The sequence below is a fragment of the Staurois parvus genome, unplaced genomic scaffold, assembly GCF_062004578.1.
Source record: "Staurois parvus isolate SC_StPar_1 unplaced genomic scaffold, SC_StPar_1.0 ptg000602l, whole genome shotgun sequence".
NCBI classification, from domain to species: Eukaryota; Metazoa; Chordata; class Amphibia; order Anura; family Ranidae; genus Staurois; species Staurois parvus.
The window spans coordinates 980,700-1,095,988 of record NW_028318398.1 but is presented as its reverse complement, the minus strand read 5'-3'; the positions used below and the strand labels follow the sequence as shown (position 1 = coordinate 1,095,988).

Below are 115,289 nucleotides of genomic sequence, written 5' to 3'. Positions count from 1 at the left end.
CTTGGAACTCCTATTCAGATCCATGTAAAGTACACCCACAGCATGTGGATATGTACAGACGCTTATTATTTCTGTGAGAAATGTGAGTGAGATTTGTAACTTTTATACCATTTGAGCAATTAAAACTTTAATACGCTATGGGAGCATCTTTTATTGCCGGCAAACAGTGACCCAGAGCACAGCTGCATTGTTTTCAATGCAGCTCTGCTCCCTGTCAGTTCCCAACACACTGTCACGGAGAGCAGAGATTAGCTTTCCATGACAGCATGCAACAGTGAAGTACCCCCCCTCGTCCACTAGTAAAACACTCTGCTCACACAGTTAACCCTTTGATTGCCTAAAAAAGTTAACCCCTTCCTTCCCAGTGCCATTAGTACAGTGTCAGTGTTTTTTTTTTCACTGATCACTGTATTGGTGTCACTGGGGATGTCAGTGACCCCAAGTCAATTCCCCCCCAGTATCAGAATGTCTGCCACAGATCTGCCATAAGTCGCTGATCGTCACCATAAGTCGCTGATCATCGCCATAAGTCGCCGATCACCACCATTATTAGTAAAAAAATAAATAAAAATCCACTATCTATACCGCCATTTGTAAACGCTATAACTTTCACGTAAACCAATTAATTTACACGTATTGGGATTTTTTTTAGCAAAGACGTGTCGCAGAATGCATTTTGGCTGAAATTTATGACAAAATTTGATTTTTACATTTTTTTACTGGACATGTTTTATAGCAAAAAGTCCAAGTCCAATTTTTTTCTCAAAATTGTAAGCCTTTTTTTTATAGTGCAAAAAATAAAAAATGCACAGGCGATCAAATACTACCAAAAGAAAGCTCAATTTGTGGGGAAAAAAAAGGACATAAATTTAATTTGGGTGCAGTGTTGCATGACCGTGCAATTGTCAGATAAAATAACACAGCGATGAAACACAAACTGCTTCTGTAACCGCTTCCTGACCGCCCTATAGCAGAAATACTGCTACAGGGTGGCATGGGTGCACAAATCCCCATATATATATACGTGATTGGCGCTCCCGTGGTTTTCACGCCCCTCCCAGACAGTGTCAGAGTGCCCGTCAGTACACCAATCATCACATTTAAACCCTTGACTGCCAGGAAGACATTCATGCACAATAAACCTCCATTGCTAGTATAGTGTCTGAAAGAATCAATATCTTTGATCAGAGCAGCACTATACCAGCGTTCACATTAGTATAGTGTCCCCAAAAACACAGCGTCAGCGGGATCAGCCCCGACACCTGCCAGCACCTGAGTTTAGCCCCTACGCTTACCCCCCCTTCTCCCCCAGCAAGTGCAGTGTCAGTAGGTCACTGTCACTTGATACATTGCACACAAAACCGCAGTGTTGGCAGAATCAGGCCTGATCTCTGTTAGCACTTGTCGGTAAATTTTGATGACTCTCATATGCAGCAGAGTGCCAGTACTAGTGCCACGCTACCTTTTGGTGAACTGGCGAGTACTAGTGGCCTAGTACATCCTGGTCTTTCACAAATCTCTTAGATTGTAAGCTCCTAGGATCAGGCCCTCCTAACCCTCTTGTAATGACCTGTATTGTTCTGTATTGTCTCCCATTATATTGTAGTGCTGAGCAAACTGTTGGCGCTATATAAATCCTGTATATTAATAATAATGATACCAGCACTGCATTATGACTTGGCGACGGGGTGAGTCCCACAAGTGCAGTATAAGCTGGTGCGGTGGCGAGCACAAGTATTGTCCCGCAACCACCAAGAATTTGCACACAGGCCCGTAGAGCCCCTAGTATCCTTCCAGATGTGCTTGCAAATCCCGATTGACAGCCCACAAATTCTGCAGCACCCGTACTTCCCCCGTTCACTGCCCAACCCGGAATTCAGGTGGAAACAGCAAAGTTAACTCCTCCCCTTGATTTTTTGTAGCTGTTTTTCACGGAATATCTGTATGCGTTGATTGTGGATCAAAGTAATTTATATGCACAACAATTTATCGCCACCAACCCAAATTCAAACCTTGCCAGACCAGTCGCAGGGAAACTCATTATGGTTTTCGAATTGACATTTTTTTTGGGCCTAACCCTCAACATGGGCATTACTAAATAAAAAATGAATTCGGTTGTATTGGTCCACAGACCTGATTCATCATATGCCCGTGTTCTCTGCTGCCATGGCCAGGCATAGATATGAGAGTATAATGTGTTTTATGCATTTTAACAACAATACACTCTGTTGTCCTTGAGGTGACCCTGAATTTGACCGACTCCGCAAAATTTAGCCCCTTATGTATCACCCTAATCAAAAATTTGCAGATGTCTATACTCCCCAGCAAAACATCTGCGTTGATGAGTCCCTGATTAATTTTACTGGCCACCTTGCATTCAAACAATTTCTCCCCAGCAAGCGTGCCAGATATGGGGTCAAGATGTAGAAGACCTGTGAGAGGGCAACAGGCTATACTTGGATGCCCGACTACATGGGGAGCAGTGGCAAGATAGTTTGGGACTTGGTGTCATCCTTTTTCCATATGGGGTACCACTTATACGTGGACAATTTTTATTCAAGCGTGCCACTATTTAGACATTTGTTCAATCTTGGAACTGGCGCTTGTGGAAAAGTGTGACCTAATGTGTGCCCACCATTAGAAGTGGGTGGATGCAGGGCGGTATATTCTAATGGTGGGCATACCACACACTTTTTTTGGCAGAGATTTCTTCTCTTTTTTTTATTCAGTCCACAGGCTGCATACAAAAAAAAAATAAAACATAGCATATACACCCAACAAGGATCAGCGATGTACTGGTACATCACTGGACTTTGACTGGTTATACCAGGGTGATGCCTAAAGCTGCAGGAATCATCCTGGTGTGATTTTTTTCAGCCGGAGATCGGCTTTCATGTAAAAGCAATCCTAGTGGCTAATTGGCAGCAGGATTGCTTTTACAAGTAGCGGGAGATGATGTCCCCCTCCCCCGCTGACTTCCACTGCCTTCTCGGGGCAGTCCCGTGCCATCAGGGGAACCTGAGAATGCAGCCGACTGACCATAAAGCTGATTGGAGACCAGAGTGGTGCCAATCATCTCTATACTCTAAGAATTCGGAAGCTACGAGCATTTCATCACTTCAGTTTTGCAGGATATAAACAGCGCCATTTGTAAATTGGGAAAGCATCTGATCACACTGAACTTGGTTTGATTAGATAATGTAAGGGCAGAGGAGATATCTAGAGTCTGATAGACCTCAGATTTCTCAAAAAAGAATATATGACAATGCCCATTGAAGTTATAGGGGATATTTGCATTCCCTGTGATAGCATTATGATAAAAAAAAAATGAATGGTACAGTGTAAGAATAATAAAAAAATAAAAATAACAAAAAAATAAAAAACTCGCCCCTCCCATGCACGCACACCTTTGTGCACAAGCGTTGCCCCTGTGACGGTATGTAAACAGTGGTTGCACCCTAAATGTGAGGTATTGTCGTGAACGTCAGTAATTCTAGCACTAGACCTCCTCTGTAAATCTAAAATGGTAGCTTTTAAAGGCTTTTAAAATTTTGCCTATGGATATTAAAAATGTATGCAGTTTGTCGCCATTGCACGGGGGATGCACAGTTTTAAAGCATGTCATGTTTGGTATCTATTGGCCAATATATTGTGTTTTTGTGCATTAAAACTAAAAAGTGTATTTTTTTTTTAAATTGTTTTTGAAAAATTGCTGCGTGAGTTCTATGTGCCATATAAAATTGTTGTACCCACCATTTTATTCACTAGGCTGTCTGCTTTAAAAAAATATATAATGTTTTTGGGTTTAAATTAATTTCCTAGCAAAAAATACTGATTTTTTTCATGTGAACAAAAAGTGTCAGAAAAGGCTTGGTCTTCAGGTGGTTAGAAGAGTGAGAGATGTGTGGCATAAACTTCTAATGCTGGGCATAAAACTCCCCCACCCCCCAAAACGACCCCTTTTTGGAAAGTAGACACCCAAAACTATGTGCTGAGAGGAATGTTGAATCAATAGAAGAATTTTTTTTTTTACCAAGTTTTTGGAAAATGACAAAAAAAAAATTGTTTTTTACACAAAATTGTCACTTAAATGATTTACTGCTCACACATGCCATGGGTATATGTGGAATTACTCCCCAAAATACATTCTGCTACTTCTCCCGAGTATGGGGGTACCACATGTGAGAGACGTTTTGGCAGTCTAGCCAAGTACAGGACCCCAAAATCCAATAAGCACCTTCAGGCTTTTAAAGGGCTTTATTTCCTCATTACACTTCCTTACTACCTATCACAGTTTTGGAGGCCCTGAAATACCAGGATAGCACCTAACCCCCCCAAATTAAATTACCCCTTTTTGGAAAGTAGACACCCCAAGGAATTTGATAAGAAGCATGGCAAGTATTTTGCAGATCTCATTTGTTGCCACAATGTTTTGGAAAATGAAGAAAAGAAACAAAAACATTTTTTCTATTTTTTTTTATATTTCAAAACCTTGTGAGAAAAAATGAGATCTGCAAAATATTCACCATGAATCTTTTTAAATTCCTTGGGGTGTCTATTTTCCAGAAAGGTGTCATTTTGGGGGTTTGGTGCTATCTTGGCATGTCAGGGTCTTCGAAACTGTGATAGGTAGTGAGGAAATGAAATGAGGAAGTTACAAACTTTCAGGCTTTCAAAGTGGTCTCACACATGTGCTATCCCCATACTCGGTAGAAGTAGCAGAATGTACTTTGGGGTGTAATTCCACATATACCCATGGCTTGTGCGAGAAATAAATCATTTAAATGACAACTTTGTGTAAAAAAAAAATGTTTTTGTCATTTTCCAGAAACTTGTAAAAAAAAAAAAATCTTCCATGGACTCAATATGCCTCTCAGCAGATAGCTTAGGGTGTCTACTTTCCAAAAAGGGGCCATTTGAGGGTGTTTGTACTATCCTGGTATTTTAGCAGCTCAAGAAATGTGATGAGCAGTCAGAAAGTAAAAGCTGTGTAAATTCCATTATCTATACCATAGTTTGTAGACGCTATAACTTTCACACAAAGCAATCAATATACACTTACTGGGATTTTTTTTAACCAAAAACATGTAGCAGAATACATTTTGGCCTAAATTTATGATGAAATTTTAGTTTTTTTGGATATTTTTTATGACCAAAATGAGAAAATATTGGTTTTTTTTTTAATTTTCTTTAAAAAAATTTTTGTTTATAGCGCCAAAAATAAAAAGTGCACAGGTGATCAACTACCACCAAAAGAAAGCTCTATTTGTGTGAAAAAAGGACATGAATGTCATTTATGTACCGTATTGCATGACCGCGCAATTGTCTGTTAAACTAGCTCAGCGCTGTATAGCAAAAAAAATGGCGTAAATTGCAGTATCTATACCATAGTTTGTAGACGCTATAACTTCACACAAAGCAATCAATATACACTTATTGGGATTTTTTTTACCAAAATCATGTAGCGGAATACATTTTGGCCTAAATTTATAACTAACTTTGAGTTTACTATATATTTTTTATAGCTGAAACTAAAAAATATTGTTTTTCTTTAAAATTTTCAGTCTTTTTTTGTTTATAGCGTGAAAAATAAAAAGCGCACAGGTGATCAAATACCACAGAAAGAAAGTTCTATTTGTGTGAAAAAAGTACGTAAATTTTGTTTGGGTGCAGCATTGCATGACCGCGCAATTATCAGTTGAATTAGTGCAGCTCCGAGTAGCAAAAAGAGGCGTGGTCATTAAGGGGGGTAAATCCTCAGGAGGGCAAGTGGTTAATATTTTCCACTGTTTTTTAAAATGTTTATTTTTCTTTTTTTTGGGGAGGTGCAATAAGTGGGTCTTGCCTAGGGATAAAAATAGTCCAGCACCGGCCCTGGGAATGGAGAATGGTGTAGAGCAGCTGAATCATCCACGGCAAGCTGGGGGCTGCTGGAAGGTGTCTGATTATGCTGGGTGGGGGATGGCCAGGGAAGGGGAGAGTGGGGGGCAGCCGATTTTTGTGTTGCCTAGGGCAGCACAGCAATGCAATACACCAATGACTGTATACAAAAATGGACAGATCAGGTTTAAAGAGACTGGCTTTAAATAACTGGAGTATAACTGTAACCAGGGGCGGACTGACCATTTGGAAACTCGGGCACTGCCCGAGGGCCCGGGGTCAGTAGGGGGCCCCATGAGATGCCCCTGGTACCTTTTTCATAGGCTTTTTTGAGTTTGGGCAAGGACACAGGGGCCCCATGATCCCCTATTGCCCAGGGGCCCCATGAGTTGTCAGTCCTCCCCTGACTGTAACACAAGACATAGGTTTGTATATTTATAAATAAAACTCACTGCGAGAAAAAAACAAGTTGACTTTTATATATTTGTAATAAAACAGATTTAGAAGGATACATTCAGCAACCAAAATAGTAGATGCAGAATATAGATTCGCATTCAGAACACTGAGAAATCTGTGGCACTGAAGTGTATATAAAGAGAGGGGAGAGGAGAGATGGTTACATTGTCACTAATGTACAATGCACATGTCATTTATCAACGTTCAGTATCATTTCACAGAACTCTCTGTATATTCTATGATATTTCAAATAACAGAGTGTTTGCTATTTTTTATGTACGGAAAGATGAAAAGTTCTTTTTTATTGAACTTCTATAAAGTCTGGCTCTTTTGGATCGTCCTATGGATGACGTTATTCATAAACGACGCTCAGAGTTCACCAGCAAGGAAGGATTTCCAGTTGGGGTACTCAGACGATGAACTTATTTTCTATCAGGAGGGTGACCTTCTCATTGGAGGGGTGTTCACATTATCTGCAGGTACTAAAAATACAACAGACAATGATGACGGATCAATTCTTTATTGTATAGAGTAAGTAGCATTTTACAGTCCTGGTTTACAGTTTTGCTATCTGTGCATTTTTTTAAATACCATTTCTAAAATGTTGGGAAGCTGTCAGAAGCAGTTATTAGAAATTAAAAGGGATCCTGTGAGTGTGGAGTAACCATTGCTGATTTGTTTGTAAAGGAAAACCTGCACTGAGAAAGTACAGCTGACCTCCCATTCTGCACAGAGTAGGTCATTGGCTGATATGATCATCCCCCAGCTTCAGTTCTTCATGGTGCTTAGACCCAGGGATGCTGACATGGGGGTAGATCTGGTCCTCCTGTAGGGGCCCTGGGCATAATCATTCCAATGGGGGGGGGGGGGGGGTAAGGCAGCAGACAAGTGTCTCTCTCCTCCTGTCATTCTGCCTTTCTGCTACATTTGCAGCTAATCTACACTCACTTCCACAGCCTCATTCCTTCTCAGCACGGGCCAGTCAGGGGCATATTTACCACAAGGCAAACAAGGCATTTGCCTAGTACGACATTTGTTAGGGGGGCAGCACTGCCCCCCAGAAGAAGGAATATATGTGGCATGGGGACCAGGTGGGATCTGAGAGGAGCTGCTTGATGGTGTATGCAGAGCCCGACTGTCATTCCCAGGACTCTCTTGGGTGGGGGTAGGGATGGGGTAGGGGTGTTGTTGGTCACTGTCAGGCTCTCTTGGGGGGGGGTCTGGTGTTGATCAGTGTCAAGCTCTCTTCATGAAGGGGGTCTGGTGCTGTTCAATGTCAGGCCCTCTCCGCCAGGGAGGGGGGCGTCTGATTTCTGTGTAGCTTAGGGCAGCACAAAACCAATACCCCACTGGGGCCAGTGCCCCTGCGCTCTCCACTCTGCTCCCTCAGTCTAACTTAGCTTGGTTCACATCACCTTATATCTACCTTTGATTGTAACTTGGGATACCACCGGTCTTTCCTGTATGGGGCCCAGGCCAGCAGGGGGGCCAAGGCAGCACAAATTACTGGAACCGATCCCCCTGTATGGCTCTCCCTGCAGCAGTTGAAAGGTGGCTTCTTCTCCTCTCCCTCCCAGCTGCTGCAGAGATAGTCATACAGAATCGTTCCAGTAATTGCTCCCCTACTGCACCTATCACCCTTCCTGTGCACCATACGTTTCCCTCTGCTGCCCGGGCTCCCCCGTATGGTCCCAGCCCCCGCAGTGCTGCCGGCTTCCCTTCTCTCCTTCCCACCAACCTCTGCAAGCACACAATAGGATCCTTCAGAATGAAGAGTGAGGGATGGGTCCGGTAAACATGTCACATTTACCAGCACCTTTCTTTCCTGAATGAACACAGTAAGTGATCGATACAGATCACTCACCGTGTTCATTCATAACTGAAGCATTGTAAACTGTGTTGTTTTTTTTTTGAAAGGGAGGCCTTGTCAGGTCGGCTGTATGGGTTTCTAACAGCAGTCAAACAAAGAAATTGTGAAAAGAGATTCACAGGAAAGCGGCTACATTATGGACAGAATGCGATACTCAGAAAAATTTCCAAAAAATGATGCTTTATTAAACATTAATGATAGACAATTGGGCAATCGCCCTGGTTCACCATCACCTCAGTATGAGACAATACACACAGACCTAAAATCATTTAAAAACCACACCAAGACCGGTCTGGATATATATGTGCTGCAGAGACAATGACATACTGAGGTGATGGTGAACCAGGGCGATTGCCCTATTGTCTATCATTAATGTTTATTAAAGCATCATTTTTTGGAAATTTTTCCAAGTATCGCATTCTGTCCATAATGTAGCCACTTTCCTGTGAATCTCTTTTCACAATTTCCTTGTTTGATTGCATTTTTTGGCTACTGGATGGAAGCCATATATTGGGTGATACAGTAATATATATATGAACCTCTAAACCCCATTTTTTATTATTTGGTTTCTAACAGCAGCCCTGCTCCTCCGTATTCTTGACCTACTCAGTCTCTATATCATACTTTTCTCCCATGCCCTGCAATCACGCTCCAATCTTTCTCCTTTCTGTGACTGTGCCCCGGTCAGTCTTCCTGCATTCCTTCACTCCTGTGCTCCGAGCCTCATCTCTCCTGTCTCACATTTTATCCTGCTGATCCAACTCTCCAGACCATCTATTCTTCTCTGCTGTCTCCCACATCCTTAACCAGGGGGCTAAAGATGGCTTTATCCAGTCCCACTCAACCAATACCTACCCCCACCCCTTAAACCTAAGTAACCACACAGACAACAAAATGGAGTTAATGGCCCAAAATGGCCTCTTATTACAACCATTGATAAATAACATTTAAATAACAAAAACACAGTATAACATACATTTTGATGTGTTGGGGAATATATGTGAGTGCAATTTTATTTCATATTTACTTCCAATAAACAATATTGCACTATGGAAGGATCTTTTTGTGTCTCACTTATATGCCATTGAGTGGAGGTGGAGCGCAATAGGTACGCTGGGGAGGAGTCTCCATTTATCCTGTGGTCCCTGGATGAGGAGCATATTTATGAGGATCTGGTACAGAGGAGATTATTAGCCTTTTGGCCCTGTGTGGGTCATTGTGTGGCGGTGAGCAGGCATTGCTGCCATTTGAGGATTTATGCACCAGAGTGAAGATCACTTTTTTATACAGTTTCACTTGCATGGACTTTATATTTTGATCATTCACGGATGTGTTTTTTGCATTGTTGATTCACATTATATGCAATTTATTGAATGGTTATTACAGTTGTGTCCAAAATTATTCAACCCCCACTGAAATTGAGTGTTTTGGCCAGTTTGACATTGCTTTTGATCATTCAGTCATCTTGCTTACATTTACATTAAAGAGGCACTTGTAGGTCAGACAAATATAACATAACAGTTATAATGAAATAACCACAAATGTCTTTTCTGTGCTCACAGCATTATCAGTTTTATTCAACCCCCAAGTGACATTCAATCTTAGTACTTAGTACAGCATCCTTTTACAGTTATAACAGCTTTTAAACGTGAAGCATAGCTTGACACAAGTGTCTTGCAGCGATCTACGGGTATCTTCGCCCATTCTTCATGGGCAAAGGCCTCCAGTTCAGTCACATTCTTAGGCTTGCGCACTGCAACTGCTTTCTTTAAGTCCCACCAGAGGTTCTCAATCGGATTTAAGTCTGGTGACTGCGATGGCCACTCCAAAATGTTCCAGCCTTTCCTCTGCAACCATGCTCTAGTGGACTTGGAGGTATGCTTGGGATCATTGTCCTGTTGAAAGGTCCAACGTCTCCCAAGCCTCAGGTGTGTGACGGACTGCATCACGTTTCCATCCAATATCTCCTGGTACTGAAGAGAATTCATGGTACCTTGCACACGCTGAAGCTTCCCTGTACCTGCAGAAGCAAAACAGCCCCAAAGCATGATTGACCCTCCACCATGCTTCACAGTAGGCAAGGTGTTCTTTTCATCATAGGCCTTGTTCTTCCTCCTCCAAACATAGCGTTGATCCATGGGCCCAAACAGTTCTAATTTTGTTTCATCAGTCCACAGAACACTATCCCACAACTTTTGTGGTTTGTCCACATGGCTTTTGGCATACTGCAGTCGACTCTTCTTATTCTTTGGAGACAGCAAGGGGGTACGCCTGGGAGTTCTGGCACGGAGGCCTTCATTACGCAGTGTGCGTCTTATTGTCTGGGCTGAAACTTCTGTACCCACATCTGACAAATCTTTTCTCAGTTCCTCAGCAGTCACACGGGGACTTCTCTCCACTCTACGCTTCAGGTAGCGCACAGCAGTCGAAGTCAGCATCTTCTTTCTGCCACGACCAGGTAGCGTTTCAACAGTGCCCTTTGCCTTGAATTTGCGAATGATGCTTCCTAAGGTGTCTCTTGGTATGTTTAACATCTTTGCAATCTTCTTATAGCCATTGCCCTTCCTGTGAAGAGAAATCACCTCTTCTCTTGTCTTCCTGGACCATTCTCTTGCCTTCACCATGTTTGTAACCACACCAGTAAATGTCTAGAAGGAGCTGAGTATCACAGTCATTTTAAAGCTGCCTAATTGGTGCTTATTATGCTTGATTGCTGCTCGGTGACATCCACAGGTGTTTTCAATACCTGATGGAAAGCACCTGTATGAACCTCTGTTCTTCAGAGTGGTAGTCTTTAAGGGGTTGAATAATTGTGGCAATGAAGAAACCACATAAGAACCATTTACTACTGTATTACATAAACAATTGATGTCATTTTAGTTGCATTTGGGTAGTTACAACGTCCTTGTAGGATTTGATTCTGAATACAATTCCAAATGTACACTATAGTCCCTAAACCCCTTTACAGCATTGGGGGTTGAATAATTTTGGACACAACTGTAGGTGTGAACATATTGTTTCTGCACATGATATTTTTATATCACTGCTAATATATTCACTATATTTTTGCTTAATAGTTTCACAATAAGGATATGTTCCTATTTATGGGTTATTTACCACTGAGCACTATATGGTGACACATGTGGCACAATAATTATGAATTTATTTATGATTAGGATATAGGTTGTTATAGCGCTGCACTAATTTATGTATGATTATTTCTACACTCAGGGGCGGACTGACCATTTGGAAACTCAGGGGCTGCCCGAGGGCCCGGGGTCAGTAGGGGGCCCCATGATTTAACCTCCCTAGCGGTCTGATTATTTCAGATTTTTGGTGCTGAAAGCGGTACCATTATTTTGCATGGCAATATGTAGTTTTTTTATTGTAGGCTGTAATATTTAAAAATACCTCACTGAAATCTGTCCGGACAAGAGTCTATTAAACATCCCGGGTATGATAAAATTTGAAACACAAAATCAGAAATTATAATTTAATAAATAATCATAAAAAATAATAATATAATAATAATAATACATTTAATTCAATAATATAATCAAACCAAAAACACTGAAATGTGAAATAGAGCGCCAAGTTCGCACATCGCTGAGCAAAGTCGCAGAATCGTTTTCAGTGTCTGATGAGGAATTTCCCCCACAAATCATTATCACTCAATTCTGCAAGTGGTTCTGATTTACTATCGCTGTTCTCTAGCCGGTCTAAAACCGCTTTTGACCTAAAGGGACGCTTTTTGGACACCATGGACTTTTCTAAGTTTCCAGGCAGAAAGAACAGTCAAAATGCAGGCAGGGCGCCAGACAAAGCACTCGGGACAAAATGTATGTGAAATGGGTTGAAACAGCAATGTTTTACTATGTAAAATCGTTTTGAAAAAAATGACTTTTTTTGAAATTTTCAAATTTCCCGCCGCCGGCGGCGGCGCCCGTACTTCCCAAGGTCACAGGGACCGGAACACAGGAGCCGGATGCCGGCATCAGCCGGAGGAGATGGCCGGGGACTCTGCAGGGGACACATCGCGGGAGCCAAGGACAAGGTAAGTGCTGCAGGGACTCCCTATGCAACGCTGCATGGTGAGCCCGAGTGTAGCTCGGGGTTACCGCTTTTGGTACAGAAACTTTACCCCGAGCTACACTCGGGAATACCGCCAGGGAGGTTAAGTTGAGTGGCAGCAGCTATAATCATAGAGATCACGTCCATATAAAGTGCAGGAGAATATCCTCATTTATAACTATGATTGGTTTTAGCCATCACATGATTGGCCGGGTACCGAGCACCATGATTCGGTATGTCCATCGGACACAGTGGTCACAGGATCACACCACTGCATGCCTCGGGGGGACACCAGTGCACATTTACTAAGCGACATACTAGTAGATCAATTAGCCTTTAGCTGCAGCAAAAAAAGAGCAAACATTTTGAAAAAAAAGCACACTTTTTTAGTTTCTATTATAACATTTTGCAAATAAGTAGTTTTTCTTCATAAATATAGGCCAAAATGTATACTGCTACATATCCTTGGTAAAAAAAATAACCAACATTATTGTATATTATTAATCTGTGTGAAAGTTATAAATAGAGATGAGCGAAGAAATGAAAAATTCGATTCGACTGATTCGGCGAATTCGTGGACAATATTCGATTCGAGTCGAATAAATTCGCTGTGAATTTAACTTAAAAAAGGGTGTTTCTAGGCTTCAGAGAGACTTAATATTAGTGCAGAACACTGTACCTTTAATTTAAATGCCCTTGGAGTCTGCTGGGGAAGAGAAATAATACTGACAGTCAGTATGACATGCAGATGAGTGCCGTCGATCTTAGAATCACCGCACACTTCACTCATTTGGCCAGTCACGGGGCCAAAACCAGTGTTTGGAGCCACAGTGTGGCGGTGGAGCCAGCAGCAATGGGAGGCCATACAGCAACCTATGACAAAATGGAAACCAGCAGGAGTGTGAGGAGACCTGAAAGTGGCACATGGCAGAGTGGGAGCAATGGGAGGCGGTACAGGGACCCAGGTCACACTGTGGGCCCAGCAGCAGCGTGACCAGGCGGTACGGGGGCCCATGGCCGATTTGGGGCCTGGTGGCATCTATGGAAGGCCTGTAATCTGCCAGCAACCTATGACAAAATGGAAAACCGCAGGAGTGTGAGGAGACCTCAAAGTGGCACATGGCAGAGTGGGAGCAATGGGAGGCGGTACAGGGACCCAGGTCACACTGTGGGACCAGCAGCAGCGTGACCAGGCGGTACGGGGGCCCATGGCCGATATGGGGACTGGCGGCACCTATGGAAGGCCGCTAATCTGCCAGCAACCTATGACAAAATGGAAAACCGCAGGAGTGTGAGGAGACCTCAAAGTGGCGCATGGCAGAGTGGAAGCAATGGGAGGCCGTACAGGGACCCAGGTCACACTGTGGGCTCAGCAGCAGCGTGACCAGGCGGTACGGGGGCCCATGGCCGATTTGGGGCCTGGTGGCACCTATGGAAGGCCTGTAATCTGCCAGCAACCTATGACAAAATGGAAAACCGCAGGAGTGTGAGGAGACCTCAAAGTGTCACATGGCAGAGTGGGAGCAATGGGAGGCAGTACAGGGACCCAGGTCACACTGTGGGACCAGCATCAGCGTGAACAGGCGGTACGGGGGCCCATGGCCGATTTGACCTCGTTCATCCCATAGTCCTGCCGACTCAGGAATAGTGTGGCCTCCTCAAAGGGCCTGAGCAAGCGCAGGTGTCACGCATGAGCTGACAATGGCTGACATCTAAGTTACACAGGGAGTACCTTTATCCGCTTTTAACATCAGGAAATCTGTGATGGCCTTTAGCTGTTCGTAAAGGCGGTCTAACATATGTAGGGTTGAATTACACCTTGTTGCAACGTCACAGCATGAGGAGTCGGTACGGGGGCCCATGGCAGATTACGTGCCTGGCAGCAGCAATGGGAGGCCCGTAATCTGCCAGCACCCTATGTCAAAAAATTGAACACACCAGCAGTGTGAGGAGACCTCAAAGTGGCACATGGCAGAGTGGAAGCAATGGGAGGCCGTACAGGGACCCAGGTCACACTGTGGGCCCAGCAGCAGCGTGACCAGGCGGTACGGGGGCCCATGGCCGATTTGGGGCCTGGCGGCACCTATGGGAGGCCCGTAATCTGCCAGCACCCTATGACAAAATGGAACCCTGGGCTGGGGCAGGCAGAACCGCCGTATCTTTATCACGTTTTTCCCAGGCCACCGAATGGCGACGCTGGATGTGCTGACGCAACGCTGTAGTCCCAACATGGGCCCCCTGGCCACGCTTGACTTTCTGGCCACATAGTCGACATTAGGCTACGTTTACTTCCTCGGGCGGCTTGACGAAAACTTGCCACACCGCCGAGTAGGAAACTTTGCACCCGCTACTCCTCACTGGCTGACTGCTACTTCCTCCGTGCACACCGGCACCACTACTGGCTGTGGTGGTAGGCTGCAGTGGAGCTGGTGCTCTACTCCGTGGCCGTTTGCCTCCACTGACACAGCTGCGACCCTGCTGCCTCCTGGCAGCAGCAATGGGAGGCCGTACAGGGACCCAGGTCACACTGTGGGCCCAGCAGCAGCGTGACCAGGCGGTACGGGGGCCCATGGCCGATTTGGGGCCTGGCGGGCACCTATGGAAGGCCTGTAATCTGCCAGCAACCTATGACAAAATGGACAACCGCAGGAGTGTGAGGAGACCTCAAAGTGGCACATGGCAGAGTGGAAGCAATGGGAGGCCGTACAGGGACCCAGGTCACACTGTGGGCTCAGCAGCAGCGTGACCAGGCGGTACGGGGGCCCATGGCCGATATGGGGCCTGGAGGCACCTATGGAAGGCCGCTAATCTGCCAGCAACCTATGACTAAATGGAAAACCGCAGGAGTGTGAGGAGACCTCAAAGTGTCACATGGCAGAGTGGAAGCAATGGGAGACCGTACAGGGACCCCAGGTCACACTGTGGGCTCAGCAGCAGCGTGACCAGGCGGTACGGGGGCCCATGGCCGATATGGGGCCTGGCGGCACCAATGGAAGGCCTGTAATCTGCCAGCAACCTATGACAAAATGGACAACCGCAGGAGTGTGAGGAGACCTCAAAGTGGCACATGGCAGAGTGGAAGCAATGGGAGGCCGTACAGGGACCCAGGTCACACTGTGGGCTCAGCAGCAGCGTGACCAGGCGGTACGGGGGCCCATGGCCGATATGGGGCCTGGCGGCACCAATGGAAGGCCTGTAATCTGCCAGCAACCTATGACAAAATGGACAACCGCAGGAGTGTGAGGAGATTTCAAAGTGGCACATGGCAGAGTGGAAGCAATGGGAGGCCGTACAGGGACCCAGGTCACACTGTGGGCCCAGCAGCAGCGTGACCAGGCGGTACGGGGGCCCATGGCCGATTTGGGGCCTGGCGGCACCTATGGAAGGCCTGTAATCTGCCAGCAACCTATGACAAAATGGACAACCGCAGGAGTGTGAGGAGATTTCAAAGTGGCACATGGCAGAGTGGAAGCAATGGGAGGCCGTACAGGGACCCAGGTCACACTGTGGGCCCAGCAGCAGCGTGACCAGGCGGTACGGGGGCCCATGGCCGATTTGGGGCCTGGCGGCACCTATGGGAGGCCTGTAATCTGCCAGCACCCTATGACAAAATGGAACCCTGGGCTGGGGCAGGCAGAACCGCCGTATCTTTATCATGTTTTTCCCAGGCCACCGAATGGCGACGCTGGATATGCTGACGCAACGCTGTAGTCCCAACATGGGCCCCCTGGCCACGCTTGACTTTCTGGCCACATAGTCGACATTAGGCTACGTTTACTTCCTCGGGCGGCTTGACGAAAACTTGCCACACCGCCGAGTAGGAAACTTTGCACCCGCTACTCCTCACTGGCTGACTGCTACTTCCTCCGTGCACACCGGCACCACTACTGGCTGTGGTGGTAGGCTGCAGTGGAGCTGGTGCTCTACTCCGTGGCCGTTTGCCTCCACTGACACAGCTGCGACCCTGCTGCCTCCTGGCAGCAGCAATGGGAGGCCGTACAGGGACCCAGGTCACACTGTGGGCCCAGCAGCAGCGTGACCAGGCGGTACGGGGGCCCATGGCCGATTTGGGGCCTGGCGGCACCTATGGAAGGCCTGTAATCTGCCAGCAACCTATGACAAAATGGACAACCGCAGGAGTGTGAGGAGACCTCAAAGTGGCACATGGCAGAGTGGAAGCAATGGGAGGCCGTACAGGGACCCAGGTCACACTGTGGGCTCAGCAGCAGCGTGACCAGGCGGTACGGGGGCCCATGGCCGATATGGGGCCTGGCGGGACCTATGGAAGGCCACTAATCTGCCAGCAACCTATGACAAAATGGAAAACCGCAGGAGTGTGAGGAGACCTCAAGTGGCACATGGCAGAGTGGAAGCAATGGGAGACCGTACAGGGACCCAGGTCACACTGTGGGCTCAGCAGCAGCGTGACCAGGCGGTACGGTGGCCCATGGCCGATATGGGGCCTGGCGGCACCAATGGAAGGCCTGTAATCTGCCAGCAACCTATGACAAAATGGACAACCGCAGGAGTGTGAGGAGACCTCAAAGTGGCACATGGCAGAGTGGAAGCAATGGGAGGCCGTACAGGGACCCAGGTCACACTGTGGGCTCAGCAGCAGCGTGACCAGGCGGTACGGGGGCCCATGGCCGATTTGGGGCCTGGTGGCACCTATGGAAGGCCTGTAATCTGCCAGCAACCTATGACAAAATGGAAAACCGCAGGAGTGTGAGGAGACCTCAAAGTGGCACATGGCAGAGTGGGAGCAATGGGAGGCGGTACAGGGACCCAGGTCACACTGTGGGACCAGCATCAGCGTGAACAGGCGGTACGGGGGCCCATGGCCGATTTGACCTCGTTCATCCCATAGTCCTGCCGACTCACGAATAGCGTGGCCTCCTCAAAGGGCCTGAGCAAGCGCAGGTGTCACGCATGAGCTGACAATGGCTGACATCTAAGTTACACAGGGAGTACCTTTATCCGCTTTTAACATCAGGAAATCTGTGATGGCCTTTAGCTGTTTGTAAAGGCGGTCTAACATATGTAGGGTTGAATTACACCTTGTTGCAACATCACAGCATGAGGAGTCGGTACGGGGGCCCATGGCAGATTACGTGCCTGGCAGCAGCAATGGGAGGCCCGTAATCTGCCAGCACCCTATGTCAAAAAATTGAACACACCAGCAGTGTGAGGAGACCTCAAAGTGGCACATGGCAGAGTGGAAGCAATGGGAGGCCGTACAGGGACCCAGGTCACACTGTGGGCCCAGCAGCAGCGTGACCAGGCGGTACGGGGGCCCATGGCCGATATGGGGCCTGGCGGCACCTATGGAAGGCCGCTAATCTGCCAGCAACCTATGACAAAATGGAAAACCGCAGGAGTGTGAGGAGACCTCAAAGTGGCACATGGCAGAGTGGAAGCAATGGGAGGCCGTACAGGGACCCAGGTCACACTGTGGGCCCAGCAGCAGCGTGACCAGGCGGTACGGGGGCCCATGGCCGATATGGGGCCTGGCGGCACCTATGGAAGGCCGCTAATCTGCCAGCAACCTATGACAAAATGGAAAACCGCAGGAGTGTGAGGAGACCTCAAAGTGGCACATGGCAGAGTGGAAGCAATGGGAGGCCGTACAGGGACCCAGGTCACACTGTAGGACCAGCAGCAGCGTGACCAGGCGGTACGGGGGCCCATGGCCGATATGGGGCCTGGCGGCACCTATGGAAGGCCTGTAATCTGCCAGCAACCTATGACAAAATGGAAAACCGCAGGAGTGTGAGGAGACCTCAAAGTGGCACATGGCAGATTGGAAGCAATGGGAGGCCGTACAGGGACCCAGGTCACACTGTGGGACCAGCAGCAGCGTGACCAGGCGGTACGGGGGCCCATGGCCGATATGGGGCCTGGTGGCACCTATGGAAGGCCGCTAATCTGCCAGCAACCTATGACAAAATGGAAAACCGCAGGAGTGTGAGGAGACCTCAAAGTGGCACATGGCAGAGTGGAAGCAATGGGAGGCCGTACAGGGACCCAGGTCACACTGTGGGACCAGCAGCAGCGTGACCAGGCGGTACGGGGGCCCATGGCCGATATGGGGCCTGGCGGCACCTATGGAAGGCCGCTAATCTGCCAGCAACCTATGACAAAATGGAAAACCGCAGGAGTGTGATGAGACCTCAAAGTGGCACATGGCAGAGTGGAAGCAATGGGAGGCCGTACAGGGACCCAGGTCACACTGTGGGACCAGCAGCAGCGTGACCAGGCGGTACGGGGGCCCATGGCCGATTTGGGGCCTGGCGGCACCTATGGGAGGCCCGTAATCTGCCAGCACCCTATGACAAAATGGAACCCTGGGCTGGGGCAGGCAGAACCGCCGTATCTTTATCACGTTTTTCCCAGGCCACCGAATGGCGACGCTGGATATGCTGACGCAACGCTGTAGTCCAAACATGGGCCCCCTGGCCACGCTTGACTTTCTGGCCACATAGTCGACATTAGGCTACGTTTACTTCCTCGGGCGGCTTGACGAAAACTTGCCACACCGCCGAGTAGGAAACTTTGCACCCGCTACTCCTCACTGGCTGACTGCTACTTCCTCCGTGCACACCGGCACCACTACTGGCTGTGGTGGTAGGCTGCAGTGGAGCTGGTGCTCTACTCCGTGGCCGTTTGCCTCCACTGACACTGCTGCGACCCTGCTGCCTCCTGGCAGCAGCAATGGGAGGCCGTACAGGGACCCATGAGACACTCTGGACCTGGCAGCAGCATGAAGAGGCGGTACAGGGGCCCATGGCAGATTACGGGCCTGGCAGCAGCAATGGGAGGCACGTAATCTGCCAGCACCCTATGTCAAAAAATTCAACACACCAGCAGTGTGAAGAGACCTGAAAGTGGCACATGGCAGAGTGTGGCGATGGAGACAGCAGCAATGGGAGGCCGTACAGGGACCCATGAGAGACTCTGGACTTGGCAGCAGCATGAGGAGGCGGTATATAGGGGCCCATGGCAGATTAGGGGCCTGGCAGCAGCTATGGGAGGCCCGTAATCTGCCAGCACCCTATGTCAAAAAATTCAACACAACAGCAGTGTGAAGAGACCTGAATGTGGCACATGGCAGAGTGTGGCGATTGAAACGGCAGCAATGGGAGGCCGTACAGGGACCCATGAGAGACTCTGGACTTGGCAGCAGCATGAGGAGGCGGTATATAGGGGCCCATGGCAAATTAGGGGCCTGGCAGCAGCTATGGGAGGCTCGTAATCTGCCAGCACCCTATGTCAAAAAATTCAACACAACAGCAGTGTGTGAGGAGACCTGAAAGTGGCACATGGCAGAGTGTGGAGATATAGACAGCAGCAATGGGAGGCCGTACAGGGACCCATGAGAGACTCTGGACTTGGCAGCAGCATGAGGAGGCGGTATATAGGGGCCCATGGCAGATTAGGGGCCTGGCAGCAGCTATGGGAGGCCCGTAATCTGCCAGCACCCTATGTCAAAAAATTCAACACACCAGCAGTGTGAAGAGACCTGAAAGTGGCACATGGCAGAGTGTGGCGATGGAGACAGCAGCAATGGGAGGCCGTACAGGGACCCATGAGAGACTCTGGACTTGGCAGCAGCATGAGGAGGCGGTATATAGGGGCCCATGGCAGATTAGGGGCCTGGCAGCAGCTATGGGAGGCCCGTAATCTGCCAGCACCCTATGTCAAAAAATTCAACACAACAGCAGTGTGTGAGGAGACCTGAAAGTGGCACATGGCAGAGTGTGGAGATGGAGACAGCAGCAATGGGAGGCCGTACAGGGACCCATGAGGGACTCTGGACTTGGCAGCAGCATGAGGAGGCGGTATATAGGGGCCCATGGCAGATTAGGGGCCTGGCAGCAGCTATGGGAGGCCCGTAATCTGCCAGCACCCTATGTCAAAAAATTCAACACACCAGCAGTGTGAAGAGACCTGAAAGTGGCACATGGCAGAGTGTGGCGATGGAGACAGCAGCAATGGGAGGCCGTACAGGGACCCATAAGAGACTCTGGACTTGGCAGCAGCATGAGGAGGCGGTATATAGGGGCCCATGGCAGATTAGGGGCCTGGCAGCAGCTATGGGAGGCCCGTAATCTGCCAGCACCCTATGTCAAAAAATTCAACACACCAGCAGTGTGAAGAGACCTGAAAGTGGCACATGGCAGAGTGTGGCGATGGAGACAGCAGCAATGGGAGGCCGTACAGGGACCCATGAGAGACTCTGGACTTGGCAGCAGCATGAGGAGGCGGTATATAGGGGCCCATGGCAGATTAGGGGCCTGGCAGCAGCAATGGGAGGCCCGTAATCTGCCAGCACCCTATGACAAAAAATGGAATACACCAGCAGTGTGTGAGGAGACCTGAAAGTGGCACATGGCAGGGGCATGATTCATGGCGGATTTAGTCAGTTGTGTCAGGAACTGGTGGTTTGAAATCCAGACTAATCCACGCCTGATTCATTTTCACAAACGTGAGTCTCTCCACACTTTGGGTGGACAGTCGTGTCCTCCGCGGAGTTACAATACCTCCTGCCGCACTAAACACGCGCTCCGATGCCACGCTACTGGCCGGGCATGACAGCCTTTCAAGGGCAAATTCAGCTAGTTGGGGCCAAAGGTCAAGTTTCGTTGCCCAGTAGTCAAGGGGATTGTCTACCTCGGTTGGCAGGGTGCTGTCCAAGTAGGCCCAAGCCTGTTGTTTGAGCTCCTGCTCCAGGTCCACCTGATGCTGCTGCTGCGGCTGGTTAGTAGTTTCCTCACTGCGCTGGTGAAGAAAGCTACTCATCATCGACTGCAGACTGAGGCAGCCGCTGCTGGTGGAGCTGCCACTGCTCCTACCACCCCACCCCTCCCCTGCTGCCATGGCAGTGGAACGCGAGCGCACAGGGCCCACAGTGTCTGAGGATGGACGTTGGCGCACAAAGGCAGAGACCAACTGACTACATAGGTGGTTTTTATAGTACGTAATTTTGGCCTCCCTCTCAGCAGGTGTGAAAAAGGCCACCATTTTGGAACGATAGCGAGGGTCCAACAAGGTGGACAGCCAAAAGTCATCCCTCTGTCTGATGGTTATTATTCGGCTGTCGCTACGCAAGCAACCGAGCATGCTATGGGCCATTTGTGCCAAGCAATGCGAGGGACTCCCTGCCTCCATCTCCACAGCATACTGCCACGGTGCGTCTGGGTCCTCTGTCTCCTCCTCCTCCTCCTCTACCAGATGCTCCTGCTCCTCCACTCCTGTCCGCTGAGTGGAAAAACCACCCATTTCACTCAATAATTCCTGAGCACAAATGTCCTCCTCTACCTCCTCCTCTTCTTCCTGTCCTGCCCCCACAGGGGTCATGTGGCGTTGAGATCTGTGCGCCACGTCTACCGCACCCTGACCAGCCATTGTTAACAGCATTTGTTCCAGGACGTGCAACAGAGGAATGATGTCGTTCATCCCATAGTCCTGCCGACTCACGAATAGCGTGGCCTCCTCAAAGGGCCTGAGCAAGCGGCAGGTGTCACGCATGAGCTGCCAATGGCTGACATCTAAGTTACACAGGGGAGTACCTTTATCCGCTTGTAACATCAGGAAATCGGTGATGGCCTTTCGCTGCTCGTAAAGGCGGTCTAACATGTGTAGGGTTGAATTCCACCTTGTTGCAACGTCGCAGATCAGGCGATGCTGTGGAATTCCGTTCTGCCGCTGCAGCTCAATGAGGGTGTTCTTTGCGGTGTAGGAATGGCTGAAATGCATGCACAGTTTACGTGACATTTTAAGGATGTCTTGCAGTGGGATGGTGGATTTTAGGAACCGCTTGACAACCAGATTGAACACGTGAGCCATGCATGGCGCATGGCACAACCTTCCTTGACGCAGAGCAGACACCATGTTCTTTCCGTTGTCGGTCAACATGGTTCCGATTTTCAGTTTGCGCGGAGACAGCCATCTGTCGATTTCTCTGTTCATTACACTCAGAAGTTCCTCCCCTGTGTGACTACGTTCGCCAAGGCATACCAGGTGCAGCACAGCATGACACCGTTGCGCCCTGCACATGTGATATGCCGGTCGGGTAATGGGACTTGGCACGGGGGTGGCGGCTGAGGACACGGCGGAAAAAGAGGTGGTAGAGGCGGACATGTTTGCTGGACCAAGGACGTGCAAACGTGGAGGCAAAAGCGTCGTGACCTGTCCAAGTTGCTGGTGCGGCTGTGCCGGCACCACGTTCACCCAGTGGGCCGTAAATGACATATACTGTCCCTGACCGTAGTTACAGCTCCACACGTCGGCGCTGCCGTGCACTTTGGCAGAGACCGACATGCTCAAAGACTGGCCCACCATCTCTTCTACATGTGAATGCAGGGCTGGCACTGCCTTTATGGCGAAGAAATGACGGCTTGGCACTCTCCACCGCGGCGCGGCACAAGCCATCATTTCTCGGAAAGGTGCTGAGTCCACCACTTGGAAAGGGAGGGACTACAGCACCAGCAACTTGGACAGGAGGACGTTCAGCTTTTGCACCGTCGGGTGCGTGCTCGCAAACTGTTGTCTCTTGGAAACGGATTCCAAGAAAGACTGTTGACGGAATCAGAGAAGAGGAGTAGCAGGAGAAGGAGCATCTGAACGAGCGGAAGATGCCAACGAGCGACAACTCCCCTCAGCAGAGGTGTTGGAGCCTTGACTGGCTGATAGAGGGTGATTGACGACGTCGGGTGACGGAGCAAGTAACGGAGCGGGTGATGGAGCGGGGGCTGGGGCAGGCAGAACCGCCGTATCTTTATCACGGTTTTCCCAGGCCACCGAATGGTGACGCTGCATATGCTGACGCAACGCTGTAGTCCCAACATGGGCCCCCTGGCCACGCTTGCATTTCTGGCCACATAGTCGACATACGGCTACGTTTACTTCCTCGGGCGGCTTGACGAAAAATTGCCACACCACCGAGTAGGAAACTTTGCCCCCGCTACTCCTCACTGGCTGACTGCTACTTCCTCCGTGCGCACCGGCACCTCTACTGGCCGTGGTGGTAGGCTGCAGTGGAGCTGGTGCTCTACTCCGTGGACGTTTGGCTCCACTGACACTGATGCGACCCTGCTGCCTCCTGGGCAACCCACCGACTGTTTCGCTCGCTGCCAAGCTGGCACCCTCTTCTCCTGATGATGCGGAAGAAATTGCCTGATGACGACGAGGCAGCCAAGTGCGATCAACCTCCTCATCATCAAGTACGGTCTCCGCCTCACTACTAGCCCCCTCGGCTGCGTCTGGGTCAGGAGACAGACCTGTCTCTAGACCGGCTACCGAGCCACTCTCCTCGCCAGTACTTCTTCGCCTGGCTGCTGAAGAGGCGGATGTCTCCCCCCGTTCCTGACCGCCCTCTGTTAGCTCTTCCTCACTGTACAGTGGGGCTGAGCCCACAGCATGTGATACTTCGCTTGGTGAGGGAACAGCAAAGGACAGGGGCAGGTAGAGGACATGTGATTTCAGTGGGCTTGCTCCCGGGCCATGCCAACTAACGGTTGTGTCTGACGTACCCACCGACCGTTGGCTGTAGGTGTCAGAGGTGACCTGGGAAGAGGAAGACGACCGAGCCAACCAATCAATGACGGCAGGGTTGTCGGTGGAGACACGACCGCTGGATGACACCGGGAGCACTGGCCTCTGGCTGCGAATAGTGCTGCCTCGACCCCTTCCTCTGCTGCCACGTCTGCTCGCTCCTAAAACATTGCCTCCTCTGCCACTCCTCTGCATGTTGTCTGACATACTCTTTAATTCAATGATTATGTGTCCCTGAGTAACAATTCTGTGTCCCTGAGTAACAATTCTGTGTCTGTCCGAGTAACAATTCTGTGGCCCTAAGTAACAGTTCTGTGGCCCTCAGTAACAATTCTGTGTCCCTGAGTAACAATTCTGTGGCCCTAAGTAACGGTTCTGTGGCCCTCAGTAACAATTCTGTGTCCCTGATTAACGTTTATGTGGCCCTAAGTAACGGTTCTGTGGCCCTCAGTAACAATTCTGTGTCCCTGATTAACGTTTCTGTGGCCCTAAGTAACGGTTCTGTGGCCCTCAGTAACAATTCTGTGTCCCTGATTAACGTTTATGTGGCCCTAAGTAACGGTTCTGTGGCCCTCAGTAACAATTCTGTGTCCCTCAAGAAACAATTCTGTGTCTGTCCCTGAGTAACAATTCTGTGGCCCTAAGTAACGGTTCTGTGGCCCTCAGTAACAATTCTGTGTCCCTGATTAACGTTTCTGTGGCCCCAAGTAACGGTTCTGTGGCCCTCAGTAACAATTCTGTGTCCCTGATTAACGTTTATGTGGCCCTAAGTAACGGTTCTGTGGCCCTCAGTAACAATTCTGTGTCCCTGAGTAACAATTCTGTGTCTGTGCGATTAACAATTCTGTGGCCCTAAGTAACAGTTCTGTGGCCCTCAGTAACAGTTCTGTGTCCCTGAGTAACAATTCTGTGTCTGTGCGAGTAACAATTCTGTGGCCCTAACTAACAGTTCTGTGGCCCTCAGTAACAATTCTGTGTCTGTGCGAGTAACAATTCTGTGTCTGTGCGAGTAACAATTCTGTGGCCCTAAGTAACAGTTCTGTGGCCCTCAGTAACAGTTCTGTGTCCCTGAGTAACAATTCTGTGTCTGTGCGAGTAACAATTATGTGGCCCTAAGTAACAGTTCTGTGGCCCTCAGTAACAATTCTGTGTCCCTGATTAACGTTTCTGTGGCCCCAAGTAACGGTTCTGTGGCCCTCAGTAACAATTCTGTGTCCCTGATTAACGTTTCTGTGGCCCCAAGTAACGGTTCTGTGGCCCTCAGTAACAATTCTGTGTCCCTGATTAACGTTTATGTGGCCCTAAGTAGCGGTTCTGTGGCCCTCAGTAACAATTCTGTGTCCCTGAGTAACAATTCTGTGTCTGTGCGAGTAACAATTCTGTGGCCCTAAATAACAGTTCTGTGGCTCTCAGTAACAGTTCTGTGTCCCTGAGTAACAATTCTGTGTCTGTGCGAGTAACAATTATGTGGCCCTAAGTAACAGTTCTGTGGCCCTCAGTAACAATTCTGTGTCCCTGAGTAACAATTCTGTGGCCCTAAGTAACGGTTCTGTGGCCCTCAGTAACAATTCTGTGTCCCTGTGTAACAATTCTGTGTCTGTGCGAGTAACAATTCTGTGGCCCTAAGTAACAGTTCTGTGGCCCTCAGTAACAATTCTGTGTCCCTGAGTAACAATTCTGTGTCTGTGCGAGTAACAATTCTGTGGCCCTAAGTAACAGTTCTGTGGCCCTCAGTAACAATTCTGTGTCTGTGCGAGTAACAATTCTGTGTCTGTGCGAGTAACAATTCTGTGGCCCTAAGTAACAGTTCTGTGGCCCTCAGTAACAGTTCTGTGTCCCTGAGTAACAATTCTGTGTCTGTGCGAGTAACAATTCTGTGGCCCTAAGTAACAGTTCTGTGGCCCTCAGTAACAGTTCTGTGTCCCTGAGTAACAATTCTGTGTCTGTGCGAGTAACAATTCTGTGGCCCTAAGTAACAGTTCTGTGGCCCTCAGTAACAGTTCTGTGTCCCTGAGTAACAATTCTGTGTCTGTGCGAGTAACAATTCTGTGGCCCTAAGTAACAGTTCTGTGGCCCTCAGTAACAGTTCTGTGTCCCCGAGTAACAATTCTGTGTCTGTGCGAGTAACAATTCTGTGGCCCTAAGTAACAGTTCTGTGGCCCTCAGTAACAATTCTGTGTCCCTGAGTAACAATTCTGTGGCCCTAAGTAACGGTTCTGTGTCCCTGTGTAACAATTCTGTGTCTGTGCGAGTAACAATTCTGTGGCCCTAAGTAACAGTTCTGTGGCCCTCAGTAACAATTCTGTGTCTGTGCGAGTAACAATTCTGTGGCCCTAAGTAACAGTTCTGTGGCCCTCAGTAACAATTCTGTGTCCCTGAGTAACAATTCTGTGGCCCTAAGTAACGGTTCTGTGGCCCTCAGTAACAATTCTGTGTCCCTGTGTAACAATTCTGTGTCTGTGCGAGTAACAATTCTGTGGCCCTAAGTAACAGTTCTGTGGCCCTCAGTAACAATTCTGTGTCTGTGCGAGTAACAATTCTGTGTCTGTGCGAGTAACAATTCTGTGGCCCTAAGTAACAGTTCTGTGGCCCTCAGTAACAATTCTGTGTCCCTGAGTAACAATTCTGTGTCTGTGCGAGTAACAATTCTGTGGCCCTAAGTAACAGTTCTGTGGCCCTCAGTAACAATTCTGTGTCTGTGCGAGTAACAATTCTGTGTCTGTGCGAGTAACAATTCTGTGGCCATAAGTAACAGTTCTGTGGCCCTCAGTAACAATTCTGTGTCTGTGCGAGTAACAATTCTGTGTCTGTGCGAGTAACAATTCTGTGGCCCTAAGTAACAGTTCTGTGGCCCTCAGTAACAATTCTGTGTCTGTCCCTGAGTAACAATTCTGTGGCCCTAACTAAAGTTTCTGTGGCCCTAAGTAACAATTCTCTGGCACTCAGTAACAATTCTGTCTGTCCCTGAGTAACAATTCTGTGGCCCTAATAACGTTTCTGTGGCCCTAAGTAACAATTCTCTGGCACTCAGTAACAATTCTGTCTGTCCCTGAGTAACAATTCTGTGGCCCTAATAACGTTTCTGTGGCCCTAAGTAACAATTCTCTGGCACTCAGTAACAATTCTGTCTGTCCCTGAGTATGAATTCTGTGGCCCTAACTAGCGTTTCTTTGTCCCTAAGTAACGATTCTGTGGCCCTCATTAACAATTCTGTGTCCCTGAGTAATGGTTCTCTGTCCCTAAGTAACGTTTCTCTGTCCCAAAGTATCGTTTCTGTGGCCCTAACTCTGTCCCTGTCCCTAATACAGAGCGGTCTGCCTATGTTCAATGACTGCAGGCAAATGAAGAATTCCAAAATGGCCGCTATTTATAGCTCGACCATTACACAGTGCTGGCTGGCTGGCTGCTGATTGGCTGATGCGATCACATGTCGTTGAGGAATGCATTATGGGTCAGCGCGCCTTGTCTGCGCGCCTTCCCTGACATCCCCGCTCCGTCGCCGCACATGTCAGCCGCCATTTTCGGAAAAATTTCGATATTCGACTCGAATTCCACTTCGCCTACTTCGATTCGCTCATCTCTAGTTATAAAGTCTACAAGCTATGCTATGTATCATTGAAACTAGACCAATCCAGATGAACTGAGGGTCTATCTCGTTTCTTGAGGTCCTAAAATGTCAGGACAGTACAAATACCCCCAAAATGACCTCTTTTTGGAAAGTAGACAGTCTAAGGTATTTAGTAAGAGGCATGGTGAGTTTTTTGAAGTTTTAATTTTTTTTCAAAATTCTTGGGAAAATGAAGAAATTAATTTTTTTTAACACAATTGTCATATTAAACAAGTTATTTCTCTCACACAGCATATACATTCTTGCAATTACACCCCAAAATACATTCTGCTACTCCTCCTGAGTATTGCAATACCACATTTGTGAGACTTTTTCATAGCCTGGCCATATACAGAGGGTCAACATCCGAGTAACGGCTTCAACGGTCTAGGGCAGTGATGGCGAACCTATGGCACGCGTGCCAGAGCTGGCACGCAGAGCCATCTCAGTGGGCACGCCAGGAAGAAGAGGAAGAACGTGCTCTCCTGCGCACGCCCGGGGGGCGCGCCGGGCTATCTCTGTGATCGCTGTGTCCTACGGACACAGCTGATCCCGTGACGTGGTAAAAGGCCAATCACAGCGGCCTTTTACCACGTGATCAGCCGTGTCCAATGACATGCTGATCACCGGGAAATGCAAATGCCGGTTCTCGGCTGCACTTTCCTCACGCTGTCAGATCGTGAGGAAAGTACTGCCGAAAACCGGCAGTTGTCAGAGCAGGAAACGGCACCGATCATTAGGGTCACTGATCATCAGTGCCCTGATGATCGGTGCCCAGCAGTGCCACACACAAGTTCCGCCCACCTGTGCCCAGCAATGCACCCGCCTGTGCCCAGCAGTGCGCCCAACTGTGCCCAGCAATGCACCCACCTGTGCCCAGTAGTGCCACCCACCTGTGCCAACCCACCAGTGCCCATCAGTGCAGCCCAGCAGTGCTGCCAGTCAGTGCCACCAGTCAGTGCTCAGCGGTTGTGCCAGTCAGTGCCCAGCAGTGATGTCAGTCAGTGCCACCTATCAGTGCTGTCTATAAGTACCCATTATCAGTGTCCCCTATCAGTGCCACCAATCAGTGCCGCATATCAGTGCCACCTATCTGTGACACCTCATTAGTGCTGCCCATCAGTGCCACCCATCAATGATGCCCAGCAGTGCCGCCGGTCAGTGCCGTCTGTCAGTGCCTGCAGTTGGCACTATCAGTGCCGCTTGTCAGTGCCCATCATTTCCTGCATATCAGTGCATCATCAGTGCCTCCTCATCAATGCTCACCGGTGCCGCCTCATCAGTGCTACCTATCTGTGCCGCCTCATCAATGCCCATCAGTGCTGCCTATCAGTGCAGCCTCACCAACGCACATCAAAGAAGAAATATTACCTGTTTGCAAACTTTTAGAATAGAAGCAAAGAAAACCTTTTATGTTTTTAAATTTTTTGCTCTTTTTTCATTTATAGTGCAAAAAATAAAACACCCAGTGGTGAATAAATACCACCAAAAAAAGCTCTATTTGTGTGAAAAAATGATAAAAATTGCATATGGTTACAGTGTTGCATGACCGCACAATTGTCATTGTTAAGTGCAACAGCACTGAAAGCTGAAAATTGTCCTGGGCAGGCAGGGGGTAGAAGTGCCCGGTAGGCAAGTGATTAATTCCAGTGTTGGCACTTTGAAATAAAAAAGTTGGTTTTGTGTTGCAGTTTGGGCACTCGGGCTCAAAAAGGTTCGCCATCACTGGTCTAGGGGCATAAATTACACATTTATTTTCCTGACAACCTATCACATTTCTGAAGGCCGTGGAGCAGCAGGACAATGTAATTACCAACAAAACCATCACATTTTGAAAAGCAAACACCCCAACGTGTATTCTGTGAGGCATTATAAGTTTTTTGAACATGTCAAGTTTTTAAAAAATGTAGAAAGAAAATGAAAAAGTTATTTTGTAACACAAAGTTGTCAATTTATAAGATATTTATAACACATAGGATGTATATACCAAGAATAACACCCCAAAATACATTCTGCTACTCATTTTTAGTATGGCAATACCACCTGTGTGAGACTTTTACATGGCCTAACCCAGGAATGGGCAAACTACGGCCCCCGGGCCGTATACGGCCCGGCGGACCTTTTAATCCGGCCCGCGGAGCGTGATACAAAAAAAAAACAGCCAGGGCAGGCAAACATTTGCATCATTCAGCGCGCTCAAATGCAATGATTGGCCAGTCTCGCTGCCACTCACATCCTGATGGCCAGTGATTGGCTGTCAGGATGTGTGTAGGCGGGGCAGCGTGACGAACGTGAGGGGAGCTAGGCTCCTCTCACAGTCCGCCCTGAAGACCGGAACGGCGCGGGAACACGGCGAGAGGAACGCGCGGAGCAAAGGTAAGTAAATTGACACAGGGGGGACTTGGCTTACTACTTGGGGGGGAATAGTACTATGGGGGATGAAATGTTACAAATTTTAATTTAATTTATATTAATTCACACATACACATCATTCATCTACTCTTGGTCCGGCCCCCGGGTCCAATATATGAATCCATTGCGGCCCTCAAGTCAAAAAGTTTGCCCACCCCTGGCCTAACCACATAAAGAGGCTCAACATCCAATAGCACATTCAGGGGTTCTAGGGACATAAATTACACATCTAGTTTCCTGACTACCTATCACATTTTTGAAGATCCTGGAGAACCAGGATAGTGGAAACACCCACAAAATGACCCCATTTTGGAAAGCAAACACCCCAAAGTATATTCTATGAGGTGTGTCTTTTGAACATGTCACTTTTTTCCACGTTTTTAAAAAATGTGGAAATAAAATGAAAAAATTGTTTTTTTTTACAAAAAGTTGTAAATGTATAAGATGTTTCTAAAAGACAGCAAGGACATAGCAAGAATTACACTCCAAAATACATTCTGCTACTCCTCCTAAGTATGGCAATGCCACATAGCCTTTTTACAGCCTAGCTAAACAAAGAGTAAACAAAAGATTACCTGTGGTTATGGTAGAGCAGTTGTCCACAGAGGAGACCACTGGTCCAGGAATCAGGTAGAGATGTGGTCAGCAACAGTCAAAGGAATCATCCAGGCAGCAGGCAGGGACATAGCCCATAGAAAGTCCTGGGTCATTACAGGCAGCGATATGGTTATCACAGTCAATGTATTGGTCCATGCAGCAGGCAGGAACATGAGGCTTAGGGCCTTGGTCAAGTAAGATCTGGCTACAGGGGTAGAGGCTTCTTCCCACCCAATCTCTTTGAACCTCTGGACTCAAAACCCTGATACGGGAATTACAAGACCTGGTGAAAACCAAAAACTGTTTTTCATTGACTCTTTACCATGATCGGAATGCGCTGTGTTCGAGGGACACAGCTCATCACCGAACGCTGTTACTGACCTTTGGCTTCGACTCTACTTCCACGTGATCCCAAACTAAACAATTTGTGATCAATCTTTGGCTCTTTTACTGACTAAACTGCTGTTTTTTCCCTACCTGCCATATATGCTACTGGATCCCGACTTGCACACCTTCTGATTGGGCGATCCTGAGGACTATAACCTGGTACTAAAACGCATCCAAACCTATCTCCACTGTCAGCAGCTCTGGTGAATGTCAGTTAGTGCTTAGACCAGGGGCGGACTGACAACTCATGGGGCCCCCGGGCAATAGGGGATCATGGGACCCCTGTATCCTTGCCCAAACTCAAAAAAGCCTATGAAAAAGGTACCAGGGGCATCTCATGGGGCCCTCTACTGACCCCGGGCCCTCGGGCAGTGCCCAAGTTTCCAAATGGTCAGTCCGCCCCTGGCTTAGACCCCGCACCTCAAGTAAGCCTGTGTCATCTGCCAAGATGAACTGCTAGAATACTTATCTTGCTTGTAAGTGGGGGTCTCTTTACTGCTATAGCTATTGGTCTCTGAGCCTGACCCCTGACTGACAGAATAATCTGGACAAAACAGAGGCTGCTGTAGCAAATGTTGTGGCTCTTTTCAGGCAGCAAGAGTTTGGTGTTTTCTACCTAAAAAAATTTCAAATGGGAAAGTGTGGTAAAAGGGCAACAGGAGGAAATCTATGCTCTGCAGAGACTACTGGTGGACTTATGTTGGCTAGATGTTGCTAACGCACATATGCCTCTACCACTCAACTCCAATTGAGACCACAGCCATTACAGAGACTTCCTTAAACAATGTCACACTTATTGCCAAACACAACCTAATTTGCTTCTGAGAAACAGAAGGTATTGTTTGCTTTTTTTGCCTCCTGACTAGGGAAACCCTGTCTTGGGCATCCCCTTATGTAGAACAAGACAGCACCACTCTGAATAATTTTGTGTCCGCTATGAATCAGGTTTTTAATGATCCTAACCGCTGGGCAGCTGCCGAAAGCAAAGTTGCATAGTTTGCAGCAGGATACAGTACACAGCTAAATTCCGATGTTGGATCTCAGATACCATTGGAGCCCAGCAGCACAAAAGAGTCAGTTCCACCAAAGGCTCTCTGAACAGGTAAAGTTGAGCTTGCCAGAGTAGTGATCTCGAGGCTTTCCTAATATTATGAAAGCCCGAATCGATCATAGGCTTACAGAAAGAAGGAAGGAGAGACTGGGAAGTAATGGTGACACAAGTTTCTCTGCTAGTCAATTTGCTCAAAGGGATCAAATAGTTCCTCTGGATTACAACACTCCCGATCATGTGCAGGTTGATGCTATTAGGAGATCCATCTCTCCTCAGGCGAAAGAGAGAAGACTTCAGAGGACGTACAGCATGTCTCTATTCTGGGGACCCTACACAGTTAATTGTCCCAACAAAGTCAAAAGAACAATTGCTGTGACTGATGTTATAGCACCTGGATAAATAAACTCCATCACCCAAAGTAAATTCTCTACTTTCCCATCTTGTTAGCCCAAAGCAACAATGTTTAAACAGGAAATAAATCTTCCCCTATTGTGATGGTTGATGGTTCATCTTTATCATCAGGACCTATTACCCATGAAATGGTTCCTTTGGTACTCCACTTTGGGACTGACTATCGTGAGGCTAACAGCTTTCAGCTGATTACATCACCAAAATGTCCTGTTATCCTGGGTATTCCTTGGGTTTCTACCTATAATCCTTCTATCAGCTGGGGAGCATGAACCATAAATTTTATGTCTCCTAATTGCTGGGAACATTGTAGAGAACCATGTTCTCCACCAATCAGAAAATCATAAGTTGATGTAACTACCTTGTCATATGACAACCTAGCTCCACAATACCACAATACCTGAGATGTCTGTGATAAAAAGAATGCTGATTAATTGCCTACTCATAGCCCATATGATTGTCCCATTGAACAGCTTCCAGGGGAAGAAATACCTTTTGGTCATCTTTTCAATCGGTCATAACCTGAATTAAAGGTGCTCAGGAAGTGACTTGATGAGAACTTAGCCACATGCCGCCCAGCCACTGTAGAAATACGGCAGCAGGGCGGCACGGCTAGGCAAAACCACATTTTAAAACATGTGTTTGCAAAACAGGCCCTACCTGTCCCGCTGATCACGGCCGCGGATGTCAGTCGCCGGGTCACAGCCGGTCGTTGCCGGCTATGTCCTGCCGATTAGCGGCAATCACTGACAGAGAGCACGGCTGCAGTAGCTCTGCTGTCTGTCAGTTCCCTGTCAGCTCCTGACATGCTGAGCTGGAGAGAAGAGTTTATATCTCCTGATCAGTGTGTCCCCGCAGTACACACCCCCGCCCCCTAGTAAAACACTCCCCTCACACAGTTAACCCTTTCAGTAAATAAAAAAGTTAACCCCGTCCTCCCCAGTGCCATTAGTACAGTGTCAGTGTTTTTTTTTTTGCACTAATCACTGTATTGGTGTCACTGGGGATGTCAGTGACCCCAAGTCAGTTCCCCCCCAGTGTCAGAATGTCCGCTGCAGTCCCGCAGTCCCGCCATAAGTTGCTGATCGCCGCCATTATTAGTAAAAAAAAAAGTTTAAAATCCCAGTATCTTTCCCGCCATTTGTAAATGCTATAACTTTCATGTAAACCAATTAATTTACACATATTGGGTTTTTTTTAGCAAAGACATGTCGCAGAATGCATTTTGGTCAAAATTTATGACGAAATTTGACATGTTTTATAGCAAAAAGTCCAAAATATTGTTTTTTTTTCTCAAAATTGTCAGCCTTTTTTTTATAGCGCAAAAAAATAAAATAAGCACAGGTGTTCAAATACCACCAAAAGAAAGCTCTATTTGTGTGAAAAAAAGGACATAAATTTCATTTATGTACCACATTGCATGACCGCGCAATTGTCTGTTAAACTAGTGCAGCGCTGTATAGCAAAAAAATGGAGTAAATTGCAGTATCTATCCCATAGTTTGTAGATCCTATAACTTTCACACAAAGCAATCAATATACACTTATTGGGATTTTTTTTACCAAAAACATGGAGCAGAATACATTTTGGCCTAAATTTATAACTAACTTTGAGTTTACTATATATTTTTTATAGCTGAAAGTAAAAAAATATTGTTTTTCTTCAAAATTTGGGGAATTTTTTTGTTTATAGCGTGAAAAATAAAAAGTGCAAAAGTGATCAAATACCACCGAAAGAAAGCTCTATTTGTGTGAAAAAAAGGATGTAAATTTCGTTTGGGTGCAGCATTGCATGACCGCGCAATTATCAGTTGAATTAGTGCAGCGCCGAGTAGCAAAAAGAGGCGTGGTCATTAAGGGGGGTAAATCCTCAGGAGGGCAAGTGGTTAGAGAAGGGCTTTATCGGATACTCAACATGTCCTGCAGAGGGAGTTTTGTTGAGAAAATGGACCCCACCTTGTGTCCATGCATCAATTACAGGGCCTTGAATAAAATTGCTTTTAAACATGGTTATCCATTCCCTTTAATCTCTGAAATGTTGGAAAAACTCTAATCCCCCAAAGTCTTCACAAAACTAGACTTATGGGAGGGGTGGTGCTCATATAACCTTTTCCGCATTTGTCAAGGAGAAGAGTGGAAAACTGCCTTTGGAACCAAATATGGGCATTTCAAGTCCTTGGTTATGCGTTTTTGCCTTTGCAATGCTTCTGCAACTTTTCATCATTGATGGTTTTTTAGATCTGTTGGACCAGTTTGTGATTGCATATCTGGATGATAATCTCACATTCTTGGATAACCTGAAGGATCATAGCAAGCATGTTTGCATGGTCTTTGAAAGATTAAGGAAGAACTGGAAGAAACAAACTGGAGAAATGGGAGTTTTAACAAACCCAGATCCAGTTCTTAGGATATGTTATTTCTCCAGAACGAGTGAACATGGATCCCAAGAAGATCAAAGCAGTGGCAGATTGGTCTGCTCCAAGTAATTTTAAGGAAATATGATTTATTGGGTTTGCCAACTTCTACAGAACATTAATAAGAAACTTCTATAAAGTAATAGTATCAATTACACAGCTGACAAAAAAGGGATACTCTTTGTGTGGTGACCTGAGGCACAGATAGCCTTTAGTAAGCTAAAGACTATTTTTACTTCGGCACCAATATTGGTCCATCCCAGTCCTGAACTTCCTTTTATTGTGGAAGTGAATGCCTCAGACTCTGCTGTGGGAGCCATCCTTTCTCAGCGAAAAGGAAAATAAAGCTGCAGCTTCATCCTTGTGCTTATTTTCCTTGTTTAATGTCTTCAGGTGAAAGGAATTATAACATTGGGAATAAGGAGTTGCTGACAATTAAGAAGCCTTTTCCAAATGGAGGCATCTGCTAGAAGGGGATAATCATCCTGTAACTGTTCTCACTGATCATAAAAACTTTGGATTCATTCATTCTGCCAATAGATTGTCTGCTATTCCAGGTTCAATTTTATCATCTTGTATGGACCCGAGTCAAGGAATGATAAGGTTGGTAACTTTCTAGATTTCTGCTCAAATCAACCTGGTCACCTTTCACTTAAAACTTCCTGGCAGTATGAAGATTTACCCAGAGTTTCATGTATCCTTGCTCAAACACCTTTTCTGGAAGAATTCCTTCACTTCCTCTACCTGTTGAGATACAGGGTGAAGAACAGGGGCTGACTGACAACTCATGGGGCCCCCGGGCAATAGAGGATCATGGGGCCCCTGTGTCCTTGCCCAAACTCAAAAAAGCCTATGAAAAAGGTACCAGGGGCATCTCATGGGGCCCCCTACTGACCCGAGTTTGCAAATGGTCAGTCCGCCCCTGGTCACTCCTGCTACCATCTGTATTCTCGCTACCACCCTTTAGCTTGTTCCTCAAACTTGCTTGATCCCAACCCGCAACAGTTTGTTACCAGCCTTTGGCTTGTTTACTGACTACGCTTATGTTTTATCCCTACCTGCCATATTTGCTACTGGACCCCGGCTTGCTCATCTCCTGATGGGGAGATCCTGAGGACCAGGACCTGGTACTAACATGTAGTAAAACCCATCAGGAGCTCTGGTGAATGCTAGTTAGTACTTAGATCCTGCACCTCAGGTTGGCCGGCGTCATCTTGCTGGTCGTTGTGAGTCTCTCTTTTGCTATAGCTATTTGTCCCTGACTCTGACCTCTATCCGTGACAGGTTATCACCCATGTAATATACACATACAGTCTGTTGCTCCTGCTGGTTCTTTCTGGTGTTCCCTTGGCTGATTTCCTGGCTCTAAAAACCTTACATCCCAACTACTGGAAAGGGCTTGCTCAACAATGACCACCTGGAAGGCTACCATCTGCTGGAGACTTATGGATATGCTTTTTTTTAATACATTTTACATGTGGATGCATATTTATGGTTTTTAATTTCATTGAATTTTTTAAATAAATGGTATATTTAGGTAGCTGCGCTCCTCTCTTACAATCTCTCCAGTGACTACTCTTTCCAATCTGATAAAAACTTTAAATAATTTCACCGAGATTTTAGGACTCCAAGTAAATAAAATCAAAATCAGAGGCACCTAATGTGTGTTACTTATAAAAAAAAAAGTGATCTCCTTGTAAGTTGGTCTATGTATATACAGTTAGGTCCATATATATTTGGACACAGGCACAATTTTAGTTATTTTCAGGTATTTACTAAAACATATTCAAGCTATAGTTATATAATGGGCTGAAAGTGCACACTCTCTCAGGTTCAATTTGAGGGTATGTACATGCAAATTGGAGGAAAGGTTTAGGAATTACAGCTCTTAAGAGTAGCCATCCCCCCTTTTTGAATGGTAATGTCCATGGGTTCCAGACTTCAGGCAGTCATTGCCAGTAAAGGATTCTCAACAAAATATCACACATAATCATTTTGTTTATGATTATATTCAATTGTCCAATTACTTTTGGTCCCCTGAAATAGGGGGATGGCTACTCTTAAGCGCTGTAATTTCTAAACCCTTCCTACAATTTGGATGTACATACCCTCAAATTAAACCTGAGAGTGTGCACTTTCAGCCCATATCCATTATATAAATATAGATTGAATATGTTTTGGTAAATACCTGAAAAAAACTAAAATTGTGCCTGTGTCCAAATATATATGAACCTAACTGTATATCACATTATAGTCTGCATTCCTTTATTGCCTCATTTTATGTCAAATACCTTGTTGATCCTGCAAGTCCCCCTTTTTCCTTTATCTAAACCAGGGGTTGGCAACCTATCGATCACGGTCCAATGGGCAGGTGACAGGTAGACCGCAAACAGGTCCCTGTGCTGCCATCCCCCACCTTTTAGGTGCCAGTTCCTATCTCCCCCTTCCCCCAGTCTTCTCCACTGCTGTTTATCCTGTTCATCCATGCCCTTCCTTCAGAGCTATGCGCCATGGCCCGGGACTCCTGCGCACATGTGCGGGAGTGACGTCATCGTGGCCCGGCCTGTCAGGCTGCCAGAGCTCGCGGACCTGGAAGGAAGACGGATGAAGATGGAACAGCTCACCGCTGGAGGGCTTCATTTTGAGGTAAGTTTTACATACTGTGAGATGCATACTAGCACATCATGACATTACTTTGCAGGGAATTTTTTTTTTCTTTCCTGTGGTTTACTACCGCTTTAAGACATATAAGATGCAACATGATGGTTCCATACAATAGTTTACATAAATACCTAAGGTTATAGAGATTTTAATGCCAAGAAAATTCACGAATCAAAATAATACTTTTTCTTATGTTTAGTGCTTCCTGCTATGTGGATAACCAATAACAATATGACAGTATAGGCATCTCCTATGCATCATGTACATTGTATGTAACACCTTTTGTAATGTTGCCTAAAAAATAGTTTACAGAATAGGAAAATACATTTTACCATTACCTAACAAATATTTTTCCATTACAGAAGGGATCCAAAATTATTTTTGAATGTTCTTGCTTTAAATTTTGCCATAAACAAAATTAACAAGAATCCAGAAATATTACCCAATATTACACTGGGATTTCATGTAACAGATTCATGTTTATATACTAGTATGACAGTGAGGAATATTCTAAGCATTTTATCTGGGCCACAGAAGACAGTTCCTAATTACTCATGTTCTGGAGAAGACAGATTGGTGGGTTTTATAGGAGATCATTTTTCAGTGACAACTATTCCAATGGCGCAAATACTGGGGATCTATGGATATACACAAGTAGGTGCTAAATCTTTTTTACCTCTCTTCAAGATAATACTAAACCCACAAATCATAACATTCCAATGAAGTAAAACTACAATGAACAAAATAGGGATTGCATCCAACTCCGCTGAATTTAATGTGATTTAATAATTCCTTATTGTATTGAATTCCTCATAGTCTACCTATTTTAATACTTTTTGACACATGTTACTGGTGTGATGGCATGGTAACAGGGACTGAAAATTCCTGTGACCAGGTAGGTTTCATGAGCAGACGAGTGGAATTAATTGACATTATTTAAATCAATGGCTTATGCATGTAGTGCACTCCCTAAGGAGCCGCTGGTGAACTTGATTCCTCCCCCGCTCACAACATTTTTCCCCCTCTTTCACTGGCTTGAATGAACAGTGTAGGAGTGTCTTTTTATGGTTTTATTGCAACAGTGAACTTGGATGGGGTAAGGGGAGCATGGAATACCCCAAATCTGGTAAACTGAATACTTCGAGGACTCTTCTCTATCTTGCTGATCTGCACCAAATGTCCCACAGAATCTCTAATGCTGACAGGTGGTTAATATCAAAAGCCCAAAAGGCATACACTGTCACTGACTCTCCAGCACATGATTATATGTTGCCTCCTTCTGATATCCACTAGGCACTTTTCAGTGGGGGAGACAGACTCGCACTACCATAAGACAGCTGGACACTTTTCCCCCCAACTTCCTCCTGGCACTCTCCAGTGTGCTTCTCCAGACCTGAACCAACTCCAAGACTAGACTTAGCAAATAGGCCCCCCAAGCTAAGGCTGGGACCTCTATGTCTTCTAGATGGCACCTCCAATAATCCTGCCCCAGTGGCAGAGCAGAGCCCCTGCACAGAGGTTTCCTCAGCCAGGACTGGACCTCAGGCTATTTATGGGCTCTCCATCCACCTACTAGGCACACCTCCCCAGGGATTGGCTAGATTCTTATAAATAATAAAGACTGCTTACTCTGTTCTTCCTCCCACTATAAGTCTACACTCCTCTAGAATATAGGGGGAAGTAATAAGAGCAGCAGCTTGTAAGACACTGAGCAGGTCTGAACGATCAACTCCTGCTCCACTGATTACAGAGGAGTTAGACTACTGTAGCACTACCCCCTCAGGGGGCCGCTGAATTTTGGGTCACCCTATAGTTCTGCATAGCCAGGCAACATGCACTTCCTTTCTTCAGACTTGCACACAGGAGACAGTAACTAGTCCTTAGTCTTGTTTTTTGAAGTTTTATTAGGGGATATTGAACTTGGATGGGGTTGAGGGATGCATTAGATGCCTAAGAAACTGCAAACTGCAGGTCCTTAAACTATGTACAAGTCTATGGACAACATATTATTTTCTTGGAGGGCTCTCCAGCCCTCCTAGTGTACCTCCTCAGAACCCTGATGAATCCTCCTCTTCAACTGACTGTACTGAGGATATTCCCTGGGCAAGGGGATCCAGAAACTGCTGCTGTGGAATAGAAAGTCCCAGATGAGGAGCTAGTTGGGTTTCCCATCTGACTGCCATCTCCCCTATACGGCCCAGGGGGTGTAAGGTTACTCACACTGTCCTTCCTGATAGCTTAATGGGTTGGTGGCTGCCTTCAGGCCTTCCATTGCACTGGTTCCTTCCCTGATGCTCAGGCTGTCCCTCCTTAAAGAGTGACACAGTGGAAGTTTCCCTCTCCAGCACCAGCCTGTAGGTAGGCCTTTTCATACAGCAGGAGGCATTAACATACTGTATCTCACAACTTCTAAACTACCACAAATTCTAAAAAAAAGGGATTTATTTCACCTTAATATAGTGGGTGGAGCCATGGAAATAATTTCTTTATGTCCATTTGGCCAACTGTACATCTAAACCTGCTAGAAACATTTACTTTAAACTGCATTCTGCTGTTCCAGGCTTGTTGGCCATCATCAGTGCAGTGAATGGGATCAAAGGCTTCTGTCAAGCAGGGTTTGGGGACCAGCAAAAAAGTATAATTCTACAGATGATGGTGGGGTAGATCAAAAACAACCAAAAAAGCCTCTACTGAACTAGCGCAAAAAAGAGAGTACCGGAAAGTCTTTTGAGAACACAAGGTATCTGCATGTCTTCATCCATTACACATCCCAAAAAATTATTCCTCCTTTTATTATAGTGCAAGGAGTCTTTCAAATCATTCCTTTATCGCTGTTTGGCCAACTGTGCTTCTAAGGTACCAGTTCACACCAAAATGTGGTGTGGGAAACCGTTCAATTTGCATTTCCCGCACTGAGTTCAAAATGCACTGCAGTTGCAGTCTCCAGCGCGTATCAATGTTAATTTAATGAATCTCAAATGCAGGTCACAAACACATTGCAATAGAAATATAAAATGAATAATAATGTCACAGTCAGGTGTCAGACTCGGAGGCCAGTAGCTATAGCCAGGGCTGCTGTTAGAAACCACGAGGCCCCATACAGAAAACCTGGCAGGGCACCACCACTAAAAAAAAAAAAAAAAAAAAAAAAAAAAAAGCTTCAGTTATGAATGAACACAGTGAGTAATTGTTACAGATCCCTCATTGTGTTCATTCAGGAAAGGAAAGGCATGGTAAATGTGACATAATTAGCAGACCCTTTCCCCAGTCTCCATCCTGAAGGATCCTATTGTGTGCTTGCAGATGCCGGTGGAATGGAGAGGAAGGGAGCCGGAAGCACTGAGGGGTGGGGGCACACAGAGGGGCCTGGGCAGCAGGGGGATACGTATGGTGCACAGGGAGGGTGATGGGTGTGGTGGGGGCAATTACTGGAACTGACCCGCTGTATGGCTCTCTCTGTTGCAGCTAAAAAGCCAGCTGGAGGAAGAGGAGAAGAAGCCACCCTCTCTGCCCACATCTGATTTAATCCTGCTGCCTGGGCTCCCCTGCTGGGCTGGACCCCATACAGGAGAACTGGTGGTACCCTCTTATCCACAGCCCTGGCTATAGCAGCAGAAAAGCTCCCACCAACCAGCAGGATGGTATACAAACAGGTCACCCTGGCAAATGACACAGGTTCACCTGAGGTGCGAGGTCAAATCACTAACCAGTATTCACCAGAGCTCCTGATGGTGGAGATGGGTTTTGCTGCATGTTAGCACCAGGTTGTGGTCCTCGGGATCGCCTCACCAGGAGGTGAACAAGCCAGGGTCCAGTAGCAGATATAGCAAATGGGGATCAAACAGCAGCATAGCCAGTAAACAAGCCAAAGGTTGGTCACAGATGGTTACAGTTTGGGATCATGTGGCAGTGGAGTCAAGGAACAAGTCAAAGGTCAGTAAAGTATGGACAGCAGCAGGAGAGACAAGAGCGAGATATTGGCTGGAGAAGGCACAATAATCTGGCAAACAGAAAGTGATGTTCAGCATCTAAGGTAGCTCAGTGGGAAGAGTTACTGCCAGACTCTGCAGTTCCAGGTTCAAGTCCAGGGCCTGACAAATAATGTGTAGGAGTGAAAATCAAGTTTGCCACATTTCAGGGAGAAAGAGGACAGAAAAAGAAGAAAAATTACCTACAATGCTTAGGGACTTTAAAGGCACTGTACTTAAGTCACAACACAGTTAGAAATAACAATATGTTTATTAAATTCCATTAAAATAATTGGTAGAAAAGTACATAACCACCATAAACAAATGTATACTTGTAATTACACATCAACTTTCTTAAAACCATACCAATACATGGCTAATTTTATGTCCCGCTGATAAATGCAGGCGATTTTTGCAGTTCAGAGCTGCTTCATCAGGGACCCCGTGGGTTTGTCTAAAAAGTTGAAAATATATTTTAACTGTACAAATAATATTATAATTAACAAATTATCTGAACAAAGTATATGATAATGGTTTACAGCTTACCAGAACATCAGTTAAAAACTTAATAACTGCTGTTTCTTGAGAGGATGTCATATATAGGGTCTCAAAACCCCTCCCCTAGAAGGTACAGGAAAGGCAAGCCAGACATCGAGCCAAGTAGAGGGGAAGGAAAGTAAAGGCTGTGACAATTTCGCACACACCTGTCACTCCTACATATTATTATTCGGTTTCTATTGGGTTGATTTTTTCATGGCTATATAATATTCCTTATTTAATAAAATTTTATTTTCCTTTTTCATTTAATTGATTTTCTTTTTTGGCCAGCATCGGCTTGCCTTTTGCAGCATTGATAGTTGTCCACCTTTTTCCTTCTTTTACACAGTTTGGATTCCCTGCTAAGGATGTTCCTGGTACTGAGAATCTTTTGGCATGTGATCCTTTGATGGTGTTGGTTCTCCTTGCTTCTTCAACTGGGCTCCTTATGTCTCTACAGCTCTGGAGCGTGTTTGAAGTGACATTTCAGGGGCCATATCATGCTGTTGGTCATCCTAGGGCCTATTCTAGTCCTCTGAGACTCACTGCATTACTTTTATTTCTATAATGACTATCCTTGTTGATCCTGCAATCTTCTTTATTTGGAACATTATTCTTTTTGTGTTGGTAAATGCTTAAGACTATGCCCTCAGCCTTTGGCTGGGAGACCGCACCCACACTTATCTCTAGACTCCGGGATTGAGTTCATAAGTATTTTTCTACTTATTCTGGTGTTGCTCTTTTTGCACTAGATGCCTTTTGCACATTGTGCCCACTTATTGGTAATACTGCCATGATTTGTTTTAGGTATGAGGTGGGGTGAGGGGTGGGGGATTAGTTTTTAGTTTTGTTGTTGTATCTGTTATTTTGCAGCATATTGAGTGTACTCTGGTGTCCTCATGAGTATCTTCTCTGTTGCTTTGTGTATGTTATTTTGATGTCCTATGGTTGGGTATCTGAGTGCTCCTGTTGGCTAATATTGCCCTATACTCTTAGATGTGTACCTGTACTATAGTCTCTTGGAACACAACAGTGCTTAACTTCCACATTAGGAGTTATCTGGTATTTCAATTTTTAAAAGAGTATCACTCTCACATATGTATCTTCCAGTAGATGCATTTGATGGGGGGTTCTTCTAAAAAAAACATGGATAGGACATCACTATCATTTCAAATACACCAACTATTCCAGAGAGTTGAGTCTCCAATACATAATTCCATTTTCTTTCAGTTATTGGCTTTGGAGTTGGACTCGGATGCTAACTATGTTAAAATTCATGCGGTTATAGACTCTTTGGAGGTGGTATTGGTTGGATTGTAACTTCCTCCTATATCATCTGTTAGGTCGTATATATACCATAGTGGCTCATTTAGTTGCCTACTCCACTATTAGTATTTTGATCCTGGGTGACTTCATTGTGGCTCCTGACCCTTGGATGGACAAAATGTCCCTGTGGGCATCTTCAAACTGAAATTAGCAGCTTGGTCAGAAGCCTCTCACTTTACCGATGTCTGAAGATGGAGAGATCCTTCCAGGAGAACGTACACTTGCAACTTGGCATCCTATAATACTTTCTCTTGCATTGATTTGGTGTATGCAGGCGAAGTCTGTCCTCTCTAGGGGCACCTTCAAACTGGAATTAGCAGCTTGGTCAGAAGCCTCTCAATTTACCGATGTCTGAACTTGGGTGTGATTTTAGTGCGGACTAAAAAAAGGGTCCTGCACCTTTTTGGTGTGAATGTGGTGTGATTTGAGCCATACTAAATGTATGGCTCAAATGTATGGCTCAAACAGAATTTGCATGTGATTTGCACAGTAATGCGGTGCGGTTCCTGTGCGAATCACATGCGGCACGCTGCACCACACAAGTGTGAACCCAGGCTTCAGGTCTGTTCTTAGCTAGTGGTTTATGCTATTGTTGATGATGTACCTGATGCCTCTAATACTTTCTCTGTATCCACTATATTAAAGTTTGATTGACCACTGAATGACTGGGCAGCCAACTTTAGGAAGATTCCTGGTGGTTCCAAACTTCTTCAATGTACGGATTGTGACTGTGCTCATTGGGACCTTCAATACTGCAGAAAATTTTCTATACCCTTCCCCAGATCTGTGCCTTGATACAATCCTGTCTCAGAGGTCTATGGATAATTCCTTGGACTTCATGGCATGGTTTGTGTTCTGACATGTACTGCTAACTGTGGGACCTTTTATAGACAGGTTTATGCCTTTCCTAATCATGTCCAATCAACTGAATTTCCCACAGGTGGACTCCAATCACGTTTTCATCCTTGAAACATCTCAAGGATGATCAGTGGGAACAGGATGAACAAGAGCTCAATTTTGAGTGTCATGGCAAAGACTGAATACTTATGTACATGCAGTTTTTTTTTCATTTTTTATTTTTAATAAATTGCAAAGATTTCAAAACAAACTTTTTTCATGTTGTCATTATGGGGTATTGTTTGTAGAATATTGAGGAAAAAAATTAATTTAATCCATTATGGAATAAGGCTGTAACAACAAAATGTGGCAAAAGCTAAGAGCTGTGAATACTTTCTGGATACACTGTGTATATATATATATATATATACAGTGGGGCAAAAAAGTATTTAGTCAGCCACCAATTGTGCAAGTTCTCCCACTTAAAAAGATGAGAGAGGCCTGTAATTGGCATCATAGGTAGACATCAACTATGAGAGACAAAATGAGAAAAAAAAATCCAGACAATCACATTGGCTGATTTGGAAAGAATTTATTTGCCAATTATGGTGGAAAATAAGTATTTGGTCACCTACAAACAAGCAGGATTTCTGGCTCTCACAGACCTGTACCTTCTTCTTTAAGAGGCGCCTCTGTCCTGCACTCATTACCTGTACCAATAGCACCTGTTTGAACTTGTTATCAGTATAAAAGACACCTGTCCACAACCTCAAACAGTCACACTCCAAACTCCACTATGGTGAAGACCAAAGAGCTGTCGAAGGACACCAGAAACAAAATTGTAGACCTGCACCAGGCTGGGAAGACTGAATCTGCAATAGGCAAGCAGCTTGGTGTGAACAAATCAACTGTGGGAGCAATAATTAGAAAATGGAAGACATACAAGACCACTGATAATCTCCCTCGATCTGGGGCTCCACGCAAAATCTCACCCCGTGGGGTCAAAATGATCACAAGAACGGTGAGCAAAAATCCCAGGCCACACGGGGGGACCTAGTGAATGACCTGCAGAGAGCTGGGACCAACATAACAAAGGCTACCATCAGTAACACACTACGCCACCAGGGACTCAGATCCTGCAGTGCCAGACGTGTCCCCCTGCTTAAGCCAGTACATGTCCGGGCCCATCTGAAGTTTGCTAGAGAGCATTTGGATGATCCAGAAGAGGATTGGGAGAATGTCATATGGTCAGATGAAACCAAAATAGAACTGTTTGGTAGAAACACAACTCGTCGTGTTTGGAGGAGAGAGAATGCTGAGTTGCATCCAAAGAACACCATACCTACTGTGAAGCATGGGGGTGGCAACATCATGCTTTGGGGCTGTTTCTCCGCAAAGGGACCAGGACGACTGATCCGTGTACAGGACAGAATAAATGGGGCCATGTATCATGAGATTTTGAGTGCAAACCTCCTTCCATCAGCAAGGGCATTGAAGATGAAACATGGCTGGGTCTTCCAACATAACAATGATCCCAAACATACCACCCGGGCAACGAAGGAGTGGCTTCGTAAGAAGCATTTCATGGTCCTGGAGTGGCCTAGCCAGTCTCCAGATCTCAACCCCATAGAAAACCTTTGGAGGGAGTTGAAAGTCCGTGTTGCCCAGCGACAGCCCCAAAACATCACTGCTCTAGAGGAGATCTGCATGGAGGAATGGGCCAACATACCAGCAACAGTGTGTGCCAACCTTGTGAAGACTTACAGGAAACGTTTGACCTCTGTCATTGCCAACAAAGGATATATAACAAAGTATCGAGACAAGCTTTTGATATTGACCAAATACTTATTTTCCACCATAATTTGCAAATAAATTCTTTCCAAATCAGCAGATGTGATTGTCTAGATTTTTTTTCTCATTTTGTCTCTCATAGTTGAGGTCTACCTATGATGCCAATTACAGGCCTCTCTCATCTTTTTAAGTGGGAGAACTTGCACGATTGGTGGCTGACTAAATACTTTTTTGCCCCACTGTATATATTGTACGTGACCACCCTGCAGCAGGAAAACAGCTATAGGGTGGTCCTTAAGTGGTTAAAATACAATATCCATACCTCAATTTTAGGGGGAAACTACAGGGTTTTTTTCTTCAAGAGGTACGCACAGAAAATTAATTCCAGACCTAAAAGGACTAGTATGAATTTTGAGGTGGACCTCATGCTGTTTTTTTACACTATCCCCTTCCCCTGTTTACAAAGGCTGGCATCTGAATGTAATGGTGTGAATGAGTCACTGGTTGTTATAGCTCTGCCAGGAGCCTGAGCAGGACACTGTCACATTTAGCAGTGGTAGTATTACTGCTGTATCAACATTTATACTGTATATCTTGACCCAAAAGTCCAGATGTTCTTCCATCATGACTTGCTTTGCTAGGTCATACAATGCTTTGCTGCCACATCCATATAAATCTGAAAGATCTATCTCTTGAAGCCAATATTATAGATTGCACAAATATAGATTTTTATCTCTATAAACATCAGCATCCAACTATAATATACCTAGCTTTGATATGGCTTTTTGGAACTTTTGGGCCTTTGGAAATATTTCTAATATATTGGCTATAAACACTGAAAATAATGACTTTTTAATTTTTCAGGTCAGTTATGGAGCTACAGACCATTCTCTAACCAATAGATTCCTTTATCCTCATGTCTTCAGGACACTTCAAAATGACCATGTTCAATATATGGTTATAGTTAATTTGTTGAAACAGTTCGGCTGGACGTGGGTTGGAATATTGGCATCAAAAGATGATGAGGGAGACACAGTTGGGGACATGTTAACAAAGTTCCTGAATAGTAATGGCATTTGTGTTGAGTTTAAAATATCTATAGGACCTTATAAGCAGCGTGATAAAATCAGTGTGGACTATACAATGCAAAATATCATTACTTTGGTTATGAAATCCATTGCTACAGTTGTTGTAGTTTGTGGATCTTATCTAAGCGAGCCTGCACTTTTTATGTATCAGGATGCTTTCTATAATAAAACATTCATTTTTCCTCCTCCGTGGTCTCCCAGCCCTTCAATATATACTCCAATGATTGTATTTAATGGTAGCCTGGCTGTGGAACTATATCCAATAATCTTTCCTGGTAAAGAAAATTTTTTTGATGAAGTCGATAAGATGAAAAACTTAAACAATGTAACAGATTCTCTAAATCTTTTATCACTTGCAAGGTGCATGTCTGCAAACAAAGAAAATAGAAATAAATCCATATTATGTTCAGCAACCTTTGGTAACATTGTCCTTAAATTCCGGTATCCAAATTTATTTAATTTTGTGTATCAAGGAACCCCTCCTCACATTTATTATACAGTAGAAGCCATGGCAAAAGCACTGCATGATATGAATCAGTTCTATAAAGGAAAACCTTATGAAAAGCAACATCGTTTTTACAGACATAAGGTAGAGTACATAACTTTTCTTTGGATTTAGGGGATGTACAAAATAATTTCATCCTGGAATTGATGATCACTTAAAATGTAATATACACTCTCTGGCCACCTTATTACGTACACCTTGCTAGTAGCGGGTTGAAACCCCTTTTGCCTTCAGAACCGCCTTCATTCTTCGTGGCATAGAATCAACAAGGTGTTGGAAATATTCCTCAGAGATTTTGGTCCATATTGACATGATAGCATCAAGCAGTTGCTGCACATTTTTTCAGCTGCACATCCATGATGCAAATTTCCCATTCCACCACATTCCAATGGCGCTCTATTGGATTGAGATCTGGAGATTGTGGAGGCCATTGGAGTGCAGTGAACTCATTGTCATGTTCAAGAAACCAGTTTGAGATGATTTGAGCTTTGTGACATTATCCTGCTGGAAGGAGCCATTAGAAGATGGGAACACTGTAGTCATAAAGGGATGGACGTGGTCAGCAGCACTACTCAGATAGGCCGTGGCGTTTAAACATTGCTCAATTGGTACTAAGGGGCCCAAAGTGTGCCAAGAAAATCTTCCCCACACCATGACACACCAACACCAGTCTGAACCGTTGATACAAGGCAGGATGGATCCATGATTTCATGTTGTTTATGCCAAATTCTGACCTTACCATCTGAATGTCCCAGCTGAAATCCAGACTCATCAGACCAGACAACGTTCTTCCAATCTTCTATTGTCCAATTTTGGTGATCCTGTGCAAATTGTACCCTTCGTTTCCTGTTCTTAGCTGACAGGAGTGGCACCCATGTGGTCTTCTGCTGCTGTAGCCCATCTGCTTCAAGGTGGGATGTGTTGTGCATTCGGAGATGGTATTCTTAATGCCTTGGTTGTAACGAGGGGTTATTTGAGTTACTGTTGCCTTTCTATCATCTGGAACCAGTCTGCCCATTCTCCTCTGACATCAGCAAGGCATTTTCCTCCACACAACTGCTGCTCACTGGGTATTTTCTCTTTTTCTGGCCATTCTCTGTAAACCCTAGAGATGGTTGTGTGTGAAAATCCATTACATTATCAGTTTTTGAAATATTCAGACCAGCCCATTTGGCACCAACAACCACGCCACGTTCAAAGTCACTTACATCCCCTTTCTTCCCCAATCTGATGCTCGGTTTGAACTTCAGCAAGTCATCTTCACCACATCTAGATGCCTAAATGCATTGAGTTGTTGCCATGTGATTGGCTGATTAGCAATTTGTGTTGCCAAGTTATTGCACAGGTGTACCTAATAAAGTGGCTGGTGAGTGTATATTGTAGCAGTGTTTGGCCGACACTGGAATGGTTTGTGGGTGAATCTGCCATAACAGAAGGGAGATGCCAAATATTCTTTCCTAGAGGAGAGAGGCCTCAGTGTGAACTGTAACTCAGAAGAAAAACAAGAAGCCTGTCATTGGTAGTGCTAGTTCCCTGGTCATCAGGCTGATCCTCTATGGTATTTGGACTTGATCCAATGACTCTTAGATATAGAGTTCAAACCCTTTGGACTCTAAATTCAATGATCAAATATTGATAGGACCTCCCACTAAGTGCTTGGCAGTGCTAACCCTACATTTGTTTTAGTGGTGACACAAGGACATTTAAACCTTTTGATAAAGTACCAGTTAATAATTGCACACACAATTTCAAAGAAGAATAACATTTCACTTAACCCCTTGCCTACAGGGCACTTCTACCCCCTTCCTGCCTACAGGGCACTTATACCCCCTTCCTGCCTACAGGGCACTTCTACCCCCTTCCTGCCCAGGCCAATTTCCAGCTTTCAGCGCTGTCACACTTTGAATGACAATTGCGCGGTCATGCAACACTGTACCCATATGAAATTTGTATCATTTTTTTGTGACAAATAGAGCTTTATTTTGATAGTATTTAACCTCCCTAGCGGTATGATTATTTCAGATTTTTGGTGCTGAAAGCGGTACCATTTTTTTGCATGGAAATATGTATTTTTTTTTATTGTAGGCCTGTAATTTAGGAATAACTCACTGAAATCTGTCCGAACAAGAGTCTAGTAAACATTCCGGATATGATAAAACTTGAAACACGAAATCATAAATTATAATTTAATAAATAATCATAAAAAATAATAATCTAATAATAAATGTAATTCAATAATATAATCAAACCAAAAACACTGAAATTTGAAATAGAACGTCAAGTTCGCACATCGCTGAGCTCAGTCGCAGAATCGTTTTCAGTGTCTGATGAGGAATTTCCCCCACGAATCATTATCACTCAATTCTGCAAGTGGTTCTGATTTACTATCGCTGTTCTCTAGCCGGTCTAAAACCAATTTTGACCTAAAGGGACGCTTTTTGGACGCCATGGACTTTTCTAAGTTTCCAGGCAGAAAGAACAGTAAAAATGCAGGCAGGGCGCCGGACAAAGCACTCGGGACAAAATGTATGTGAAATGTTTTGAAACAGAAATGTTCCGGCTTCGGCGCCCGTACGTCCCGACGTCACAGGGACCGGAACACGGAAGCCAGATGCCGGCATCGGCCGGAGGAGATGGCCGGGGACACTGCAGGGGACGCATCGCGGGAGCGAAGGACAAGGTAAGTGCTGCAGGGACTCCCTGAGCAAAGCCTGAGTGTAGCTTGGGGGGGTTACCGCTTTTGGTACTGAAACTCTACCCCGAGCTACACTCACCTCGGGGTTTTTTATTTTTTATTAAACAAACCAAAAACCTCTGAAAATGTTGAAAAAAAAAACGTTTTTTATTAGTTTTTGTTATAAAAGTTTGTAAGTAAGTGATTTTTCTGCTTCACTGATGTGTGCTAATAAGGCTGCAATGATGGACACTGATAGATAGCACTGATGGGCACTGATGAGGAGGCACTGGTAAGTGGCACTGATGGGCATTGACAGGCATCACTGATGGGCACTGAAAGGCAGCACTGATATATGGCACTGATATATGGCACTGATATATATTGCACTGATAGGCGGCACTGACTGGCACTGTTAGGCGGCACCGACTGGCACTGTTAGGCGGCACTGACTGGCACTGATAGGCAGCACTGATGGGCACTGATAGGTGGCACTGATGCACACTGATAGGCGGCACTGACTGGCACTGATAAGCGGCACTGATTGTCAGAACTGATAGGTGGCACTGATTGGTATTGATAGGTGGCACTGACTGGCACTGATAGGCTACACTGAAAGGCAGATCATATGGGCACTGATATGTGGCATTGATGTGCACTGGTAGGCACTGATATGTGGCATTGATGTGCACTGGTAGGCACTGACATGTGGCATTGATGTGGCACTGATAGGCACTGGTACGTGGCACTGATGAGCACTGACAGCTGGCACTGATGGACACTGACAGGTGGCACTGCTGGGGCTACACTGATCATCAGGGCACACTGATCATCAGTGCCCTGATGATCAGTGTACATGTCCCCTCTGAGGAATGCCGATTACCGGCTCTCCTCTCCTGTCAGTGTGACAGCTCGAGAGGAGTGAAATGCCGATAACCGGCATTTCCCTGTTTACATGTGATCAGCTGTGACTGGACACAGCTGATCACATGACCGAGCCGACATCTTCGGCTCTTTCCGTGGATCGGTGATCCGCTGTGTCCGAGGGATACATTGCACCACCGATCGCCACGTTGCGCGCTCCCAGAGCCACGCATGCGTGGTGAGAATGGGAGGACGTCATATGACGTCCTCCCAGAATGAGAGAACCGCCTTGTGCCCGTCATATTACTGTATGGCGGGTGGGAGGTTGTTAAAGGAGATGTATAGCCAAAGCTACATCTCCTGTGGATCGCAGGAGTGCAGTTAGGTACCATCCAGGCTATGAAAAGATCCTGACTGTAGGCTCAAAATCTGTCCTGAAGCCTGGGCTGGCAGCTGGATGAGCTGCTCAGCAAGCTGCTGAGCCAGCTGCTCCCACCCCTCCACAGCCCAATGCTCCAGTGAGCTGTGAAGAGGCAGAGCAGAGAGCCGGAGTGGACCAGAGAACTGAGCGATCAGCAGTGTACGATTGCTCAGTTTTGAGTGCAGAACCAGAGGAGACAAGTGAATATCATTTTTTTTTCAGAATCCCATACTTCTCTTTTACCTTCATTTCAGATGGGTAGGGATGAGGTTGGGTTCACTCCAAAATGGAAGGAAGCCAATAGTGTCTGTCTAATGAATATTGACTGCCGCTTTATGTACTTGTAGATGTGTCGCAGGGAATTCCCCAGCTGATTGGCACGACAACTTCCTTCTGACCTTGGCTGAGCCCATGTTCATCTCTAATGATGGGTATACAGTAGGAATAGAAGCATCAGGTGCAATTCCTCCTCAGTAGGGGCCAACCTACAGTCATCTCACAAATATCACTGAGCTGATTGGTCAGACCATGTACTGCCAATTTTGTATCTCTGTTAGGCAGTTGTGTGTTATTACTGTAGCTGGTTGTAGCGCAGACCAATATAATAGCCTGACTCAACAATTATATATGAGTCTAGTATGATATCCTCTGCAGTACTTAGATTTGCAAGCCCAAAACAAAAATACAGATCAGAACTTTCCATAACTTCGCAGAGGACACAGACTGTGTCCAGTGAATGCGCAAATACAGGCAAGTGGTCGCAAATCGCTGTCAGCCTCCCATTGTTTTCAATGGGGCTTCTGTTCACAGCTATTCACAGGGAATGCTGGATGTCCCAAATATAATAACTAGTGGCCCATGTGTGCATACACACTATATTGCCAAAAGTATTGGGAAACCCCTCTGAATCATGTGATTCAGGTGTTCCAATCCCCTCCATGGACACAGGTGTATACAATCAAGCCCCTAGGCATGCAGACTGCTTCTACAAACATTGGTGAAAGAATGGATCGCTCTCAGGAGCTCAGTGACTCCAAGCGTGGTCCCGTGATAGGTGGTCACCTGTGCAATAAGTCCATCCGTGACATTTCCTGGCTACTAAATATTCCACGCTCAACTGTTAGTGGGATTATAACAAAGTGGAAGCAACTGGGAACAACAGCAACTCAGCCGCCAAGTGGTAGGCCACGTCACATGACAGAGCGGGGTCAGCACATGCATGCATGAGTCCTCTCCTCATTCTGACAGTGAGTGAGAAGAGCAGTAAGTGGCATTTCTCAGGGGGACATCAGAGCACTGATCATTAGTGCCCCAATGATCAGTGTAGCCCCATCAGTGCGCCCATCAGTGCCTATCTGTGCTGGGTTTCAGTACCTAGCAGTACTGGCTATCAGTGCCCATGAGTGCTGGCTATCATTGCCTCCTCAGTGCTGGCTGTCAATGCCCATCAGTGCTGGCTACCAGTGCCCATAGGTGCTGGTTGTCAGGGCCCATCAGTGCTGGCTATCAGTGCCCCAATGATCAGTGTAGCCTCATCAGTGTGGCCAATAGTGTCCATCAGTGCCTATCTGTGCTGGCTTTCAGTACCTTGATGTGCCGGCTATCAGTGCCCAACAGTGCTGGCTGTCAATGCCCATCAGTGCTGCCTACCAGTGCCCATAGGTGCTGTCAGGGCCCATCAGTGCTGACTATCAGTGCCTCCTCAGTGCTGGCTGTCAATGCCCATCAGTGCTGCCTACCAGTGCCCATAGGTGCTGTCAGGGCCCATCAGTGCTGGCTATCAGTGCCTCCTCAGTGCTGGCTGTCAGTGCCCATCAGTGCTGGCTGTTAGTGTCCACCAGTTCTGGCTATCAGTGCCTATCAGTGCTGACTATCAGTGCCTGCTCAGTGCTGGCTGTCAGGACCCATCAGTGCTGGCTATCAATGCCTCCTCAGTGCTGGCTGTCAGTGCCCATCAGTGCTGGCGATCAGTGGCCATTAGTGCTGGCTTTCTGGGCCCGTCAGTGCTGGCTATCAGTGCCTCCTCAGTGCTGGATATCAGTGCCTCCTCAGTGCTGGCTATCCATGCCTCCTCAGTGCTGGCTGTCAGGGCTCATCAGTTCTGGCTATCAGTGCCTCCTCAGTGCTGGCTATCCATGCCTCCTCAGTGCTGGCTATCCGTGCCTCCTCAGTGCTGGCTATCCGTGCCTCCTCAGTGCTGGCTGTCAGGGCTCATCAGTTCTGGCTATCAGTGCCTCCTCAGGGCTGGCTATCAGTGCCGTCTGTCAGTGCCCAACAGTGCTGGCTATCAGTGCCCAACAGTGCTGGCTATCAGTGCCTCCTCAGTGCTGCTGTCAGTGCCCATCAGTGCTGGCTATCAGTGCCCATTATTGCTGGCTGTCAGTTCCCAACATTGCTGGCTGTCAGTGCCTCCTCAGTGCTGGCTGCCAGTGTCCATCAGTGCTTGCTGTTAGTGCCCACCAGTTCTGGCTATCAGTGCCCATCAGTGCTGACTATCAGTGCCTCCTCAGTGCTGGCTGTCAATGCCCATCAGTGCTGCCTATCAGTGCCCATAGGTGCTGTCAGGGCCCATCAGTGCTGGCTGTCAGTGCCTCCTCAGTGCTGGCTGTCAGTGTCCATCAGTGCTGGCTGTTAGTGTCCACCAGTTCCGGCTATCAGTGCCTATCAGTGCTGACTATCAGTGCCTGCTCAGTGCTGGCTGTCAGGACCCATCAGTGCTGGCTATCAATGCCTCCTCAGTGCTGGCTGTCAGTGCCCATCAGTGCTGGCGATCAGTGGCCATTAGTGCTGGTTTTCTGGGCCCGTCAGTGCTGGCTATCAGTGCCTCCTCAGTGCTGGATATCAGTGCCTCCTCAGTGCTGGCTATCCATGCCTCCTCAGTGCTGGCTGTCAGGGCTCATCAGTTCTGGATATCAGTGCCTCCTCAGTGCTGGCTGTCAGGGATTATCAGTTCTGGCTATCAGTGCCTCCTCAGTGCTGGCTATCAGTGCCGGCTGTCAGTGCCCAACAGTGCTGGCTATCAGTGCCCAACAGTGCTGGCTATCAGTGCCTCTTCAGTGCTGCTGTCAGTGCCCATCAGTGCTGGCTATCAGTGCCCATTATTGCTGGCTGTCAGGGCTCATCAGTTCTGGATATCAGTGCCTCCTCAGTGCTGGCTATCCGTGCCTCCTCAGTGCTGGCTGTCAGGGCTTATCAGTTCTGGCTATCAGTGCCTCCTCAGTGCTGGCTATCAGTGCCGGCTGTCAGTGCCCAACAGTGCTGGCTATCAGTGCCTCTTCAGTGCTGCTGTCAGTGCCCATCAGTGCTGGCTATCAGTGCCCATTATTGCTGGCTGTCAGGGCCAATCAGTGCTGGCTATCAGTGCTTCCTCAGTGCTGGCTGTCAGTTCCCACCAGTGCTGGCTATCAGTGCTTCCTCAGTGCTGGCTGTCAGTTCCCACCAGTGCTGGCTATCAGTGCCTCATCAGTGCACATCAGCGAAGGAGAAAAATCACTTATTTACAAAGCTTTATAACAGAAACTAAGAAAAACTTTTTTTTCAGGATTTTTGATATTTTGTCGTTTGTTTAGCAAAAAATAACCCCCCCCCCCCCCCCCCCGAGGTGATTAATACCGCCAAAAGACATCTCTATTTGTCTAAAAAAAAATTCTAAAAATGTAGTTTGGGTACAGTGTTGCATGACCGCGCAATTGTCATTCAAAGTGTGACAGCGCTGAAAGCTGAAACATTGGCCTGGGCAGGAAGGGCCCATCAGTGGCCGGTAGGCGAGGGGGTAGACTGGTGCATTTTACCTTGACAGCATATCATTCAGAAAAAACAATTGGGATGAATGATAGACGTGTGGATGCTGAGATCTCTTATTACATACAAAATGATACTTACTACTGGTGACATCACCGGCTGAGGAGATCTGATGGAGTTTACTGAGTATTTCTACAAAGTCACCGACTTTCCTTTCAGTGAAGATGGAAGGATTATCTTGGCTCCCTGGATCTTACACCTTGTGGTGGGGGGAGGGGTGGAGAATGACTGAATCCTCCAAGATAAATGTTTCTTTCCCTGTGACCAATGTATTTTCCCCGATTAAAACTGAACTTTATGTATTTTTTTTTTTAGCTGTATAACCATTTCAAAGCGATTAAATATTCATTTAATTCAAAGGATTCAGTGTCATTATTTAATGAAGACGGAGAATTGGTTCATAAGTACAAAATAACAAATTGGGTTCACGAAGATGACTTGAATATGGTCTATAAGGACGTGGGGGACTTCACACCCTGGGCTCCGGAGGATCGGAAATTAGACATCGACATCAATGCCATAACATGGACGTTCAGCAATGGGGTAGGACCATCGTAGAAACCAAGACTCATAATAAAGACAAAGCCTTTGGGATTCAATGAACTTCCACTTTGCCCTCCAGAGGATTTACCACAACCCCCCCCCCCCCCTTCCTGACAAAAGTATTTTTTTGCGATACGGCGCTGCGTTATTTTAACCACTTCCAGTCCGGACACTTTCACCCCCTTCCAGTCCGGACACTTTCACCCCCTTCCAGTCCGGACACTTTCACTCCCCTTCCAGTCCGGACACTTTCACCCCCTTCCAGTCCGGACACTTTCACCCCCTTCCAGTCCGGACACTTTCACCCCCTTCCAGTCCGGACACTTTCACTCCCCTTCCAGTCCGGACACTTTCACCCCCTTCCAGTCCGGACACTTTCACCCCCCTTCCAGTCCGGACACTTTCACCCCCCTTCCTGTCCGGACACTTTCCCCCCCTTCCAGTCCGGACACTTTCCCCCCCTTCCTGTCCGGACACTTTCACCCCCTTCCAGTCCGGACACTTTCACCCCCTTCCAGTCCGGACACTTTCCCCCCCTTCCTGTCCGGACACTTTCACCCCCTTCCAGTCCGGACACTTTCACCCCCTTCCAGTCCAGACACTTTCACCCCCTTCCTGACCAGGCCAATTTTCATCTTTCAGTGCTGGCAATGACAATTGCGCGGTCATGCAACACTGTACCCATATGAAATTTTCTTGCATTTTTTTGAGACAGATAAAGCTTTATTTTGGTGGTATTTATTCACCGCTGGGATTTTTATTTTTTTGTTATATAAATGAAAAAGTCCAAAGATGTAGAAAAAAAGTGTTTGTCTTATAAAATTTAGTAAATAAATAATCTTTCTTCATAAATCTTGGGCAATATGTATTCAGTTATCTTTTTAGTAAAAATAAATGACCCAAATTAGTTTATAACAAAAAATTATAATTTTTCCAATTTTTTTTTACATTTCTATTATATTTCTTTATATTATTATTTATGTTTTTTTTTTTACATACTGTCACCCTAGCAGTACAGTGTCACCATAGTGACACTGTACTACTTGTGGGGGGTGATAATTTTTTTTCCCTTTTTTCACTGATTGCTATTAAACCAATAAAGGCTGTAAAAGCAATCATTTCTCCTCTGTGGCTGCATTCTTGCAGCCATTGAGAAATACTGTGTGAGCTGTGATTGGTCACAGCTTGTCACATGGTACAAGTCTGTTGTGAATAGCCTTGTACCATGTGACGTCTGTGATCATTCACAGATTTCACAAGTAGTAAGCAATGATGTTAGAAGTCTTGCTTACTACTCTTCATTTGAGCACTAATTGACCAATCAGTGATCACATGATCGGGACCTCACACAGAGGTCCTGTACAGTGATCGGTGTTCCGCTGTGTCCTCAGGACACAGCAGGCACCAGATCGCGGTGCTGCGCGCTCCCAGGGAGTTTGCACAAGCAGGAAGTGCGGATGGCGTTTATAAATGGCTACCTGTCCCTGAACTGCTCCCGTCCAGCCGTTTATATACATGGACCGGTTGGCAAGTTGTTAAATGACGCTCACTCATGCAACGCCGTACATAAATTACATTTATGTCCTTTTTCCCCACAAATGGAGCTTTCTTTTGGTGGTATTTGATCGCCTCTGCATTTTTCATTTTTTTGTGCTATATACAAAAAAAGACCGACAAATTTGAAAAAAAAAACAACAATATTTTTGACGTTTTGCTATAAAACATATCCAGTAAAAAGATAAAAAAATAAAATTGCTTCATAAATTTAGGCAAAAATGTATTCTGCTCCATGTCTTTGCTAAAAAAAAATAATCCCAATACATGTAACATTTTCTTTTCCTGACAAATAGAGCTTTCTTTCAGTGGTATTTGATCACCTGTGTGTTTTTTTATTAAAAAAAAATGACAATTTTGAAAAAAAAAAACCAAACAATATTTTTGACTTTTTGCTATAAAACATATCCAATAACAAAATGTAAAAAATCAAATTGCTTCATAAATTTAGTCCAAAATGTATTCTGCTCCGTGTCTTTGCTAAAAAAAAAAATCCCAATATGTGTAAATTAATTGGTTTACGTGAAAGTTATAGCGTCTACAAATGGCGGTATATATACTGGAATTTTTGTTTACATTTTTTTTATACTAGTAATGGCGGTGATCAGCGACTTATAGCGGGACTGCAGTGGGCATTCTGACACTGGGGGGGACTGACTAACTGCCAATGACATCCCCAGTGACACCAATACAGTGATCAGTGCTAATAAAAAGCACTGACATTGTAGCGGCAACTTTGGGAATACCATGTAAACTCCGGACAGGAACTTGAGGAAAACAAGCTTTATTAGCCACCTGGGACCTAGCCAGACTCATGTCTGCAAAGCTAAGTGGCTTGAAAAACATCTCATAGGGTATACATATTAACAATTACGTTGCAATGCATATTTTTCCTCTTTGACTTTCTGTACATTCAAAAGGCTTTCTAAACTGTGCAAAATATAGCCTTGAATACCAGCTACAGAAAAGAATACCAGCTACAGACTGGAACACATGACTTCACAGGAAATAAGGGAGGGGGGAAAGTGAGCTGGTGACCTTGCTTTTGCAAACAGAGTCTGCTAGAAATGTTAAAGTTTAAAGGGGAACTCTGCAATATTTGGGTGCTGCCACAACACTGTACTAATGGCACTGGGCAGGAAGGGGTTAACATGTGGGGCGACCAAAGGGTTAACTGTGTGCTGTTTTACATTGTGTGATGTGTGTTGTACTTGGGAAACATGCTGCTTTGTATCTCTCTGCTGTGCAGAGAGATACAAAGCAGCATGTCCATGCTGACAGGAGAGAGATATGTGTTGTTTACACACAGGTCTCTCTCCTGTTAGCTTTGCCGATGATCGCTGAGTGCCAGCCGGGAATCGCTGGCCGGGACACGGTGATTGACATCCCTAACCACCAATAGGAGCACTGGTAGGGCAGCGCACGCACCCCCTACCCGGAGATGTAAATCAGGAATATATATACGTGATTTTACGCAGCTGTGCCGCCCTGTAGCAGTACTTCTGCTATAGGGCGGAGGAGAAGAGGTTAATGAAACAGAGTCCAATACTTTGTAACCGCTTCCGGACCGCCCCAAATATTTATACTGCAGGCAGGCCGCTCAGCTGTGTTGGATCATTTACATATACATGATCCAGCATTTCCGAGAAGAAGGCGCATGCGTGTCAGTTGATCAGCGTGCTTGGTCAATGATTTATGGCCGAGACCCATAGGTTGGCTTAGTGAATCACAGCACAGAGCTCTGTGTTTGTTACCAACACAGGGCTCTGTACAGAGAGCAGCTATTTTTTTCTCCCTGAAAAGCAGGGACAAATAAGTCCAAAAACGCGGTTTACTGCGTTTTTCAGCTTTAGAGCGCTTTTACAGCTAAAAAACTCCTCTAGAAATCCACTAGTCCTGGGTTTTTTCCAGCCAAAAAACAGCCCAGCCAAAAAACGTTGATTCCAGTCTATGTGTGTATGGACACATAGGATAACATGCTGGGGGGTTTACTGGCTGTAGAAAAAAAACTCAAAAGCCAAAAACAGCCGCTGTAAAAACGTCCCGTGTGCATGAGGACTAACCAGTATTGCGTCATAGCGGTGTGAATTCAATATATATATATATATATACCATCATTTTTAGACATTGTGGGGTAGATTTACCAAAACTCAGAATCTGGTGCAGCTGTGCATGGTAGCCAATCAGCTTCTACAATAATTCCGGCTTGTTCAGTCAAGCTTTGGCAATCAACCCTGGAAGCTGATTGGTTTCTATGCAGAGCTGACCCAGATTTTGCACATTTCATTTATAGTAAGTAACCCCCTATATCTTTCACACAAACCAATTCATTTACACTTTTTTTTACCAAAGACATGGAGCAGAATACATTTTGGTTTAAATTTATGAAGAAATTTGATTTTATTATTTTTTTATTGGATATGTTTTATAGCAGAAAATAAAAAATATTGGCAGTATATAATAATAATAATAGTAATAGAAAGAAAAAAATAAATAAATAAATAAATACCACCAAACGAAAGCTCTATTTGTGTAAAAAAAAAATAATAATATAAATTTCATTTGGGTACATCGTTGCATGACCGCCCAATTGCCAGTTAAAACAGCGCAGTGCCAAATAGCAAAAAAAGTCCTGATCATGAGGGGGATAAAACCTTTTCGGAGTTGAAGTGGTTAATGAATGAACGGTATATAATTGACCTCAATGATGAATCCAGGCAGGGCCACTAGAGTTCATTTTGATACTGCCCTAAAATAACCTCTCAAGGGCCACTTCACACTCCATGCGTTTCAGTTTTTTTTTCTACATTCAAAATGCACAGGAAGTAGGTGATACGGTTTTCAATGTCATAGTTGACATCAGTGCTTGCAGTTCCAGTGCGTTCCGGATGCAGAAAAACAAAGTAGAACAGGCTGCATTTTTTCTGCACAGAACTGTAGTGGAACGCAGTAAAACACTTCCAAAACGCATCACTACATACAGGAGCGCACCAAAACGCACCAAAAACGCACTGAAATACACTTGTCCCTATTTAATTTGAAGAAAAAGCGAGGGAGAAAAATGAACTGTAATGCATAAAAAACCCTGGAATACATCAAAAATGTGCCAAAAACGCGCAGGCAAAAACGCACACATCTGGACTGGGTTTCTATAGTGTGAACCGGCCCTAACAGTGTAGCACAGCGGAATGCAATGCTCAAGTGTTAAAAATGTTCCCGAAAAAAATAATAATAAAGTGTTCTTTCTTTTTTTCTTTTCTATTTTTGGTGCATTTTGTTGTCTTGAAGAGGTATTAGAAAATGTGAAAAAAAACAAAAAAAAACAAAACAAATAGCAATTTTGAAAAATAAAAGATATTTACACAAGTATGGTTCAAATGTTAGAAGTTCAAGTCACGTTTTTCTGTTTCCGTGTCGTCCAGAGACCACGAATAGACACAAAATACAATGGAAAATGATGGAGAAAAAAAAGGAAGGGGACAAAAATGTTATCATCTGTTTTCTCATTTTCTGGGGTATTTATTGTTACTTTTTATATTTTAACATCACATGGCATGATCACAGCCACTGAATATAATCCACATGAATGGGAGCAGCTACGGGTACTTAATTCCCAGCCCCTACTGGACCTCCAGATACTATTACTGAACCCCCCACCCCTACTGAACCTCCAGATACTATTACTGAACCCCCCACCCCTACTGAACCTCCAGATACTTCTACTGAACTCCCCACCCCTACTGAACCTCCAGATACTACTACTGAACTCCCCACCCCTACTGAACCTCCAGATACTATTACTGAACCCCCCACCCCTACTGGACCTCCAGATACTATTACTGAACCCCACACGCCTACTGAACCTCCAGATACTATTACTGAACCCCCCACCCCTACTGGACCTCCAGATACTACTACTGAACCCCCCACCCCTACTGAACCTCCAGATACTACTACTGAACCCCCCACCCCTATTGAACTCCCCACCCCTACTGAACCTCCAGATACTATTACTGAACCCCCCACCCCTACTGAACCTCCAGATACTATTACTGAACCCCCCACCCCTACTGAGCCTCCAGATACTACTACTGAACCCACCACCCCTACTGAACCTGCAGATACTTCTTCTGAACTCGCCAACCCCTATTGAACCTCCAGATACTACAACTGAACCCCCCACCCCTACTGAACCTCCAGATACTACTACTGAACTCCCCACCCCTACTGAACCTCCAGATACTATTACTGAACCCCCCACCCCTACTGAACCTCCAGATACTACTACTGAACTCCCCACCCCTACTGAACCTCCAGATACTACTACTGAACCCCCCACCCCTACTGAACCTGCAGATACTACTACTGAACCCCCCACCCCTACTGAACCTCCAGATACTACTACTGAACCCCCCACCCCTACTGAACCTGCAGATACTTCTATTGAAGTCCCCACCCCTACTGAACCTCCAGATATTACCACTGAACTCCCCACCCCTACTGAACCTGCAGATACTACTACTGAAGCCCCCACCCCTACTGAACCTCCAGATACTACTACTGTACCCTCCACCCCTACTGAACCTCCAGATACTACTACTGAACTCGCTACCCCTACTGAACCTCCAGATACTATTACTGAACCCCCCACCCCTACTGAACCTCCAGATACTACTACTGAACTCCCCACCCCTACTGAACCTCCAGATACTACTACTGAACCCCCCACCCTTACTGGACCTCCAGATACTTCTACTGAACTCCCCACCTCTACTGAACCTCCAGATACTACTACTGAACTCCCCATCCCTACTGAACCTGCAGATACTACTACTGAACCCCCCACCCCTACTGAACCTGCAGATACTACTACTGAACTCCCCACCCCTAGTGAACCTGCAGATACTACTACTGAACCCCCCACCCCTACTGAACCTCCAGATACTACTACTGAACCCCCCACCCTACTAAACCTCCAGATACTACTACTGAACTCCCCACCCCTACTGAACCTGCAGATACTACTACTGAACCCCCCACCCTTACTGAACCTGCAGATACTACTACTAAACCCCCCACCCCTATTGAATCTCCAGATACATACTACTGAACCCCCCACCCCTACTGAACCTGCAGATACTACTACTGAACTCCCCATCCCTACTGAACCTCCAGATACTACTACTGAACTCCCCACCCCTACTGAACCTCCAGATACTACTACTGAACTCCCCACCCCTACTGAACCTCCAGATACTACTACTGAACTCCCCCCCCCCCTACTGAACCTGCAGATACTACTGCTGAACCCCCCACCCCTACTGAACCTCCAGATAGTACTACTGAACCCCCCAACCCTACTAAACCTCCAGAAGCTATTACTGAACTCCCCACCCCTACTGAACCTCCAGATGCTACTATTGAACCCCCCACCCCTACTGAACCTCCAGATACTACTACTGAACCCCCCACCCCTTCTGAACCTGCAGAAACTACTACTGAACTCCCCATCCCTACTGAACCTCCAGATACTACTACTGAACTCCCCACCCCTACTGAACCTCCAGATACTACTACTGAACTCCCCACCCCTACTGAACCTCCAGATACTACTACTGAACTCCCCACCCCTACTGAACCTGCAGATACTACTACTGAACTCCCCACCCCTACTGAACCTCCAGATACTCCTACTGAACTCCCCACCCCTACTGAACCTGCAGATACTACTACTGAACCCCCCACCCCTACTGAACCTCCAGATAGTACTACTGAACCCCCCAACCCTACTAAACCTCTAGAAGCTATTACTGAACTCCCCACCCTTACTGAACCTCCAGATGCTGCTACTGAACTCCCCACCCCTACTGAACCTCCAGATAATGCTACTGAACCCCCCACCCCTACTGAACCTCCAGATGCTACTACTGAACTCCCCACCCCTACTGAACCTGCAGATGCTACTACTGAACTCCCCACCCCTACTGAACCTCCAGATACTACTACTGAACTCCCCACCCCTACTGAACCTCCAGATACTACTACTGAACTCCCCACCTCTACTGAACCTGCAGATACTACTACTGAACTCCCCACCCCTACTGAACCTCCAGATACTACTACTGAACTCCCCACCCCTACTGAACCTCCAGATACTACTACTGAACCCCCCACCCCTACTGAACCTCCAGATAGTACTACTGTTCCCCCAACCCTACTGAACCCCCAGATACTACTACTGAACCCCCCCACCCCCTACTGAACCTCCAGATACTGCTACTGAACCCCCCACCCCTACTGAACCTCCAGATACTACTACTGAACTCCCCACCCCTACTGAACCTCCAGATACTGCTACTGTACCCCCCACCCCTACTGAACCTCCAGATACTACTACTGAACCCCCCACCCCTACTGAACCTCCAGATACTACTACTGAACCCCCCACCCCTACTGAATCTCCAGATACTACTACTGAACCCCCCACCCCTACTGAACCTCCAGATACTACTACTGAACCCCCCACCCCTTCTGAACCTCCAGATAGTATTACTGAACCCCCCACCCCTATTGAACCTCCAGATACTACTACTGGACCCCCCACCCCTACTCAACCTACAGATAGTACTACTGAACCCCCCACCCCTACTGAACCTACAGATAGTACTACTGAACCCCCCACCCCTACTGAACCTCCAGATACTACTACTGAACCCCCCACCCCTACTGAACCTACAGATAGTACTACTGAACCTTCAGATACTTCTACTGAACTCCCCACTGCTTGAAGTTTGTGTGCCTCACTGCAAACGTTGACCCCCCCCCCCCCCCCCCCCCCCCCACAACCATCCTCTGCCTCTGCTGCAGTTTCCATTCCATATACTCCCACCAAGTTCCAAGATCAGGGATTTTTTCTCAGACAATAATGAACTCTGTCTTTCCAAGTCACCTCTTGTCTCCTCCCCCTACCCACCTCCTAGCAACGTTCCTTGGTTCCATCCCCTCCCAGTACTGCAGAACAGGATTATTTTGTGGGGTTAAGTAATTTTTTTGGAGTTTTCTTATGAAAACAAGAAAAGCAGTAAAATAGATCCTCTGCAGCCAGCAACAATAGACCCCCTAAGCAATAATAGGACCCCTTCAGCAACAATAGACCCCTCCAACAACATTAGATCCCCCAGCAACAATAGGCCCCTCCAGCAACAATAGAACCTCCAGCAACAGTAGAAACCCCTAGCAACAAAAGACCCTTGAGACCCCATCAACAATAGACCCCATCAACAATAGATCCCACAGCAACAATAGACCCCCAGCAACAATAGACCCCCTAGCAACAATAGACTCCCCATCAACAACAGACCACAGCAACAATTGATCCTCAGAAGTCAGCAATATTAGATTCCTCAATCAAAAGTACAGTAGATACAATTTACTCCCCAGCAACATAAGAACCACCCCCAGCAACAACTGATCCCCCATCAACATCAGTAGACCTCCCCAGCACAATAGACCCCCCTGCAAAATAGATTCCCCTCCCCAGCAACAATAGACCCCCAGCAACAATAAACCCTCCAGCAACAACAGATCCCTCCAACAATAGTAGATCCCCCAGCAACAAAAGATCCATACAGCAACAGTAGACCCCCCAGCAAAAGCAGACCTCAAGCAACATAGACCCCCCAGCAACAATATACCCCCAGCAACAACAGATCTCCCCAACAATAGAGTCCCAATCTACAATAGACCCCGGACAACAATTGATCCCCGGCAGTCAGCAATATTAGATTTCTCAATCAAAAGTTACAATTTACCCCCCAGCAACATGAGACCCACCCCAGCAACACTAGATCCCCCATCAGCATCAGTAGACCTCCCCAGCACAATAGACCCCCTGAAAAAATAGATTCCCTCCTCCCCAGCAGCAATAGATCCCCAGCAACCAGCATCAATAGACCCTTCAGCACACCCTAGCATCTCTTGCCATTACGTACATTCAGTGCTGGAGGTGCCGGAACTGCGTTCCCGCTGAAGTAAAACCTCGGCCAAGATACTCCAAATGGCTAAAGAGTGATTTCAGATCTTGATTTATATATATTTATCTGCATTAAATCAATAGTGACACAAACACAGCATAACTTTCAAAATCTAGAAGATAAAACCGTATTGAGGTAATAAATAAAGTCGTGTATGTGAATGAGGTCTTGGAGCTCCTTCACACGGGTTCTGTGGCCTGTAAAATGCCAACCAGATTCTTTTTTTATGTGACCGGAGCTGTTTGCAGGCAGCCTTTTATGCTATGGGGACACAGCAACTGTACAGACACAGCCAAAGGTCCTAATCTGACAGGCGTGTGGACCAAAACTATTCTCAGATTTTCTATTCCTTTCTATTCTATTCTTGTCTATTCTTTTCTAATCTATTCAAATGTATTCTATTCAAAATTCCTACTTTCAGAAGACGGTTAAAGTCTGTCTATTCTACTTTATTGTTTTTTTCTATTCTAGTCTATTTATTGTATTTATTTACTTTAATGTATTCTATTTGAAATGAAAATTTCGGAAGACAGTTATATTCTTTCTATTTTATTCTGCTCCATTCCTTTTCTATTCTAATGCATTCTATTCAAATTCAATTTTCAATTTTTGAAAGACAGTTATAGTCTTTCTATTTTATTCTGTTCTATTCTTTTCTATGCTATTCTTTTTTATGTGTTTCTATTCTTCTTATCTATTCTCTTTGAAATAAAATTTAATTTATTTGAAATTAGAATTTCAGAAAACAGTTATATTCTTTTTATTTTATTCTATGCTATTGATTTTTCTATTCTATTCTTTTATTTTTATTCTATTTTTTCTATTCTATTCTAGTCCATTTTTTATATTCTATTCTTTTATTTTCTATTCTTTTATGTTCTTTTATGTTCTAGTCCATTCTTCTAGTTTTCAAATTCAGTTAGAATTTGAGTCAAATTTGAGTTGAATTTGATTCAAATTCAAAGTTTGTCCAAATTTCGTTTTGTTTCATTATTTCAAATTCATTACTATTGTATTGGATAATCCAAATTTCTGAATAACGAAAAATTTGGTTGAATTTCGATTCAGAATGAAATGAACCACACATTTCTAGTATAGCTAACCAGGGGCGGACTGACCATTTGGGAACTCGGGCACTGCCCGAGGGCCCGTGGTCAGAAGGGGGCCCCATGAGATGCCCCTGGTACCTTTCATAGGCTTTTTTGGGTGTGGTTTGAGTGTGGGCAAGGACACAGGGGCCCCATGATCCCCTATTGCCCGGGGGCCCCATGAGTTGTCAGTCCGCCCCTGTAGCTATCAAAACTCCATTGTCCAGAGAATTTGTTCTGTAAACAAGCTTGTTTACAGACTGAATTGGTTCAGTGTCAGCCTTTTGGTATATGCAAACTGAAGCTGGCACTGTCCCTTGACCTGTTTGAAATCCGGTTAAATGTTAATGATTCTATTGTGGCTCATTTAACATGAAGTGAGCCACTTATCCGCAAGTATACACTCCACTTCCCTGTTTTACCTTACCTTAAATCCTCCAAACCTACCCCCCCCCCTTTTATTTATTTATTTTTTGATATTTATTTATTTATTTTTATTTATTTATTCATTCTCTCTCTCTATCTCTCTCTATCTCTCCCTCTCCCTCTCTCTCTCTCTCTCTCTCTCTCTCTCTCTCTTTCTCTCCCTCCCCTTCCTTTCTATTCTATGTATTTACCTTTACCACTACTCTATATTATATACCCTTTTCTAACTCACCCTTTCTCTATCTGATCTCTAGCTCACACCTGTTTTCAACTCCTATCATCATTTTTCAGAGCATTGACCTTCAAACAGGTGCACAATGCTCCATATAACTCATGTATCCAATTCATGGACACACAAAACAGAACTAATGCAGGCCATAGATGGGGAGAAAACCAGACGATTTTTCTTTAAAAAACCAAAAAATCAGTCGTTCAATCTGCCGATGTTACCAGGAACGGTAAAAAAAACCTGCCGATTTTCATCCCGTCTACATCCGGCAAAAAGTGTCCCTACAGAGAGCTCCGCTATTTCTTTGACAGTTCTTTGACATTTATAGCAGCTGTAACATTGTATCTATTTGTATCCATTTCGGATACAGATGTTTTTATTCGGAAACAAATAGATACAATGTTACAGCCGCTATAAATGTCAAAGAAATAGCGGAGCTCTCTGCAGGGACACTTTTTGCCGGACTGGAATTCTTCTTCTTCTTCATCCTCTTCTTCTTCTTCATCCTCTTCTTCTTCATCATCCTCTTCTTCTTCTTCTTCTTCATCCTCTTCCTCTTCTTCTTCTTCATCCTCTTCTTCTTCTTCATCCTCTTCTTCATCCTCATCCTCATCCTCTTCTTCTTCATCCTCTCCTTCTTCTTCTTCTTCTTCATCCTCTTCTTCTTCTTCTTCATCCTCTTCTTCTTCATCCTCTTCTTCATCCTCTTCTTCTTCATCCACTTCTTCTTCATCCTCTTCTTCATCCTCTTCTTCTTTTCGTCTTCCTCTTGCAGGTCACTGCTCATGCGCAGATTTTATATCGGTAAAAAGATCGGCCGATTTGCCCATCATTGCCGCGAAAATCGGCCGATCGGCAAAATCGGCCGTTTTTTTCCAACTTTACCGATAAAAAAAATCTGCCACAATACCGAAAAACGACCGACCTATTAACCCACTAACGATCCGAAAATCTGGCGATTTTATTTTCTGCTGAAAAATCGGCCGATTTTCGACCCATCTATGGCCTGCATAAAGCTGCATCCTGTGCGATCTTACTCACTACTCCACACTTCATACTCCCTTGATATAAAATCCTGCTTATAGGTCAGAAGACAATATATCTCCCTGCTTCTCGCCTATACTCTGTACATTTACTGGATTGTAATATTATGTTGTCATAATGCTTACACTGTTATATTCTGTATTGCCTTTTATGCTTTGACCCGTCTGTGCAACGGGAGGCGACATGCTATGTTTTGTTCACATTTGGATCCATAACTGTATTTGCATTGTTATGCCTGTTTTCTTCTAATAAAAAATTTTTTGGGGAAAAAAAAAAAAATATGAATAGGGCCATGTCTCTATCTTAGTTAGAAAACTCATATAGTCCAAAATTAAAATAATAAAATATATATAAATAGATCTCTTATAACAGTTCTGACAATTCTGAGGACGGGTGACCGGAACTGGACAACATACTCAAGATATGGCCAAACAAGTGGAAATAAAATGTTCTTTTTACTTTTTAAAATAAAAAATTATTTACAATATTCAACCTTCATACAGTTTATTGAGTTGGATGGACCTATGTAAATAATAATAATAATAATAATAAATCAATATATTTTTCAGGTTCCGGTATCTCAATGCTCCAGACCCTGTTTACTTGGCAGCAGAAAAAAATTGGTATCTTCAATTCACAAATGTTGCTATGAGTGTGTCTCATGTCCAGAGGGAGAGATATCCAACACAACTGGTAGAGTTAACAATTATTGTTCAAATGGGAAGAAGTTGTACTGTAGCTATAAGGGAACGTGTAATGTGTTCTATGTTTTTTCTTTTTTACTTGTTACATTCAGAAAATAACATAAATGTATATAAAACTTTATTCATAGTTCCGGAAAATTTGACATTTTCAATTTTTACTGCTTTGCTTTAAATTGACTGTGCCTAGAAAATTTTCTTCCCTCCCCTCTTTTGTACGCATACAATCTCCGGCCACTTTATTAGGTCCACCTTGCTAGTCCCGGGTTTGACTCCCTTTTGCCTTCAGAACTGCCTCCATTCTTCGTGGCAAAGATTCAACAAGGTGTTGGAAACATTCTTTAGAGATTTTGTTCCATATTGACATGATAGCGTCACGCAGTGGCTGCAGATTTGTCGGCTGCACATCCATGAACCATTGATACAATGCAAGATGGATCCATGATTTCATACTGTTTATGTCAAATTTTGACCCTACCATCTGAAATCGTGGCTCATCAGACCCGGCAACATTTTTCCACTCTTCTATTGTCCGAATTTGGTGAGCCTGTGTTAATTGTAGCCTCCGTTTCCTGTCCTTAGCTGACAGGAGTGGCACATGGTGTTGTCTTCTGCTGCTGTAGCCCATCTGCTTCAAGGTAAGACATGTTGTGCATTCAGAGATGGCATTCTGCATACCTTGGTTGTAATGAGTAGTCAATTGAGTTACTGTTGCCTTTCTGTCATCTTGAACCAGTCTGCCCATTCTCTGACATCAACAAGGCATTTTCCTCCACCCAACTGCAGCTCACTGGACATTTTCTCTTTTTCGGATTATTCCCTGTAAACTCTAGAGATGGTTGTGCATGAAAATCCATTAGATTATCAGTTTTTGAAATATTCAGACCAGCCCATCTGGCACCAACAACTATGCCACGTTCAAAGTCACTTAAATCCCCTTTCTTCCCCATGCTGATGCTCGGTTTGAACTTCAGCAAGACGTCTTCACCACGTCTAGATGCCTAAGTGCATTGAATTGATGCCATGTGATTGGCTGATTATCAATTTGTGTTACCAAGCAATTGAACAGGTGTATCTAATAAAGTGGCCGGTGAGTGCATATACCCATGGGCTGTCTGTTCTGGGTGTTATCTTCATAAAATGATATAAACTTTAACCTCTGAATTTGTTCAACTTGAACTTGTTGAATAGCTTTCCTTTATAGTGAACCCCTGAGGGTAGAAATTTGGGAGCTTCCACTACTGAATAGGCTTTAAAAATATCAGCTTCAGGACTGTCATGGGAATCATGGTTTTGCTAATTAGTAATTTGCTGACATGGAAACAATCCTGTGGAGTCTCAAATGTCTTAAAGTGTAGTTAGTAGGAAATATTTTTGTGTCAAGTATACACTTCCAAGTACTTTTTGCCTCTCCCATAGATCACAGTACTGCATCTTACAAAACCTTTATTTGCTTTTTACTCCAGAAGGATGGAACCAACTTTGTTGAGGCATCGTCTAGTGTCAGTACATCATCTAGGGTCAGAATCCTGTTCCTTGACTGTGATAAAGCGGTTGATTTACTAAAGGCAAATAGGTTGTTCACTTTGCATAGGAAGTTGCACTTTGTGAGGGCAATTTCCTCAGAGATTAGTGAATGTGGGGAAATTTATTTTTGCAAAGAGTACCCAATCATACGCAGAGAAAATAAATACAACATTTTTGATTAGATGATGGAAATTAGCAGGTCTTCACCTCATTCACTAAGCTAGCTAGCATCAGAACAATACACACAGACACACACACACACATATATACTCACACAATGTGAACAGGCAGCAAATAGAAAGAAGCAAGATAGGTTTTTTCTTGTGATAGAAATTAAATGGATTATGAGAAAGAAAAGGAACAAATATTGTTCAGTGGTTGGACAGCATGTATGCAGCTTGTTAACCCCCCTGGCAGTATTCCTGAGTGTAGCTCGGGGTAAAGTTTCAGTACCACAAGCGGTAACCCCAACCTACACTCGGGCTTACCATGCGGCGCTGCTCCGGGATCCCTCGATCACTTACCTTGTCCTGAGCTCCCGCGATGTCCCCCCTGCAGTGTCCCTGGCAATGTCCTCCGGCGGATGCCGGCATCTCTCTTCTGGGTTCCATTCCCTGCGACGTCGGGACGTACGGGGGGACAGAACGGGGGGAAATTTGAAAATGACAAAAAGTGACATTCACTAAAATCACATAGTAAAACATTACTGTATCAAACCATTTCACATACATTTTGTCCCAAGTGCTTTGTCCTGTGCCCTGCCTGCATTTTTACCGCCCTTTCTGCCTGGAAACTGAGAAATGTCCATGGCGTCCAAAAAGCGTCCCTTTAGGTCAAAAGCGGTTTTAGACCGGCTAGAGAACAGCGATCGTAAATCAGAACCAGAATCAGAATGATTCATGGGGGAAACTCCTCATCAGACACTGAAAACGATTCTGTGACTTTGCTCAGCGATGTGCGAACTTGGCACTCTATTTCACATTTCAGTGTTTTTGGTTTCATTATATTATTTAATTAAATTTATTATTAAGTGTTCTTGCATGGCAAGACCACTTATTGTTATCTCACATACACCGTGTTCCAAATTTTTATGCAAATGATATTTTTCTCATTTCCCTCAATAATTGATGTAAATAACAGTCGGCATAATTCTCATGTTATCAACTATAAGAGTACAATTCACATTTTATTGAACAAACCTCCTAATGATAACAGGATTTTTGTTCCAAATTATTCCGCACAGGAATTTTCAAAACACTTTACAGGTTGTAAAGAACTGAAAATTGTCATTTGTTGTGTTTGCAGCATATTTACTGAAATCAAAAGCTATTTCAATCAAACTTTTAACAACATTGTAACTTTGTAAACATTTGAAGCGGTCACGTTACATTGTAACATAGGACCCCTTATTTGATAGCAGCTTCACAAGTCTGGCATCCATTGAACTTGGGAGTTTTTGGACAGTTTCTGCTTGAATTTGTTTGCAAGATATCAGAATAGTCTCCCAGAGCTGCTGTTTGGATGTAAACTTCCTCCCACCCTCATAGATCTTTTGCTTGAGGATGCTCCAAAGGTTCTCAATAGGATTGAGGTCAGGGGAGGATGAAGGCCACACCATAAATTTCTCTCCTTTTATCCCCATAGCAGCCATTGATGCAGAGGTATTCTTTGCAGCATGAGATGGTGCATTGTCATGCATGAAGATGATTTTATTATGGAAAGCATAGTTCTTCCTTCTGTACCAGGGAAGAAAGTGGTCAGTCATAAACTCCACATACTTTGCAGAGGTCATCTTTACACCTTCGGGGACCCTAAATGGGCTGACCAGCTCTGTTCCCATGATTCCGGCCCAAAACATGACTCCACCACCGCCTTGCTAACGTCGCAGCCTTGTTGGATCAGGGTGGCCGTCCACCAACCATCCACTACTCTATCCATCTGGACCATCCAGGGTTGCACGGCACTCATCAGTGAACAGGACTGTTTGAAATTTAGTCTTCATGTATTTTTCTGCCCAATGCAGCCGTTTCTGCTTGTGAGCTTTGGTTAGTGGTGGCCGAATAGAAGGTTTATGCACAGTTGCAAGACTCTGGAGGACTCTACACCTTGATGTCCGTGGGACTCCAGAGGCACCAGCGGCTTCAAATATCTGTTTGCTGCTATGTAATGGTATTTTAGCAGCTGCTCTCTTGATCCGATGCATGGATCTGGCAGAAATCTTCCTCAATGTGCCTTTATCTGCACCAATCCGTCTGTGCTCTGAATCAGCCACAAATCTCTTCATAGTGCGATGATCACGCTTAAGTTTTCGTGAAATATTGAATGTTTTCATACCTCATCCAAGGCATCGAACTATTTCACTCTTTTCGGCAGCAGAGAGATCCTTTTTCTTCCCTATATTGCTTGAAAATGGTGCTCTGCTTAATAATGTGGAACACCCTCCCTTAGTATTTTTTCCTTAAATTGGGCTCACCAGCCAATCTAATTATCACAGGTGTCCAAGATTGTTATCAGTGATCAAAAGAGCCCTGAGACACAATGCCATCCATGAGTTACACGGAAAAACAAAATATTTCATCTTTGTGACACTTAAATAGAATTTGCATAATAATTTGGAACGCAATGTATATATTCTTATTCTTATTATAGCCAAATTTACCACCCTAACTCCTACCACAGTTTTTACACTACATAGACAGTAATATACAGAAACGTGCAGATTGTTCCCAATCGGATTGCTATTACTTTGTGGAACGTTTCCCCAAATGGTTCACAAAATATCGCCGTTTTTGTGGTGAACTTTTCCCATAGGAATGAATGGCAGAATGTTCAAAACTAGAGTGGGAGCTGAAAAATCAGGACATGATTTCTAAACTGCCATCACTGCCTCATTTTTAAGCCCACCTACACAAATCTTATATCAAAACGTTCAGCTATCCCTGCTGCCACTAAAAATGTTCACAGCTAAGCCATAGTCCTGATAATTTTCACAATATGACCATTTGTTTGCAACTAATGCCGCCCATTGACATTCATTGAAACTGCACTCTAGACACCTGAAATTTGAAGGGCAATTTCTAAACAGCGACTGTGCCTTCATTTTTAATATATCAGAGACATACTATGCATCAAAATGTAGGTCTGGGTCTTGTGATTCTCACAATATACACTGTAGGATTTATAATTTTAAAACTACAACCATTCTAAGATGGCAACTGCCAGTGAAGTGAGCAAGTTGGAGCAGTTTGTTTTTAACCGCTCTTCTCTGCCCTTGCTGTAGAGTGAGTTGCCATAAGAACCCAGGTGTGTGAGCACCCAGTTACTCCGCCCACTCCAGTTGTAGACTACTGGTGGAGGCAAGAACACTTCACACAATTTCCCCAGAAATTGTAGATTTTCTAGTTATAACATTATTATTTTTTATGATTATTTATTAAATTATACTTTATGATTTCGTGTTTCAAGTTTTATCCTACCCGGGATGTTTTCTAGACTCTTGTCCGGACAGATTTCAGTGAGTTATTCCTAAGAATTACAGGCCTACAATATAAAACACCAAATTTCCATGCAAAATAATGGTACCGCTTTCAGCACCAAAAATCTGAAATAATCATACCGCCAGGGAGGTTAAGGTCAAAATATAGAAAGGTCAGATGAGGTAGATTTTATTCTGAAAACAACAACTAGCACTTGTTATTTCAGAGACAATAGCCATACATATTGTACAGTGGCTGGGCTGTATGTATGTAGCTTATTAAGGCCACAAAGTAAGAGAGAGAGAGAAACAATGCAGTTTTTATTTTGAAATAATCATTAGAGCTAGCAGAACAATGCACACGCAGAAATACACACACACACACACACACACATATATATACACACCGCACTTGAATAGGCAGCAAACAGAAAGAAGCAAGGCAGGCTTTATCTTGTGATAAAAATAAGAATGCATTATGAGAAAGAAAAGGAACAAATATTGTTCAGTGATTGGACAGTATATACGCTTGTTAAGGTCAAAATATAAAAAGGTCAGATGAGGTAGATTTTATCCTGAAAACAAAAACTAGAGCTTGTTATTTCAGAGACAATAGCCATACATATTGTACAGTGGCTGGGCTGTATGTATGCAGCTTAGTAAGGCCACAATGTAAAAGAGAGAGAAACAATGCAGTTTTTTATTTTGAAATAATCATTAGAGCTAGCAGAACAACTGTCAGGGACCTCGGGCTCCGCCGCGGCGTGCGAATCTGCGCATGCGCGGATCGCCCAGGCACATCAGTATGCCGGCATTAGGACCTGAGCGTCCGTGGCGGCAATTGCGGCCGCGCATGCGCACTCGAGCACGCGGGCGCGCCTGGCACCAATGACGGTGCAGGGCGCGCTATTTAAACTGGCCAGGCAATGTTCTCATTGCCGCAAGGTCTAGTTCCTGTTACCTGTGTTCCTGTAGTGCGTTCCTTGTTGCCGACCGTGCCTGTTCTGATCCATGCTGACCTTCTCCTGCTCTGACCCCCGGCTCGTCCCTGACCATTCCTCTGCCTGTCGTTACTGTTATTTGGACCTCCTGTTACTGAACCCGGCGTGTGACCTGACTTCTCTTTGTCTACTGCTTTTGTACCGCGCATGTCCCTACTGTTACCGACCCGGCTAGTCTGACCACGCTCACTCCTGGTGGTGTTCCATCCATCCCGCTCGGACCTGGACCTGTCAACCCCTTCACAGCAGGCTCATCCCTGGCATATACCCTCAGCGGGACCCCTCTACCATAGTTGGGTGCACCCAGGGGTCGCAACCTGGTTTCAGTCTTGCACCAAGTCCATCCCCACCATCAGGGGCCCTGGTGAAAAGGCAGACTGGGACTTAGACTCCACGTCCCGGGGAACCCCGTTCTGTGGACCAGTAGAGATCCCGTTGGGCGGAGCCTGACAGTACCTTGCGGCCATGACTGAGCCTGGATGCCAACATCTGGCGACCCTTACACAAGGGGTTAGGGCCCTACAGGAGGGTTATATGGAGTTGGGTGGTCGCATGCAGACCTTAGCCACACCAACCAGGCGGACTGGGGAAACACCGGGGTTGTTACCCGCTCCGTGTCCCCACACCTGAACGTTTTAATGGGAACCAAAGTAGATTCAGGGCATTTCGAAGCTCCTGTCAGCTATACTTCAACCTCCAGCCTCGGAGGAATCTCTCAGAATCTGTGAGGGTCGGGTTCATCATTTCTTTACTACAGGGTGAACCCCAAAACTGGGCCCACCGGCTCTTAGAGAACCGAGACCCACAGTTGGAATCGGTGACAGTATTTTTTGAGGCGATGGCACTCTTGTATGACGACCCCCAGCAGGCAGTGACAGCCGAGAGGGCCTTACATACACTGAGGCAAGGTCACCGAACAGTGGAGGACTATGCCGCCGATTTCAGGCATTGGTGTAATGACACCAACTGGAATCAGGCGCCCCTGCACCACCAGTTCCGCATAGGTTTAGCTGAATCATTGAAGGACGAGTTTGCCCGAGTAGACATACCCAGTACTTTAGAGGCCTTAATAACCTTGACTATTCAAATTGACCGCCGGTTGCGGGAGCACAGGCAGGAAAGGTCCAAACAATGAAAGAGGCCAACTAGAATACCTTCTCATGCTCTAATCCAGTCTCAGTTTCGGCAGGTCAACCAGAATCAGAAAGCTATGGATACACCGAGGCCCGGGTTTCCAGGAAGGTTACGGCAGACACTTACACTTGAGGAATGCCAGAGGCGTCAGGTAAACCATCTTTGCCTTTATTGTGGGGAAGCAGGCCATGTGGTGCGTACCTATCCAGCCAAGATGGGTAAGTGTTCTGCTGTTTTTTCTACGGTCACTTCTAAAGGTATGGGCAACACCAGTTATCTAGCGGTACCTGTTTCACTTCAGCTGCCTGGGAGAACGGTGGTAACTACAGCAATTGTGGACTCTGCGGCATGTAGCTGCTTTATAGATTTGGACTTTGCAGCTCAGCAGTGGATTCCCCTACAGACGAAGGAGGTTGGATTAAATATTTTCTGATGGGTCCCGTATTAGGTCAGGGGTGGTGGACCACAAAACCCCACCTATCCGTACTACAGTGTCGACCCATCATCAGGAACTCCTTCGTTTGGATGCCATAGCATCCCCATTATTTCCAATTATCTTGGGGCTCCCTTGGCTACAAGCCCACAATCCCCAGGTTGACTGGAAGGCGGGATCTATCCATTTTCATTCAACCTATTGCCAGCAGCATTGCCTCCCTAAGACCTCCCCTGTTCCGCAGGCCTTGTTATGTCTGGAGACGGATGCAGAGCTGGCTCAAGTAATTCCTTCAGCCTACCACAGCTTTCTAGATGTGTTTAGTAAGCGGGGGGCAGATACTCTTCCCCCGCACCGAGCTTATGACTGCCCAGTGGACCTCCTCCCAGGGTCTGAAATTCCATTTGGGCGGATATTTCCCTTTTCCGAACAAGAGTTAGGGGTACTAAAGGAGTATATAGATGAAAACCTCCGTAAGGGGTTTATTCGACCCTCCACATCACCAGCCGGGGCTGGCATTTTCATTGTGGAAAAGAAGGACAGGTCCCTGCGGCCCTGCGTAGATTACCGGGACCTAAATAAGGTCACAGTCAAGAACCGCTACCCGCTGCCACTGGTCCCGAACTTTTTCAAAGGTTGAAGTCAGCCTCTGTCTTCACTAAACTAGATTTGAGAGGTGCCTATAATTTAGTCCGTATCAGGGAGGGGGTTGAGTGGAAGACAGCATTCCGTACCAGATTCGGACACTTCGAATACTTGGTTATGCCCTTCGGTCTATGCAACGCACGCGCCACTTTCCAGCATTTCATAAACGATGTGTTCAGGGACTACCTGGATATCTTTGTCGTCGTATACCTAGACGATATCCTCATCTTTTCCACGACTTTGGAGGACCATAGAGGTCACGTGAGGTGTGTGTTAGAACGGCTGCGCCAACACAGCCTGTATGCCAAGGCAGACAAGTGCTGTTTTGAACAGCGTAGTATTTCCTTTTTGGGTCTAACCATCTCCACCACGGGAATAGCCATGGATCCCCAGAAAGTTTCAGCCATCTTGGATTGGCCAGTACCCACTGATAAGAAGGCGGTCCAACGCTTTATTGGCTTCACAAATTTTTATAGAAAATTTATTAAGAACTTTTCGGGCCTGGTGTCCCCTATCACCCAGCTGACTAGGCAGGGGGTTCGCTTCCAGTGGACACCTGAAGCACAGAAGGCATTCGAAGCCTTAAAAGAGTTGTTTACTGCCGCTCCTATTCTGAGCCACCCTGATCCATCCTTACCATATATCTTGGAGGTAGACGCATCCGAGAACACAGTCAGGGTGATCCTGTCTCAAAGGAAGGGCATCAAGGAGCTCATGCACCCGGTGGCCTTCTTCTCGAGAAAACTAACTACTGCAGAAAGGAACTATGATATCGGGGATCGGGAGCTCCTGGCGATCAAGGTAGCACTTGAGGAATGGAGATACTTATTAGAGGGGGCGGTACACCCAATATTAATTTTCACTGACCACAAGAACCTAGAATATCTGAGAACAGCTAAGCGCCTAAGGCCACGTCAAGCCAGGTGGGCACTTTTCTTTTCACGGTTCTCATTCCATATCACCTATAGGCCGGGGTCAAAGAATACGAAGCCAAATGCACTCTCCCGCATGTTTGGGGACCCTGAAGAGATTCCCAAGCCGGATACTATCCTGTCCTCGGGGAATTTCCTGGTCCTCCAATCTGAGCTCCGTTCTAGATTACAGACCGCGTCTGCGAGAATGCCAGGTCTACCTGGTGTCCCCTTACTAAATAGGGAAGGGCTGCTCTGGAAGGAGGATCAGATTGCGGTTCCCGAGGAAGCCCGTACGTTAGTGCTAGGATATTGCCACGATCATCCGTTGGCAGGGCATTTTGGAGTACGTAAGACCCTGGAGCTGTTGCAGCGTACATTTTGGTGGCCTAATATGGCCAAAGATTGTGAATCATACGTTAAGACCTGTCCCGTTTGTTAGAGAAACAAACCGACTCGGGACAAGGCTTGGGGCCTTTTGCGTCCATTACCAATACCTGACAGACCATGGACAATGATCTCCATTGACTTTATTGTGGAACTTCCACCCTCTCAGGACCACACAGCAATCTTTGTGATTGTAGATCGCTTGTCCAAAATGGCCCATTTTGTACCTCTGAAAGACACACCTACGGCCTTTGAGACAGCACAAGTTTTTATTAAGGAAGTGATGAGACTCCACGGGATTCCCAGGGATATTGTATCTGACAGGGGGTTCAGTTTACGTCTAGGTTCTGGAGGGCTCTATGTGAAACCCTTGGAATTAAGCTATCATTCTCCTCAGCTTACCACCCACAGACCAATGGTCAGACCGAGCGAACAAATCAGACCCTAGAGCAGTACCTCAGGTGCTATACCACCTTCCTCCAAGATGACTGGTTAACTTTCCTGCTACTTGCGGAGTTCGCATATAACAATGTGAGTCATTCTGCTACAAAACAATCCCCGTTTTTGGCGAATTACGGGTTCCACCCTGTATTCCTGCCAGATCTGATCCCGGAGGTTGCGGCCCCGGCCACGCAGGATATGTTAATTTTTTTGTCTTCCAATAGCAAGGTACTACAGGAAGCAATGGCAAAGGCCCAGGGTGACAACAAGAGGGCGTTTGATAGGAAGAGAAGAGGGGAATAAGGCTTGCACCCAGAGGACCAGGTCTGGTTGTCCACCGCAAATCTAAAAATGTCCTGTCCATCGAGGAAACTGGCACCCAAGTTTCTGGGCCTTTCCGGGTAAAACGTAAAATCAATCAGGTGGCATACGAGCTCACACTTCCCGAGTCCCTGAAAATCCATCCAGTCTTCCACGTGTCTCTATTAAAACCAGCGACACCAGACCCCTTTCCAGATTGGAGGTCTAAACCACTGGAAGAAGTAAATGTGGACGAGGAGGAGGAGTTTGAAGTTGAAGCTATCTTAGATTGTAGGAAAAGGAAAGGCCAAACTCAGTTTCTGGTTAAATGGAAGGGATATGGGACTGAGGAAAACTCGTGGGAGCCGGCCCAAAATGTGCACGCCCCAAGACTTGTGCAGGAATTTTTTCGGAACCAGCCGTCAAGAAGGGGTCGGTTGGGCATCCGGAGGCTGCCCGTAGGGGGGGGGGCCATGTCAGGGACCTCGAGCTCCACTGCTGCGTGCAAATCTGCGCATGCGCGGATCACCCAGGCACGTCAATATGTGGGCATTAGGACCTGGGCGTCCGCAGCGGCAATCGCGGCCGCGCATGCGCACTCAAGCATGCGGGCGCGTGCCTGGCACCAATGACGGTGCAGGGCGCGTTATTTAAACTGGACAGGCAATGTTCTCATTGCCGCAAGGTCTAGTTCCTGTTACCTGTGTTCCTGTAGTGCGTTCCTTGTTGCCGACCGTGCCTGTTCTGATCCATGCTGACCTTCTCCTGCTCTGACCCCCGGCTCGTCCCTGACCATTCCTCTGCCTGTTGTTACTGGTATTTGGACCTCCTGTTACTGAACCCGGCGTGTGACCTGACTTCTCTTTGTCTGCTGCTTTTGTACCGCGCCTGTCCCCACTGTTACCGATCCAGCTAGTCTGACCACGCTCACTCCTGGTGGTGTTCCATCCAACCCGCTCGGACCTGGACCTGTCAACCCCTTCACAGCAGGCTCATCCCTGGCATATACCCTCAGCGGGACCCCTCTACCATAGTTGGGTGCACCCAGGGGTCGCAACCTGGTTTCAGTCTTGCACCAAGTCCATCCCCACCATCAGGGGCCCTGGTGAAAAGACAGACTGGGACTTAGACTCCACGTCCGGGGAAACCCCGTTCTGTGGACCAGTAGAGATCCCGTTGGGCGGAGCCTGACAACAACACACACACACCATTTGAATAGGCAGCAAACAGAAAGAAGCAAGGCAGGTTTTATCTTATGATAAAAATTAGAATGCATTATGAGAAAGAAAAGAAACAAATATTGTTCAGTGATTGGACAGTATATATGCAGCTTGTTAAGGTCACAATATAAAAAGGTCAGATGAGGTAGATTTTATCCTGAAAACAAAAACTAGAGCTTGTTATTTCAGAGACAATAGCCATACATATTATACAGTGGCTGGGCTGTATGTATGCAGCTTACTAAGGCCACAATATAAGAGAGAGAAACAAATCAGTTTTTTATTTTGAAATAATAATTAGAGCTAGCAGAACAATACAAAAACACACACACACAAATATATACACACCGCACTTGAATAGGCAGCAAACAAAAAGAAGCCAGGCAGGTTTTATCTTGTGATAAAAATTAGAATGCATTATGAGAAAGAAAAGGAACAAATATTGTTCAGTGGTTGGACAGTATATACGCAGCTTGTTAAGGTCACAATATAAAAAGGTCAGATGAGGTAGATTGTATCCTGAAAACAAAAACTAGAGCTTGTTATTTCAGAGACAATAGCCATAGATATTGTACAGTGGCTGAGCTGTATGTATGCCGCTTAGTAAGGCCACAATGTAAGAGAGACAGAAACAAATCAGTTTTTTTATTTTGAAGTAATCATTAGAGTGTATTTTTTCGGAGACAATATAATGCATTTGCTGGACAGTATATAAGCAAGAAGTAAGATTTGTTCCATATTCCGCCTGTTCAGTGTTCAGAAAACAAAATAGGATGCTCCCCTGCATGTCTAGCCAAACCTCTGCTGCAGCAGGAAAGCATATTTAGCTGTGGTATTACTACTGCTGCCAAATGTCACAGCTTCCCTTTCAGGGTTCTTAGTTTCTAGCACCAATACAGTATCCCTGGCCCCATTCACCTCTCAACAGAAGATTCCTAGCCCACATCTGAAAGTAAACAAATGGGCAGAGAAGCTGGTTGACATAAATGAATAATAATGGATATGGCCATATTTGGTCAATGACATCAGCCTTTACATTTAGATGGGTCAGCTTTCAACATGATTGAAAATGGATCCACATTGCTGGACATCATGGTTGCAATGAATTTGTGAAGTGGGAGGTTTTTTTTTAAATAAATAATTTTTCAAATGTGTCTGGGTGTTTGTTTACATACTGTATGTACACCTCATTCATGCAGATGAAGGGGCAGGTTTCTGAGGGTGCCCTTATCTTAAATGGGGCCTCCAGATTCCATTAAGCCCCCCGCCCACAGAGCCCCACGCACATCATGCCAGGGGGGTGTGGAAGAGGCTCTTATCCTCGTCAACTTGAGGACAAAGTGATTTGCCAGGCAATCTTTCTGGTAAGGTATGCTCCCTGTGTTGATGGCATGTGGTCCAGTGTAGTTTTGGTTGGGGGCATGGCAAATACTTGCTGCCCCCTCTTTCCTTGCCAGTCAGATTGAATGCTCCAATATGGGTTTTGGATACACCATGCTTTTTTGGTGATGTTCCCCCTTAAGATTTATACCACCCTCTTATCAAAGATACAGATGTGTTGTTAGCAGCAATTTTGTTTTTTTTAAAAAAACATGGGATTCCCCCTAAAATCTATACCAGATCCTCATCCTACATAGTATTCTGGTGTCAATTTTGTGGAGGACCCCACAAAAACAAAAACAAAATCTTTATGAAACCCTTCTTGTCTGGGATGAAACTTTAGGTGGTACCCCACCTAAAGAAACAAGAAAGAAAACCAGGAGATTCCCCCAAATTGCATACCAGACTCTTATTCATGCATGCAACCTGGCTGGCTAATGAAGGGGAATGGATGAGTGTGCAGGTTCCCCTCCTAAACCCTACTAGACCACATGTTCTCAACATGGGGAGAGTATCTTTCCAGGAGGGACACTTCTGACAAAGCATCATGTTCCCATATTGATGAGAACAAGGGCCTCTTCCCCACATCCCTGGCCTAGTTGATGTGAGGTTCAGTTGTGAGAGACTTATTAGAATCTGGGGCCCCCAGATGAGTAAGGTTAACTCATGCACGAAAAAAGTGAACAAAGAATTAAAAGAAAGTAAACATTTAGAAAGTCCTTTATTCAAAAGAAAAAACAAAACAAAAGGCCCTATCATAAATTCATATTTAATCATTTGATGGAAAAGAGAGAAGTGCTAGAAGTCGCACATCTCTGCAAAACTTGATAAGAAGGTGTATGAAAGCCTCAGACTGGGCTCCAACCAGGCCATGCCTGGTTGAGGGTGTGGCCTGGTTGGAGCCCAGGCCGAAGCTGTCATACACTTTCTAATGGGGTTTTGCAGAGATGTGCGACTTCCAGGACTTTTCCCTTTTCATTAGCTGTCTAGAGCTGGGGCGAGAGCTAGCTCTAGAGCTGGTGGCCCACCGAAAAAACCCAAAACACTCCAACATGCTGACACGTTTGCCCCTGATGACTCCTGATGGCTCCTGATGACTTATGGTGGCTCCTGATTACTCATAATGACTCCATAACAGTAACTATTTTGCACTCTTACTCTTGGACCTCTTTGCAGCCTTTGACACAGATGACCACCCCTTCTTTAAAAAGAAAAAATACTCCAATCTCTTGGTCTCTGTCACTGTACTCTTCGTTGGTTCTCCTCTTACCCATCTCACTGCACCTTTAATGTCACAATTCTACCTCGGCCTCTCTTCTACCTTTTTCTGTCAGGGTCCCCCAAAGTTCTGTTATTGGACCTCTCTTATTTTCAAACTACATCTCCTCCCTAGGTCAGTTGATATCCTCCCACAGCTTCTAATACCATTTCTATGCAGACAAGACCCAAATCTAACATTCTACCCCTCAGCTCATCCCATCAGTATCCTAACTCATCAATAATTTACTAACTGACAACTCAATGTAGCCACCTTGCCCTAAGCAGAAGTGTCTATCTAAGTTTAGTTGGGCTGCGCTGCAGTTAGCTTGTCTGAATTTATAGTTCAGATTCTTTAGGTTTCTCCTAGGTTCTGGTTACTGTATGTGTCTTTCTGTTTCCAGTACGTAGCACTGCTGCCTATGATAATAGCATGAGAGTTGCTGTAACCAGAGTTGTGAATATTTGTCTCACCCTGCCCAACCAGTAGGAGTTTCCTTGCCACTGATACTTACTGGAAGAAGATGTAAATATTCAGGGAGTGACTTTGGGAGGTCAGCCTGTTCTCCCTTGGGCTTCTTGCCTGGGGAAGGTGTATGCTTGCTGCTAAAACCTCCTAGGCCTGCTGCCTAAGGTGGTGACCATGTGACATGTGGACAGAGGCCAGGATTTGGGGCCTAGCCTAATGAGCCTGTGGACTGAGTAGCCATGGAGGACCTACTGATGTCTTGAAAAGCTGGGAAGCTTGGCTGTGCAGCTTGGACCTCATTGGACTATAGTGTCTTCTATCCAGGGTGCTGATTTTCAAGTACCTTACAGTCAGGAGCCACTATCACACAATGCCAGGTCAGCTTGAAGGTTCTCCGTGAAAACTGTGAGTACTATGTTCCTTTTTTTTGTGGAGTCTGCTTTTTTTTGGGTGTTCTGTGCCCTTACCCTTTCTCTCCCTGGAGTGTTGAGTGTGAGCAATGAACTCCTTTTTTGTCTTGCATCTTAAAGTGACTGGTGCCCAGCTGTTCACTACCTACTATTGCCTATGAATTGTCAACCCACCCCTGTCTCTGGGGGTACCACCATGCTTCTGGGGGTCATAAGGGGTGCTACATCAATCTATCAAAAACTGAGTTCATAATATTTCCTCCACTAGGTGCCCCTTCCCCTGACTTCTCTGTTGGGACTAATGGCACATCTATCAGTATGTCCCCACATGCCAGAGTATTAGCTGTAAAACTGGACTCTGAACTCTCCTTTCAGCCCTACATCCAAACACTGTCCAAACCTTGCCACCTCAGCCTCTGCATTATCTCTGAAATAGGTGGGCATGACATGTCTAAAGTAAATCTGCAATGTGTTCAGCAGGTGGCAATCTCTTGGGTGTCTCCAATAAACACAGATAATAGAGAAAAAAACAAAGGGAGAGCGTTCACCGCATTTCTTGAAACTTTGATAATGATAAATGGGATGTATTACACTTACATGTAAAGAATAGTGTAGCACCCTCCTAGGTAGATAGGGGGAGCTAAAGTTAATTTATTTAGTCTGGAGGGCCGAGTAGCTGCCTGGGTGTAGTAGTTAGCAAGGTTAAATTTAGGTCAGGACTGAAAGGCTCTGCAGGCCAGTTCCCTGATACCTCCCCCTGCTCTGAAATTTTGGAGAAAATTATAGAAGCAGTGGGCTGGCCTGCACATTTAAGGGACTCTGGCCAATCCCTAAGCAGAGGGCTTGGCATAGGGCAAGGGCAGCCCTTAAATGTGACAGAGCCTGCTCAGCAGCAGGAGAGTTCAGGTGGAAGATGGAGAGAGAAGGCTGAGGAGCAGGAGCCTGGAAGGGGGCCCAGTTGAGAAAGGGTTCACCTCATTGGTGCTGGAGAGGAGGAAAACTCAGACCTCATTGGCCCCCAGAGAGAGTACCACATGTTGCAGAGTGAAAGTAGATTATATCATGTACTACTCATGTACAAATGAAAGTTTCAAAATAAAAAGTGAGGTGTGGTGACAGGTTCTCTTTAAAAACATTGACAAAGAGGATCATTGTGTTTGTATTGATCTGCCTGCAGACAGTGAAAACTGCATCAAATGTCCTGATGAAGAATGGCCAAATGAGAAGAAGGATCGGTGTGTTCCAAAATCAGTGGAATTTCTCTCCTACACTGAGGATACAATTGTTGCAGTATTCTCAGCTGTCTCCATCCTCTGCTGTCTTCTGACTGGTTTAATATTGGGATTATTTGTACATTACAAGGACACCCCCATTGTTAAAGCTAATAACCGGAACCTGAGCTATCTCCTCCTGGTCTCCATCATGTTGAGCTTCCTCTGTGTCTTCTTGTTCCTCGGCCGTCCAGTAGATGTAACCTGCATGCTGCGTGTAACCTCTTTTGGTGTCATCTTTTCAGTTGCCATCTCTTCTCTACTTGCCAAAAGTATCATGGTGTGTATTGCTTTTAAAGCCACCAAACCTGGGAGTTCCTGGAGAAAATGGATGGGAGCCAGATTTCCCAGTTCTATAATGTGTGTCTGCTCACTGGTTCAAGTCATAATCTGTGTCACTTGGTTGTCTATTTCTCCTCCCTTCCAGGATCAGGACACTCACTCTTATCAGGGAAAGATCATCATTCAGTGTAATGAGGGTTCAGTTATCGGCTTCTACTCTGTCCTGGGATATATGGGGCTTCTGGCAGCTGTGAGCTTCATTATAGCTTTTTTAGCCAGGACATTACCGGACAGTTTTAATGAAGCCAAGTACATCACCTTCAGCATGCTGGTGTTCTGCAGTGTCTGGATTGCCATGATCCCGGCCTATCTGAGCACTAAAGGGAAAGACACGGTGGCTGTGAAGGTTTTTGCTATAATGGCATCAAGTACTGGACTTCTTGGATGTATTTTTTTCCCGAAATGTTACATAATTCTGTTCAAAAGTGACCGCAATACAAAAATAGGCTTGCTTAGAAATAAAGGACAATAAACTTTTTGTATGATGGCAATAATACATATAATCAAAAAATACAGAATTACTCTGCTTGTAATACACTTTAATCCATAGCATTTTGCTTGTCTTTTAAGAATAAAGTCTGTTGAAAATATTGTATTTAGTTTTATGTTTCCATAATTATAAATACATTTTGTTTGGTGTATTTGTAGTGCATTACCCTTGCAGGAGCTGCTGGATGATGAAGGGTTCTCTGTTCTGCAGCAACTCTAAAAGCTGCTCAGTCCCTATTGACACCTGGTTACTGCTTACACCTCTGTAAATGAAGTGTTAGTATACTATACAGGTAGTATACTAAAATGGTACAAAGAAAATAGGCCACAAGTAGCTGTTGGTAGATTAAATGGAAGTATTAAGGTAATGCATTAAACAATACATGAATCAATAAACAAGCAATTAAACGGGTCTGGAGATGCTGTACTAGATAAATGGACACTAACCCAAAAGATAGCAGCCAACAAGATAGCAAACTGTAGTAATGTTAAACCAAATTATAACTGGTGCAAACAGGATTAAAAGTATTGGCATCAACTAACCAAGAAATACTGGTCCTCATGTGCACACTACGCATGGGTGGGCATATGTGTTCCTGAACAAGGGTACCACCGAAGATGATTGCAAAGTACTTGGTGCCTAAATGTCAGAGTTGGCTGGTTTTCATTGGGGCCCTCCTGTAAGGTGGTGCACGTGTAGCTGTTCCTTTATGAGTGTGTAATGAATGGCTAGTGGGCTGTGAAACAGGAGCAGTCTCTGTTGCATAAACTTTGTCAGTATTGAGACAAACATAGCTCAGCTCACTCATTCTGGTACACAGGATGCCTGTTCAGAATGCGTGGAAGTCTGCAGTCCTCCACGTCAGGTCGCAGTGGCTCAGTCTATCAGCTCTGGTCCTCACAAGGTGCAGTCTCTAAGCTTTGGTCCTTAGAAAATTGCAGCCTATCAGCTCTGGTCCTCACAGGGCTGTAGTCACTCGACTCTGAATTTGGCAGACAGGCTCATGAAGCAGGTCCGCTCTTGATTCCTGTGCAAGGATGCATGTGACAGTCTTTCTGGTGCAGCTGTGACAGATCCAGCAACATATCTGCTCAGTTCTGCTTCCCCTCAGCAAAGCCCTGCTTTCTGCAGATTTGCCCAGGAAAAACTCAGTTCTCATCTCATCCATGTTTGAAGAGCATCTTGGGTGTCAAAGTCCAAGCTGCATTAGACTCCATGTCCCAGCTCTCCCATGAGCCCATGCCACCACATATCAAGTCTCCTCTGCCTGCTACTGATTGGCTGGCCATCTCTGCCAAAGGTGGGGCTGAGGAGCAAGAGGAGATTTCACGTCGACACAGCCGCTGCTGCACACTCTGTTCCTCTATGCAGTGATGGTGAGGGACAAGCGGGGGACCACCCACAGAGACAGTTGATCCTGCAGCACCGCTGTTCCTCATATGTAATATACAGAGCACAGGAGTCACAACCACAAAAAATGTCAACGTGTCATATCGAGTTGATCAAACCTAGCAATTTATGTCCATTGGGCTAAGCCACAACTGCAAGCCAAACACCTGCCTCGCAGTTCTGCCACATTAGCACCATTGTAAATTGCCTTTTGACAAAACAACAGGCATTCAGGGGCAACAGGACCACCTCCTGAACATCTGACAGTAGCTGCTTAGATGCACTCCGAAAAGTGATCCACTTTTCAGAGCTTTGGCTAGTGTGAACCTAGCCTAATATCAGTCATTTTAATACCACCTATGTTCCTTTCCTTTTAAAATGGTGGAAGTAAGCTGAGACCTATGCTGCACAAGTGTCAGGTTGCTGTCACCCTGTTAAAAAGAACAGTACAATTAGCATTAAAATGACTGGCAACATGCACTTCTAGCAGCTTCCTATTCTTTTTTCATTTCTACAAGGGAAAACATGTTTCTGCTTTCTCCCTCCTTGCCTCAATCACTGCAGGAGTTTCAAGTGCTTGTGCGTAGTCTTCTCCCATTAGTCTTCTCCCCTCATCAGAGCCAGCACTGAGACCTGCTCCATCCTGAACTACATGAAGCCGCAGTGTGGGATAGCAGCTACACACTAGCCTGGCTGCTGTGCAGTTAATGGATGCTCTGGGTGGGTTTGGACCCCCTGACCCCCCCTCTTATCTACGCCCTTGTTGTGTGCCGTCAGATTAAAGATCTATATGGTACTGTTCCATAACACCATGTGGATTTTAAAGACTTCCTCCAAGCATCATAGTGAAATAACAACAAAATTCCACTTTTGCAACACCCCTAAGAAATGAGGGGGCTACAGCAGCTAGCCTAATGTTTGCATATTACAAACATAAACAAAATGTGCTTATAAAGGCTGCGCTACACCCCAAATTATAACATGAAAATGAAACCAAAATAAACTCAGTCACACAGTATATCACAGGTCATACAATAAAAAGTGTGTCTTAAAACACCCAATAAAAAACAGTTGCAACACTGCAATATAAACAGCAGCATAACAGTGATATATGCCACTCTTGAAAATATAGTGCTCCGAAGTGAATGTGAATGCTTCCACCTTCCACAGTGCCCAGAGAAGCTTATTATAAGCTTGCCATAATATCATGACCCTCTACAGGACTGGTCATGATAAGAACGTATATGTATCTCCAGACTGCTCCATTCCTCAACGCTACTCAAGGTAGTCTCAGACCTTGTCTCAGACCTTGGCTCCCAGATAGTATTTTTTAAAACAGGGGTCTCTAAACTTTCTAAACAAAGGGCCAGTTTACTGTACTCTAGACTTTGAGGGGGACAGACTGTGGCCTGTGGTAGTAGAAAAGGTCCAGATGTCAGTGGGAGTAAACCATGCCCCTTCATTGGTGACAGTGGGAGGAATAGCACCCCACCGTTGGTGCCATTGTTAGGAATAGTGCCCCATAATTGGTGTCAGTGGAGGGAATTATGCCCCATTGTTAGTATCAATGGATTAAACAGTGCCCCAAGGGCCAGATAAAAGCAAGCCAAGGGCCACATCTGGCCCCCAAGCCACAGTTTGGAGACCACTGTTTTAAAACACAAAGAAGCCCTCAATAGTGTAAAATCTTTAAGGACACATTTATTGACCAAAAATTACACTCACATGATTTATAAAGTCTCAACGCTTTAAGAAAAAGTTCTGGCCAACATCCAACATAGACGGCAATCGGCGTGCATGATGATGTCATTGTATAGTTCATGCCTCAAGGTGGAAGCATTCACTTTGGAACGGAACACTATATTTTTAAGAGTGGTGTATATTATTTTCACTCTAGACTTTATATTGCAGTGTTGGAACTATTTATTGGGTGTTTTGAGACACACTTTTTATTGTATCACCTGTGATATATGTATGAGTTTATTTTTCTTTCACTTTAATGTTATATTTGGGGTGTATCGCTGACTTTATTAGCACATGATATTGAAATTATTTGTGTATGCTCAGTGCTGTCCGCAAGGCACACAAAGCCACTGAATGTGTTATTTTTTGTACATTTTTTGGTATATGTCCATTGTGGCAGTGCCTGTCTCTCCATGTCCTCTTTTTGATAATTACGTGCTGGCCTATTAGTCTTTAAAATGGCCAGAAAAAACACGGTTCAGCTTCTATAGACTTCAGTGGAGTTTGGCACTAAGTGTGGGGCTCATGGATTTCCATTTGGCTTCACCAAGTCTAGCTTGAAAAAAAACCCAGCCAGGTTTACTCATTCCTACTCTCAGATCCCAAATACTTCAGTGTGGTGATGACATCATGACAGAGGGACCACTGGCTGTGAGCACAGACTGTAGAACTGGGTCTCCGATGTCCACTCCTGAAAGAGGAGCTGAAGTGGATCATGTGATGGTGGGCTTCAGTAAGAATAAATTCTTTACACAGTTTTAAAAATAATCTCTCCTCAAGATGGGTTTTACCAAAGCTGTAAGAAACACATTTATGAGATCTCCTTTTCATCACCAATCAGATATGAACTTTCCAAGCAGGTTTGATTCTTATTTGTGGCTGTAAGAAGCTTCTTTGCAATATTTACTTTGTAAGGAACCCAGGGTGTATTTGGTCTCAAAAGACATCTTCAACTTCTCAAAGACTAAATCACTGGAACAAGGGTGGACTGACAACTCATGGGGCCCCCAGACAAAAGGTGATCATGGGGCCCCTGTGGCCTCACCCACACTCAAGCCACACCCAAAACAGCCTATGAAAGGTACCAGGGGCATCTCATGGGGCCCCCTACTGATCCCGGGCCATCGGGGCAGTGCCTGAGTTTCCAAATGGTCAGTCCGCCCCTGCACTGGAAATGTAGCCAGGTGCTGGACAACAGAAACATGGAGAAGGAGACATTGTCCTCTTTACAGTCAGTTTTACTGTATTTTCACTTTATACTGCTATGCTGGATGTTTTGTTGCACATCTCCTCCAGCCACCAGGGGGAGAACTATGATCAGGAAAGCCTATGGACGTCTATGCAGAATGCATAGAATTGATGTCTGGAACATCAAACATAGAATGGAACTCATGGAACCTGACCCTACAATTCCCAGAGGACACTGAGGCAGAAAGAGAGAAGTGGAAGAACTTTTACTGGACTGATCTAAAAGACGTCTTCCTCTTGGCAGAGTGAAAGTCCATGTGGAGCACATCTGCCTATGTGCCCACATCTGTGGGAAACCAGACCAGCAGGGAACGGAGTGTGAGACCTGAGAGTGGTGACACAGGTGGCAGAGCTGCATGGATTGCGGCAATCCCATCCATTTCACCCTTGCTTCATGGAGACTGGAACATCTTCCCACTCTCTCCTTTTTCATTTCTAATTACCGGAGCCTTTTGCACAGAGGAATTGGACCCCTTTCCAATGGCAGGATTCTGCAGTCATGCTGCACAGACTGGTGGGAGTGCTCACTGCCCACCATTCATACACTCCTAGCAGGGACTGAGTTACTAGAGGCAGGACATTTAATACATAGCACCTACACTGCATGCTAATTCATCAAGACTGTTGATAAGTGTACCAACGCTGCTTATGGGCCCCAACTATAGCCAGTAGAAGAACAATAAAGGATTGAGCCTCTACAGAGCAATTCTACTAACTCTGATCTATTATTTATTCAAAGGGAACCTCTGCCCAGTTAGCCTAGGCCTAACAAAGCTACAATTAATGCAATTTAGCAGTATAGTCTCCTGAATGCAGTTAATTCTATTCTTTTACTGTTCATTGTTGCAGAGATTCTTCTACTGTTTAGGCTGATCCAGGTGCATAGTGTTCTCCTATTCCTGCTGCTTACTATTGATCATAGTGTATGTTGAGCGTCAGTACTACTATTGCTAATCCATTTTTATGCCTTTATCCTTACCAATCATAATGTATCACAATATGTTAAAGGATAAGCTCACCTTTTGCACAAAAATAATAAATGCACAGTTTTTGAAGGTAAAAAAATGTGCATTTATTATTTTCGTATGCAGGAGCCTGTAAAGCATTGCACCTGCAATCAGCAGATCACTGGTACTATGCAGGTCTCCTGCAGATCTGTCAGTATATCCGCTTGCCAGTACGGGATGTATGGGGTATATGGGATGTATGGGGTGTACGGAATGTATGGGGTGTACAGGGTGTATGGGATGTATGGGGTGTATGGGGTGCACAGTGTGTACGGGATGTATGGGATGTATGGGATGTACATTATGTATAGGGTGTACAGGGAGTACGGGATGTGTGGGATGTATGGGGTGTACGGGATGTATGGGGTGTACGGGATGTAGGAGATGTATGGGATGTACAGGGTGTACGGGGTGTACGGGATGTATGGGGTGTACGGGATGTACGCGATGTATGGGGTGTACGGGATGTATGGGATGTATGGGGTGTACAGGATGTACGGGGTGTATGGGATGTACAGGGTGTACGGGATGTACGGGATGTACGGGATGTATGGGGTGTACGGGGTGTACGGGATGTACGGGATGTATGGGGTGTACGGGATATATGGGGTGTACGGGATGTACGGGATATACGAGCAAGCAGATATACTGACAGGAAGAATCAATGAACTACCACAGCGCTCCACAGTGCAATGGTAGTTCATTGAAAACTACAAGCAGACAGCCGCTAAGGCAGTTGGGACTTGTAGTTCATTCATTCACAGAACTCTGCGAATGAATGTTGCGGCTGTGTGGGCGGAGCCCTGCACCACCGCGCCATTTTCAAATCTGACAGCTAGTACGGGGTACTTCTCCCCATAATTCTGTCAGAGGGAGGGGAGGCAACGGGTGCCGCCTGCACAAAAATGGGTGGACCATGTAACGTTTCCAAAGGTGAACTTATCCTTTAAGACTTGCTTTTACTAATACATTCAGCGTCTGTTTCCTGACCCGGCATCAATATTGTGTACCTGGTATTGCCTTCAGTGATTTCTGTCATATTACAAGCTTTGTTCACTAATCCTAGTGTGTCAGAGAGGCTGAAGTCACTGCGGAGGTTGTGGCAAAAACCAGAGGACCCATCCTATGTATCGGTTCCTGCAGGGGTAGCTCTACAGAAAAAATTGACTAATTCTTTTACATTTTGTAAGTTGGAAAAAACGTTTTGCTGTTGTGTGATTCCTTACAAGAATGTTCAATCAATTTGAAAATGTTCAGTAAATCTTAGTTTGAATACAAATTTTTTGTTAAATCTTCCTGATGGTCATCCTTGGTAGAAATAAGAAGCAATGTACCTGCAGTGGGCGTGTTTTGGAATCTCTCTACTGCATTACAAATAGGTCAGCCAAAGGGGTTCCTATATCATCAGATGCCTTAGAATAGGGGGTGGGGAGGACAGAGGTCCACTATAGCCTGGCCTGAATGTAAAACTAAAGCATTGAGCAGGTAAGTAGTGCTCCAGGTTGGCACTTCAAATCTTTTTTTCTGGAGTTTGCCTTTAATAATATTTGGATTATAAGCACATATACAATATTTAAAGCACAATAACAATACATTCAAATGGCTGCTGCATTTCTGATTCAACATTATTACATTTAGTCTGACAGTTCATGGTTTGTACTTTAGATTCATAAAACTATAGCATCTTTTTCATTTGCGGTTTATAAAATAAAAGTTTCTTTCACCAGAAGTTCATGTAAGTCCCTGAGGGAGACATTGAGGCTTGTCCTACACCACCTGCTCCGAGGCTCTCTTGTGGTTTCAGTTCAAAGCAGTGTATTATTTTTTATTGTTAGATCGATAACTATCCCTCTTCAGGTTTCCCTTAGGTAACGCCAGCCGTACGCGTAATTATAATGTAGAGACAATGTCATTTCAGCAATAGGTGTTTGTAAAGTAAAAGTTTCTTTCATCAGAAGTTCATGTACGTCCCTAAAGGGAGACAGCAAACTCTGTACTAAACCATCCGCTTTGAAGGAAACGTATTATAATGTGTTATACAGTACACATGTTATGTTATGCCTACTATTACTGCAATAAATAATAATAATTGTTATTATTATTTAATAATTGTCAAAGTAAGTAATAATAAGAATAGTTATTATTATTTAATAATTGTAAAGGTAAGAAATAATAATAATAATATGTGTTATTATTATTATTTAATGATTGTCAAAGTAAGAAATAATAATAATAACAATAATTATTATTTTTATTATTAGTATTATTTCTTACTTTGGCAATTAATAAATAATAATTATTATTATTATTTTTTGTTCTGATTTTGGTAGCTATTAAATAATAATAATAATAATTATTAGAATGATACTATTATTTATTATTATCATATCATAATTATTATTACTGCTATTATTACTATTATTATTATTACTTAAAAGTGACTGCTAGTCTATAAAACATGCGCACGAAAAGTAAAAATTAACACATGCAGTTTGTTTTGTTTAGTACTAATGGTGACGTTGAATAGGTTCAGCATTATTATTATTATTATTATACAGTATTTATATAGTGCCAACAGTTTGCTCAGCGCTGTGCAGTGTGGTGCGGCAGGCAGACAACACACAGAGTTTTGATTTTCCAGAAATGGTGTATTGCAGAACTAGTAAAATCAGTACAAATAAACCTAGTGGGGAGGTTCAACTGACCAGGGCACTCACAATAGTTCAGAGAGGAGATAGCGGGATGCAAGTTCCAAGCTACAGACAGCATCTGTCACCAACAGCAGGATGTGGCCTGACCAGTCCAACACAATGGGGAGCTTCCTGAGAAGGTGAACTTAGTCCCTACTCTTCCCTACTCCACCACAACCTTTCCCTGCCTCTAATCCTGTTTCTGACAGATGGGAGACCTGTCCCTACACAAGACACTCACATAAAGCACACCAAAACCCGGGGTGAGAATCTTAACCAATTCAATACCGGGCAATTTTACATCTTCCTGCCCGTTCCAATTTTCAGGTTTCAGCGCTCTCACATTTTGAATGACAATTGCGCGGTCATACAACATTGTACCCAAACTAAAATTTTATCATTTTCTTCACACAACTAGAGCTTTCTTTTGGTGGTATTTAATCACTGCTGGGGTTTTTATTTTTTGCTAAATTAACAAAAAAATACCAAAAATTTTGCAAAAAAAAACATGTTTTTCTTCGTTTCTGTTATAAAAGTTTGCAAATAAATAATTGTTCTTCATAAATTTAGGCCGAGATGTATTCTGCTACATGTCTTTGGTGAAAATAACCCAAATTAGGATGTATTATTTAGTTTGTAGGAAAGTTATAGAGTTCACAAACTATGGTATAGATCTGAAAATTGATCAATGAAGTACTGACAGCCAATCTAATTTCTTGAGGTCCAAGAATGTCAGAACAGTACAGATATCCCCCAAATGTCAGGACAGTACAGATATCCCCCAAATGTCAGGACAGTACAGATATCCCCCAAATGTCAGAACAGTACAGATATCCCCCAAATGTCAGAACAGTACAGATATCCCCCAAATGTCAGGACAGGACAAATATCCCCAAATGACCCCTTTTTGCAGAGTAGACAGTCCGATGTACTTCATAAGAGGCATGGCAGGTTTTTTGAAGTTGTATTTTTTTTGTCATAATTTTTCGGAAAATTAAAAAACTAAACAAATTAGTTTCACTATTTTTTTTTAACATATTGTCACCAGTGCAGTACAGCATCATCATATAACTGGCATGGCGGTGATCAGGGACACTGACTGGTGACAGTATGAAAAAAAAAAATTATATATTTTTTATTATTTTTTATTAAATTTTTTTTCTTTTTTTCAAGATTTTTTTTTTCATATTTCACTATGTTCAAAGTAGTACAATGTTACCATAGTAACATTGTACTACTTTGGGGAAGTGAACAGTATTTTTTTTTTTTTTTTTACACAATTTGCTTATAGCAAAGAATTACTTTGCTATAAGCAAGCATTTACCTTAATGACATCAATTCATTCAGGGTATTTTTTTTTTTGTGCTTAGCTGTGATTTGGCCACAGCTAATCACATGACATCTGCATGTGATTAGCTGTGACCATTCACAGCTAGGCAGTAGTATACAATGGATGGCATGAATGAAGCCATCCATTGTATACAACTGTCATGTGGCCTGCTGTGATTGGTCACAACAGGTCACATGGTACCGGCAACAGGGCCGACACTCAGATTTGTCATCGGCCATGTCCGAGGTACATGGTCGGTGACAGATCGCGCCGCTGCGCCACTCTGCAGGAGCGCAATCTGTGCATGTGCGGGAGGACGCCATATGGCGTCCACCCGGAACGCTGGTGACATTTGCCGCCCGCCCTATGATTAAATAAACTCTGCCTGACCCAAGATGGCCACCAGGGTCACATGGGGCCAGAGCATCCAACCAGATCACTGCACTATGTGACCGAGGAAGTCATAGAGAAACCCAGTTATCTTCCACTTCCTCTCCCCACTGCCATGTCGCTGCAGTCCAGCTCCACCTACAGTGGACAACACAGACTGTACCTGCCTACAGGGACATGAGAGATATAAATTAGTAGTAGAATTAAGATGACATAAGTAAAAAGAATCAGTACTAAACAACATATTATTATAGTTATTAACCACTTTAGCTCCTCCCTATAGCAGGATTACTGCTACAGGGTGGACTCCCTGCGCAAAATCAAGTATGCTGACCCGGCTGTGCCGTGATTCAGTGCTGCACCGATCAATCAGCAGATTCAGGCCAGTAATGTTCGGCCTGGATGTGCTGATTGATCACTGCCATATCAGAGATATTCCTGTTCCTGTGTCTACAGATCACAAGCACAGGAAATGATGCAATCTTCTCTCCCTGGGCACATTCTGTTCCAGAGAGAGAAGAAAGCAGATCTATGTGAGTGAAAACAGCACACTCTTTACAGTAAAAGCACAGCTAGATTCACATTTAACCCCCTGATTACCCCCAGTTAACCCCTTCACTGCCCTGTCACCAGTGTCATTAGTACAGATTTTTCTACTGATCACTGTATTATTGTCACAGGCGACTTCAGATAGCATTAGCATCCGATAGCGTCCCTCCCAAATAGCATCAGATTGCCCGCCACTACATCAGTCACCATATTTAACCCCCTGATTGCCAGCAACACACTCACATACACAATAAACCTCCATTGCTAGTATAGTGTCTGAACGGATCAATATCTTTGATCAGATCAGCACTATACCAGCGTTCACATTAGTAGAGTTTCCCCAAAAATGCAGTGTTAGCGGGATCAGCCCCGGCAACTGTCAACACCTGCATTTAGCCCCTACACTTACCCCCCTCTACTCCCCCAGCAAGTGCAGTGTCAGTAGATCACTGTCACTCATTGCACACAAAACTGAATCAGGCCTGATCTCTGCTAGCACTAGCCGGTAATTTTTTTTGTAGCAGTTCAAACAGTCCCTGACAGCCAGGAGCTCTTTTTCCCGTGAGTCGCACTAGGCACCTATAAATTTAGTGGCCAAAATGTCCAACGAAAGGCACTCTAGCGAAGAGGCCTACAGGATTCTGAGTATGTCAGGTGAGAGCGAACGGGCCGCTTCATTGATAGAATCAGGATCAGAATACAAACCTGTAGACAGCAGCGACACCCAGACAGATAGCTCAGATGATGAAGTAGAGGTTCCTGCTAAGGTAAGGCATACCCGACCCCATTCACAGGTAGCTGAGGTGGTACAATTGCATGATCATTCTCATACGTAGCAGAGTGCCAGTGCTAGTGCCGCTTTACCTTTTGGTGAACTGGCGAGCACCAGCGCCTAGTACATCCTGGTCTTTCACATACCAGCACTGCAGTATCACTTGGTGATGTGGCAAGTCTCATAAGTGCAGTACAAGCTGGTGCGGTGGCGAGTACAAGTAGTGTCCTGCAGCCACCAAGAATTCTCACACAGGCCCATAGAGCACATAGTGTTCTTCCGGATGTGCTTTCAAATCCTGATTGGCAGCACAAAAATTCTGCAACATCCGTACTTCCCCCCATTCAGTGCCCAACCCAGAATTCAGGTGGAAACAGCAAATTTAACTACTCACCTTGATTTTTTGGAGCTGTTTTTCATGGAAGATCTGTATGTATTGATTGTAGATCAAAGCAATTTATATGCACAACCATTTATCGCCTTTAACCCAGATTGAAACCTTGCAGACCACCTGCATTATTACTGTTTCCAAATTTAAAGTTTCTTTGGGCCTAACCCTCAACATGGGCATTACTGAAAAAATGAATTGTGGTTGTATTGGTCCACATATCCGATTGATCATATGCCCGTGTTCCCTGCTGTCATGGCCAGGCATAGATATGAGAATATAATGCGATTTATGCATTTCAAAGACAATACACTCTGTCATCCTACGGGTGACCCTGAATTTGACCAGCTCCTCGTAAATCACCTTAACCACAAATTTGCAGATGTGTTTACTCCCCAGCAAAATATCTGAGTGGATAAGTCCCTCATTAGTTTTTCTGGCCGCCTTGCATTCAAACAATTTTCTCTCCTGCAAGCGTGACAGATATGGGGTCAAGGTGTATAAGATCTGTGAGAGGGCAACAGGATATACATGTAATTTTCAGATTGATGAGGGAAAAGATAGTCACGTGGAGCCCCCCGGATGCCCAGACTGCATGGGGTGCAGTGGCAAGATAGTTTGGGACTTGGTGTCATTCTTTTTGCATATGGGGTACCACTTATACGTGGACAATTTTTATTCAAGCGTGCCACTATTTAGACATTTATACAATCTTGGAATTGGCGCATGTGGCACCGTGCGACGTAACTGCCGGGGCTTTCCCCCCTATGGCTTGTAAATACTCTTCTTGGAAAGGGGGAAAAAGCCTGCTTGAAAAATGATGAATTACTTGCGGTGAACAGAAAGGACAAATGGGATGTTTTCGTCCTGTCTTCCATTCACACAGACATGGCCATCCACATTTCCATAGCAGCTGGTGTTGTTGAGAAGCCCCTCTATGTCCACGACTTAACATGGGAGGGGCAGACTTCAGAGACCAGATGATGAAGCCATACTTAGTTCCCGAAAAGCCAGACGCTGGTACAAAAAAAATGTCTGTTTATTTATTTCAATTGTCTCTATATAACACTTTTGTGCTTTACAAAGCAACTGGATGGAGTAGATCCTTCCTAAAATTCCAGGAAGAGATCATCACGGCCCTTTTGTATCCAGAAGGTGCTATGCCCCAAACCCCAGCCTAGATGCAGTTAGCCAGCTGCATGAGAGGCATTTTCCTGATGCCATTCCTGGTACCCCAACCCAAAATACAACCCAAAAAAGATGTGTCTGTAGCAGACACTGAATTAGGTGTGACATTTTTTTTCCCCTCCTATCCTGGCCAACCTGGTTTCTGCCTCAAGGACTGCTTCCATCGCCATCATACAATAGCGTACTATTAGTAAAGGGTACAGCACAGCACAGTCCAGGGCACATATATGCACAGGGTCTCAAAAGATGTTAGGTAGTCAGGAAACTGGCTATCGCATTTTGAGAGACCCTACCATTTGGTTAAAACTTAAAAAAAGTAAAAAAAATAATAAAAGAAACAAAAATAGTTGTTGTTTAGTTACTGTTTTACTGTTATGGATTTATTGTTACTGTTTTATTGTTAACCATTGCTGTTTTCTTTCTTTTTACTGTTTTCTTTCCAGGAATGACATTCAGCTGCAGCACTGATCTGTTTATTCTTGGCCCTTACATAAGAATCTGCAGAGTGGCCCTTACATAAGAATCTGCAGAGTGGCCCTTACATAAGAATCTGCAGAGTGGCCCTTACATCAGACTCTGAGAAAGTCCCCTTCTTTCATCAGAGTCTGGCAGAGTGTCCCCTTACATCAGAGTCCCCTTCTTACATTAGAGTTTGGCAGAGTGACCCTTTTAAACATACTTTAACCAGTATGGGGGGCAGCTGGCAGCTGGCAGGAAAAGGCTTACAAAATAAATGCCCTTGTTGTCGGCTCTGAACTCTGCATACACAGTTCCAAAGCGAGCCAATCAATGAACTGCTGAGCTCAGCCTCAACTTGTGTGGTGGGGTGTGTGTATATAAGCCATGCCTATAAAGTGCCATGATGTCACTGCACGGGTGCACACCCAGTTCTCTAATTGTCTGGCTGTGGTACTGTGCATGCACAGTTCAGAGCCCATGGCAAGGGGGGTTTTTATGGCCACTTTTCTCCTGTCTGTGAACATTTATGGACAAGAGAAAAGTGCCTGTTTTAACCAAACTGTCTATAAATTTATGGATCGTTGGCAACACAGGGCAGGGGGTCAGGGGCGGACTGACCATTTGGAAACTCGGGCACTGCCTGAGGGCCTGGGGTCAGTAGGGGGCCCCATAAGATGCCCCTGGTACCTTTTTCATAGGCTTTTTTGAGTTTGGGCAAGGACACAAGGGCCCCATGATTCCCTATTGCCCAGGAGCCCCATGAGTTGTCAGTCCGCCCCTGCTGGGGGTGTACACATGCTGCCACTATGATGCTTTGCTTCGTGGCTGCAGCAGGAATTATATACTCTGTTGAATTTTGTGGGCATAGTGCTTGCTGAACATGATCCATTCGAGTGAATGGAGCACCTTTGCAAGCACCCCACAACTGCGTGCAATGAATGTGGTTCCAGTGCACTAGTGGGGATTCTAGGGGTTAAAGCAGGTGGTGAGGAGGTGAAAGAACACCTCCAAACTGCAGTATCTTATGTAAGGGGACACTCTACCAGACTCTAATGTAAGAAGGGGACTCTGATGTAAGGGGACACTCTGCCAGACTCTGATGTAAGGGGACACTCTGCCAGACTCTGACCAACTCTGGTGTAAGGTGGTGGCTCTCTGGGGACAGTGATGTGAATTTGGCACTCATCCTAACTGTTGCATTCCATATGTTTTGTTTATTACTTACACCTAACCCCTGTACTCTGTATATTATGCATTCCTATACAGTAAATAGACCTGACCGAGGTGTTCATTGTCTCAGCAGTTGCTGGTTTTAATAAAATTCATCCTTATGGTACTGTAGGCTCAGTAAGACAGTCTATATATTAGACTAGATTCCCACATCTACACATTCTAGATGGATGTGGAAATCACTCCCGCTGAGGTATTGTGTTCTGGCAGCGGAGAGACTTATCACTTACAGTTGCAAGAAAAAGTATGTGAACCCCTTGGGATTACGTGGAGTTTTGCATGAATTGGGCATAAAATGTGCTCTGAACGGCATCTAAGTCACAACAATAGAAGAACACAGTCTGCTGAACATAATACTACACAAACATTAGATGTTGCCATGGTTTAATTGCACATAACATGTAAACATTCACAGTGCAGGGAGGAAAAAGTATGTGAACCTTTGGACTTAATAACTGGTTGACCCTCCTTTGGCAGCAATAACCTCAACCAAACGTTTCCTGTAGTTGCAGATCAGACCTGCACAACGATCTGGAGTAATTTTGGACCACTCCTCTTCACAAAACTGTTTCAGTGTAGCAATATTCTTGGGATGTCTGGTGTGAATCGCTCTCTTAAGGTCATGCCACAGCATTTCAATCGGGTTGAGGTCAGGACTCTGACTGGGCCACTCCAGAAGGCGTATTCTGTGCTGTTGCAGCCATTGGTTTGTTGAATTACTTGTATGCTTTGGGTCATTGTCCTGTTGCATCACCCATCCTCTGCAGAGCTTCAGTTGGCGGACAGATGGTCGTACGTTTTCCTGCAAAATGTCTTGATAAACTCTGGAATTCATTTTCCCATCAATGACAACAATCCATCCAGGCCCTGAGGCAGCAAAGCAGCCCCAAACCATGATGCTCCCTCCGCCATGTTTTACAGTGGGGATGAGGTTTTGATGTTGGTGTGCTGTGCCTTTTTTTCTCCACACATAGTGTTGTGTGTTCTTGCCAAACAACTCAATCTTGGTTTCATCTGTCCACAGTATATTTTGCCAGTAGTGCTGTGGAACATCCAGGTGCTCTTTTGCATACTTCAAACGTACTGCAATATTCTTTTTGGACAGCAATGGCTTCCTCCGTGGTGTCCTCCCATGTACTCCATTCTTGTTTAATGTTTTCCTTATTGTAGATGTGTCAACAAAAATGTTAGTATGTGCCAGAGATTTCTGTAGGTCTTTAGCTGACACTCTGGGATTCTTCTTTACCTCATGCAGCATTCTGCGCTGTGCTCTTGCAGTCATTTTTACAGGACGACCACGCCTAGGGAGAGTAGCAACAGTGCTAAACTTTCTCCATTTGTAGACAGTCTGTCTTACCGTGGACACATGAACATCAAGGCTTTTGGAGATACTTTTGTAACCCTTTCCAGCTTCATGCAAGTCAGCAATTCTTGATCGTAGGTCTTCTGATAGCTCTTTTCTGTGAGGCATGGTTCACATCAGACAGTGCTTCTTGAAACCAGTAAACCCAAAACAGGTGTGTGTTTTTTAAGGGCAGGACAGCTGTCAGCAACACATCCAATATCATCACACTGATTGGAGTCAAAGTTGGCTCACTCCTGGCTCCAATTATCTCTGGGAGAAGTCATTAAGCTAGGGCTTCACATACTTTTTCCTCCCTGCACTGTGAATGTTTACATGTTATGTGCAATTAAACCATGGCAACATCTAATATTTGTGTAGTATTATGTTCAGCAGACTGTGTTCTTCTATTGTTGTGACTTAGATGCCGTTCAGAGCACATTTTATGCCCAATTCATGCAAAACTCCACGTAATCCCAAGGGGTTCACATACTTTTTCTTGCAACTGTAGCACTGAGTGCCGGCTATAACTGGCGGTGCTGATCATACAGAAATGTTCCTAGAGGCTGGTTGTACAGAAGTCGATCGGTACACTGCCCTACAAACTGCTGATTCCTGCCCTCTGCTCTGCTAACCCCTATCCTCTGACCTGTTGACCCCCAGTACACTCCGCTATCCATTCCTGTTCTTGTACACTGCCCTGTTGACCTGCACTATGAGGGCACGTTTTATTTTCCATGATACTGTCCCGACATCGCTAAGGGAATGGGTTACTAATTTAATCTGGATCCTGATATGGCATAGAAGTCTGGATGGTGTTACATGGATACAAAGCTTATTATGACCCCCTATAGTTAAGGGGTCTCCTCATTTGGTAAGCTTCCATTTCAGTCACATGGTAGAGGTCCGTTCATGCTGGTGATTACAGTAGTTGGATGGAAAGAAGATTTATGGTATCATTATCGCACTTAAGGAACGCAAGTTCTTTTCACAAATTGTTTGTGGAGATATTATTCACGTGGACTTTAATTATTATATTGTCCTTCACATGGACCGTATATGATAACACTTTTATACACTATTTTGTTCATTTATTATGTTTACAGTTGTTTTTACGATTAATATGTATATTTACTGAATTTTTTCACACATAGCGCAACATTTAATTGCCATTTATTATATTAGGAGAGGTTGTCCTCTTAAAGTGTTTGCAGCTTTGTACATTGTGAAAGTGTTATTATGTTAATATTATGCAGTTATATTTGTTTGTTTGTTATATAACATTACCAATTTATGCAGCGCTTTTTACACATGTGTGTATATATACATATATATTGTACATTCATATCAGTCCCTAACCCTCAACGGGTGTACAATTTAAGGTCCCTAACTCACATTCATGCATATCCATACTAGTGCCAACTTAGACAGGCACCAATTAACCTACCAACATGTCTTTGGAGTGTGGGAGGAAACCCACGCAGGCAGAGGGAGAACATGCAAACTCCAGGCAGGTGGTACCATCGTTGGGATTTGAACCAACGAGCTATTACTGCCAGGCAGAAGTGCTTACCATGTAGCCACTGTGCTGCCTGGACATCCAATGTTAAGGCTGTTCCTCTTAGAGATGTTGTGTGCAGAGTGCACTTGATGGGATTCACTCAACCCACTGGAGAGAGGGGAAGAGATCTCCATGAGTCACATTGCAGAGTAAGTTAGTTAAGTAGGAGGTAAAGGGGGGGGCATGGCTTGGACATGGCATTGTGAGCACACTTTTCAGGGAGCTCTGCCCAGATTGCTATCCCAGATCCCTATCCTACTTTGCACACTGTAACACTTGCCAGGTGACAGGAGACCTCCAGTCACAGCTAGGGAGCTGAAAGGGGATAACCCACTACCTTTTGCGGCAACACACTGTGCCATCCCCAGCTCCCTCCGCTACATCCAAGATGGCATCGCTGAGGATCGGCCCAGCCAACTCCTCTGGATAGAGGAAGTTCTCATCCACACAACCACATTCAGATGGACCCATTTTTTGTGAATGGGTAGCGGTACCCCATACTCATTCACAGGTGTTTGACTGGGCGACCCTGGCTCATATCAGGCTTGGGTAACTTACCTCTACTCTCAGGCCTCAGCCTCTATTAAGGTCAATAAGACCAGATCAGACTTTTTTTCCATCTCAAATGTGACGAGGCAGGGGTGCCCTCGCTCCCTACTAATTTTCATCTAAACGTTAGAACCCCATCTATGTGTGGTCTGTACCAACCCCGATATTGCTCTTTGCCCTACACATCCTCTCCCTGCCTAAGACCCATGGGAGTATATTCATTCCACATACAGAGAAGCCTATCTTATATGTCTGGTTGACTAGCACTGTCAGAGAGAGGCCAAGCACTGGGTTGCCATGGAACTCGAAGATTCACATGACACCATTCTGAACTGGCCCTAGTTTACTGCCCCATTGCCAAAAGAACTCTGTATGTATCCTACCCTTGAAAGCACCTTAAGGGTCTCCTTGTGGTCAGGTGCATTGCTTTGGCCAATCACAATGCTGTCAGAGCGCAGTGCATTGTGGGGCGCGGCAGGCGAATAGCCCACCAAACACCCTAACTGCTCGTGTGTTCACAGAACCCCCTCCAGTAATGGACTTATTGCCTGAATGGATTATTGTCAATCATAGACTCCAAGGTGTTACTTCTGACTAATGTGTGATTACTGCCTGTTATGAAATAATTGTGCTTATGGATTTTGCCATCTGCCAGTTAAAAAGGAAATGTGAAATATTGATATGGAATATTTTAAATTTACCTGAAATATGAATAGTTTTATTTATTTTTTTTTTATTTTCTGAATGCATCAAATAAGTAAATAAAAAACATAGAAGACATGATAAATCCCTTGATAGATACAACTTCTGCCCATTTCAGCAACAACTATGAACTGTACCAGTTGTGTTGGATATCTCTCCCTCTGGAAATCTCAAACCATGCAGAGCTTATTACTGATGTCCATATAAAAGAACATCTGGGTAGCAGTGACCATAACATGATTTCATTTATTGTTAGCTGTAAACATCAAGCACATACGGGAAAAATAAAAACGCTCAATTTCAAGAGAGCTGATTTTCCAAGTCTGAGAGCTGCTCTCCAAGACTTAGACTGGGAGGGAATATTGGCATTGATGAAAATTTACACAGAAATGGGAGTTCTTCAAAAAGACTGTATTTGAACACACTGCAAAATATATTCCCATGGGCAACAAGTTTAAAAGGCTAAAAATCAAACCTATGTGGCTTACGAGCAAAGGTAAAAAGGCTATAGATAATAAGAAAAGAGCTTTTATTCTATATAAAAATAAAGGAACACTATCATCGTTTAAACATTGCAAAGAATTTAACAGAATATGCAAAAAGGAAATAAAGGAAATAAAACTGAAAACGAACGACAGATTGCAATGGATAGCAGGACCAACCCCAAAAATTCTTCAGATATATTAATAGTAAAAAGGTTCGGTCCGAGCATGTAGGCCCTTTACAAAATAATCTAGAATGGGTGACTAGGGACAAAGAGAAGGCAAATTTATTAAATACCTTCTTCAGCTCTGTTTATACAAAGGAGCATGGGGGAGCTCTTGTCCAAAATGGACATGGTACTGACACAGCTCCAGATGATCCACATTGGCTCACAATTGCTATGATCCAAAAATATTTAGACAGAATAAAGGTGAATAAAGCACCTGGACCGGATGGCATACACCCACGGGGCCTTAAAGAATTGAGCTCTGTCATTTCATCGCCATTGTTTCTAATTTTTAGGGACTCTTTAATGACTAGCATAGTACCACTGGATTGGCGTAAGGTCAATGTGGTTTCAATATTTAAAAAGGGGCCAAAATCTTTACCAAGTAATTATAGACCGGTTAGTTTAACTTCTATAGTTGAGAAGATACTGGAGAGTTTAATAAAAGACCACATAGATGAGGTCTCCCTGGCAAAAAATATTTTAAGCAAAAGACAGCGTGGATTCATGAAAGACAGAAGTTGTCAAACAAATCTGAATTCTTTTTATGAAGGGGTGAGCAAAACCTCGGACAGAGGGGTGGCGGTGGATGTGGTATACTTTGACAGAGGGGTAGCTGTGGACGTGGTATACTTGGACAGAGGGGTGGCGGTGGACGTGGTATACTTGGACAGAGGGGTGGCAGTGGACGTGGTATACTTGGAAAGAGGGGTGGAGGTGGACGTGGTATACTTGGATTTTGCAAAAGCATTTGACACAGTGGCCCACACACAGCTAATGTGTAAGGTAAAGTCTACAGGCTTGGAAAAATCAGTATGTAAATGGATGGAAAACTGGCTAAAAGATGGTATTCAGAGAGTAGTGGTTAATGATTCAAACTCTGAATGGTCTCGGGGTGTCAGTGGTGTACCCCAAGGTTCAGTGTTGGGACCCTTACTTTTTAATCCGTTTATAAACAATATAGGGTCTGAGATTAAAAGTCCCATTTCAGTCTTTGCAGATGACACCAAACTGTGCCGTGGAATAATGTCCTTACAGGATGTCTTCAACTTACAAGCCGACCTCAATGCTCTGTGTAATTGGGGGACTATGGGGCCAATGAGGTTTAATGTTGATAAATGTAAGGTTCTGCATTTGGGGGCTAAGAATATGCATGCATCATACATACTGGGGGTTTACAACTGGGGAGGTCAGTGGTGCAGAAGGATCTGGGGAATCAATGGTGGAGAAGGATTTGGGGAATCAATGGTAGAGAAGGATCTGGGGGAATCAATGGTGGAGAAGGATCTGGGGGGGGGGGGGTCAATGGTGGAGAAGGATCTGGGAGTTCTGGTAGATCACAAGCTTAATAGTGGCAGCAATGCCAAGCTGTGGTTTCCAAAGCGAGCAAGATCCTCTCTTGTATAGGAGAGGTATAGACTCAAGAGAGAGAGATATCACCCCCCCCCCCACGTACAAATCATTAGTAAGACCTCATCTGGAATATGCAGTTCAGTTTTGGGCACCGATTCACAAAAAGAACATTGGGGAACTGGAGAAAGTACAGAGAAGGGCAACCAAACTGATACGAGGCATGGAGATCAGCTTGTCAAGGTCCTACCCTTTCCCAGAGACTGTGCGGCTTCATGTACTGGCGTCCATCTTGGGTTTCTGCAGAGCATGGTGGGAGTCTTTTATGCCTTCAGGTCTCTGAGGTCCATCCCCCAGAGGGGTGTGGCTGAGTACATATAAGCCTATGATCCGAACATGCTCTTTGCACTTGTGTCTTGTGTCTTTGTCTTGCTACAGCTCTGTGTATACTCTTGTGACTCTTCTGGTATCTGACTCGGCTTGTGACTAGACCATTCTCTGTGTTTTCCTTCGATCTGACCTTCCGATGCTGAACCTGGCCCGTGACCTGTGATTCTCTGTCTACTGTTCTGTACCGTTTTGTCCCGTTGTTGTCGACCCGGCCTGCCTGACTACACTATTGTCATTCTTACCAGCTACACGCCATTAGCTGCGGCCATTACCGCAGCCGGGGTGTCTCCGGAGCCATGACCTGGTTCCTGGCTGCGTCAAGTCTATCCCCACCATCAGGGGCCCTGGTGAAGGGCAGCCTGGGACTTGGACTCCGCGCCCTGAGGGACTTCGGTCTGTTGGTGGTGGTTGTCGTCAGTCAGTGCGTTGCCCTGCCACTAGGCCTACCTGTCCGTTCCACAGCCCTGCCCTGACACAGCTATGAGGAAAGATTAGAGGAACTGAATTTATTCACTCTTGAGAAGAGGAGATTAAGGGGGGATATGATCTCCATGTATAATACATAAGGGGGGATATGATCTCCATGTATAATACATAAGGGGGGATATGATCTCCATGTATAATACATAAGGGGGGGTATAATCTCCATGTATAATACATAAGGGGGATATGATCACCATGCATAATACATTAGGGGGGGATATGATCTCCATGTATAATACATAAGGGGGGATATGATCTCCGTGTATAATACATAAGGGGGGGATATGATCTCCATGTATAATACATAAGGGGGGATATGATCACCATGTATAATACATAAGGGGGGATATGATCTCCATGTATAATACATAAGGAGGGATATGATCACCATGTATAATACATAAGGGGGGATACGATCACCATGTATAATACATAAGGGGGATATGATCTCCATGTATAATACATAAGGGGGGATACAATCACCATGTATAATACATAAGGGGGGATATGATCTCCATGTATAATACATAAGGGGGGATATGATCTCTATGTATAATACATAAGGGGGGATATGATCTCCATGTATAATACATAGGGGAGGATATGATCTCCATGTATAATACATAAGGGGGGATATGATCACCATTAGAGATGAGCGAATCGAACCAGGCGAACCGGAATTTGAGTCGAATTTCAGGAAATATTCGATTCGCGTCGAAACCGAAATTTTGCCTACTTCGGGTGCGCGAATCTAACATTTCCAGATCAGCCGGCAAAAGTGTCCCTGCAGTGAGCTCCGCTATTTCTGACAGTTCTCTGACAGAAGGAACACATGTTTAGCGGTTGAAACATTGTATCTATTAGTTTCCATTTAGGATACAGATGTTTCAACCGCTGTACATGTGAAGAAGCTGTGAGAGAACTGTCAGAAATAGAGGAACTCTGCACATACACTTTTTGCCGGCATGGAATTATTCTTCTTTTCATCCTACTTCTTCTTCTTCTTCTTCTTCATCCTCATCCTCTTCTTCTGAGGATGAGGATGAGGATGAAGAAGAAGAAAAAGAAGTAGGATGAAAATAAGAATAATTCCAAGCCGGCAAAAAGTGTATGTGCAGAGTTCCTCTATTCTGCAGATACACTTAGAGGAGCTCTGCAGATACACTTAGAGGAGCTCTGCACATACACTTTTTGCCTGTTTGGAATTAATCTTATTTTCATCCTACTTCTTCTTCTTCTTCTTTATCCTCATCCTCAGAAGGAGAAGAAGAGGATGAAGAAGAAGAAGAAGAAGTAGGATGAAAATAAGAATAATTGCAAGCCGGCAAAAAGTGTATGTGCAGAGTTCCTCTATTCTGCAGATACACTTAGAGGAGCTCTGCAGATACACTTAGAGGAGCTCTGCACATACACTTTTTGCCGGCTTGGAATTAATCTTATTTTCATCCTACTTCTTCTTCTTCTTCATCCTCATCCTCAGAAGAAGAAGAAGAGGATGAGGATGAGGATGAAGAAGAAGAAGAAGAAGAAGAAGAAGTAGGATGAAAATAAGAATAATTCCAAGCCGGCAAAAAGTGTATGTGCAGAGCTCCTCTAAGTGTATCTGCAGAATAGAGGAACTCTGCACATACACTTTTTGCCGGAAACCGCTGTATGGAGGGAATGTCCCAGAACTGTCATAAATAGACTATTTCTGACAGTTCTGGGACATTCACTCCATACAGCTGTTTCAACCGCTGTATGGAGGGAATGTCATGGAACTGTCAGAAATAGACTATTAATGACAGTTCTGGGACTGTCCTTCCATACAGCGGTTGAAACATTGTATGTATTTGTTTCCATAAATGGATCCATTTATGGAAACAAATACATACAATGTTTCAACCGCTGCATGGAAGGACAGTCCCAGAACTGTCATTAATAGTCTATTTCTGACAGTTCCATGACATTCCCTCCATACAGCGGTTGAAACAGCTGTATGGAGTGAATGTCCCAGAACTGTCAGAAATAGACTATTTATGACAGTTCTGGGACATTCACTCCATACAGCTGTTTCAACCGCTGTATGGAGGGAATGTCATGGAACTGTCAGAAAGAGACTATTAATGACAGTTCTGGGACTGTCCTTCCATGCAGCGGTTGAAACATTGTATCTATTTGTTTCCATAAATGGATCCATTTATGGAAACAAATAGATACAATGTTTCAACCGCTGTATGGAAGGACAGTCCCAGAACTGACATTAATAGTCTATTTCTGACAGTTCTATGACATTCACTCCATACAGCGGTTGAAACAGCTGTATGGAGTGAATGTCCCAGAACTGTCAGAAATAGACTATTTATGACAGTTCTGGGACATTCACTCCATACAGCTGTTTCAACCGCTGTATGGAGGGAATGTCATGGAACTGTCAGAAATAGACTATTAATGACAGTTCTGGGACTGTCCTTCCATGCAGCGGTTGAAACATTGTATCTATTTGTTTCCATAAATGGATCCATTTATGGAAACAAATACATACAATGTTTCAACCGCTGTATGGAAGGACAGTCCCAGAACTGTCATTAATAGTCTATTTCTGACAGTTCTATGACATTCCCTCCATACAGCGGTTGAAACAGCTGTATGGAGTGAATGTCCCAGAACTGTCAGAAATAGACTATTTATGACAGTTCTGGGACAATCACTCCATACAGCTGTTTCAACCGCTGTATGGAGGGAATGTCATGGAACTGTCAGAAATAGACTATTAATGACAGTTCTGGGACTGTCCTTCCATACAGCGGTTGAAACATTGTATGTATTTGTTTCCATAAATGGATCCATTTATGGAAACAAATACATACAATGTTTCAACCGCTGTATGGAAGGACAGTCCCAGAACTGTCAGAAATAGTCTATTTCTGACAGTTCTATGACATTCCCTCCATACAGCGGTTGAAACCGCTGTATGGAGTGAATGACCCAGAACTGTCAGAAATAGACAGAAACTGTCACAGAACTATCCTTCTTCTCATCCTTCTCCTTCTTCTCATCCTTCTTCTCATCCTTCTCCTTCTTCTCATCCTTCTCCTTCTTCTCATCCTTCTCCTTCTTCTCATCCTTCTTCTCATCCTTCTCCTTCTTCTCATCCTTCTCCTTCTCCTTCTCCTTCTTCTCATCCTTCTCCTTCTTCTCATCCTTCTCCTTCTCCATCTTCTCATCCTTCTCCTTTTCCTTCTTCTCATCCTTCTTCTTCTGCTTCTCCTTCTCCTTCTCCTTCTTCTCATCCTTCTCCTTCTTCTCATCCTTCTCCTTCTCCTTCTTCTCATCCTTCTCCTTCTCCTTCTTCTCATCCTTCTCCTTCTCCTTCTCCTTCTTCTCATCCTTCTCCTTCTTCTCATCCTTCTCCTTCTCCTACTTCTCATCCTTCTCCTTCTTCTCATCCTTCTCCTTCTCCTTCTTCTCATCCTTCTCCTTCTTCTCATCCTTCTCCTTCTCCTCATCCTTCTCTTTCTCCTTCTACTCATCCTTCTCCTTCTCCTTCTTCTCATCCTTCTCCTTCTCCTTCTTCTCATCCTTCTCCTTCTCCATCTTCTCATCCTTCTCCTTCTTCTCATCCTTCTCCTTCTTCTCATCCTTCTCCTTCTTCTCATCCTTCTCCTTCTTCTCATCCTTCTCCTTCTCCTCATCCTTCTCCTTCTTCTCATCCTTCTCCTTCTTCTCATCCTTCTCCTTCTCCTTCTTCTCATCCTTCTCCTTCTCCTCATCCTTCTCCTTCTCCTTCTTCTCATCCTTCTCCTTCTCCTTCTCATCCTTCTCCTTCTCATCCTTCTCCTTCTCCTTCTTCTCATCCTTCTCCTTCTTCTCATCCTTCTCCTTCTTCTCATCCTTCTTCTTCTCATCCTTCTCCTTCTCCTTCTTCTCATCCTTCTTATTCTCATCCTTCTCCTTCTTCTCATCCTTCTCCTTCTTCTCATCCTTCTCCTTCTTCTCATCCTTCTCCTTCTCCTTCTTCTCATCCTTCTCCTTCTCCTTCTTCTCATCCTTCTCCTTCTTCTCATCCTTCTCCTTCTTCTCATCCTTCTCCTTCTCCTTCTTCTCATCCTTCTCCTTCTCCTTCTTCTCATCCTTCTCCTTCTCCTTCATCTCATCCTTCTCCTTCTTCTCATCCTTCTCCTTCTTCTCATCCTTCTCCTTCTCCTTCTTCTCATCCTTCTCCTTCTTCTCATCCTTCTCCTTCTCCTTCTTCTCATCCTTCTCCTTCTCCTTCTCCTTCTCCTTCTTCTCATCCTTCTCCTTCTCCATCTTCTCATCCTTCTCCTTCTTCTCATCCTTCTCCTTCTTCTCATCCTTCTCCTTCTCCTTCTTCTCATCCTTCTCCTTCTTCTCATCCTTCTCCTTCTCCTCATCCTTCTCCTTCTCCTTCTTCTCATCCTTCTCCTTCTTCTCATCCTTCTCCTTCTCCTCATCCTTCTCCTTCTCCTCATCCTTCTCCTTCTCCTTCTTCTCATCCTTCTCCTTCTTCTCATCCTTCTCCTTCTCCTTCTCATCCTTCTCCTTCTCCTTCTCCTTCTTCTCATCCTTCTCCTTCTTCTCATCCTTCTCCTTCTCCTTCTTCTCATCCTTCTTCTTCTCATCCTTCTCCTTCTCCTTCTTCTCATCCTTCTTCTTCTCATCCTTCTCCTTCTTCTCATCCTTCTCCTTCTTCTCATCCTTCTCCTTCTTCTCATCCTTCTCCTTCTCCTTCTTCTCATCCTTCTCCTTCTCCTTCTTCTCATCCTTCTCCTTCTTCTCATCCTTCTCCTTCTCCTTCTTCTCATCCTTCTTCTTCTCCTTCTTCTCATCCTTCTCCTTCTCCTTCTTCTCATCCTTCTCCTTCTTCTCATCCTTCTCCTTCTTCTCATCCTTCTCCTTCTCCTTCTCCTTCTTCTCATCCTTCTCCTTCTCCTTCTCCTTCCTCATCTCCAAGGGCATTTAAATTAAAGGTACAGTGTTCTGCACTAATTTAAAGGCTCTCTGAAGCCTAGAAACCCTTCTTATAAGTAATCTTCGTAGCGGAGAAATTCGCATCGAATCGAATTTCATACTGGAATTCGCCGAATCAGCCGAATCGAATATTTCATTCCTTCGCTCATCTCTAATCACCATGTATAATACATAAGGGGGGATATGATCACCATGTATAATACATAAGGGGGGATATGATCACCATGTATAATACATAAGGGGGGATATGATCTTCATGTATAATACATAAGGGGGGATATGATCTCCATGTATAATACATAAGGGGGATATGATCTCCATGTATAACACATAAGGGGGGATATGATCTCCATGTATAATACATAAGCGGGGATATGATCACCATGTATAACACATAAGGGGGATATGATCTCCATGTATAACACATAAGGGGGGATATGATCTCCATGTATAATGCATAAGGGGGGATATGATCTCCATGTATAATACATAAGGGGGGGTATGATCTCCATGTATAATACATAAGGGGGGATATGATCTCCATGTATAATACATAAGGGGGGATATGATCTCCATGTATAATACATAAGGGGGGATATGATCTCCATGTATAATACATAAGGGGGGATATGATCTCCATGTATAATACATAAGGGGGGATATGATCTCCATGTATATTACATAAGGGGGGATATGATCACCATGTATAATACATAAGGGGGGATATGATCTCCATGTATAATGCATAAGGGGGGATATGATCTCTATGTATAATACATAAGGGGGATATGATCTCCATGTATAATGTATAATGCATAAAGGGGGATATGATCTCCATGTATAATACATAAGGGGGGATATGATCACCATGTATAATACATAAGGGGCGGATATGATCTCCATGTATAATACATAAGGGGGGGATATGATCTCCATGTATAATGCATAAGGGGGGATATGATCTCCATGTATAATACATAAGGGGGGGATAAGATCTCCATGTATAAAACATAAAGGGGGAATATGATCACCATGTATAATACATAAGGGGGGATACGATCACCATGTATAATACATAAGGGGGGATATAATCTCCATGTATAATGCATAAGGGGGGAATATGATCTCCATGTATAATACATAAGGGGGGATACGATCACCATGTATAATACATAAGGGGGGATATAATCTCCATGTATAATACATAAGGGGGGATATGATCACCATGTATAATACATAAGGGGGGATACGATCACCATGTATAATACAAAAGGGGGATATGATCTCCATGTATAATACATAAGGGGGGATACAATCACCATGTATAATACATAAGGGGGGATATGATCTCCATGTATAATACATAAGGGGGGATACGATCTCCATGTATAATACATAAGGGGGGATATGATCTCTATGTATAATACATAAGGGGGGATATGATCTCCATGTATAATACATAGGGGAGGATATGATCTCCATGTATAATACATAAGGGGGGATATGATCACCATGTATAATACATAAGGGGGGATATGATCACCATGTATAATACATAAGTGGGGATATGATCACCATGTATAATACATAAGGGGGGATATGATCTTCATGTATAATACATAAGGGGGGATATGATCTCCATGTATAATACATAAGGGGGATATGATCTCCATGTATAACACATAAGGGGGGATATGATCTCCATGTATAATACATAAGGGGGGATATGATCACCATGTATAACACATAAGGGGGATATGATCTCCATGTATAACACATAAGGGGGGATATGATCTCCATGTATAATACATAAGGGGGGATATGATCTCCATGTATAATACATAAGGGGGGGTATGATCTCCATGTATAATACATAAGGGGGGATATGATCTCCATGTATAATACATAAGGGGGGATATGATCTCCATGTATAATACATAAGGGGGGATATGATCTCCATGTATAATACATAAGGGGGGATATGATCTCCATGTATATTACATAAGGGGGGATATGATCACCATGTATAATGCATAAGGGGGGATATGATCTCTATGTATAATACATAAGGGGGATATGATCTCCATGTATAATGTATAATGCATAAAGGGGGATATGATCACCATGTATAATACATAAGGGGGGATATGATCTCCATGTATAATGCATAAGGGGGGATATGATCTCTATGTATAATACATAAGGGGGATATGATCTCCATGTATAATACATAAGGGGGGATATGATCACCATGTATAATACATAAGGGGCGGATATGATCTCCATGTATAATATATAAGGGGGATATGATCTCCATGTATAATACATAAGGGGGGGATATGATCTCCATGTATAATGCATAAGGGGGGATATGATCTCCATGTATAATACATAAGGGGGGGATAAGATCTCCATGTATAAAACATAAGGGGGGTATGATCTCCAAGTATAATACATAAGGGGGATATGATCTCCATGTATAATACATAAGGGGGGATATGATCACCATGTATAATACATAAGGGGGGATACGATCACCATGTATAATACATAAGGGGGATATGATCTCCATGTATAATACATAAGGGGGGATACAATCACCATGTATAATACATAAGGGGGGGATATGATCTCCATGTATAATACATAAGGGGGGATACGATCTCCATGTATAATACATAAGGGGGGATATGATCTCTATGTATAATACATAAGGGGGGATATGATCTCCATGTATAATACATAGGGGAGGATATGATCTCCATGTATAATACATAAGGGGGGATATGATCACCATGTATAATACATAAGGGGGGATATGATCACCATGTATAATACATAAGGGGGGATATGATCTTCATGTATAATACATAAGGGGGGATATGATCACCATGTATAATACATAAGGGGGGATACGATCACCATGTATAATACATAAGGGGGATATGATCTCCATGTAT

At 44.8% G+C, this 115,289-nt stretch overlaps 1 protein-coding gene across 1 annotated transcript; it reads left to right on the top strand.

The window, feature by feature from the left end:
* Positions 1-6,682: 6,682 nt before the first annotated feature.
* LOC149449826 (vomeronasal type-2 receptor 26-like) lies at positions 6,683-85,994 on the top strand. Its single transcript, XM_089692720.1, has 6 exons — positions 6,683-6,815; positions 34,530-34,773; positions 51,725-51,815; positions 55,494-55,721; positions 68,665-68,788; positions 84,964-85,994. The coding sequence occupies exons 1-6, from the start codon at positions 6,683-6,685 to the stop codon at positions 85,869-85,871; spliced, it is 1,728 nt and encodes a 575-aa protein (XP_089548846.1). The 3' UTR covers positions 85,872-85,994.
* The last annotated feature ends 29,295 nt before the right edge of the window (positions 85,995-115,289 follow it).

What these genes read in the sequence shown, in the direction of transcription:
- LOC149449826 (XM_089692720.1), top strand. Translation starts at nt 6,683, where the DNA reads ATGACGTTATTCATAAACGACGCTCAGAGTTCACCAGCAAGGAAGGAT. An exon ending in GGTGTTCACATTATCTGCAG is followed by an intron (nt 6,816 to 34,529) that starts GTACTAAAAATA and finishes ATGGTTTTTTAG; the next exon opens with ATCTGTTGGACCAGTTTGTG. An exon ending in CATGGACGTTCAGCAATGGG is followed by an intron (nt 55,722 to 68,664) that starts GTAGGACCATCG and finishes TATATTTTTCAG; the next exon opens with GTTCCGGTATCTCAATGCTC.